Raw genomic sequence first — 116,796 nt, forward strand, 5'->3', positions numbered from 1 at the left:
CACGATGCCGGTAAAAGTAAGCTCGTACAAGGCTTGGGTCAAAAGTTATTGCAGAAAAACTGTTTCCGAAAAAATCGGCTATTTTTGCAGTTTTGGCTATTCCCGGCTATTCCCTGCAGGCAAAACCGTTGACGTTAGGTCAAATCTGAGAGAATTTCTCAGAAAGGGCGTTAATAGGGCTATCGAATGCGCTTTTCCGCGGCGCTGTAGCTCTATTGGTTCCCGAGTTATGCGTTGGCTTCTTGGAAATTTTCGCCATTCGACCTGGAAATCGGCGAAATTTTGCCTTCAATGACCTCTGGTGACTTGACCTTTGACCTGACAAAAAAATTGACCGAAGTGATTTCGTCATTATTTTTGACGCTCTTTCGAACGCCGCCTTCCGCGTATCGCTACGTGGCCCAGGAGCCGAGTTACAAGGGGGGGTGTTCAAACACCCCCCCCCCCCAGCAGGGCGTGGAAATCCAGGACCCCCAGCCGGGCGCGGGTTAAGTCAATTTTACTAGGGCTGTGTGGTGCATGTCTTATGGCCAATTTTTCATTTCCAACTCAATGGTGTTGGTTAAAAACTTAAAAGACTATCAGGAACGGTTTAGGTCACTTCCTGGTGGTGGTAAGGTCAAGGTGAGGTAAAAAAGGTCAAATTTCAAAGTTGATATTTTTGCATAAAATGGGCATTGATCCGATGCAGCTCGTAACGGGTAGTTTAAGTTGAGATAACAGGATATGACATCTAACAATGAGGAACAATTACAAAACAGGGTTGACAGTTGATGTCATACATATCCAAATTTTATCCCCATATAATCTACCTAATAAATGCTGTATATAGACCCTGAAATATGTGCGAAACTTTTACGGAAAAATAGCGAGGATTGAGAAAAATACCAATTGACATGCCTAGGTAACGTAAGCATGGTTAAGTAGCTGGAAATTAAGTGGCCCTTATAATTTTGAAATATCAACAAACGCAAATAACAAATAGTAATTTATCATACTATTCGAAAGTTAGCTGAACCTTCATATATTTGTTTAAACTATGCAGCAATCCAAACAGCAGCTGCCAGCTATTGATTTTAATACTGAAAATACAACTTACTATATCGACAATATAAATCAGGTTTTATCTCCCAACACACACTTCCACAACGTTGTGTTTACCAATGAGCGTGTCGATCAAACAACCATACTGGAGTCTTAAAGGGACCCTCCCACCTTCAAAAAAGTTTATGAATTGGCATGAAAGTGATGTCGCTCGGTTCAAAAAGAGCGAAAACGAATATCTACCAGATTTCACCGAAAAATATTCACCGGTTTTCAAGATATTAGACTTTTACTTTTGTTTACTTTTTGGGATCTCCGCTGTTCCTAGCGACTTTATTTAGAAGCAATAGTTTGGCAGCTGAAAGTGCGGCACTTGTTGCGCGCAAAGCAGCATATACTACCACGTGCTACAAAACGTTTTAGTCAAACATTTAAAAATCGTTAGGTATCTGCGCTGGCGTCACACATTCAGAGGGGTATACCTATGCATTAAGCCCCTCTGAATCAAAATGCTGCAATTTTGAAATTCAATATTTCCGATTTAAGGCGTTTCTCGATGTTGTGAGTGCCGAAACCGGTAATTGTGAGCCAGGGACCCCATTTTGGCTATCTCAACTCAAATCTAATGTTAAGGTGGGAGGGTCCCTTTAATTTTCCATCGGGCAATGGGAGTGGAGGGACATTATTGCGTGCCCGAAATAGCATACTCGGTATTTACTCAATCGAGCGGGACGGGGGCTTTTGGGATAACTGTCAGTGGTCGGTTCATATTTGTATTTACACTATGGTTCCATTTTCTCGTTAGCACTGGATACTTCTGCGAGTGTTCTGTGTGCGTTCAGAGTGGTTAACACTCTGTGCCGGTATACGCTGACTAGTATGGAGAGCGAGGACGACGGAAACTCATCAACAAACCTCAATAACAGATCTGTCTCAGAGACTGTAAGAGTGTATATGTGTTACGGCCCGTTTGAAAACCCGGCCCGTATTAATGCTGCCCGGCCCGCATTAATACTGACCGGAGACCTGGCCCGTATTAATACGGGCCGGTCAGCATTAATGCGGGCCGCCTTGCCGGTCGGTATTAATGCGGCCGATTTAGGTGGGCAGTATTAATGCTGCCCACCTTTTATTTCAAAACTTATCCGTCTGCTGCAAAATCAATTACATTAGCATGTCTTTATAGACGGCGGCTTACTGATAAAAGTTGAACGCCATGTGTAAATATTCGCCAACCCCGCCTCGAACCCACAACCATTCGATTACAAGACCGGAACAGTACCCCGAGACTAGCGAACAGATCGAAAGGCAGTGAATTGGGCAAGCAGTTGAAACTAGTGCTCGGCAATGATATGGAACAAAACGTGCTCGAGAAAATAGATGCTATTATACGTTATACGTGATTAAAATAGTTCAAAACACCATTTAGAGAAAACAAACGAGGGTATATCATAATTTTGTAGAGACAACCAGCAATATTCATCTAGACGTTGCCCAGGGTAATAAAAGCAGGTCTAACTAACACATCGCCCAAGGTCACCTCAGGGAGTGCCGACACTGCCGCGCGCCCATTTCTTCCATTACCGCTGGATGACCGACAGTGAGTATCAGCGTATCACGCATCTGTTTCATTATCTGATCTTACTAACTAGTGATCATAAAGAGTATGGCAACTTCATTTTGAAAATGTCATAATTCGAGGACTTTAGCACTGATTTCCACTTAAAAGATAAGGACGTTAATTTCTTTTGGGGTGAAGTGTTTCATGCTACGTGTAAGATATTTTGCTCTATTTCTCTAATACTTGGGAAGGTACAGTTCTTCAATTACAATTTAAAGTACTTGGGCACTTTAATTTGGAGAGTTCTCCCCCTAAAAATTATAGTTGATAGAAGTGTGAAGAAAATTCCATGCAACGTGGTCTTCCTCGATTGAAACCGTTAAAATAGCATTACTATTAACATTGAGACTTACTACAGTTTCGTTCACACCTTTTCCCTAAGCTCTAAATTGGGTACTTCTTTGTTAAGGTGTTCTTCATCATAACCATAATGATACGCTACTAAGCCATATCAAAATCAGTCCAGAGGTATTCTGATACCTCAGGAAAGGTCGAATCGACCCCACCTTTTTTAACGACGCTAGTTAACGTCCTCCAGAAACCTCAATAGTGAATGCGCAATCGGTCAAATTAGACCTTGGGAGAAAGAAGTAAGATTTTTTTTTTATAATCGTATTTACATGTGCTGAACGTGTAAGATCGTTTAAGAACAGGTTGATTTCATAAGGACATTATCCTACTTTGAATAATTGTATTAGCTTTAACGTATTTTCCAGCCCAAATAATTGCAGATAACTGAAACCTGTAACATGTTACAGATGTCACGCGAGGTTTTCTGGAGAAAGTACAAAACATTTTGCAGGGGAAAAGGAAATAATGTGAGGGTACACAGCGACGAAAAATACGCAAATGTGTTAGAAACACTAAAAGACTTCGAAAATGGCGTCAAACCTGCTCAAAACAACAAAATTGGGTATATCTGGGTGAAGCGTTTTGTACTGGAGACATGCGGTGATGCAGAAAGAATTTTGGAGAGAAAGTCTGGAAATGAGGTGGTACAGATGTCCAGAATGTTCGACGTTATACACGACGTCCACATACAGCTGGGACACGCTGGACGAAACAAGATGCTCGCGGAGTGTCAGCGTCGTTACTATAATGTGCATCGAGTGGCTATCGAGATATACTTGCAAACGTGTAAAAGCTGCGAGCTCAAGAGAGCACGGCCAAGGGACAAGACGGTCACGCGGCCAATTCTGACTGATGACGTTTCAAGACGAGCGCAGATAGACCTCATAGACTGGACTAGTGAGCGATCAGCTGGATTTGGGTACATCTTAAACTTCCAGGATCACTTGTCAAAATTTGTGATTTTACGCCCACTGAAGAAGAAGACTGCTCAAGAGGTTGCATACCATCTCCTGGGCATTTTTTGTCTGATCGGTGCACCGAACATTATACAAGTGAGCTGTTGTAGGGTTAAATTGGCAGAATAGTTCAGTTAAGATTACTAGTTTACCATAACAATTTCGTAATTAGTTGTCATAACGTGACTGTTTATTGCGCAATGCTATCAACTGTTGTAACTATTATGTCAGGTCTGTGAAACAACTTTGTATCGCATACTTCTTTCCCGGAACGTTTCAAATGTTTCCGGATTTGTTTCAGTCTGATAACGGTGCAGAGTTCCGGAACGCCTTGCTGGACGACCTGAAGCTGATGTGGCCACAGCTGATGCTGGTGCATGGAAGACCGAGACACTCACAGTCACAGGTTGGTCAGCCAACACGTCATTCTTTCTGTCGATGAACTATAAAGGGGGCGGAGTCCTTTCTTCAACAGATATTTCCCCTTTTTGACGTAGTGCATAGAAATTGTCTTGGGTGTAAAAAGCACTCAAGCAATTCATTTCACTTGTAATTCAGTTAAAGGGATACGTTCAATATTAATTGCGATTATTATTGTTACATTTACTAGTCGTTAGCATTTGCATTTTACGCCCGTATATGTCGTAAAGTATCCACGGTCTGTTTGTTCATTACACAGCTGCATGTACATTGCACGTATATTACATTTCCACGTTTCTCCTGCAGGGATCAGTGGAGCGCAGCAACAGAGTGGTGCAGGAGAAGCTGAGGTGCTGGCTGTCAGAAAACCCTGGCTGCAAATGGCCTGAGGGCCTCCGATTTGTTCAGTGGGCGATGAACACGCAGGTAAAACAACCTCATTGCTTAATTTTCAGATAAAAACACCCTTACCGCATTAATTCATAACTCTAAGATTAAACAGTGTGTCGTTCGTTATCCATGGCATTTGATGCATTGCAGACATTCACTTCGCATGCCATTAAAGCCTTTTGGTGGCAATGGGTCGGTTTACGTCAGCCCCTGCCACAAATAGGTGTATCCAGGAGGCAGGAGGCTGCTAATAATAATAGGTGTTAACGATTTTGTTTCACGAAGTTGCATATTTATATATAAATACATTTTTTATTAAGCCATAGCATGTCTAGTGTTGGTCTTTTAAGCTCATCTTCTGTCATCAATGATGCTTCGTGTAAAGCTCTCTGACGATGTATTTCAACACCCGTTGCAGGTCCACGAGGGAATCAAAAGGACCCCTTTCGAAGCGACCTTTGGACAGAAACCTCATCTCGGACTTCGCGACTCCAAAATTCCCAGGAGCATCGCAAAAACCCTGAGAACTCAGCAGGAGCTCGAAGATCTCGCAGCAGCAGGACCGTCTCGTCGCGACGACTCACCGCCAGTCAGTGGGGACTGCCCGTCGGTCAGCAGGCCGCTGACCTCGCCGACTGCAGCGAGGCAGCCACCACCGGGAACAGGTTCGCCGTCATCGTCTCCGTCATCGTCTCCGTCATCGTCTCCGTCATGGTCTCCGTCATCGTCGCCGGTCAGGGAGTCGCTGCCACCGTCGCCGGTCAGGGAGTCGCTGCCACCGTCACCGGACAGGGGATCGCCGCCACCGTCACCGGACAGGGGATCGCCGCCACCGTCACCGGACAGGGGATCGCCGCCACCTCCACCGGACAGGGAGTCGCTCCCACCGTCACCGGACAGGGAGTCGCTCCCACCGCCACCGGACAGGGAGTCGCTGCCCCAGCCGCCGGACAGGGAGTCGCTGCCCCAGCCGCCGGACAGGGAGTCGCTCCCACCGTCAACGGGAAGGGGATCGCCGTCGCCGTCACAGTCACCGAACAGGAGGTCGCCGTCATCTCAGCCCACGCATCATCCAACGTCTGGCTCGGCTGAGCCGCAGCCAGGACCTAGCGGCCTGCAATGTGTCTCCTGTGGGCTGCGGGTACAGCAGGGGGACAGCTCCTGCAGGCTCTGTCAAAAAGCAAAGTCAGCGAAACGTCACCGCAGAGAGGCATCAGCAGCGCAACAGCAGCAGGCGGCCAAGATGCTGCGTAGATCGCGGCAGTCTCGCCTCCTTGTCGGCCAAACCGTGAGGCTCGGCATACCCGACGTAGACCGTGCCAGGAACCAGCCACCAAACATTTTGGCAATTATAACTGAGGTAAGGCACTATTGTTTTGGACAAAGCAGGGTAATATGCACAAGTCGTTTTATGCGCATGGATGTGCTTGTTTTGATTAAATCTTTCAAATAAAATGGGTAGTTTGTATTGACGTTAATTACCATTTTGGTAGGCACTTAGCCGTTCAATCTGGATGTCAATTTTGTTTCAAGTCATTGCTGGTCGATATCGCTAGTAGACACCTTCACCTGCATTTATCGAACCCATTTGTGCAAGGGGAGGTAAGGGAGGGGAGCATAGTATTGCATTGGTTTCTCTCTGGGCATAGTATGTTTCCACATGTTCGGCTCGTAGGTACTCACCACTTGTCTTTTAATCGTTTGACGACCCTTTTAGTCTCTCACACCAAACCTGAATGATGTGGCGCTGTGTAAGACCGCTATTATGTTTCAGGTTCGCGAAGACGGATACACCTTGGGTACAGAGTACGGTCGCCTTTCCGGAGTTTACAGTCGTGCGTCACTCACTCCATCAGACGTCGACTTTCTCACGCCAGAGTTCATCCCGGATGGCGAACCGGTGACATTGAGGGAGGCAGCGCGGCGTGCGTCGGGGGGCACCGGTCAAGGGATACTCAAGTGCACCTGCAAACGTGTGTGTCGTGGGCGCTGCAAATGTGTCAGCAGCGGACGGATGTGCTCCTCGCGTTGTCACAAGAGCAGAACGTGCAATAATAAGTAAAAAAAAAAAAACCACACACTGTCTTTCAATGTTACTTGAATGAGATGACCGTTTCTGCTAAACCAACGTTACAGTGACCCGCCACAGCATGTATTAAACAAGTAAACAAAACAGCAATACATAGCACGTCCGCTCTCGGCCTCTGAACTCCCTGCACAAACCCATCAGCCCACCACCGGGCCCGACATATCTAGTCCACACAATTCCACTAACGAAAGCGAGCACGCACTGCCGGTGGCGGGCAGGGCGAACGCCACCGGTCCCACCTGTCGGCGGGTCACGTAACTACGGTTTCTGCTAAACCAACGTTACAGTGACCCGCCACAGCATGTATTAAACAAGTAAACAAAACAGCAATACCGCCATGGAGAGAAAAACACACCAACTGAGCGAGAACAGCGAAACTGAATGCACAAACCAAGCGCACAGTACCCCGTGTGAACTGTATCGTCTAACGAGCGACGCTCAGGAGAAGAGGGTGTCAGTATACGCACGGTCGACCTCACCGTGCACATAGTGGTCCAAGAACACTGATCGCGTCTTCCATCGCCCTAGGCGCTGAATGTCATCAGTATCAAAGCCCAGCTGCACCGCACGCGTCGCGCCCGTCGGTCTAAAGTCTTTCGGCTGATGGCCTGGTGCCAATCCAAACTTTTCAGCCAACGAAATCGCCTCCCGGAGAATCTGAGACACCGTACTAGCAGACACCGCGGTAAAGGGCTTAACAAGCGTCAAAAACGCCGGCTTCTCCACTGGACATCGCACTGAGTCGGTACGCGCAAAATACGACTTGAGCGCCCCCACAGGGTCTACCTGGGGATCCGGACAGGCGGGCAGGGTAACCTGAAACCCCGTCCTCTGGCTGTCGTTCTTTACACCCAAAAAGGTAACCTGGAGAGAGCCGTCCTCTCCGAACAAGAACTGAACAGTCGACATCACAAAAGAAGATACAAGGTCTGTGTTAGTGTCGTACGTTTTAGCCCGTGGCGCTACGTCTGACGGTCTTAACATCAACGCTAAAGCTAACAAAACAATGGTCTTCAACCTAAGGTGTTTAACGGACAGGTCGTCATTACCTGACCAGGCACGAAACAGACGCATGAACGCAGAAATATCCATGACGGCCGACCTGGCCAACGGCGCGCGCGTGCCACTCTTCACAATACCCTGCAACAACCGAGCAACAAACGGGTCGTGCACGGGGTTAGCAGCACCCACTGCCTCATACAGCGCAGATACGGCGGCAGACACGCACCGGACAGTGGAGCGTGGACGAGAAGAGGAGCCACACCGGTGGATCATGAAGTCAGCCATCACTGCAGGATCGGCCGGCGGAAAAGAAACTCCCCGGCCGCTGCAAAATGTGAACAAATCACGAATGTAACGGTCGTAAGTTTGCAACGTGCTGCCTGCCAGGCTCAGTTGCATACAGTTGCTCGCTGTCCGAGACCAACCACGAGCGGCTAGCTGTTCGCGCCAGATATCCTCCAGGCGAACAGACTCCAGCGGCAGTTGCGCCGCGGCTCTATCTCCTGCTGCTCGGCCAGGGGGAGACACGAGCTCGTCACCGGCGGCAGCCGCAGCGGCGGCGCCGTGGACAGCCGGCGGAGCCGCGCCATCCACGGCTGCCCCGGCCACATGGGTGCTATCAGCGTCGCGACCGCCCGCTGTGCCTCCACGATGTCCAGAACCCTCGAGATTAGACGAAACGGAGGGTTCACCCAGTTGTTCTCCGCGCCCCAATCGGTCTGGCCCAGCGCGTCGATCCCCGCCGAGCAGGGGTCGGCAAACCGACTGTTGTAGGCGGGAAGTAGCGCCGTATTGAACGACGCGAACCGGTCCACTGTATGCGGCCCGAACATCCGGTCGAGCTGCCGGAAAATGAACGGATGTATCACCCACTCATGACGCACCGAAACACGCGAGAGAGCATCAGGACCTGTGTTTGAAACACCCGCTATATGATGCGCGACAAGCGACATGCCATTCTGTAACGCAAATGCCCATATATCTTGGGCGACACTATCCAAGCGAATATTGGAAGATCCAAAATTATTAATGTGCGCCACAGTAGCAACATTGTCAGACAGAATCTCCACTGTTTTCCCAACTAACGCTGAACGGAATGAAAGGAGTGCCAAATATACCGCGAGCAGCTCTCGATAGTTGACCGACTCGCCACTCACCCGATAGTCCCAGAACCCGGACGCCAGCTGACAACTGTGCGCCGAGAGAACGGCTCCCCAGCCGGAGCCCGAGGCGTCGGTGGCGAGCTGCAGATCGCAAGCAGCTGGCGGCACCAGCAGCCGGCCGTTCCAGCTGTCCAGAGAGGACACCCACCACGACAGATCGTCCCTGGCTCCGGGGGACCACGTCAGCAGCGACCCCCAAGACGACCTGGAATTCAAAAGTCGGTACACATTGCGAAGTTTCAACTTTGCGGGGAACACCGCGGCGAGCATACTAACGCAACGACCGGCCATTCGAGCCAGCACCCTAGCTGACACGTTAGAACGTTTCAGTGACCTCGAAATGTCCTGTTTTAGCTTGCGGATTTTAGCCTTCGGAACTGTTATCAAAGGCGGTCGAGACGCAGACGCACAGTGAACGTCAAACCCTAAATACGTAACTGAATCTGACGGCGTGAGACAGGACTTATTAAAATTAACCGCAAGCCCTAGAGCCTTGAGGGTATCCAACAGTACGCGCATGTCCTCCTGAATTCGTGTTTTTGACGAGCAAAGATAAAAATCATCCACATATGCCATCAGGGATAGAGAGTGAGTAGGACCACGCAAATACTCGACGACAACACGAATACATTTGTGGAAGAAAAACGGCGAACATTGCAAGCCAAACGGTAGACAGCACCACACCCACCAAAAACCGCCAAACTGAAACCCTAAATACGTTCGGAACTCAGCCCTGATCGGAAAATGATAAAAACCATCCTTCAGGTCTACGGTGACAGCCTGCTCACCACCGCGCACTATCTCCGGCAGCACATCAACACCCTCAGAAGAAAATTTTGGCGTGTCACAATGCGAGTTCACGTACCTGAGGTCGCATATCAGTCTGAACTTGCCGCCACTCTTGGGCACTACCTTCAGCGGCGATACACAATGGGGCATGTCGCGAACCCGCCGAATAATACCCCTCTCTTCCAGCGCACTGATTTCTTGGTCCAAAAACGTTTTCTCTGCACCACTAAACACTGGATTGGTGAACACTCTACGCTCGGGTTCACGCACGAGGGGGATGGGCACGCCCTCCGTCACCCAGTTAAGTACTGTATCAGACGCACCGATCCCCGCCCAGGCCTCCGGCCGCAGCACCATGTCCACTCTCACTATCAGTCCGCAGCTCCGGCCCCCGCCCCACCAGACTGACTCGACCTCGGCAGGTCACGTGACGGCGGCAGGCCGGGACGACCGCGGCTCCGCCAATCAGACGACACCGGGCCGCCGTATAACCGCTGGCCCTGCGGCGCTGGACCTCGCCAGCGACCACGGTCAGGAACTTGGCTGACCTGACGAGAATGCTGCCGCGCCCCGGCAATGGCCACGGCGCGCTGGAGATTTTCCACTGCTCCAGGCGTGAAGGTCGCCGGGTTGTGTTGCAGCGTTTTGAACAGCTGCGCCGTAGAGTCGTCGAACTGGTTGGAGACAATCAGATGAGTGTACTCCTCTTGTAGGAACCTGAGCTGAGCCAGCGTCACGGTTGTGAGCTGGTCAATCACTGGATCAGCTACCTGCGCCGAAGACAGTATCTTCAAGGCGGTTTCCTGGAAACGGGCGCACTTCTGGATGACCTGGAAGCGCGCTAGATCAGCCTTGCCGATTCCGGCTCGGGAGTCACCAACCACCAAGTCCTGAGGGAGCTTGACCTTGCTCAGGCTGTCCCGAATCGCTCGAAAGTCAGCCTGCAGATCTGCTGACGCGCCGAAACTCGGCTGCTCCTGCTTCTCACTGGGCTCAGCAGCCTCGGCTGCACTGAGAGCCGTTGGAGCCACGTGCCGACGACCGGCGTTGGGCTCACTCACACGAGCGTCAATGACGCGCACTGATGCCTCGATGGCACTCACTTTTTCCGCCAACTCGCGGATAGCCTCCTCCATCTCCGCACCGCTCAAAGCACATGCGGAGACCCGAACCGCCTCAAATACCGGCGACTGGGCCACGCACAGGGAGCTCCGAGCTCTGCCGAAAGCGAGCACGCACTGCCGGTGGCGGGCAGGGCGAACGCCACCGGTCCCACCTGTCGGCGGGTCACGTAACTACGGACATGCTCTATCGTCTATACGCTGAAGATACCACGAAACAAACATTTACTAGCCAACAGTCAAAAAGTATAAAAGACATTAAGACCACTGCAGGCCTACGCAGCATTTGCTTAGACATGGAATAGAGACTAGTTGGCTAGTTTTGATATGGCCCGAGTTTTCATATGGCCGTGAGGAAAAAAGTGGGCGGTATTAATACTGCCCGGCCCGTATTAATGCTGACCGCCAGGCGGCCCGCATTAATGCTGACTGGGGGCCGTATTAATACGGGCCAGGTCTCCGGTCAGTATTAATGCGGGCCGGGCAGCATTAATACGGGCCGGGTTTTCAAACGGGCCGTAACATATGCACTCCGAGATGCAAATGCATAATAACGGTGCAACTATACACACTGCAGTTTAGGAAATGCCTGGAAAATGTGTAAGAAGTAAGGCGAATTTCACAGAAATGTCCCCTAGCGTTCAATGCTACGTTTTTTTAACCGTCAATGCACACAGCTGTTAATGCCGAACCAATCAATAAAAATATATCCTCCCCCCTAAGTGTAAGCGCAGCACCGAGAGGGCTATACCTATGCATGTACAATGTGATACTGTGCAGTGCTGTACAATATACGTACAGGTAAAACAGCGGTACAGCGAATAGAGGAGCATCTGAAAATACTCGTAGTGCACCATCTTGCAAAATATGCAGTTCATTTTTCTTCTGAGAAGTGCACAAACGGTAGTTCAAACCGCTCATGTGCGAGAAAATCTTACAACACCAACTATTAGCACAAACGCTAAAAATGAAAGCAGTACCGGCGATCTTCACAGGGAGCAAAGCAGCACCACTCATCAATTACGCACCGGATAATCTAGCTCAGGTGCGCGCCAGGGTAGGGGAAGTTGGGGCAATGCCGGAGTTGGGGCAAAGCCGAAATTCGAGATATTTCGAAAACCGTAAGACATGGATGCCACCTGTCAGTGATGCTCTGAAGCTTACGTGACTACAATTATCGCATGTTTGTTACGAGTCGTCATTCGGAATGCTTCGACTGTGAGGGCGCCAAGAGCGTTTTCAAGGTACGTTTCCCTTGTACTACATGCGCCTTTGAAGCTGCATTTCTTACTCATTATGCTACCGTTTGTCTGGCCAATTCGGTCAAGTAATCTTTAGCATGTCTTTGCATAAGTGTGCTGCCTATTTGAAATTTATACAGCACGTTGAAAAGTTATGGGCCTGCAAATGAAAGCATGGCAGGCTGGGGTAATGCCGAAAACGTGCGATTACGAACGTGTTAAAAGCACGCTACGTGGACTTTACTGCTGTAGAATAGCAACGCGTGTTTTTAGTCACACAAATTACACTTTCAACCGACACAACGGCCTGTTACCTATAAGGAATGATTTACCTGGCATTTTCTTATTATATCACACAATTATAACTTCCAGTGTGCACCGCGTCCTCAAGCTCTAAAAACGCGTGTCAGCTTTGATAAATTCTGGATAAAGTTTGAGATAAAATGGCAAAACATCAATGTCGGCATTCCCCATAGATCATTTCTCCCATTTTCGGCTTTCCCCGCAGTCCGGGGCAACGCCGAAAAAGTCACTTCTTTGATATTTTTAGTTTGTGCGCTTAACGGTATGCGAATTCATCAAATGCGCCTGGTATGTTTGAAAGGCAAAAGACTGGCCTCTCGAATGACGCCAACAAGAATAGCTTATGTTGTCTACCTTGCGTGCTAAGGGCGTCAGAAAAAAGTCTTCGGCGTTCCCCCAACTTCCCCTACGGTTTCAGCGTCCGTCGCCAGGGGCACCGAACACAACCTGATCGATCGCTGAGCCGCGCCGATCTGATATTAATCCGTAGTCAGGTAATATCCCCAGTAGACGACGTTGAAAATGAGGAACATGACTGGAGAGAGAGCGCGGGAGACCTTCTCCAGCACCCCGGCCTTCTCAACTCCGCTCCACTTCCGACACTCTGTCCAGCTCACTTCCTGCAGCGAGATATAAGACTGCTTAATTAACGCTGAGCAGTGCAACTACTCGTTACGTTTGGAAAATTTTCAGTAATTGAAAACGTGCAAAAGAAGCCAATAATAAGTTAGTAGTTATATGAGCTTGATGATTTAGTTTTAAAAAGAAAGTAGCGACGATAGCACATGCCAATGTATACGCTTATCAAATGCAAATTTAGTGGCTAATATCTAGCCTTATTGATTAAGTTCCAAGAGTTGATGAAGCGCCCGGTGGAATGCCTGGACTCGCTGAACACTGCCAAAAGTTACCTGCGCCCTTTTATCAGGAGACGGCGCTGTCTGGTCGCCGTCATAAAAGAGTCTGCAACGAGAACAACCAGTCAATGCAGGGTTGCAGGAGGGCACTGAAGATGCAACTTTCAAAGATGTTTTAGTTTCATCGGCAGCAATGCGCCACATCGAAGCAAAATGACCTAGTTTGAGGACAACGCTAACGATCCTGAGGACTACAATAGATCTGCGGACTGCTACAGATTTGCGACTTCAACGACAACAGGGCTGATTAGTGATTATTATGACGATCATTATTCATTATGGTTAATGAATTGACCACTTCAACAATCATGAGGACTACAGCAAAAGAGCTGAGAATTATAAAAGACCTGAGGACAATAAACAGACCTTCGGACTATAAATAGAGCTGAGGACTATGAACAGACCTGGGGACTATAAATAGAGCTGAGGACTACGAACAGACCTGAGGACTAACTGTACAGACCTGAGGACGACGATGTACTCCACGATGGTGCCGAAGACGAAGACGATGCAGGCCAGAATCCATACGTCCAGCGCCTTGACGTAGCTCACCTCGGGCATACTCTGGCTGCTGGACAGACGTGCGCATTTATCACGTACAAACACATAAACAAACACACACAAACAAACACAAACATATACACAGACATTGCAGCAAATGTCTTATATAGGCACACACATGTCGCAAATGTCCGATATAAACACACATGCAGGCAGAACCGCAAATGTCCGATATGAACACAACAGGCAATGCCGCAAAGGTCCGATATGCCACGTCTGTATCCTCCGGGCATACGACTGAATATTTATGGGAGGATAACGTCGGGCCCAGAGAAGAAGTTTATTGAGTTACCTCCCGGTATGACCTTTTTTATCGATCCGGGCGGCCGCCCGTGCCCACTGCACACCGTGCTAGTGTATTAATGGCAATGACAGTGGCAGTGCACTGCGTAATTTCCTACATAAGGTAATGGCCAAAACCACTTTGTAATTAACGTAATTAAGCATCAAAGTACCGCTGTAAAGTAAGCCTGCGCTGGATTACGCCTCTATTAACTGAGACACGCACGCACTAGCAGAAATCAGCATCAGCAGGAACTTGGTCCCCCGTGGTCCTACATTGTTACCGGACACTCACACGTTAGCGATGAACAGGCCCATCAGCAGGGTTTAGTTCGACATTGGTCCCTCCCATGCACTCACACGTTAGCCTAGTGCTGAACACGCCTCTTAGTGGTGATGCTCCCCTATCGTGCAACATTTGTCCCCGGGATAACTCGCACGTTAGCGTTGAACAGGCCCGTCAACAGGTATTGGTGTCATAGGCGGCGGAACGGGGAGGGCACCGGGGCACCGTGCCCCCCTTTGATTTTGGCATTTTAACATTAGCCCAATGGGCGTTGCATGGAAATAATGGGACCAAAATTCGGCAGTGCCGCTCTTTAATTGAAGGTGTTCCGACGCTACTGATTGGTGTTCATTTGTCCCCGGCATAACTCACACGTTAGCGTTGAACAGTCCTGTCAGCGTCAGCAGTGTGGTGATGGCGAGCACCATTCTGCCCGGCACCAGCTTCGGCGGCACCTGTGTGTGAAACCAGATCGGTTAGCTTGGGCTACGTGAACGGGCGAAACAAATCAGCGATTTTATGGACAGTCACGCTTCTGTGATTCTAGCAAATTGTTAGGACATTTCTTGCGAAGAAGCGCATTTTGGGTGTTTTCGTCGTGTTGATAAGCAAGACCGCAACATAACATGCGTGGAAACACATTGGAAACACAGTGGTTAGCATGCGTGGAAACACAGTGATCGTCTTCGGCCTGCCGAGTATTGTGCCACTTTGTGACTTGCAATGCCGTGCTCGAAAATGCATGTCAGCTATCGCCATTCGCAACCTATCACCTAGCCCATCACCAATCCATGGCTAGCCACCGTAACACAAATTAATGTGAGATAATCTAAATTCCTAGATGTTGTGAACCGAGATGTTGCTTACCCAGAGCGATAGCCAGCTGACTATGATGAGCATCGTGCTTGGCACGTACACGGAGAGGACGGAGTTGCGTACCTTGCGCGCCAGCAGCACCTCGAAGCTCAACTCTGAGTAGCTGCCTGCATAGGACAATAGACAAACCATTGCGATAATAAGATAAAACATTAGCGATAGATGAAATTGCACAATTTCAACTAATAATTGGCGACATGAATTCATCAGGTGATCCCATGCGCCTACATCAAGATAATTTTATACAAAGCGAACCGCAAAAAGGAGAAAGGTTGCACTTGCGACCCCTTGGCCCTTGCCCATTTTGTTCGACCCCTCCAAAAAAAGCACAGTGGAAATATCAATATTATTGACACCGGGCCGGCACAGGTGATTATAGAAACATGTAATTAAAAGCCACTTACCGTCGAAAAATGTTATAAACGATGGCTCCAGGGTACGCATATCTACTAGCTCGAAGCTTCTCATTCGGATGTCTTTGTCCCAAGAAATGCCGGTGAAATGCCAGCCGAGTATCATTGATATGTTTGTGTATCCATCTGGAATAAAACAATTCATTAGATTAATGGAATCAAGCCATTCGTTGTCAAATATGCACCGCAGTTCAAATCGCCTTATAAGATTGCTTGTGAAATATAACAGTCCCTGCGAGAAATATGCCTCGATAAAAATGTCTCAAGGAATATTTCAAGGAGTCTCTGCAAACAGCTTATAAGCCACCGTGAACTGTTTATGTCAAGGCAAGCTTTCGCCGTAGTAAGCTCTTCTTGGAAAACTGTGAGGGTGCTCAACAAATTATGTGAGACTGACTCATTTGTAACCGAAGGTTTGTTGTCAATAGTTAAAACACTATTCTTTAGAATTGTGTTTTTCTATTGAAAAACAAATCTGAGTTCCCTGACAATTTGGCAAAAGCTGCCTGAGATATTCATTGTCTGTTGAATCACGTGTCTGGTGCTATATTTTATTTTCGGCCTGCAAGTTGTAGCTGCGGATATGATAAAGTGCATGTGAACCCTGTTTTGCAATACATTTTCAAGTGAAGCCATCCAATCAGCCATTCGTTATCGCCAAAAGTCTGTTTACCATCGTTCCCTGCTCGTCCTGGCACGGCCAGTAGCGGCGATCAGATGCCACCATTGTTCTCCTTGTGATCGTCTAGCGTTTGATCGATAGCCGAAATGTCATACCCGGCCGCAATATGGGCCAGTGCCACCCAGCCGAACAGACGGAATAAGACATTGTGTGGGCAGTGGTCAGATCGAAGTGTTGATAGTAACGGTACAGCACAGTGACCAAAGACTTGTTTACAAAGATCGTCACAAAGACTTGAAAGTTGCGCTTAATAAGCGTCGGCTATGAGTTTTAATATTCGCGGCCATTGCTAGGCATTGAAAGAAGTACAAACAGTCTAACTGGACTCTTGGGCCGTGCAGCAAATGGCAGTAGCATTTGTTATTGTTATTACTCACAGCTCTGTATTCGAACCACACATCTCTGAGTATCCATCGGGTACTTGTGATAGTCCAAGTTGCAGGTATACTTCGTCAGGTAGAGACTCGACTGTAAAAAGATGAAAATAAGTTTAGTGTTTACATGTAAAAACAAAGAAAATCTGCATCAAATCTTTGAGATTTACATGATACGATAGCTTTACAAGAACAATTCGAGACGCATGTATGCACTCAGCACTGACATAAAATATATTCTGCATATTCCATAACGAATATAGGCTTTTGAACAAGAAAATATACATCAAATGCAAACACACATCACCCATGACTGCTCGCTTTTTTCTGTCGTAGCAAATTTCATTTTGGTCTACTCATTCAAGCATGCATTTATTCTACATTGAATATTGAGATGTGGGAACTGACAGCTTCACCACAATCAGCTTTCTCTGGAGAAAAAATAGCGAAATGTTCAGTTGGATTCTGGAAAACGTTATCAGCCTCAGTGATGAAACTCTCAGAAGTTGCTTGGCTTCACTGCACCCGACAAACACTTCTCTGCCTCTGAAGAGGTTCTCGCGTCGGCAATTTTATTTATCTTGCAACCCGATTGAAATAGCAAAATGTTTCCTGAGAACACAGTGTTTTGCCATATCCTATAGCGGTGCAATCATGCATTTGTCATCGTGAGCGAGTGGAAACAAAGATTCCTATCCATATAAATGTGCCACTTTTAACACGGAGTTTTGATTTTTTAACTGGAATAGGACTTTTGTAGCTTGAGCTGCAACTAGCACAGCTCTGAGGCTTTTGCACCGTAACGATCACCCTACCCAAAGTTATATCGACTTAACCCTCGCATGTGTGCGGCGTTTGCCAGCTTCTAATGTGTAGGAGGGGGGGGGGGGGTCGGTTGGACCCCCCCTTGCCGTTTGGCCCCTGATCGAGCTAGAGCTTCGCGGAAAAAACGAGCGTGTTGCCCGTGACGAGAGGAAGCCGATGATACCCAATTTTAAGGTCCTAGGTCATTGGTTGACCTTCCAGGTCAGGTCAATGACCCAAAGTCGGGAAAATCGGGACCTATTAGAAAGTTGTAAAGTGTGGCGTCTAAGGGATTTTTCGGGGTGCTGATCACGAATATCGTGTTAGTTTTGAGCACAGATGATGTCTTTAAGCATTTAGACCAGGTGGGGTCAGGTCAGGTCAGGTCAACCAGTAGGCGTTGTGACGGGTATTCGTAGTACGTGTCAATCGCCTCTGACAGCTTCGTAACATGTTACGAAGGCACCAAAACTACTTCGTAAATGTTCAAATGGTTGCTAAATTCGAATTCAGCTCCAAAAACTAGCCTAGAAACATGTAAAACTCGAAAAAGTGAACCGAGGTCACCCGAGGTCACCAAAGGTCAATGACCTGACCTGACCTTCAGGTGACCTTGACACCCATTCTAATGCATGAAAGCAACATCAAATCACATGTTTGAACGTTTGAAACCACGAAAAGCTTGCAAACGCGCGGCTAATGCGAGCCGACATACGCGGAATCGCGATTCCGGCCAAACATGGTCTCGGAAAAGAGGTCACAGGTCAAAGGTCATTTGGGTAAGGGTCATGAAATTTTCAGGGTAGGTGTAAAATTGATCAATAAGAGGGTACTGAAAGTTTCGTCGCGATCGGCCGCTTTTCACGCGAGTTATTCGCGAAAAACCATGGGGGGGGGGTCCATCCGACCCCCCTACACATGCGAGGGTTAACCCGCGAGTTGCTGGGGGGGGGGCGTTAAACGCCCCCACTTTTTTCGCCGGGCCATAGCATAAAAACGGCGCGCCGCAGGCGCGCCACATTTTGGGTACCTGTAGGGAATTGATTGAAGTTTATTGTGACAAAGTTTCAAAAAAATCGGTCGGAAAATTTTTGAGATATCGAGGTTTTAGTGACGTCATGATTTTTGAATTTTCGACCAAAAACGGCGTATGTTCAAAAAATCATATAAAATCACAGAATAGACATACAGACATGCCGTAAACGCCATTAGACTGCCAATACCATGAACAATCAAATGGCTATCTTCGATTATTGATTATCGTTCCGCATTTTCCAAAATCTTGAACTGAATCTTGACAATTTCTCGTGACTACTTCACGACTATGATACATGCATTTCTTAAATTAAACTTTTTTAGCCAAACACGTACACATATGATAAAATGAATGTCACCATCGTGTTCTACGCCCCAAATTACCCATAAAACATGTGTCACGGGCTGCGAATATCAGTTTTGATTTTCGGGGATATGTGCCTACCCGGTTGACCTGACCTTGACCCTGACCTATGCTTGACTGACCCCTACATAGAGCTGACACTCTTGTAGGCCTTATACGATGGATTGTGCACCATTTTGACAGAGTTTATGACGAGAGGCGCCCATTGCGAAGTCCTGAAGTCCATGCTACTGAAAGGCCGATTTCAGGTGTTTGACCTGACCTTGACCCGACCTGTGACCTCAAAACTCAACTTTAAAGTACTCATCTGAAGCGTCTCGTCGCGCTCTTTCGTTTGCCGCCTCGTGCGTTTCGCTGCGCCTATTGGTTCTCGAGTTATCGGCTGGGGGCGTTTAACGCCCCCCCCCCAGCAAACGGTGGGTGGCGAAATACCCCAGCAACTGCCGGGTTAAGTTCCGAAATCAGTCCCTTATGAAGGTATGCGGTGCCTTAAACCTGAAACAGACTCTTTCCGCAGTCAGGAACTCGCATGCGAGAGCCTATTCAAATACATGGAAGCACGCTCGCATCAGGGGCGGCGCCACGGGTTTTCGATAGGGGGGGACGGGGACGGGGGCTTGCCTGACCGAAAATCCTAAAAGTAGGATTTTCGTAAAAGTAGGACAAAAGTAGAAAGTAGGATTCCCAAAAGTAGCAAAAGTAGGATTTCCTAGATACTGATTGTGTATGCAAAAAAAAAAAAAAAAACGAGGCACGTAACGCCGCGAAACCTGGCAAAGGCCAAAACACATCCAATGGTGCATCCCGATTCCAAACTTATCCTAGGACACCTAAGATCGATCACCTTTTCAAGCATCCTTGCCTCTAAATCAAAATTTGCAGTCTTGCCAACTCAAAGCTGGTTACCTACAAGCTGCGAATTGCTTAGGTATGAGTAGCAGTGCCAACTATATTCCTACGTTTCGTACTTTCAAATTTTCGATCTTACGTCTGGTCAGCTTCATGGCTTCACCATTATATGCCATGAAGCTGACCAGACGTGGTCAGCTTCATGGCAATGTCTTCTGCTCTGACAAGTGCGCCAAAACTGCAATATAATTTCAGAATCATGACATCACCACCTGATCCATATGCAACGGGCAGGGTGCAGCTAATGGCTAGCCGTCAGTGGTCATGTCATCGGTGGTCACTCAAAAGGTCATGCTAGGTCATGGAAGGTCACCAGCCGTTATTTGATCACACTTTCTGATGGATTTTTCTTTCCAAGAGCTTCGCGGGAAAAACGAGCGCATGCACCGTTGAAAAAAATTGAGTGAGAGGGTCTTAGGTCCGGCGACATCTGCAGGTGAAATGCCCCAGGGTAGGATTCCGGTCCTTGTTGATAAGCTTCGTCAAAAATGGCAGTAGAGCTGTGATGTCGGCACCATTCTGTTCGTCATGATCGAGCTGGCACGACCTGCATCGTTCTCATATTCACCCTCCAGTCGTAACAACTACAGCAGGGATTGGCAAATGGCGGGGCACCCCCTTTGGGAGGTAATGAAGGTCTCTGGAAACCTCATCCCTCATCTCTTTAGCATTAGTGGCTCTCCTTATGGAACAGGTTTTTTGACTGGTCTGTTTCACCCCAGAATTCAAAGACTAGTCAAGGTAAAACCGAGCGCACCACAGTGAGCACAATTTGATAAGCTGGTGTATCTCAATTTTCATGTAGAACCTTTCACGTATCACGTACCTAAAACCCTTTCGTGCACTCATGCAAAAGCAACTGCCATGTTTCAACAGCTGGTAATGGCATTTTCACAGCCACTGACGTAAGAAGGGGAGGGGAGGGGGCTCGATTAGACCCCCAGCCGTTCGGCCGCCGACTGAACTTAGTTTTGCAGAAAAAACGAGTGCTATCGAACCCCTTGACGAGAGGGAGCCGATGCTACCCAAGTATAAGGTCTTGGGCTACTGCGTGGTTTTTTGGTCCTGCCTGTGATCTATCCGATCACTTCTCCCCACAAGTGCTGGGGTTAAATGGCATAGATTTCAAATGGTTCCTGTGGTAGAACTGCCATGCTTGAATTTGATAATTAGGAATGGAAAATATCCAATATCCATATAGTAACGGATATCTATGGAATTTCAGTAAGCTTGGTTTTGTCGGCAATGTTGTCTGGCAGTGGAATGGGGAGGTAATAACCCTGCCTGGCGCCCCAAGGGGGGGGGGGGGGTGGGCACGATCCCCGAGGCCTTGCCGATCACCTTATAACTACAGGCATCACAGCTCCACACCTTTTGCAGATGGCCAGGACCTCCTGCGATACATCCCAACAGCAATCTTTATTCAGAATTTGCCTTGATTAACCAACGATGCATTAAATGCGACGGATAACTCTACAGTGCATTATTATCAACTATTGAACGGGCCTCGCCGATAGGGGGGTACTGTACCCCCCTAACTTTCGATAGCGGGGGACCTGTCCCCCCCCGTCCCCCCCGGTGGCGCCGCCCATGGCTCGCATCAATCGCACGCACCTCCCGCAAGCGATTGATGCGAGAAGAATTATAATGTATTTGAATAGGCTCTCGCATGCGATTTCCTGAATGCGGAAAGAGTCTGTTTCAGCCTTAAGAACACAAACCCTACACATGCAAGGGTTAAGTTCCGAAATCAGTCCCTTATGAAGGTATGCGGTGCCTTAAACCTGAAACAGACTCTTTCCGCAGTCAGGAAATCGCATGCGAGAGCCTATTCAAATACATGGAAGCACGCTCGCATCAATCGCACGCACCTCCCGCAAGCGATTGAATTATAATGTATTTGAATAGGCTCTCGCATGCGATTTCCTGAATGCGGAAAGAGTCTGTTTCAGCCTTAAGAACACAATCTACCAAAATCTGAAAAACTCTTCCAATACGAAAATATTCTAAAAATTACTTTCGTAAATATTAATTATTTTCTGCTCTGATCAGTTTAAGCATAACAGATCATAATTTGTAGCAAAGAACTTATGTCAGGAAAGTGGTGTTTTCCTTTAACAGTGAATGGTGGGTGACTTTTGGTCTACCGCCTATCAAGCTGGGTAACATTTGACTTGCTAACCCTTTATGATGCTCATATGCATGACCACCATTCACCAATGGCTCTAGTATCATTACTTTCAAATCATTATTCAATGCAATTATGGGAGCTTCACTGATGTATAGTTCTACGCAAAAGACATATATCATGTGCTCCATATCCAAAGACTGGAAAATATCTTCTTGCAATGAATGCATTGTTGAAAAATGTGCTTTGGAATAAACCTGTCTTTAAGGCCTTATCGACAAAAAACGCTGATTCCTAATGATGCAATAATGCCATGCACTTGTTTCATGATGAGGACTTATCTTACATAACTGCTAAATAAACAAATCATATTCTGGTTATTTCGCTAATCTTCGCAGGGCGCAGAACGATTTTCAATCCATGAGGCTAAAAATGACCTTATGCAGAACAATCACAGAGATGATAAATGCCCCGTTGCTGACCTTTAACCCTCGCCGGCCGAGGGGGGGGGGGGCGGGTGCCGCCCCCCATAGGGTTTTTTCGCGATAGCTCCGAACACGCTGGCGATAGAGAGCTGAAACTTGGCATACCTGACCTTTGATCCAAGCCGCATCTTTTGACACCAACCGCATTTTTGGGTCAGGTCAGGTCACTGACCTATGACGTCATAAGTGAACCTCTGCACGGTCTTCAGATGTCGCAACTTCGCAACGCCCTCACTGCCAGAGGAGATGTCACAGGGAAATGAAACTTGCAGGATCTAGTATCCATTATGAGTCTCACAACTTGTATATCTCGGATTTTTCCTAAAGGTCATATGAGGTCAGGTCATTTTCGTGACCTCACCATTATAAGTCAATGGGGAAAAATTCAAACTGCTATTCTGGCGCCGGAAACGATCTCCAACTATCTCAAGCACATAGAATCGTGATTTGATGCACTCCTTGCAAGGTTAGATGCGTCACTTTGGCAATGTTGACCTTGCGTGACGTCATTTATGACGTCATCAAGGTCATATTAGTTTTTCGTCAATAACTCTTGATCAAATTGAGCTAGCGAGTCGGGAAAACCACCAATGGACTCAGGAAGACCTGCCGAATCGAATGATATGCAACCTGACCTCTTTCGACCAACTTCGTGACCTGGGGGTGCTGACCTGACCTTGACCTGAGGTAAACACCCCAAGTTGACCTGACCCGGACAAAAAGTATATCATTCGACGCGCCTGAGCAAGACGAACACGATGCTGCCAAAATCGGCGCTCTGCGGCCGTTTTTTGCGAAGTTATTCACCAAAAACTGAACCGTACCTTGGGGCACTTGACCTGACCTCAGAGGTCACCGGTTGACCTAGGACCTTAAAATCGGGTACCAATCTCTGCGTCTCGTAACGGCGCACACGCTCGTTTTTTCCGCGACGCGCTAGCTCCACCAGGGGCGAAACGGCGAGGGGGGGGGGGTCGTACCCGCCCCCCCCCCCTCGGCCGGCGCGTATGTAGAAAACCAATAGGTCCGGCGAGGGTTAATGCAGATATCGAGACACATTCTGTGAGTGCCCATGGAACAGCTGGTCTACTCTAGTTTCCATGACAACTGTTCAAACGTTGGTCACGCGAAGAGTACTATGACGTTATCACTCATTTGCCGGTGTGTCACGTCGGCGCCTGGTATTGTTCGGGTGACAATGACACCAAGAACGCTGAATGCATTACGTTGAAATTTGTTTATTTGACTCAGCAGGTTCGCTTCGGGTTCTTTAATACCTATTAGAACTTTAATCTTGTTAATCCATCAGAAGTAGAACCATCGACCGCTGAAAGTTGTTGATAGGTTGACTGAGGTCGACTGAGCGCAGCACTCAAACCCTTGACGCTATGCAAAGCTGGAAAACGCGACGCATTCACCCACCGAGTTTCAGCTCCACTTTCCCAGCATAAAATGGAGCATCGCAGCTGAGCACTGCCAAGTTACGGCGACCATTCCTCTGGGGAGTTAGACAGAACTTGGCGAGGCGGCGTGACGTAGCTATTTCGGTTTGATCGGCTTAGAGAAGGCATCTGCACGAAGCCGCGAGGAATTCCAAATGTAACAGCCCGAGAAACTTGGAGGCAAAACGACGGGTGGTGTTCTACTCACGTGCGAGACGGTTTTGTTTTGATAAAGAATGATGCCTGAGGCGTCGGAGAGCAGCATAGGACGCGTGACGCTCTGGACGTGGACGAAGAACGTGTTTGGCACCCAGAGACGGGAGACTATGGCAGTGTCCAGCTGAACTTCACTCGCATTGTCTGAGGAAAAGGCCGCCGCCGGCGTCAGTATTTATAGTGCATTCGATTTATTACAACAGAACCGAAATACACCTGCACTCTATCTGCAACCTACACACAGAAAAATATTGACACCGTTAGCGGTGTAATTGCACAGTACATATCTGAGCACTTGAGGAAAGTTAATTTAGTCCCTTCCCCGCTTAAATTACTCGCGCTTCTAAATGAACACCAGGAAGAAGGTAATAGAACACTGTTAGGAGGGTTGGGTGTTTTACTACATGTAGCAAAACACCCAACCCTCCTAACAGTGTTCTATTACCTTCTTCCTGGTGTTCATTTAGAAGCGCGAGTAATTTAAGCGGGGAAGGGACTAAATTAACTTTCCTCAAGTGCTCAGATATGTACTGTGCAATTACACCGCTAACGGTGTTAATATTTTTCTGTGTGTAACATCTTCAAATATAGCAAACAAAGCACACCGCGAAGACGTAGACCCATGAACATCTACACACAAGATAGTCAGCATTATTCTTATGTGTATTATAATATTTATGTATTTTATCACATTTATAAGTTACGTTTCCAATTGAAACGCTACCTATGGCGACTGACGATCGGATCGGACTTACGTGGGACAATTATTCGCTGGTCCTGCCACACTGTGCGCAAATAACAATCAAACTGAAGAGTCTGAAAATAGGAAAACATTATCAATATACCTCCAGAACTACGTATATAACTTTCAAAGAAAGCTTTGGCATTTGAGCCAATCCCGTCATGTGCAATGTGAAGTGCCATTTTAAAAGGTTTGATATTGTTGGTTCACGGAATCATGAACCGCAAAAAATTTAGGACATCGTTCACAACTAAATTTAGATCATCGCGTACACTTTTGCTTCGGCCAAAATTTCGAAGGTTGAGAATTTTATTTTTATCCTATCTTAATTTTTATCCTAATTAATACCAAAGGCATTGCGCAAGTCTTCGGCTCTAGACATTAGCCGTTTTCACGACGGGCTATCCGGTGAGTGCACCTAATTTGACCAAATCTGCACCTAATCTCTTTTCAACAAATATCTTTTTATTTTATGAATTTATTTCAGTGTTATAATCGATTATACTCTCTGATAATATGACAACGCAGGCATAGAAGCAATTAGTGCAACCCTAGCTGATAGCTACTAAGAGACACACTGAACCTAATTTTACCAAATCTGCACCTAGTCTGCACCAGATGTGCACCAAATGTGTACCAGATGGCCGTCGTGAAAACGGCTAATGTATGTTATGTGCATAAGTAAGAAAATGTAAAATGATTGAAATTGATATGAAAATTGTTACCTGCGAATCTTCGTCGACCTTCACGTTCAGGAAATGAATGCCAATCTGTACAAGCACCGGGCCACCTGTAACATAAAATAAATGTCACAATGTTTGCCATGAGTTCGAACTCACGCAGCGCTGCAAAAAACCGCCCGCATTTGGAATAATGGCACAGCTGTAATTAACTCATGTAACACACGGCAACGTTCCACAGCATCTGAGTGTGTATGTACGTCTTGTTGTGTTATATTTTGTTTGTCATGCTGTTATTGTGTACGGCTTGTTTTGCCTGTTCGCTTTTTATATGTCATAAAACAAACAATTTAAAATTTGCGATCACGTGAGGACAAAATCACAATTTTTTACACTGAAAATTGATCACACTTTTCTTGCTTTCAGTTTACCGCTGAATCACTTGTCATGACTAATCGCATGGCGTCCCTGCACTGATGATGTACTTATACATATAAGTGCAAGAGGCTTTGCACTCATGGCTTTATTCGATCGCACTAACGCCTAATCAGCCTTCATAAGTAACAAAATATCACCCTTTACCTACCGAATACCTGCATACGTGAGGTCCCCGTACTGTATGCTGCACGCAGATACGATGCATTGGATATCGTACCGTACTACACCTTTTTGCACTCAAAATAGGCATCTTTTCATTCAATTTCGGCGAATTGCATTCAATTTTAGCGATCTCTCATTTGCTTCGAATAGAGAGATCGCTAAAATTGAATGCAATTCGCCGAAATTGAATGAAAAGATGCCTATTTTGAGTGCAAAAAGGTGTATTTACACCATCGCACTGATGGCTTGGCTTTCCTTAGCGATAATAACTACCACCCCTAGGTGCGGCCAGCTCGGTCATCTTTTTGCCTCATGTAGGTATCGACCGCACGCTGTGGCAGGCACGGTGCGGAAAAACAGCCCGGGGCGGCACCGTCAGACACTGACCAGATAGGAGTTAGTCCCGCGCGCCGCGCCCGGCGCCATGCACGAGCCCCTCCCCTTCTCCCCTCCCTCTCCGAGCACCTTACCCCCCGTGCTATTATGGGCCAGCATCATAACATGCCAATTGCCAGGATACAGTTTACGAAAAATCCACATTGCTTACAAAATCCACAAAAAAAGGAAGCGAAAGGGTAAATGCTTGGGCAGGATTGAGTCAACAATACCCGTATGCGGCATAGTCTATGCTACCTATCCATCGAGACGTGTCCTGACTATTGACGTTAAAAATGCAAAGCCGATACATTGTTTACGGGTTTCTCACCGCCGATGCCTTTCGGAGCTCTGATCTGGGAGTAGTCCAGGCCAAAGAGGTCTTCCACATCTTCATCCTCGCCAGCGACCAACACAAGCACCGAGAACAGCCTGCGGAAGAAGAGCCATTCCGGATCAATATTTCTAAATTGTATAGAAAGTATACATTTTGTGCGCATTTGGTGCAGATTAGTTGCAGATTTGGTCAAATTAGGTTCAGTGTATCTCTTAATAGCTATCAGCTAGGGTTGCGCTAATTACTTATATGCCTACTTTGTCATATTATCAGAGAGTATCATCGATTATAACACTGAAATAAACTCATAAAATACAGATATTTGCTGTAAAAGATATTAGGTGCAGATTTGATCAAATTAGGTGCACTCGCCGGAAAGCCCGTCGTGAAAACGGCCATTAGACACTGAAATTGGTTTAATATTGATTGGCCTTGATGTGTGGTGGCCGTCTAAGATTTGGGTAGCGAAGACATATTCATTGAATATTGAGTATCTATGTTCACGAATTACGTTTATACCTGATACGTCGTTAATTTAAAATGCAAAAAAAAAACATTTAGGTTAAAAAACGGAAATGCAGGTTTGCATATAATTGGCGTGGTAAGGTATTGGCATGATGGTAATCATAATACCTCCCTAAGGGATGCTACAAAAATAAGCAATGCGCCGGAAACGGTGGACAGTTCATTCATACGCATAGGTCTGACTCTGAAGATATTTATACAGATGCAAATGCATAAATATACATTGTCCACGCGTATATCGTGCGTTTGCCTAGGAATGCACACAATTGCGCATGTACCAGTATGCTTGCACTCATGTTGCATGTTGTGGCAGCAGGCAGCCGGAGCCCAAGAAAAAGGCACGGCCCGTCGCTCTGCGGCGACGATTAATGGGTTTCACCTGTTCGGGGTTTTTGTTGGTGCGACAAAAGACTGCGGCAGTGTGACATCGGCCCAGGTCGCGGCTTAATTGCGACTGGGCTGTTTGCTGGACGAACGCCAATGGCTCCACGCCACAAACAACCACACTCTGACGTTCCGTGTCGCCGCGCGGTCTGTTTCTTTTGTGACCAAACTTAATCATTCCATCGGGGAGCGATAGGGAGTTTCGATGAACCGTCGCAACGAAGAAATGCTGATCTTTTATTGTATGTTGTTCTATACTGTTGATAGCAAAATATTTTCATACATTTGACTACGAGACTTTGCATGTGGTGGATGTTTGCATTGTTTTTTTTTCCGCCCAATCCACAACGCTGCTATTTCCTTTTTAGCCCTTTTTAGTCGTTTTTAGTCGTTGCCAGGTTAATGCAGCTTCCTAGCTTTTCGCGGATAGCGTAAAAGCGGAGAAACGCATCAGCATCTACTTTCTCATACACTCTAAAGCATTCTTCTGACATACATACATACATGTATTTTTCGGAGCTTTCACGACACGGTGTTCTTAGATCAAATCAAGGGGTCACAAAATAGCACATGGTCATAGGAATATTCAAATAACTTTTATTTAACTTTCCAGCTAAGTCTTTTTCACGGAGTTCATTCAAACTCTACCTATGTTATAAGTTCAAGCTTACAATTAAGAGACATACAAACAATTAATCCTCGGAAAAGGAGGCGCACGTCAATTCACCAATTAGAGAAACACGGTAGGGAGGAGGGCAGGTCCTGCCCCGGAGAGTGTTAATCGCAATCATCATTCAATTCATGCTCACCTTTTGAAGGAAGGAAGTGTCTCTACCCTTTTAGTTGCGTTGAAGAACGATAAAGTACCTACGCAAAGCACAACGTACACATATATTCTGTAAATTAACTTACCATGCAGTTAGTCGCACAAGGTCCGATTTTTCCATTTATGCTCCGGTCACCTCTTCGCCACTGGACTCACTCCACGACTTTCGCCCTTCACTCGTTCTCCACTCCTCGCTCACTTGTCCGTCCTTCCTCTATGCGAGACGCACCAGCCCTACATTCACCTGCTCCGGGCGGGACACACACCTGTCCCAGTTGGGACACCCCGTATATGTCCCCGGCGGGGACACACCACCCTCGACCTGTCCCGGACAGGGACACACCTCTCGGCCTGCCTCCCGCTCTGGTCAGCTGAGCAGACGTCGCTGCCAGCGGAGCCACAAGCCGACGGTGATCTTTGACCAGCGCTGGTCGGTCGGTTGGACCCTGGCGCAGCCTCCCCCCTCCGGACCAGGGGGCGGGCCTCCCCCCCCCGACGGCGCCGACGAAGTACCGTCGAGCTGGTCATCCACTCCGCTCGCGAGCTAACCCTCGCGGGACACGGAGAGGCCGTTCGCTTACTCGGAACGCTGCGCTCTTGGTGAATTGTGTGCCTCCCGGAGATACTCATATGTTGAGCTTTACAGCAAGCCTCGGTGAAAGTCTGAGGATTGCATATAGCATATAGTATATACATTGATAATATGCAAAACTTACAAGGCTGAAGACAGTCGAAGACAGTTGGGGTCGAAGTGCATTTCCCTAAGAAAATTTTTAGCATGAAGTTTATCGGCGTTTATAGAAAAAAAACTGTCGAGGACCTTAACCATTTTAAACGAATGAAAGTTTGCCCATTGATTGCACAAGAAACATAAATGTCAACTTGAAAATGAGCATTTTTATTCCAGTGAAGCGTTGGCACAACCACATACCTATTTCCAAAACATTTTATTTATATTTCGAAACACATTTAACCCGCGCCCTGCTGGGGGGGGGGGGGGTATTTGAACACCCCCCTTGTGGTTTTTCGCGAATATCTCAAAAACGGCGGCGCTCCGCGCCGCCGTTTTTGGTACACCTGATCATACATCCATTCTACACATGTTGTGAAAATTTCAGACCAAGGTCATTCAAGGTCAGGTCACCAGGTCACTTGAAAAGACCTCACCTCATAAAAAGTTTCAATGTCTGTCAGAGCTACACCGAGTGACCGATCGCTTTGAAACTTTCAGCGATTGCTAAGAGCAATAGCATGTACAAAATGTATATCTCAGAATTTTGATATCGATGACCTAAGGTCAGGTCAATTTTGCGACCTCCCCATTATAAGTCAATGGGAGAAAATTGAAATGCGCCTCTTTTGGACGAAAGACATTGTAAACACTCCCAAACACCGAATTACAAGTGGTTTAGACACACTGAACATGAAATTGGTGTCCGCGACCCTTGTTTATGCCCTGAGGTCATCTTAGGTCACGAATGACATCTAACAGTTTATCGCAAATAACTTTTGATAGAGGCATGCTAGAGCGATGAAAACGCCATATATGTGTTCAGCTCGACGATACGGATCGACTGATATGCAACATGACCCTTTCCGGTCAGGTCATGACCTTGACCTGAGGTCAAATTTTCAAGTTGACCTTTCAAGGTCAAGTTATAGTTCATTCGATGCGTCTTGACGAGAGGAACACGATGCCGGTGAAAGTAAGCTCGTACACAAGGCTTGGGTCAAAAGTTATTGCAGAAAAACTGTTTCCGAAAAAATCGGCTATTTTTGCAGTTTTTGCCCCCTGCAGGCAAAACCGTTGACGTTAGGTCAAATCTGAGAGAATTATTCAGAAAGGGCGTTAACCCGCGCCCTGCTGGGGGTCCTGGATTTCCACGCCCTGCTGGGGGGGGGGGTGTTTGAACACCCCCCCTTGTAACTCGGCTCCTGGGCCACGTAGCGATACGCGGAAGGCGGCGTTCGAAAGAGCGTAAAAAATAATGACGAAATCACTTCGGTCAATTTTTTGGTCAGGTCAAAGGTCAGGTCACCAGAGGTCATTGAAGGCAAAATTTCGCCGATTTCCAGGTCGAATGTCGAAAATTTCCAAGAAGCCAACGCATAACTCGGGAACCAATAGAGCTACAGCGCCGCGGAAAAGTGCATTCGATAGCCCTTTTAACGCCCTTTCTGAGTAATTCTCCCAGATTTGACCTAACGTCAACGGTTTTGCCTGCAGGGGGCAAAAACTGCAAAAATAGCCGATTTTTTCGGAAACAGTTTTTCTGCAATAACTTTTGACCCAAGCCTTGTACGAGCTTACTTTCACCGGCATCGTGTTCCTCTCGTCAAGACGCATCGAATGAACTATAACTTGACCTTGAAAGGTCAACTTGAAAATTTGACCTCAGGTCAAGGTCATGACCTGACCGGAAAGGGTCATGTTGTATATCAGTCGATCCGTATCGTCGAGCTGAACACATATAAGGCATTTTCATCGCTCTAGCATGCCTCTATCAAAAGTTATTTGCGAAAAACTGTTAGACACCATTCGTGACCTAAGATGACCTCAGGGCATAAACAAGGGTCACGGACACCATTTTCATGTTCAGTGTGTCTAAACCACTTGTGATTCGGTGTTAAGGAGTGTTTATAATGTCTTTCGTCCAAAAGAGACGCATTTCAATTTTATCCCATTGACTTATAATGGGGAGGTCGCAAAATTGACCTGACCTTAGGTCATCGATATCAAAATTCTGAGATATACATTTTGTACATGCTATTGCTCTTAGCAATCGCTTAAAGTTTCAAAGCGATCGGTCACTCGGTGTAGCTACGACAGACATTGAAACATTTTATGAGGTGAGGTCACTTCAAGTGACCTGGTGACCTGACCTTGAATGACCTTGGTCTGAAATTTTCACAACGTGTGTAGAATTGATGTATGATAAGGTGTACCAAAACCGGCGGCGCTCCGCGCCGCCGTTTTTGAGATATTCGCGAAAAACCACAAGGGGGGGTGTTCAAACACCCCCCCAGCAGGGCGCGGGTTAACCCTATTAGTGGCAGGCTCCTGGCTACCCCCTATTAGTGGCAGGGGGGGGGGGCTGTTTACGACCCCCCCTTGATATCTCGAGATCTAACGGGCCGATTTTCAAAATTCAAACGGCATTCGATTTCGCTCAACGTGATCTACATTTCTAAAAAAATAAAAATTAAAAAATGTCAATAGGGGGGGTAGAGGGGGGTAAAAACGGGCAAATTGCAGATACATTTTAGATTGTTTATCACGGCCAGGTTTCTGAACCAATCTTAACGCGACTTTTGCCGATCGATAGAGAATGAACCAGGAATTCACATGGATCCTAAAAATATGCATTTTCAAAAATCATAGGCGGATACAGATCATTGAGATTGGGGGTACACAAAAAGTATAGTAAATAAGGTTTTTGTTGGTACTGTTTCTAAAAAGGGTGGTGATGGTCTTGTTATGTTATAATTTTCTTATGAGAGAACGACTAAAATTGTATTGGTAATGCATAGGCGGTGTCAGGGCACCTATGTTGGGAGGTAAAACATAGCCCCCCTTTTTGGACGCCTGGATCCGCCTATTATAGCAAAAACGTGTCAAAAGAGGATGCACAATAACTGTATATGTTATCACATGATACCTTTTATTCACTGTTCGTAAAACTGGTGCAGCATCGTGATCTTCGCCCAAATGACTCGCTTCACGAATAGGACCCCCCAATTCCCAGTGCTCTGGAGCCGCCCCTGGTAAAGTTATGAACTTGAAATTTTCAGGGAATGTGCCCAATTTAGTTTTAGGAAAAGTCAGAAAATTTCAGCATCGTAGCTTCAGCGGTTTCGGAGATATTCCCGAAAAACCTGAGGGGTGGATAAAAACAACCCCCCCCCTGCCACTAATAGGGTTAATAGGGCTATCGAATGCGCTTTTCTGCGGCGCTGTAGCTCTATTGGTTCCCAAGTTATGCGTTGGCTTCTTGGAAATTTTCGACATTCGACCTGGAAATCGGCGAAATTTTGCCTTCAATGACCTCTGGTGACCTGACCTTTGACCTGACCAAAAAATTGACTGAAGTGATTTCGTCATTATTTTTTACGCTTTTTCGAACGCCGTCTTCCGCGTATCGCTACGTGGCCCAGGAGCCGAGTTACGAGGGGAGTGTGTTCAAACACCCCCCCAGCAGGGCGTGGAAATCCAGGACCCCCAGCCGGGCGCGGGTTAAAATGGGTGAGAACGCGCATGACTCTTTACCTCGCACACGACATGCATAAATGTTGCGACTTGCCGGCTCAATCCTCGAAGTGATGGGTGGAAACATTTATCGCCTCCAGCTCAGATAGACCCTGTGTTGGAAGTGGTGCTGCTTGTGCGTGACGGCGCAGTCAGGTCAGGGATGTTCGTGTCAGCTGTTGATGCGCTCTGACACGACACGACTGTGGCAAAACACCGGGACCGGTGACCTTGCCAGGTGCGAGCACCCTGTTCTGCTTTTCAAATATCATACTTTGAAACGCTGGATGGTGAGCTGCAGCTCACAGACACTCTTGGCGAAATGAAACAAAAATAGAATTAGCTAGTACATTCAAACAAAAATGTATGTACCATACCTTTTACTCACGAAAGCATTAGTATATCCATTATCCAAACACTTCTCGTTGAATAATCTCAAAGACTCCAAGTAAATGCAAAAATCTGTGATTCACTTTTCATACTGTGATTTCTGAACCATGTCCTTTTATAGTTTCATTAAATTATAGGTGACGTGGCAATGTCAACTACACGGTACACAAAACATAAACCTAAAATATGTCAATCACACAATACGAGTAGGCATACTTCTGGGTTTTCTCCCGATTGTGAAAGCGATGTTTGCGTATTTAACTACCTATATGTAAGCACAACGGCATGTCACCTAAAAAATTCTCATTCGCTGCTCAAAACAATGCCAGTTTTTATTGGCAAACAGCACGTATATTGCCGACATCATAAAATGGCCAGCATCGTGACAAGCAATATGTACAAAGCCGACCATGCGCACTGTGGTCACTTATTGATATCAGCGGGGGGGAATTGTATCAAGAAGTTATGCTTAACTATCAAAAACTAGAAAATGCGAGTATGAAACGTTCGACGAGTGTCGAACATAATTAAAAACGAAGTTCGCCGCCATTGATGCCCCTCGTCAATAAAATCCATGTAAAACAGCTATCCCATAACGCCAGGCCTTTCATTAATCGCACATGTAATGCAGCTAGATCCGCAAGTTATGTTCACTGCGCTAGCTTAGCGTTCAATTTTCATTTCACATTCCATCTGTCCACGCATGCAAGCACTGGACCCCTCACGCACTACATAGTTGTATTGTCAAATCTCCCAACATCAGTTACACAGCATTCATCCCCCATCAACGTAGCTACGCAATGTCCATATCATTTCATAAACATTTGGGATGCATGTAAGACGTATACAAAATGAAAACCAATGCTCATGTATGCTGTATATGTAAAAGTCGCGCTCACGTTTACCCGTAAGTGACACGCGGCATTCATTTCCACTCATCAGTGACCCCATACACCCCCCCCTCTTCAGTGACGCTGGGTTTACCCCAGTCTGTAACACCTCAGCTCATCTCCTCCGGGAGTCCGCGGCACCCCAGGCCTGCGGCGGGCTGAACTCGGGCAGCTGGGTGATGAAGCGCGCGTGGCCGCGCTGTGGCGACTCCGGCTGGGAGACCGACTGACCGGCAAACAGCGTCAGACCCGTCACGCGCTCCACGTCACGCAGCGTGGCCTCGTGGAAGTCCACGAACTGCGCCGGCGCCTGACGGGGAGGGGGACGGGGTCAACGGCCTGTTAGACTGAATGAATAAAGGGCGCTGGATATGTGTTGATGCCTAAAATTGAGCTGAAGTCCGTAGCAATTCTAACAAATATGAATGGTTATGGGTGTAACAACAATAGGAAAACCATGCTTGCGTTACATTTCCCATTAAATTTTAATATTTTACTGAATAACTTTTTAGCTTATAGGATGTCAACTGAGATAATCATAGCATTAGCGATTTGCGATGTTCCGTTGCTCTAAATATATTGAGTGTAGTTACAATTCCAGTCTTCTATATCCACTTTTCACATGCCCATTTGTATCAACAACCTAGTTCAACACTTATTCATATCACAGCCTGCGAATGCGAAAGTGTCGGCTAAATTTATTGCTTCCTCGTATCCTTGGGAAGAACACAATTCTATAACTTTTTACCTCGCAGCGTCTGAAGTTTTCCTTATGAGGCAGGATCCACTGTTTATGCTCCAGCTCATCAGCAGAACAATTCCTCTCAGCACACATCCTCAGCTGGTAGAAAAAGTGTGTGGGCATCCTTTGGCCGTGTCTGAAAAAGGTGTCTTATCAGAAAAGCACAAAATGCAATGCAATATGAAGTGTAAATACATCGGATCGTTCACTGTCTCATTGTAGGGGAAACACATTAAGTCCGGGTCAGCAAGATCTGCTTCAGCTTGATAACTAGCAATAAATAAAAACTTGATACACAACGTAAGAGGCACAACGTTTCAGAGTGCATCACCGGGAAAACTTTTCATTTTATGTACGGGATTATCGGCCACAAAAGCCGAATAGACAGAGGGACGGTCGGTCCAACTGCCGGGCCGATCAATGTGGAAACGGAATCCGGTTCAAGCCGCCTCGACGCTCGATATTCGCCCTAGGCTGCGACATTGTTTATGCCCACAGTCGCATTGCAGACAAAATGAAATCGTGCAACGGGATGGACTGCGCTTATCTGTAGTATGAATATGTGATACAATGTGGTTGAAGTTCTGCGATTTATTTCAAATTTACTCTGTGAACAGTGAAGTTGGGCAAAAATGTTATGATGTGTGGCTCTAGATGATGTGCATCAGGCACCATCATTTCAACAAAATGCGATAGTTTGATCTTTCAAAAAGTTTTGGAACTTTACCATGCAACGTGATTCGCTTGTATTTGCTCACCAATATATACCATGATAAAAGGTGCTCTTAGCATAACCAGCAAATTGAGATTTTTCTACCGCGCTGCGTTTCAGACTAACCTGTCAAGTTTATGAGTCTGGTACACGGGTCCCGCCAGTACCGCCATCACCCTGTACTGGTCAGAGTACCGCCTCAGGCGCCGCAGTACCTCGGGTACCACCCTCTCCTGGTACTCGGGGTACACCGGGTACCGGGTGGCCGATATCCGCTCCCAGTAAGTCTCCACGTCTGCGGTGGATCAGATGGTGCTGTTAGATACACTGATAAACATAGGAAAACTACTCAAGCTCCGAGGGAATTAGGTCTATAACACATTAAATCTTACCTAAAAGCGTTTCGCTTTGGTATTGCTATCACGCACACAGACGGCCGATTATCAGGTCTGAACGTTATAATGTTTGAGCGAAGAAGGATAAAAATATACTGTTTTCTAAATTATTAGTGGATGTATTCCTTCCACATCGCTTGTGAATACATGCCTGGTGTGTGCACGAGGCTCATGAGCTCGTTGTCCGGAGTGCAGCTGCCGCCGGCGGCCACCTGCTGGCCCCGCCGTGTGAACAGACACTGTCCATCGGACTGCGGCAGCACGGGCACCACGAGGTTGTTGTTGTCGTCCCTCTCCAGGATGTACTGGATCCAGCGGTAGTTGCCCAGAGGAGACGGCTCTGAAGGCGTGGGAAACACAGGCCGGCGCTGTCAATGGCTGGATGGAGCTTTCAGAAAGGAGACTCAGTAGCGTGGGAATAATATTTAGCGAGATACCAGCATTATATCTAAAACATTGTGAGAACATCGTATAACTGACCTAAGGCTGTCTCCACTTTTAATAGTGTCCCTAAAGGACGGACCTTGGCATGTCTTTGATAAAATTACCTGCATCAATTCCCCTCATTGATCATTGATATTCGTTCACATGTCCAATTAAAGCGACCAGAGCAGCGCAGCAGCGTAATAAAACCGCTCCGTTACATTCGCAGCAACCTATTCAATCAACATGGACCCTGGCTTGCGTGTTCTATTTCTGAGGAGTAATTTCCAACATTTGTCCAACATCAAAGTCCAACATTTGCAGTTCTTCCAGAAACTAGATCGCAAGCTTATTGCTCAACTCTGATGTAAATATCGAAAAACATGAGTAACACTATACTGCGAGGCACACACCTAGTGGAGGCTCATTTACCCGTTAATTAATGTTTCAGCCTGCTAGGCTATGCCCATTGATCAGGATATAGTTCAGTGCCGATGGGGGCTGGAAATTGAATCCTCTAGAAGTCGGCTACTTTAGCACCGGAGGCAAGCGGGACGAGCTTAAATGAAGAAATGTAAACATGTTTGTCGGTGCAGTTTGGTCGTTACACACACCCTCTGGGAGAGTTCGGAATCAGGAAAATAGAGGTCTGCCTTTGCGCTCAGCATTGCGTACATTTCAGCCTGAGTGCCGTTCCATTGAAAAGGATCAGTCCTTGTCGGTAAGATGTTGTTGTACCCATCATATGCAGTGGGATAGTCACCTTCAAAACAAATCATCAAAATAGAGCGCAACAACAAACACAATCAACCTTATTGAAGATGCTAAATCGTCATACCGACTATGGTGCAGTTACCAAACATATTTCATGCATTACCGACCATCCAAAGACACCACTATGGGATATTATGGCATTGACCTGTTATGAATCGGCCACAATGCTCCGATTAGCACGTCAATCGTCACCGCATTACACAAAGGCTTCATCACCCAAAGTAGCATACCCAATTATTTCCTTTGGCCCTCCCCATAAAGCTATCGGCATAAATGCATCAGCGAAACCATTTCCCGAACCACCCACTCCATTTAGGTGAACACCACTCGGCGTATCGAACCCGTCTCCGTCCAGCCGATTAATTCCACTTATCGGCATGATAATTAAGTTGCTGGAGCTTACGTACAACACGTCTGACCGTGACCGCTGACCTCCTAGCCGGACATTTCTGGGACCGGACACAGCCGATGCGAATTGAGCCGGCACGTAGGTATTGTTCGGCTATAGATACGATTGTCCGGCGGCGGCACGTGCCCGTATGAGCTGGCGGGGCAGTGAGTCACCCATCGGCCACGGAGGTGCCGTTCCCGGTCACCCATCGGCCATTCAAACCGGGACGATGATGGTCCGACGATCACATATTGACTACAAAGGTGGGTATGGGGTCAGGGGGCCAACCGGTCAGAGGTGCCTGACCCCAGTTCTCCATCAGCGACAAGGGCGCCCTATCCCTGCTACCAATACCGGCTACTAGGACGCCCTCCCTGCTACCTACCGGTCACGAAGACACCCTCCCGGCTACCCAGTAGCCAATACCCACCAGCCACGAAGGCACCATCCTCAGTACCATCCAGCTGTGCGTCCATGTGTGTGACAGGCAGCGCGAACGAGAAGCCTGACCGATCCGGGCCGGACGGCCATCGTGATAGCGCCTGTAACAAAACAACGCCGGCCGTGAAAGGACTATGGGGTGGGTCAGCTATTGTCATACCTTAGAACTTCAAGACGTTTGCAGGATTCATTACTTTAACCCTAGAACGCCTAGGGGGGGGGGGGTTGTATCAACCCCCCCCCCCCTGAGGTTTTTTCAAAGTGCACGCTAAACGGCTTGTCGTAGCAGGCTGAAATTTTCAATACCCTATGGGGCAACCTTTGCGCATCTTTTGCCGAAAAAAAAATTGATCGGGTCATGTCAGGTCACGGAGTTATGACGTCATAAGAGGTACATCCAGAGGTACGTCATAAGAGGAGCCTGACCGATCCGGGCCGGACGGCCATCGTGATAGCGCCTGTAACAAAACAACGCCGGCCGTGAAAGGACTATGGGGTGGGTCAGCTATTGTCATACCTTAGAACTTCAAGACGTTTGCAGGATTCATTACTTTAACCCTAGAACGCCTAGGGGGGGGGGGTTGTATCAACCCCCCCCCCCCTGAGGTTTTTTCAAAGTGCACGCTAAACGGCTTGTCGTAGCAGGCTGAAATTTTCAATACCCTATGGGGCAACCTTTGCGCATCTTTTGCCGAAAAAAAAATTGATCGGGTCATGTCAGGTCACGGAGTTATGACGTCATAAGAGGTACAGCCTCCGGCCGGATTTTCACAAACTGAGTGCCAACGCCCGAGGTTTCCTGCCGGTGGTACGGACATCGGTTGATGGATCGTGATGAAACTTCCCATGCATGTTGGGGCAAGTATTGGCTATCATATGGTATAAGAAATTTGACCGGGTCAGGTCAGGTCACGGAGCTATGACGTCACAAGAGGAACAGCGTCCGGTACTATTTTTGAAAAGCGCCCGAACCACTATTTTGCTAATTCTTGTCACCTCAATGGGAATATGCAGCAATATTAGCTTCTATAGGGAGCAAATGGACCTCCCAAATCAAAAAATACAATCAGATTTCAAAAATTTAAATTTTGATTTTTCGAATTTCTGCCGCCGACTGTGACCTTGCCGACTTCCGGCGCTCCCAACGCGCCATTTTTAGAGCTAGGGAAACGAAATACATACCAAACGATAGAGAATTGATCAAGGAACACGATAGTGAAGGTTTCAAGTCGATATCTCCCACCGTTTTGCCGCAATCGCCGCCGAAAGTTGAAAAAAGTCTATTTTTCCGAAAATTTGACCTTTGACCGGTCAAAAGTAGGTCAAATGTTGACCTAGGACCAAAAAATATACCACCAATCGCGAGATCTCGTTGAGAGCAATCCGTTGGTTTTTTCCGCTAAGCTCTACGACCTTCCGTTTCGAAACGCCAGGGGGGGGGGGTCGTAACAACCCCCCCCCCCCCTGGTCGTTCGTGTTATGAGAAATGGCCTGGTCGTGCGAGGGTTAAATAATGAGGAGCATTTATGGTAAACAAATAGGCAGTTGACTTGATCTCATCATCATCATTATTATTTTTTTTTTTTGGTAATGAAGAAGAATTAAACCTTTATCCCAGCATATGTGATACATGATAAGCTGAATAACTATGTAATGTACCACTTACATCAGCTGAGCAGTTTTCCACCTGTCCGGGACAGGGGTTATCCAGGCCACTCGGTATATCGGAGGACACATTTGGTACGGGTCCAAGAACGGTCAGGTTTGACGGAGGATTCCGTAACAGGTGGTCCAAACTGAAAAAGACGGAAAATACAAATTGGACACTTGTCGTGTTTACGCATTGGCGATAAATAAAGCTGTGAGGAGGTATCATGTGAGCCTACTTGTACTAAAAAAGAGTAAAAAAAAAAAAAAAAATGCTAAATAAATAAAACGTTTGTTTAGATGACGCATAAATGTCAGAAAACACTTCTTTGACTTTGCTCTTGCTCCGATATAGGTAAGTGACACCGAAAGTTGTGGAAAGAATTTGAGGGGTAATTTTATATCATTCAACACTTAATATGCACTTATTTGTACAAATAGCTAGTAATTATGTGCGTAGCCGTAATCATTATGTAGTGATCTTGTCAGCTCCAAAGCTTTCACAGTGACAACGCCAAAACATTTCAAGAACGTTTATTCCATCCTCCGTTTCAAACACTTCACACTCAAAGTGGACTGGAAACACGTCGAACCTGTGCTTCGTAGCATTTGTCTCTCGGTCCGGAAGATTGAGCAGTGTCTGGAATAAACTGTAAAACTGTACGTTCTCGAATGGTTTCGTTGTGAAATTCTGCTTGAACGAGGGACCGTGGGCGACGAAGAAACTCTGCAAACATAAAAAGAACATGTTTTGATACGAGTTTGGAGAACTGATTTTCGGTCATTGCATACATTCAGAAAACCATGGTGATCTTAGGTGTAATTGAAGCCAGGGAACAAAAAATGTTGAAAGGAATGTTAGCTTATTTAATATTTAAAAAAATAGCCAGTTTCCCCTTCTACCAAGGCGCCTCCCTCCCTCTCTCTCCCTCTCTCGCTCTCTCTTTCTCTCTCCCTCTCCCTCTCTCTCTCTCTCCCTCTCTCTGTCGTATATTCAGTTCCCTAGCGCTCAAAAGGCAAAACTATTTGGTAATTTACTGAAGAAGCATCTCGGCATGAAAGTAAACGTGAAAGAACCCTTACGAGGGCCTTTCGCTTGAAATACTCGCCTTTTCCCAAAAACTCTAGGGGTCATATACATTATACATTCTATTCCTTCTTTAAGATCACCCAAATTGAAGTCCGGCATACATTACCGGCATAATGCAAGCAAAGGATATAAGTACATGACTCAGCGCTGGCCCTGCTCCTTCGTTCGATGACTGAACGATAAGGAAATGAAAGCTTTCCGGCTGTCATTCTGCCATCCAATTTGCAGACATAACGTGCAGTCGTCTGTAGTGCACATTCCGCACTTAGGAGAGGTCATCCGCTTATCCATATACGTGTCTAAATTTGGCCGTATGATGCTGGTTCTATCCTTATTCCCTTAATCACGTCATTTCTGCAAACTCGCCAATGCATCTTCAATTCCGCTCCGTGTTTTTACTGCTGAAACACTCGGCGGCCTATCTTCAGATTTCAGTATACTGTAAACATTCCCTTCGCTACTCAACAAATAAGCCAACCATCCTGACCACAGTAGCGCCCTGAGCTCATCACGCCCGCGTAGTCGCGTGACCACTGGCCATCCACTGCCCCCATGACCATCTGTTGACGTTACAAAACCGCCGTCCATCCCGTGTCTGGACGTCTCTGGTCTCTGGACGTCTCTGGACTGGACGTCTCTGGACGTCTCTCCCGTGCCTACCCGTCTCTGGACAGGCTGACTGACCTGTCACCGATCCCTCCCCTCCAGCAGACGCACCCTCATCTCCACCAAGTCGTTGTCAAAGCCGTGGTTGCCGCGGATGCAGAAGTCGGACTGTTTGATCGAGAGTCCGTAGCCTTGGTCGATGGTAGCGATGATGGGTTCAATACGCCGACTGTTCTGGTAGTGCCAGCGCTCGGGTAGTTCGGAGCGATGCATCACTCTCAGCGCTGGGTGAGCGCAGTCCAGTTGGTCCACCAGTTCATCCACTGTGGGAGGAGTTGGAAATGAGGAGATGAGAATGGATATGAAAGTAAGTAGATGCAAAGGAGGGAGGAAGTGAAATAAAGGGAAGTGGACAAGAAAAAGGCAAGCAGAAAAAAAGAGAGGTTGATAATGAAAAGAGAGAAGCGACGGGAGACAAAACAGAGACAGAAAGAATAATATAAGAGAGGCAGATATATAGAGAGGTAGAGACTAACTGACATACACCAGACAGACAGCAGATGACGGGCCGTCAGTGTATGTGTCAGCTGTCGCGTGCCAGCGAGGAACCACGCGTGGCGTGCGCTTATCGTCTAGCGATCAATAAACGCAGGAGAGAGAGAGAGAGAGAGAGGGAGAGAGAGAGAGAGAGAGAGAGAGAGAGAGAGAGAGAGAGAGAGAGAGAGAGAGAGAGAGAGAGAGAGAGAGAGAGAGAGAGAGAGAGAGAGAGAGAGAGAGAGAGAGAGAGAGAGAGAGAGAGAGACAGACAGACAGACAGACAGACAGACAGAGAGACAGACAGACAGACATACAGACAGACAGACAGACAGACAGCCAGACAGACAGACAGACAGACAGACAGACAGACAGACAGACAGACAGACAGACAGACAGACAGACAGACAAACAGACAGACAGATAGACAGACAGACAGACAGACAGAAACGTGAGGCAGGGAGGGAGAAACATGAGACATACCAGTGACACATATGAGACCTGATTCTTTGTGGGGAGACGAATAAGTCGAATGAGGAAAACGCAGGACACCTGAGACGCGGGAGCGGGACGGACTGACAAATGACATGGAAGGGGATACGCATTAGGTGGGATGGTGAAACATGAGACGTGGGAGGAAGGACGTAGGTATGCAACATCTGTATGAGGGGATGCATGCGAAATATCGGTGATGCGTCCATTGAGGCGGGCAGTGTGGTTCGCTTGATACAGGAAATTGTTGTTTACATTTCTATTTATTACTCATCGTGTCTTGTAATCTATTACGAGGAAACAAGGGAATTTTCCTTTAGTATAGACAACTTTTGGCGGAAGTTGACTATCGTCTACCGCGTCCGCGTCTGTTATCAACGAACAAGGCATCCGCCTAGCGCCTACAGTGAGGCCGGCAGATTCGCGAAAGCAGCTAGAGTACATCGAAGTCCAACAATATTAGGAAAATACTCAAGGATGTGTTGATTCATTGTGGGGGTGACAGCTCACACCGATCAATGCCCACAATTACACAGACGTCAGGGCACCAAGCCGTTATACGGCCGATATCGTGTATCGCGGGCACCCACCTGTGGACTCGTTGTGAGGCCGGATGCGTGCCACCGGACCGTTGACGTACACTGATGAGTTACTCAGACCCGGGACGAAGTCATCCAGAGCGACTGACTCACAGTCCTCCCTAAAACACGCACGACGCATCAATTAGTAGTTGGTTCGTACCGGGGACTGTTTGATGTTGCCTAAAATAAACCTGGCGACTTTTACGGTCGGTGGTTCTCAATTAACCCGCGAGTTGCTGGGGGGGGGGGGGGGTGTTAAACGCCCCCACTTTTCGCCGGGCCATAGCATAAAAACGGCGCGCAGCAGGCGCGCCAAATTTTGGGTACCTGTAGGGAATTGATTGAAGTTTATTGTGACAAAGTTTCAAAAAAATCGGTTCGAACACTTTTGAGATATCGAGGTTTTAGTGACGTCATGATTTCTGAGTTTTCGACCAAAAACGGCATATGTTCAAAAAATCATATAAAATCACAGAATAGACATATAGACATGCCGTAAACGCCATTAGACTGCCAATACCATGGAAAATCAAATGGCTATCTTCGATTATTGATTATCGTTCGGCATTTTCCAAAATCTTGAACTGAATCTTGGCAATTTCTCGTGACTACTTCACGACCATGATCCATGCATTTCTTAAATTGAACTTTTTTAGCCAAACACGTACACATATGATAAAATGAATGTCACCATCGTGTTCTACGCCCCAAATTACCCATAAAACATGTGTCACAGGCTGCGAATATCAGTTTTGATTTTCGGGGATATGTGCCTGCCCGGTTGACCTGACCTTGACCCTGACCTATGCTTGACTGACCCCTGCATGGAGCTGACACTCTTGTAGGCCTTATATGATGGATTGTGCACCGTTTTGACAGAGTTTATGACGAGAGGCGCCCATTGCGAAGTCCTGAAGTCCATGCTACTGAAAGCCCGATTTTAGGTGTTTGACCTGACCTTGACCTGACCTGTGACCTCAAAATTCAACTTTAAAGTACTCATCTGAAGCGTCTCGTCGCGTTCTTTCGTTTGCCGCCTCGTGCGTTTCGCTGCGCCTATTGGTTCTCGAGTTATCGGCTGGGGGCGTTTAACGCCCCCCCCCCCCAGCAAACGGTGGGTGGCGAAATACCCCAGCAACTGCCGGGTTAAAACGCATAGGCACCCGACCAAGAAATGATGGAAGAAATAATTTGTGTGCATTCTACTCTCGGGGTAAATGCAATTACATGACACCATCGAGATCTTAGCTGCATTTTTATACATATTAACCCGCGCCGGGCCGGTGCTCTGAGATTCCGCGCCGGGCCGGGGGTGTCTGAACACCCCCCCCCTTCTAACTCGGCTCCTGGGCCACGTAGCGACACGCAGTAAGCGGCAATCGAAAGAACGTCCAAAATGAGGACGAAAACACTTAAGTCATTTTTTGGGTCAGGTCAAAGGTCAGGTCACCAGAGGTCACCGAAGGTAAAATGTTGACTATTTCAACATTTTGGAAACTGCCAACGGCTATCTCGGGAACCGATAGAGCTGCAGCGCCGCCGAAAGCGCATTCGATAGCCCTTTTACAGACCTTTCTGAGTAATGTTCTCAGATTTGACCTCAGGTCAACGGTTTAGCCTCCAGAGGGCAAAAACTCCAAAAATAGCCGTTTTTACGAAAAGCAGTTTTTCGGCAATAACTTTTGACTCAAAAGAGCCATGACATTATTTTTGCCAGCATCGTGTTCCTCTCGTCGAGATGCGTCGAATGAACTATAATTTTACCTTAACGGATCAACTTGAAAATTTGACCAAAGGTCAAGGTCATGACCTGACCGGAAAAGGTCATGTTGCATATCAGTCGATCCGCAACGTCAAGCCGAACACATCTAAGGCGTTTTCAGCGCTCTAGCGCGCCTCTAACAGAAGTTATTAGCGAAAAAACTGTTAGATTCTGTTCGTGACCTGAGATGACCTCGGGGACATAACGAGGGGTCACAGTTGCCATTTTCCGGTTCAGTGTGTCAATTTTACCTACATCTCGATGTTTGAGAGTGCCTAGAATAGCGTTCGTGCAAAACAGACGCTTTTCAATTTTCTCCCATTGACTTATAATGGAGAGGCCGCAAAATTGACCTGACCTTAGGTCACCTATATAAAAATTCCGAGATATACATTTGATAGATAATGTTGCTCTTATCAATCGCTGAAAGCTTCAAGGCGATCGATTAATCGGTGTAGCTATGACGAGCATTCTTATTTTTTCTGAGGTGAGGTCACTTGGCGTGACCTGGTGACCTGACCTAAGGCGACCTGGGTCTGAAATTTTCACATGTGCGGAAAAGATTCACGAACAGGTGTGCCGAAAACAGCGGCGGCCGTTTTTTGAGATATCTGCGAAAAACCGCAGGGGGGGGGGGTGTTCAAACACCCCCTCCCCCGGCCCGGCGCGGGTTAATAATATATGATCGTTAAGAAACGGCTAACAAACTGACCGGAACAAACAACACCAACGTAAAAAAGGATGTTACTTTAACTATTGCGCATTAAAAAAGGCACTCTGTTGGTGCATACAACACACTGCATACCGCAGTCTGGCACAGCCTTTCATCTTCCATGTGTCTGGCGGATATGTTTGCCATTTGTCTTACAACACATCCCAGCCGGCCGCGGCTGAGCATCCAGTCGTGCACATACATCTGCTCGGACAGACTGTACATCTGTCCGGTCGGAGGTCACGGGGGTCATCCGGCACCACCCACTGACCTCATGGAGGCCATGCCGTGGTCCGACACCACCACAATGTCGACACAGCCCAGCAGGCCGTGCTCAATCAGCTGGTTGTACAGATTGGCCAGCTGGGCGTCCACTCGGTCTACTGCATCGTTCACCTGCGAACAGAAGGGCGGTTGTTTTGTGATGAAATGACATATCGCGGTTTCTTTCCACAGCCGTGCACGAGAGCTTTGGCATTACCACAGGGGATCAAGTCTGCGCTACAATCTCAACAAGATGATCATTTATACTTTTTAGCAGCTTATGGCTGACAGAGTGCAGTAAATATCGACTGTTGATTGTCTCTCTGAGCCCGGCATCTCGGATTCACTGAAAGTTCTGAGCAACTTTAGACACTTTGTCATGTCGGCACTCAGTCAAAGCCAGCAAGTTGCGGGGAATGGCAGCGATATTGCAAGAGTGCTATTAGGAAACAGAGAGACAGATAAGCAATTAAAAACAATACTAGCGCTGTTTGATCGTTACGATGCAGGTGCCAGGATGAGTGATTAATAATGGAAATATCACGGAAACCATGTCAGAAGACGTAGACCTATGACATATCACGAAACACGGTTCTGAGCTAGAATACCTAAACATTGGAAGGGCGCAGCATGGTGATAACCACGGTTAAGTTATTGAAGCTCATATCTGTGGCAATATACAAGGAAAATGACAAATAAACGACTTTGGGTTCAGTTCACATACCAACACCATTGTCGATTGTAATTATCTATAGACGACGACCTTGCATGGTGTCATATCTTTGTAGCTGTTCTTGTCGGTGCCGTTTAATGGTTAGGTACGCTCTGACGCCAGTGCGTGTGTGGCGTACTGGGCCTCAGACCGTGCATAGAGCACCCACAACACACATTTGCTAGCCATCTTCCTCTTACGTGTCTTCCCAGATGACACTATAATTTATGCAGCTGCATTATCCTACCGGCAAACATGTTGACGACAACAAGACCACGACTGTACCTACCTGTTCCGAGTCGGGCCCGTAGCTGTGGCCCTGTTTATCCGGCTCGTGGAAGTAGAGAGACAAGAAGCGCGGCCGCTGTCCCTCAGGGAGACGCAGCCACTCGACCACCTGAGCCACGCGCACCTCAAACGGCACTTTTCTGTCGTAGTTTCGGTAGTATGTCGGCAGCTGGCTGGGCACGTCCGATCCCACCCAGAAGAAAACCGCTGATATTTCACCCTAAGAATACAGACGGGAGAAGCAGGGTTCCTGGGTACACAATGCATATGCAGCGCTCGTTCTATATTAAAGAAAGTGATAAGGAAATGTAATTCAGCTTTCTCGCTAATAATAATGACAATGATAATAAAGCCGACTAATTGCGGTGAATGGCTGTCAAACAATTTCAAAGAATAGCAATTTTATCAAGCGTAAATATAAATTAAAAGCACCTCTGGATACTTAGCCTTTCTGTATTTTATACTAATAATGAATGTCAGATAGAAAATGAATGCCTACCTCTAGAGATAGGGCAGCGAGAGAAAAAAAAAAACATGGAAAAAATACCACTTAACCTTCGCCCCAGTGGGGGGGGGGGGGCATATGTTACCACCCTGTCGCGTTTTTTGCGTGTGAATAAAAAACCGCGGCGCGTAGCGCCGCGCCGCTTGGGGTAGCTTTTGGTACATCAATTTTGGACAATGTGTGAAATTTTTGACCCCAGGTCATGTCAGGTCAGGTCACCAGGTCAAGTTAACTGACCAAGCCTAAAAAAAAGTTTGCAATCGTGTCCAGCCTGCAGTGTTTGTCAGAAAGTTTTTAAACTTGGTGGATTGCATACTGTTATGGGCGCCTACAATTTGTATATCTCGGATTTTTTATATCCGTGACTTGAGGTCAGGTCAGTGGCGTGGCCTTTCCATTACAAGTCAATGGAGAAAAATGAAAATGCCTCTAGATCCGTGTGTACTCATAGGAACAGTCCATATATTTCCGAATCACAATGATTTGGACCACCCGTGACGACCATGGTATCTTTTTTGCTGATAGCCTCTAGAAAGGTCATCCGAGGTCATTTGAGGCTATAAACATATTTTTTGCCAAAAACTCTCGATTGGAAAGAGATAGAACGCTGGGGATGGTCTCATTGTGTTTGTCTTATTGAGACGCATCGACTGATATGCAACATGACCTTTTCCGGTCCGGTCATGACCTTGACCTGAGGTCAAATTTTCAAGTTGACCTTTCAAGGTCAAGTTATAGTTCATTCGACGCGTCTCGGCAAGCGGAACACGATTCTGGCAATAGAAATGTCGTGGCTTTTTGTAGTCGAAAGTTATTGTCGAAAAACACTTTTCGTAAAAACAGCTATTTTTGGAGTTTTTGCCCTCTGGAGGCTAAACCGTTGACCTGAGGTCAACTTTGATGATGACCTTATCAAAAGAAGAGTTCAAGAGCTATCGATTGCTGTTCCATGCGTTTTTCTAGCTACCATAGTTCCTGAGATAACGCCATGTTTTCTGAAAAATATCATGACAATTGGCAATTTTTGACCTTTGATGACCTCTGGTCAGGGCTGCGGAGTCGATGGATTTTCGGCGACTCCGACTCCGACTCCGACTCCGGCTATCAAAAACCAGCTCCGACTCCGACTCCGACTCCGGGCAGAATTGTCGACTCCGACCGACTCCAACTCCCGACTCCGACTCCGCAGACCTAGCAGGGCTGCGGAGTCGACAGATTTTCGGTGACTCCGACTCCGACTCCGGCTCGGGTTTCTAAAATCGACTCCGACTCCGACTCCGACTCCAGTCACAACTGTCGACTCCGACCGACTCCGACTCCGACTCCGACTCCGACTCCGACTCCGCAGCCCTGCCTCTGGTGACCCCAATATTGCTCTGAGATGAAAAATGACTGAAATACTTTCAAACGTACGTATTGAGAGCTATCGACTGCTTTTTACCGCGTCTTTCTAGCCCTCTTAGTTTTTGAGTTAGAGGTGGGTGGTAACATATGCCCCCCCTCACTAGGGCGAAGTTGGCTGAGACCGCCACTGGGGCGCGGGTTAAGATAAAATTAACAATGAGAAGAAACTATGCACCCATCAATCACAAACTATCAAACACCAACTTCGAAAGCACGGGGGAGCATGAATTACATCTCATCAATTTGTGCAGCACCAAACTTCATCATATGTTTGTTCAGTTCAGTCTAATGCCATAGTTTTATTTTATTTTCTCATTTACCATTTTTCTGACGGTGTGCCAGACGGGTTCGCCGATCCACCACTCTGGTTTGAGATTCTCTGGTTTTCCTATTTTGAATTTCCTCCCCGGCAGTTCTGGGTCGTATATCGTATTTCCGATTATGCCGTGAGACTCCGGATACATGCCCTGAGGGTATCAGCACAAAAACAAACAACAAAGGTTGAAGCACCTATAGCATAATACCCGCATATTTCAACGACCGACCAACGTGCGGGTGACGGCATCCTCAACCAAATACACGATAAAGACAAAGATAAGATCAGTAAGATTTGGGAGGTTTCAGATCACTTAAGTAAATGGGAGTCCTTGGCTTCCTTGAGCGGAATAAAAGTAGCGAGGTTAAGGTAAAAAGAGAATGACTGCCTCAATAGCTACAGGGCATAGTGCCAATTGAGCGCTGGATGATTACGTGAACGCTAGCATTTGTTGATGGTGCATACTACACTGTAAACCAAATCTACAAGTTGGCTCCTTGTTACAAGTTTGGTTCCAATTCGCATAGGCGTCACCTTGTCGATCCACCAGCCCCAGGCTTGTTGGCTAACAAACTAACAGTTTGTCTACAAGTTTGGTTCCAATTCGCATAGGCGTCACCTTGTCGATTCACCAGCCCCAGGCTTGTTGGCCAACAAACTAACAGTTTGTCTACAAGTTTGGTTCCAATTCGCATAGGCGTCACCTTGTCGATTCACCAGCCCCAGGCGTGTTGGCCAACAAACTAACAGTTTGTCTACAAGTTTGGTTCCAATTCGCATAGGCGTCACCTTGTTGAGTACTAGTCTGGGCCTTGTGAACCTACCAACTTCTGGATAGGCATAGCCGTTTCCTTGTCGGTTCAACAACCCCTGGTTTGTTGATGAACTAGCCTTTGACTGGGCATTGCTAGTTTACAAATTGTCAACAAGTAAGTGTACTAACGCTCAGTTCGAACTTGTTCTTCCTTACAATCGCTTTGTTTGCGTTGATAACCTTAAGAACTTACGATTCGCGTTCGTTTTCAATTGCCACGATACTGATTCAGGAAATATTTTCTATACGGACAGGTCATTTTTTGGCTGGAAGTGGTGCACAAAATCATGACTGGCATCAGTTATTGCTCAAAGGCTTGCGCTGACAAGAAACGAAATACTGATGGGTTATATAATCGATGAATGCATACACCACATCCATTCGGAAGTTTCTGGAATCATTAGTATTTATTACGGTCACGTACCTACATCACGTAGGTAGTATGTAATTAATACTATTGACTGGAGACAATTCCAAGTGCATATTTTCGAATGGATGTGGTAAATGCATGAGGTTTAAGGTATACCTATCGTGCACCGTCAGCATATAAGTCTTTGAAGCAAGAACTGCTGCGTATGTGGAAGAACATGGTTTTGTGCATCGCATCAAGCCAGAAGTATAACATGCCCGTATGACGAATATTTCCACATTGACCATAACAATCATGGCAGTTGCACGATCACGCAGATAATTCGAATAAAGATGATCGCCAACCAGATTAGCTTTTACAGCCCATATATGTCCATCAGTTAAGTTAAAAATACAAAGAGTTGAATTAAAGGCAAATAAATGTATTTATATATAAAAAACACCGACCGCAAAACATCTGCTCACATGTGCATGCAAAGGTCTGGCCCACTTACATTCACTGTAAAAAAATCTTACAAGCCCCTTGTAGGAAAACCTCTGGCGCAAAAATGAGCATGCAGCGACGTGTAAAAATCGCCTCATATTTAGCTAGTAAGAGGGTACAAGCTTGTTTCGTTAGTAAATGACAAGCCCACGCCTCATAAACCGAGCAGCCCCGTGTCAGCCCCTCGTTTCGTTATTCGGTACCTCGTTTGAAAACGAGGGCAAAACCAGCAGATCGGTACGCCGATTAGGCTCCTTAGCAGGACTCGCCTGGTAACCCAACCAGCTAGCGCCTGCTATTGCTGCCCAGTAGTAATACTAGCTCAATTGCGTCACCCCCCCCCCCCTCCTTCTCCCCAGCCGCCCCTCCGACTGGTGGACGACCCGGCCAACGACAGCCACGACAGTGTGCCAGCCACGTTACAAAAAAAAAACATACACAAAAATAACGTTTATTACTTATTAGCATACGATACAAAATATCTAAACATATACATTTTACAATATCATGGTGGAGTGGTGTAAAAGCTGATTCGAGTCACCACCAATAACATTCACAAAATAATACGGTTGCATGAGACACGATCGGGCACTTCCACGGGCTCTGACGCAACGGCACTTACAACAGGCGAGTGAGCAAGTTGATCCTGCCATGTCAGATACATTGTGCACTGTGCAGTCCATCAAATATTTGCCATACTTTGCAGATTCAAGCAAGTATTTTTTTCTGGGCGAGGCTTACCAACAGAAATATCGCTGGCTTCCGGTATACCTTCATGCCTCAGTCTCCCACAACTTTAAGCAGCTCTGCAAACAGAAAAGAAAATTAACTGCTGATTTTAAAATATCAGTGAGGATGGCTTTATTATCTACATCAACTGACTTTTGTATAAGATAAATCAATGTGAGGCAATATGTGTAGCTTACACATTTGGAAAAAGGCTAGACAGCAACTGAAAGAAAGTCCGTCTTCCAATAGTCGGAATTCAAACGAAACAGTGGCCCACAACGGTCAAGGGGTGAATTCTATGACGCAACATGTGTTCAGAATATTACAAAATAAATAAAATGTCCCCCATTGCTACGTAAATATCATACAATATAACGTACCTTCGAAATATCCCAGTCCGAGAACTTCACAACGCACCGTGCCACAACACAACCGCACCAACCGCCGGCAGCCGCAGAACTGAACAATGGCGGCCGGAAATGACGGCCCCGCGCCGGAAGTGAAGGACGCGTTTTAGAAGCAGTCTCAGACTCGTCGCTGCTCACCGTAGCAGGGATTTATGAGGCACTACCGAATCAAAGTCGTTTCGCCTCATTCGGCAACACGAAAACCCTACCAGGACTAGTCCGATGATGAGTTTCCGACTAGGTGGCGTGTGCGCAGGATTATATTTAAAGCACGTGCAGGGCGGTGCCTCATTAGCCGACATAATAATAATATGACACGATAATGAAACACGCATGTAACTAGCATGCAACAAGCTTCTGGCGGATTTAATTATGAGACTATGCGTAGTTATCCGACACAGCGCGAAATCTGTTGATAAGCAGGAAGGGGTGTTAGGGAAGCATTTAAGTTATTAGGTTACCGTTTGTAACCAATTATTTCACGAGGCCACTCTTTAACTAACAACTCTCAGGCTGATAATGTCCCTATATATAACAGCAAGGTACAATGGACGACCGTGTAACCCACTCCTTGTGATAGAATTGGCTCGTGACATTTTTTTTACAGTGTTGCGCGCGCAGGGGAAGGGAGGCGTCTCGACCGCGGGTATAGGCACGATTAGTGCGTCCCGCAGGCCAGAGCGGGCCTCACTCACAGCACGAACACCACAGTTCACAGATTTCACTTTTTACTGCACAAATGCTGGAACAGCCCTCGTCGCTGATCCATGCTGCACGGCGGCCGCGCGACAACTGCTGGTTTGAACGGTTTGAAACCGCCGCGCCGGGGCCGGACGGCGACCGCTGATTGGTCCGCCAAGTCTGACGTCACGGGCGCAGCTGACCATGTGTATGCTGACCAGCTGACCAGTACAAGTTAGGCGCCGGTTAAATAACCATGCGGCAACAAGTTTCCAAAACTGGTTAAGAAACAAACGTTGAAACAAATGTAGAGTTGGTCTGGATACTGAGAAGTTGGTGTGCATAGTAACTATTGACTCGTAGTTGTCATCTGACAAGCAATGCACCAGACAACGGCTTGTTTGAAAAGTATAAGTTGGTAAACATACCAAGAGATGATTGGTTATATTACACAAGACTTGTCAATTTGGTTTACAGTGTACTGCAATTCAACATTGGAAACAAAGGATACGCTATAAACGCTAGTAACAAATCGTACTCTTCCCACAGCAAGCCGATCTTTTTGCTGAGAGTTAATAACATCGGTTTTCTTGTCTAATCGCACAACGATTTTGTAAATACGAATAGCCTCTGTGCGTAGCATGCATGATACAGAAGTCCAGACACTACCAAGGACCTGACGTCTTGATATGAAAACTATCGAGCTCAATAACCAGCCCACACCCCTCTGCGCGTGTTTTCGCTCACGGTGACAATGCTGAAGTGGTTGGGGAAGGTCTTGCTGGGGAAGGAGGTGCGGACGTAGGGCGCCGTCACCCCGCAGTCCATCATATCCTGCAGCATCGGTGACACGCCGCGGCTCGCGTAGTCGGGCCGGAAGCCGTCCAGCGAGATGACCAGTAGAGGCGGCGCTCCGGCCGGACACGAGGAGGAGCTGGGACACTGGCCGCGACTACGCCACGGCTCCAGCGGCCGCCGAGGAGGCGGGATGACGTCACTGGGGCGGCAGCTCAGCGCCAGGTGGATCACCAGTGCGCCCAGCACCACCACCAGCAACAGTAGCAACTGTCAGACAAAACCCGACTGACGTCACTGGAGTGGCATCAGGGCGACCAGCACCACCACAGCAACAGCAACAATTGTCAGACACAACGTCAAACAGGTTGGATGTAGAACAGACAGAACAAAAAGAGATCGAGGCATCAGATACGCTGAGGTGGTTCTTACCGCAATGGCAAGTTTGATCAGTAGTTTTCTTCTCTGTTTGTTCATGTTGCTGACAGTGAATGTCGTGCCAGATAATATATCTCGCGCTGAGTCGGCCCCCTCCATTGCGAGTTCGGTCGTGCTGGAAGTCATCTGTAAAACAATGAAAGAAAAAATAGACTGTGGCCATTTGTTCGACGGTAAAACTCTCTCCGGACCCATCTGTTTTCTGGATACGGAGGCCGAGGGCGGATATACATTCCTCTTCCCGTTTATTTAGCTCCTAATTGAGTTACAACCTTGGCGAAATGCGAGCGCGTGTGCCGTTGCGTGTAGCATCCATTGGTGGCCTCTGAAGTTAGCTGAAAACATCAGTTATTTGTTTTTAAATAAAAATATGCAAATTTGTTTATGTCCAGCTACGTCAAATAATCAAGCAAGATATTTGGGAAAGGTCAACTTTTACAATCGTCGAGCATTAAAATTGTAAGTGATTTGCTTCTGAAGTAGTGCGGTCAAGAGAGGCATTAGCTGATGCGCGCGACCGCCAGTGCCGTCACTCCTTTCACTGGCTCGAGAGCGAGTGGTGACCTTGATCTGCTCTCGCTGGCCCCTCCCTCCAATACACACAACATTGGTCCGACGCTGGCGCTGCACATGGTCTGGTGTGCTACGTGCTCTCGTCGGTTAGGTACCGCACATCACGTCGTCATAGCTGCTTGCAGCCAGATAATCATTCTCAGGAAGATGAAACTTTCAGGAAATAGCAAAATCCTAGGTTCTAACAGCCTGCACATCTCGCATCTACATCGCATCCCCTGGGGTCACCAGTATCATCATGGGGTCACCAGACGTCCCATGGGTCACCTGACACCACAAATTATGTCAATGGTAGAAATTATGTGAATTGTAAAAAACGGATTTGCTTATTTAGCACTAAGAATGAGCAATTTTATCTCAAGTCCATCCACTGGCCATGGCCAGTGATAATGTTTTGGTTACCTTAGGTCGGAGGTTAGGTCAACGACCCTGGGCTCTGAGGTTTTAGTTTTTTTTTCGCAAATAACCTCAACAAAAATGGTCCTAGAGATACGGCAGTGGTGCCATCGCGTTTGTCTTGTCACGACGCGTCGAATGCCATATATTTTGTTGGGAAAAGGTCAAATGTTATGTTGACCTCAAGTGACCTTGAATGACCATTGGTTGACCTTGACACATGAAAGGTCGTATATGTTGGATTCGTAGCCGCTGATCACGAATCTGGCATCCATTTTGCTCTAAGCACTCATTTAGAGCCTTAGAATGTCAAAATTGTCTTAATTGTTTTTTTGACTGACTTGAATCAGTGAAATAGCTTTTAGCGACTAGCAAGGATACTCTTCCGTGACCTTGATCTTGGAGCAGCCTTTTATCGTATGGTGAACCACAAATATAGGGGCCCGATAAGCATCAAAACATTTCCAAAACATCTTGGAATTTAGTATACAAGATATACTAAAAAATGCAAAGTTTGAGGTCAATTTTGAGCATGACTTTGACATTGACCTTGACTGCTGAACACATAATTGAAATCCTCAGTTTGTCTTCTTTCGTTTCATACCCATTTTAACTGGTTTTATGCACCGTGCCGTCCTCTTAGAGCACTTACTTTGAGATCACTACACATATGCCGGTTTTTGCCATTGACCTCTGACCTTGAAACTTGACATGAGTCAAAAACTTTAGATGCTTTAGAATCGGCTTATATAGACCTTTCGTTTGGTACCGCTTTTGTTTCCGTATAGCTCCCTTATTTACGGAGTTAGACGAGGGGTGGAAAAGGCCCCCCCCGGGCTGCGGTGGTTGAGATTAACCCCCGGGCAAGCCAGGTTAAGGAATCGGAAAAGGTAGCAATAAATTAAGTATGACCTGCCGATCCGAAGGATATGCGACATAGCCGCCTAACCGTCAACTGTTCTGACCTGATCGGGGTTCATCTAGCCTTGAGCTGAGACCAACACCCAAGCTGACATTTCACACACATAATTCAAAAAGTATATTTTTCAACGTGGCTGCTGTGCATGACAAACGCACTGGTGCCAAAATCGTAGCTCTATCATCAATTTTGGCAAAGTTATTAAGCACTTAGCGGTCTCCGCCCGTATACTAGCGCCTTATTTTCTTTAGCCTATTCCGTCAATTAGCGTCTTAGACCTGACTGCACAGGTCACCGATTGACCTAGAAGCCTAAACCTGGCAACCAGCTGCTTCTCGTAATGGTGGACGAGCTCGTTTTTGCGTAGCTCCAGCTCAATTAGCCCGGGCGAGTCGTCGAGTGGGGTTACAATAGTCGACAATTAAGCTTGCCTTCAGGCCAAGGTCAACATGGTAAAGGCGATTAAGTCCCCGTAACCATAAACAGCAAAGTGGCTGCTAGATTCGAAATCCGTGCCCACTTTTCATTCAAATACATACTATGAAACTCCGTCATGTCTCAAGGTCATCCAGGGTCACTCAAGATCATCCGAGGTCATTTGAGGTCAGCAAGGTCTTGTGTTGGCATAAGATGCTTCCGAACGCATCGAATAGTTCGCGAAAACATGTAAACAAATATTTCAAACTTTTTTAAATAAAAAACAGTTATTAATAAAAAGTCACATTATTTACATTTTCACATAAACTATTCACATGAGCGCAGGGGTGTCGATTTTTCAAAATGGTTGGGGGTGCTCAACCCCTGCACCGGGTGAAAGATTGCAGCTTTGCCATGGGCCATGGGGCACAACCGTGCAAGGTATGGTTGGGTATCCCCATAAGGTACTGATAATCACGGGATTTCCCCCCCCCCCCATCAGGTTCAGGGGCCCATCGGGTTATTCGGGCCTGAGGGGCCCTGCGGCGCCAATTGGCCGCTGAGGGTCCACGTTGGCTATATTTAGACTCAGAAGGGCCCCACAGGGCTCGTAAGAACACCTCATGGGCCCACAAGTACCAACATTAAGATCTCCATAAGGGCCCCAAGCCAGCCTCTGAGGGTCACTTGCCGGCCTCTGGGGGTCTTAACCGGCCTATAGGGGGCCAGCTCTAGGAGCTGCACACCCGCCTATAATGGCCCCACTCTCATTTCTCTGAGGGCCCATATAACGGCGACTGTAAGGGCCCTCACCGGCGCCCCTGAGCGCCACACCGGCGTCCCTGAGGGCCCCACACCCCTAACTCTGAGGCCCTACACCAATGCTTTTAAAAACCCTACATGGGCGGTTCTGAGGGCCATTGTCAGTTACCAGCGACCCTGACGGCTCACACAGGTGACTCGGAGGGTCCCAGCGGCGTCTGAGCGCACCATGCCAGTCTCTGAGAACCCCACAAGGCTCCTGAAGGCACCGGTGACCTCTTGATATCTTTTTGTCGGCCTATGAAGGGTCCGTGCCGTAACAGCAGTTCTGAGGGCCCCACGCGCGCCTGTGATGGCCCTAAACCAGTGTCTCTGAGAGCCCCCACAACGGCGCCTGTGAGGGCCGTCACCGGCGACTGCGAAGCCCCCACACCGGCGCCTCCAGTCCGAGGGCCCCACATTGCCATATCTGAGGGCCCCACACTAGTGCCTCTTAAGGCCCTATATCGGCGGCTCTGAGGGCCCAGCATCGTAGCTTCTGAAGGCCCCACTAGTGCGCATGTGACGGCCACCCTGCCACCGGTGACATTTGAAGGCCCCACACCGGCGACTCTGAGCCCCCCATCGGCGGCTGAGTCCGTTCCGGTCTCTAAAAACGACCCCACAGGGTTTCTGAAGGTACCACCGGCCTCTGATGGCCCTTTGCCGGCCTCTGAGGGCCCGTCGCCGGTCTCTGGAGCCCCCTGCCGGCTTGTAAAGGGTACGCACCAGCAGCTCTAAGAGTCCGACACCCGTGTACGACGGACCCACACAAGTGTCTTTACAATTTAACGTCTTTTTTCGCCCTTCTTCTTAAAACTAACTTTTCTTTTCTTTACATCTTTATTTCATGCCTTGTAAATTGCGTAATTGTTTTATGTTTTGTAGTGAAAGACTGCAGAACAATTATTTTCCTCAAGCAGAGTTAGTGGGAGTTATTGAGGGACAAAATCATTGGGGGTGCCCGGAAAACCATTGGGGGTGCTCATTTGAGCATTGGGGGTGCTGCAGCACCCCCAAAGGTATACAAATCGACACCCATGCATGAGCGTAACCGGAGTTATAGGTACTCACCAAAGCGACAGCTCCTTATTTGCTGGCCGTGAACAAAATAGCACCTCTGCAGTCTAACCCCAGGACGTCTCTGCCTTTCCGCAACACATGCGTCACTGTGTAAAACCACCGCTCACGTGCACCCGTCCCCGCACCACCATACCCGCAGCGTCACTGGCGCTCACTACGCGGCGTTCACAGTCCCACAGCCAGTGAAAGCACCCACCAGTAGTCCTGTGACGTCATCCGACTGGCAGCACTGCCCTCTGGAGATGCAGTTTTCAGCAAATGAGCGCTCCGATACCGTCTGGTAGTTGCACCCTGATCAGCTTCCCAGTGGTGTGATGTCATGGAGAGTGCTGTTTATTTGATGACGGGAGATAGGTACCGAGTGCGTCGTTAGTCGTGGCCCGTCTAGTTTGGCGATGAAGTAGCTGCAAACGGTTATCTATGTCGATGACAATATTTTGGTTACAGCCAAGGCCCCAAATGTTAGGTACAGCCTCGTTATATTTGTTATCATCAACTTACTATCAGTAGGAAGATTTTGAAAAAAAGATGGCATAATTCATTTGATCTCAGTTCAACTAATTGGTACATCCAATAAAAATAGATTTGGGCTTGTCATTAATAGTCACGCAATGGACGCTATGCACCAAAGCCATGCCACTATGTCACCAGTCACTTTGTCACTACGTGTTGACACTATGTCAAGCCTTTCAATCGTGTCAGTGCAGCGGTGTCCGCGGCTGCAGCAGCTATTGGCGTTGGTCCAAAGGCATGACAGCGCATTGCACTCTCAGGCACGTGCCGAGCGGGCGTGATTTGCAGTCAATGGCAAGACCCATCCCATCCCTACCTTCAGGGTTGTGCTAGACTCAAAAAAAAATTGCCGACTCGACTCATCGACTCGACTTCAGAATGCCCTGACTCAACTCTGACTCAAACAAGGAGCTGATTTTTTCCCTTGACTCGACTCATGACTCAAGCGGCTCAATGAAAATATGAGTTGACTCAAACTTGACTCAAATTTTTTGTTGAGTCAATTGTATTGACTCAAAATTGACTCAGATAAAAAAGTTGTTGAGTGGGGGGGGGGGGGGTGAAAAAATCCGGCAGCAGGGCCAGGCCTAAGTTGATAGGCTGGGGGAGAATGAAAAACTTATACTATATATTGTTTATAGAAAGCTGAGTCAGCTGACTCATGTTACTAAATGTTTTTGACTCAACTCAATGTCAAAAGTTATTTTACTGACTCAACTCTGACTCAACTCAACACCTTAATATTTTTGTCCGACTCAACTCTGACTCAACTCAACAGCTCAACATTTTATCCGACTCGACTCAAATCTGACTCATTTGAGTCAGAGTTGAGTCAAATTTCTGACTCGACTCATGAGTCAAGCACAACCCTGCCTACCTTCGCGCTAGCACCTCTGCTCTATATGCGACGTACAGTGTGCATAATGTCACAAAGAAGACACGCTCAGGAACATTGTTATCGTCATCGATCATCCAATGGGATCAATGTTTCTTAGGATAGGTAATCATCCATCATTCATAATTTTCACATTTCTCAGCATACTGCGATCATTTACTGTTATACCTAATTAGAAACTCCTCACATTATCTGCCACCTATCATATTACTGCATTATAACCCTCGCCCTGGCAGGGGGGGGGGTCGATGCGACCCCCCCCCCTAAGGTTTTTCGAAGATAGCGTAAAAACGGCGGCGCGCAGCGCCGCCAAATTTGGCACAGCCTATGGGGCAACCTTTTTACATATGACCTGAAAATTTCAGGTCCGGGTGACCTTAGGTCAGGTCACCAGGTCAGAAAAACCGGTACAAGGTCATGATCAAATTTCAAATTTCTTTTTGCACCTGTCCAACTCACAGTTTTGCACTGATTTCCTTCAAACTTTCAGGATGTGCTAAGTTCACCGAGTTGTATAACATATAGTTCGGGTTTTTTGAGGTCACTGACCTGAGGTCAGTTAGAGGTCATTACGTCGTAATGTTAAGCCTATGGGAAAATACTAAATTCGGAAAATACTGGAGATATCCGCTTCGTTCTATCACTTTTGCGCATTGAAACCACAGTACTCAACAGCAGGTCACTTGGTGCTTCTTTCTTTGGTGTACTTATCCATGGGTCAGGTCAAATGAGGTCAACTGAGGTCAAATGACGTTTTTGCCAATAACTTGGCACATAATGACGCTAGAGCTTAAAAAATGGTACCATTGTGTTCCTGGTGATCAGCCGAATCAAATGATATGCGATATGATGCAATTTGGTTAACTTTAACTTAATTTATTAATTTAAGTTTACTTAAAATTTAAGAAAAACTTTAAGTACACTTAAGCAAGATAAAAAGTATATCATTCGACGCGCCTTGACGTGCTGAGTTCACTGGTGCTTTTCTTTTTGCTCTATCTTAATTAGATCAAAAGTTATAAGCGAAAAACTTTTGACCTGTTTTTAGCGAAATTTTTACATTTATACCCCCCAAAACCCCCCTAAATATTGACCTAGAGCAACCAAATTTGCACAGGGGCGAGAACTCCAGGGGGCCCACCTACCTGCCGAATTTGGTGTTTCTAGGTGCCATAGGAGCCAATCGCGAGGGGGGGGGTCGCATCGACCCCCCCCCTGCCAGGCCGTGTTATGAAAAATGCCCTGCCAGGGCGAGGGATAAACGGCGTTTTCGGTAATCGTAACAGGGTCAATGTGGACTGAATCAATAAATTATTTGCGAAATAGAAAATGTCACTGTCTTCTCACATTGTGATGTGAGAAACATACAAACATACATACATGAGATACAAACATCACATTTGTTACGGTTGATGTGAGATGTGAGTTTATGTATTTGTGATCATAGCAGAAAAGCAAGTAACCTCGATCAGCGCCACGACTCGATGCTAAATTTATCAGACATTTGACTATCCACTATCCATTCCATGCACGCCTACGGCTGTTACGCGAAGAACACCTCACCATCCCCTCCGGAAAAGTCAATAACATTGTTATGAGCTGTGAGCAGCAAACAGGAATCTCGACCAACTGTCATCACTGGCCCTGAATATTTGATACAGTCATTATGACGTTTCCAGTGCAGATGATCATGCCCATTGCCTACTGTCCCTTGTCCATACTATTCCGCTGTTATCTGTGTCATCGCCATGTCATTAGCTCGCAACGCGGCACCTCAGTCAAAATAACAGTTCCTTTGAATTAACTATTTCATGATCGTACTGCGTACTCCCATGACCGAGCCGTGGAATGGCAGCGCTAAAATTCCTTTTTTTTTTGTCGGGCACGTTATGGTCGTTGATGCGTAAGGCATCGATTATGCCTGGTCAGTTTGCGCGTTTTATGTGAATCGGGGGCATAAGAAAGAAAGAAGCTGACAGAACAATAATTGGAACCAATTGGAACAGGATTCAGGGAACATGCGAATTTCTGCATGGGACGCCATTCTTCTGGCGGAGTCTAGACGATAAAATGAGCAAAACTACATGGTAATTGGCAGTTTTGATTTGACAACGTGACATGATGAATGACTACGATGGTATCGTATAGTACTTTGCAGCTAAGTCGACAACAATCAGTTAACCCTCGCATGTGTAGGGGGGTCGGATGGACCCCCCCCCCCATGGTTTTTCGCGAATAACTCGCGTAAAAAGCGGCCGATCGCGACGAAACTTTCAGTACCCTCGCATTGATCAATTTTACACCTACCCTGAAAATTTCATGACCCTGACCCAAATGACCTTTGACCTGTGATCTCTTTTCCGAGACCATGTTTGGCCGGAATCGCGATTTCGCGTATGTCGGCTCGCACTAGCCGCGTGTTTGCAAGCTTTTCGTGGTTTCAAACGTTCAAACATGTGATTTGATGTTACTCCCGTGTGTGTCAAGGTCACCTGAAGGTCAGGTCAGGTCATTGACCTTTGGTGACCTCGGGTGACCTCGGGTCACTTTTTCGAGTTTTACATGTTTCTAGGCTAGTTTTTGGAGCTGAATTCGAATTTAGCAACCATTTGAACATTTACGAAGTAGTTTTGGTGACTTCGTAACATGTTACGAAGCTGTCAGAGGCGGTTGACACGTACTACGAATACCCGTCACGACGCTTACTGGTTGACCTGACCTGACCTGACCCGACCTGGTCTAAATGCTTCAAGACATCATCTGTGATCAAAACTAACACGATATTCGTGATCAGCACCCCGAAAAACCCCTTAGCAGCCACACTTTACGACTTTCTAACAGGTCCCGATTTTCCCGACTTTGGGTCATTGACCTGACCTGGAAGGTCAACCAATGACCTAGGACCTTAAAATTGGGTATCATCGGCTTCCTCTCGTCACGGGCAACACGCTCGTTTTTTCCGCGAAGCTCTAGCTCGATCAGGGGCCAAACGGCAAGGGGGGGTCCAACCGACCCCCCCCCTACACATTAGAAGCTGGCAAACGCCGCACACATGCGAGGGTTAACAAGCATAACAATAGTTAACCCTCGCCGGCACAGGGGGGTTGATGAAACGGATGAAACCTCGCCTAAGGTTTTCCGCAAATAAATTGCGTAAACAGCGGCCGATCGCAACCAAACTGTCAGTACTCTCGAGTTGATCAATTTTACACTAACCCTGAAATTTTCATGACCTGGACCCAAGTGACCTTTGACCTGTGACCTACTATTTGAGATCATGTTTGGCCGGAATCGCGATTTGGCGTACCTATGTCGGCTCGCATTAGCCGCGCGTTTGCAGTCTTTTCATGGTTTCAAGTGTTCAAACATGTGACTTGATGCTGCTCCCATGCATTAGGATGTATGTCAAGGTCACCGGAAGGTCAGGTTAGGCCATTGACCTTTGATGACCTGGGCTCACTTTTTCGAGTTTTACATGTTTCTAGGCTAGTTTTCGGAGCTGAATTCGAATTTAGCAGCCGTTTGAACAGTTACGAAGTAGATTTGGTGCCTTCGTAACATGTTATGAAGCTGTCAGAGGCGGTTGACATGTACATACTACGAATACCCGGCAGGACCCCTACTGCATGGTTGACCTGACCTGACCTGACCCGAACTGGCCTAAATGCATAAAGACATCATATGTGATCAAAGCTAACATGATATTCGTGATCAGCACCCCGAAAAACCCAGTAGCAGCCACACTTTCCGAGTTACGACGTTTTAACCCTATTCCTGGCGGGGGGGGGGGGGGCCTCAGGAGCCCCCCTGAGGTTTTTTGGTTATATCTCCCAAACGCTTTGAGCTAGGAAGCTCAAATTTTCTGACTTTTTCTAAAAGGCTTTTACGCAACATTTCTGAAAACTTTGAGTTGATCTGACCTCAGGTCAGGTCACCAGAGGCGGTTTGGTGACCCTACCTCAGAAAAGTTTGCAATCACGCCAGAGCTAGAGTTTTTGACCGATCAATTTCTTCTCTTCAGGCTTTAGTTAGGGTACCAGTATGTGCAATTTGTATATCTCAAAATTTTCATATCTGTGACCTGAGGTCAGGCCAGACTCGTGACCTTTACATTGCAAGCCTATGGGAAAATATTGAAACGCCTCCTGCTTCGTGTAAACTAGTCAAAACCACCCAGTTCATTCAGTATTATGGAAGATTATCTCATCGGTGATGATCCTGGTGCCGCTAATTGACAGGGGCACCGACAAAGGTCATCTGAGGTCATGTGACGTCATAAATCGTTTTTCTGTCAATAAATCACGACATGATGGTGCTAAAGACTTGTAAGTGGTACCAAACTGCTCGCCTGGTCAAGGCGCGTCGTGTGGTATGCAGCATGACCATACCCCACAACCTCATTGATGAATGACCTGACCTTGACCTCAGGTCAAATTTTAAATTGACCTGTGAAGGTCATCACATACTTATTTCGCATCGCCTCGGCGAGAGCAACAAAAAATGTGTTGGTTTTATGTCTCTATGTTTCTTAGTTTAAAAGTTATATAGGTAACTAATTCCAAAACATTTTATCGTTGATGACCTCTGGTGACCTCAATATTGACCTGACCTGAAAATGTTTAATGTAAAAGTTGTAGATCTTTAAACGACCTATCAAACGCCGTTCGCCGTTTGTCGCTGCGATGTGTAGTTTTTGAGATCTGAAGGGGGGCCGAATCGGCCCCCCGCCAGTTTCTTGTCCCGGCGGAGCCCGCCAGGAATAGGGTTAAGAGGTCACGATTTTCCCGACTTTTGGGTCATTGACCTGACCTATAGAAGGTCAACCGATGACCTAGGACCTTAAAATTGGGTATTATCGGCTTCCTCTAGTCACGGGCAAGACGCTCGTTTTTTTTTTTTGCGCGAAGCTCTAGCTCAAATTTCAGGGTCGTACCCCTTGTGCCGTCGAAGGACGCGAAATAGCCTGTGTCGGCGAGGGTTAACAGCCTGAAGCTTTTTATTATGACACAAAGACCTAAATCGCATGCTTTCCTTTCAGCTTTAGGCACGTGTGTAGTTGATAATTCAAATTACTCTGAAGATTCACAACTGCGCCATTGCCGATTGGGACCAGCTGGCTTTTGAATTGGTGAATATATTGGCAGGCCGATATGTTGCCTAGCTTGTCCACAGCAGTATAAGCTGACATCTCCTCATTTCTAAGATGTCTCACTCACACTCAATGCGACTGTACTAGCTTTAGGGCTTGGCTTTAGGGAAGTTAGCAGCGCTCAAAATAGTCTACCGGCAACTTTGAATCACTGCTCATCTTTCCGGGTCCACTTACCGTCACCGCTGCTGTCAGACATCCGTTTTCCGGGATGGACGAGTTTAATAGGTATTGACATTTCCGCAGTACGTGTGTTTATGCCGGTAAATACCTTTAACCCGCGCGGGTCTGGGGGGGGGGTAAATTTTACCCCCCCTCGCGAATTTTTGCGATATCTCAAAAACGGCGGCGCGCAGCGCCGCCAAACTTTCAGTACCTTTTCTTACATCAATTTGACACGTTCCCTGAAAATTTGAGCGAAATCCGTCGGAAAATTTTTGAGAAATTGACGTTTTAGTGACGTCATGTTCGCCATTTTCGCCTCAAAAACGGCAAAAGTTCAAACGCCGCTAACATCTTCATTTTTAAGGGAATCAAGACGTAACACAAAAGGTCATACGTAATTTTACTTTGTCTATCAAATGGCTATCTCGGTTTTTTGAAAATTTTGGATTTTGGCCTAATTTTTTTTCAAAAAACTGACTTTTTTGGGAAAATCATTATAAAATCCAAAATTTTGAGTCTATCGAAAAAACCGGAATATATGTCAGAGAAGTGGTCTATGTGCACCCACATACCAAATTTTAGAAGAATCGGTTCAAAAATGTGGGAGTTATTCAAAATTTTATGACGTCACGACACACAAATTTTTTGAAAAATGACTTTTTTGGAAGTTCTAGACCTCGTACGTTAACAAAAATAGCACCATTCGATTCGCCGTGAAAAACTGCATCAGATAGACACCTTTTTAGGCCTTAACAACCAACTTCAAAATTTGACCTCACTTGGCCTGACCTTGACCTGACCTCGACCTGAAATTCATCCAGAGGTGGTCCATATCACTTATTGAGTGTGCCTATTGAATTCTATGAGTAAAATGACCCATAAAACATGTGTCGCACATGCCCTTTTCTATATTTTGTTTTTTGGTGACCTGACCTGACCTGACCTGACCTTGACCTTGACCTCTGAATGATATTGTATGCAACGAATATTGTCTTGGTAGCCTAAGAACACGTTTTGGGCGATCAGTCTCAGTCCATGACTCCATTCTTCGGCAACTACGGTGCAAGGCCGATACTGTAGAAACTTGCAATTTGTACCCTTGACCTGACCTTGACCTTGACCTTAAACTTTAAATTAGGTACATGTTTTTAGTAGTTCGTGATGAGAGCTTTCGATTGGCGTTTGAATTTTCCAAATCGGACCATTAGTTCGGGAGATAACAGGGGGGGGGGGTAAAATTTACCCCCCCCAGCCCCGCGCGTTCGGCTGGAGACCCCAGCCCCGCGCGGGTTAATGCATCTCTCTATTCGCCTATCTTCTTCCGGAACACGATACGGTCACACTGGCGGAGATCCAGAAAGGCGTCTTGGATGCTACGGGGGGGGGGGAGGATACCCCAAACAGTTTCTCCAAATTCCAAAAACTCATCGGCTTTCGATTCCTTACGCACCGATGTGCAGTTTAATTAACAAGTGCAGAAGATCTTTCGTATCTCGATCGAACGCATAAGGCTACAAAAACGCCACGGGGTGTGTTTAGCTCGGCCAGGGTTGGGTCGCTCTTGCTGATATTTTTCCCAATGAACACAGATAAACTCGTAATATATATTGAGACGGGTTACCCAGCACATTGGGTGTGTAAAGGCTTCTCCTGATAAGGTAGTATATCGATACTGGCTGCAGACAACTCAGCTGTGACTGTCCGGTACAGGAGCTGCAGACAGCATGATGGTTTTATAAACTCGTACGTACCTACGCCCTCCGCGATCGCTCGTTCGTTAATAACAATGGGAGGCAAACACGATTTATGTACGCGAAAACAGCCATAGTTTACAGTTTCTTTTTTGCAGATGAGGAACACAGCTGAATTCACTCACAAAACGCCTACACCAAACTTATGTCAGTCTCCAGTTAGACCAGCGCTGTCACCGTTTCCGTTCGGAGCGATTGGGCCTGGAGACGTCAGCGGCCGGCGCTGTGCAGCGTGCGGCCTTATCTTGTGGTCTTCCGTTGTGGTCCCATGCTGTCTCCAGCTCCTGTACCGGACAGTCACAGCTGAGTCGTCTGCAGCCAGTGATCGAGCTGGAGAAGTGGTGAATTTTGGTGATCCTTAAAACGGTTGCTAGATGTATAAGTAGGTACTACAGAACCCTTGAGTGCAAGCGTGAGAGAACGTCATCTGCTAAGGAAGAATCTCACTAGCTACTGTATTTCGAGACGACATTATGTCGCTGCCCCCAAGAACCATCAAATGTGTCCTGATTGGGGATGACAATGCCGGAAAGACGAGCCTCATGCACACGTACGCCTCGGGTCGCCGGCCGTCGCCGTCCTCCTCCTGCCTGGAGGGCCTGTCCAAGATGGTGCACGTGACGGCCCACCACCTGAACGCCACCTACGAGCTGCAGCTGTTTGACACGCTGTCGGGCGCCGGCCAGCTGCGCTCTCGGCTCACGGCCTACTCGGCCTACCGGGACACCGACTGCGCGCTGCTCTGCGCCGACCTCACCGAGCCGTCCAGCTGGCGCAGGCTCGAGGCCGACTGGAAGGCCGAGCTGGACACCCATCTGGCCGGCGTGCCGCTCGTCGTGGCCGGCACCAAGGCGGAGGCGCGCGACGCCATCGAGTCCAGCGACGCCGGCGCCGGCGAGGCGATGGGCTCCGAGCGCGGCCGGCGCGTGGCGGCGCGACTCGGAGCGGCCGCCTACCGCGAGTGTAGCACCGTCACCGGCGACGGTGTGGCGGCTGTGTTTGCCGACGTGCTGGAGGCGGCGCTGCACCCTCAGCGCCGCCTGCCCACCCGGCCGCTGAGTGTGCGCGACCTCTGGGACAAGTTCACGGCTCGATAGCCGCCGCAGGAGGTCAGCTGCCGCCGCTGGTCGGAGGTCAGCTGCGGTCATGTGCGCCGGCCGACTTATGTTCTTCCGGTGTCAGTGAAGCTACATGTTTTCCTGCTACGTAAGCAGAGGGGTGAGGACTGGAAAGCTCACTTCAGACGGCGTTCCACCAACAGCGGGATCACATACCGTTAGGTTGGTGTTGGTTACAGTGAACATTGACATTGGAGGCTTATCTGACAATTTTAGGAATGAAATGTGCTGCTGGAGACCCGCTATTGCTAAGATAAGATAGGACACATTTAAAGAACGCTATGTATTGGGACTATTTCTCGATGCTTTTGAATACATTTGTCACAAAATTGTTCAGCATTTTCAGCCATCTGTCAAGCCTCAGTTTTGTAGGCAGTCGGGGAAGCCTTTAATGTGGTCCTACTATTGTTGGCAAGGAAGAGCTGTCCTAACTAAAACATTGCCCTACAAAGCACCATTCGGGTATAGACGCTTCCGGTATCCGATCTCAAGTATATGAAATATTGCTCTTTACTGCATCGAACTACTTTTTGTGGAAAACAACTAGGATGAATGCTGACACAAGGCCAATTCTAGGTCACCTACGGTCATGTTTGGACACTGGAGAGGCGGTCTAGGTGTGTTTCTCGTTTCACTGAAATGTCAATTGTGCAGTTCACGTGCACCCATTTTGGGGCGTTCATTACCAGCTGTGCCGATCGGAAGAAAAGTGTTATCGTTCTACCCCAGCCACAATAGTCGTTTACCCAAGACGTAAGACGTTTTTTGAAAGGTTCGAAAAATTATTGTCGACCACTCATTTGTAATATGAGCTCATTCCTATCTTCAATAGCAGTGAAGAAAAGAGTTTTCCCCCTTACTGTTGTTTCAAAGCAGCCGGAAAATAGGTAGGTATGTGGTTATGGCATGGCAGTCTTTACACCACCTTCACAATTTTTCCCGAAAGCTTTGCCTTAACCCGCGCACCGACGGGGGGGGCGGATATCCGCCCCCCCTGAGGTTTTTCGCGAATAGCGGGAAAACCGCGGCGCGTAGCGCCGCTAAATTTGGTATGACTATTCCCTTATCAATTTTACACATGGTGTGCAAGTTTGAACCTCCTACCTTTCAAGGTCAGGTCACCAGGTCACTTTGAATGACCCAACCTCAAGTCACTTTTTTGCAACTTTGTCACCGTGCCAGAGCTACAGTAGATGTCGGAGGCCTTTGAAAGTCGCAGGATGTTATTAGGTCATTAGTAGCTACAATTTGTATATCTCGGAATTTTGATATCGGTGACCTAAGGTCAGGTCAATTTCGCGACCTCCCCATTATAAGTCAATGGGGGAAAAATCAACTCCCTGTTTTTACCACTAAAACGGATCGGAATGGCCCCATATACCATACATGACTTCATATACGATCAACCTTCACTACCTTGAGGTCTGTTTTGCTGTTGGGCAGATGTGAGGTCATGTGACGTCATCAAAGGTCACCAAAGGTTTTTGGCCAATAACTCCGTACAGGAACAAGATACAGACGCGTGGATGGTCTCATTCTGTTCAGCTCGTCAAGACGCATCGAATGATATACATGATGACCTCGAGGTCACGTGACCTGAGGTCAACCTTTGACCTTGACCTTTCGAGGTCAACATATATATCATTCGATGCGGATTGATGAGAGGATCACGATGATGCCCTTAGTTTGTTCCTATCTTGACTAATTCGAAAGTTATTCGAGAAAAACTCTCTCCATATTTAGCGCCGCCATTTTGACTTTTTCGACCCCTGTGACGTCATCTTTGACCTGACCTGAAAATGACCTTAGTAAAAATTGTAGATCTTGACCGTGCGTATCCGATGCCGTTTACCGCTTGTCGCTATCTTGCTTCGTTCTCGAGATCTCAGGGGGGGCGGTCATCCGCCCCCCCCCCCCCCGTCGGTACTAAGTTGGCGCAGACCCCCGTCGGTGCGCGGGTTAAAAGTTAAAACTCAAATGAACGTTTGTATTGCATGCCCCTGATAAAACGACAGTCGGTGAAGAGAATGATTTTATATAAAAATACAGTTGCATCATTGATGCAGACATAGACACCAGCATGAAGATCCAGTACGTTTCTGGTACTCGGTGAAATATCTATAAGCGACAAGTCAGCCGAGGCTGTCGCAGCCTCGTCTTGACATCTTCGCCGACAGATGGCGTTGAAGCGCTCTAGTGGGCCAGGATGGCGGCGCCGTTGTAACCGTGAGCAAGACCGAAGGCGCCGTATGTGAGACCGAAGGCGCGACCGGTGGCGACGGCCGATCCGGCAGCGAGGGCAGGGCTGGCAGCGATGGCAGCGCCGGCAGGCACCCCAATGGCGGCACCGGGATGAGCCACGCTGTGTACAGCAGTGACGGTGTTGTGTACGACCGGCTGCACCACCGGCTGCACCACCTCGGTGCTCTCGATCACAGGCGTGACTGGGTAGGGCTCCGGCACGGGCACCGGACGGGGAACGGGCACCGGGTTGGGGATCGGCACGGGCACGTTCTCCTGAGTGTGAGTGATCTCGGGCACGGTCTGGGTGATGTGCGGCTGGTTGACGGTGACGGGACGGCCCTCGGCCGACACCAGGCTCTTCCTCACCAGCGAGGGCAGGCCGGGCGACAGGCCGTTGTCGGGCGTCGGAGGGGGCACGGCGGCGTTCACGTTGGTGAGAGCCACCGGACTGGCGGCAATGGCGGCGGGGGCGGGAATAGCAGCGCCAGCGATCTCCACAGCGGGACCGGGGCCGGCAAAGCCGGGGCCTGCGACAGCCAGGGCGCCAGGAGCACCAATAGCAGGGCCAGCGATCTCCACAGCGGCACCGGGACCGGCAAAGCCGGGGCCTCCGACAGCCAGGGCACCTGGGGCGAGACCAGCAATGCCCGGAGCCTCTCCGATTTCCACAGCGGCGGCGGCAGGAGCAGCGATCTCGACGGCGGCTGGGCCGGAGATCTGAACGGTGGCTGGAGCCGCGATACCCGCCGGGTGCACAGAGGTGGACGAGTACACGTGCGCCAGGCCGAGTGACGGGCCGGCCAGGCCACTGCGCAGGAGGGCGCTGCGCAGCAGGCCTCCCTGAGCCAGCGCCAACAGCGCGCCGAGTACCACCTGGCGGCGGACGGGAGAACCACACCCGGTCAGATGGCGCAGCAGGTCAACGGGGGGGGGGGGGGGGCGATGCAGACATCGACGGAGGCGCCAGTGACCAATAGCAGAAAGGACAGAGCAGGCGCGGTGTCTGTTAATTGTTATTACTAGTCTGTCTTAGTTTTCTGTCACTAAATACTTGATGACCATGTTTTAATCAATTACTTAAGGCTGGGATGATATCTGTTTTTAATCATTCGGTAAATAATTCTATCCAAGGTAGGCATGATAATAATGTTTCAAAATCAGCAGGCACTAAGTCATGCCTAGTTAGAAAGAGCACTAAAGAGAACATTTGCTTCAACACCCAGACGCTGTCAAACACTTACGAAAGTCTTCATGTTTAGAAAGAGATAGGAAGAAGTGTGCGGCTGTGGTTGCTCCGGTTTGTTTTATACTTCAGCCGGCCGGGGGAGTTGCAGTAGGCCTTGAGAGATCGGCTGCCAGGGCGGCTCGGCCACACCCATACCCTACTGGGTGCAGCTCACCCCGACACACCAGCGGCGCAAAAACGCAGCCGCCACACGGACTAACTGGGCCGGGGGCCCGTCTTCCCGTGCTCGGTGCATTGTGCGGGTTGGATACTGATAGCTACTTGAGCCTCACAATTCACTTGCTTGTAAATGTACGAGGTAACTACAATGTACACACCTACATGACAAAGGGGAATGAAGTTTCTGGAGGTGGAAGACCCGAGATACCATTTGACCGTTCAGGCTTTCCGTTTTGCTAACGTGTACGTGGTATGCTGCATATTGCCGAGCTTGGAGGAAAAAAGAGAGAAATAAATGGTAATGTTGAGCCACACGAACTCACGAGACCCTACTGAAGCCTTGCGTGAGATTTTTGAGTTATGACTGAGGCAGATCAGACAATGAGTCCTTACTGGTTGTTGCCCCCTCCCCTCGGCATTTGGCCCTCCACACGCCTGGCAGAGCGTACGATAGACATTTTGTCGTTTTTTGTTGCATTAAAAAATCAAGATATTTTGTTAACAAAAGTTTGCTTTAGATTTCACAGGAACACAAACCAAAGGGAAGCAAATCTGAAAGCTGCTTTTTTTTGGGGGGGGGGGGATTCGAAAAGGTCCCGCACAACATCCAACACCGCCTTTTAGGTAGATGTTACAGGTCATGGTTGGAGCTTTTCCGAGGAAGTTGGTGGGGTAAAAAGTCGTCAAACCTTCAATATTAAAGTTTCAACTTGAATAAAATGCCTAACTAAAACAATTCCTATCCTTCCGGAGATAATCTTTGAAAGTGAACAGATCTTCAAAAGCTCGTCAATGCGATAAAAAAGATTGACAACAAAGACCTACAAATGGGCTGAAGTTGGTGGGGCAAAGTATTTATTAGTGGGGCAAAATGGCAAGCTGGTGGGGCAGCTGCCCCACCAACTATATAGGAAGCTCCACCAGAGGTCCGACTTCGAGAATTCGCTGAAGCCAAGATGCTATCCGCTAATGCTAGATTTCAGGTAGGTATCCTAAAGACCAATCTAAGCCGTAATCGCGACGCTGGATGTAGAAGGCCTTTGATATTAATGCATACATACATACATACATACATACATACATACATACATACATACATACATACATACCTATGCAACATATCTATGGTACAAGGCTATGCAAGCGCCTGCAATGCAGTGGTAAATGTTTTAACTGGTGACAGCAAGAGCAGCAAAGCACAAAGCCTATAATTTCAAGCTCATAGCCATATAATTCGCCCGGCAACAGCGTCAGCACTCTCTGGTCCCGTTGGCTTCAAAGCAACGGGACTGCTCGTCAAGCCGGCACCTGGAAGTGTCACCTATCGACGACAGGTAGGCGCGTCAAACACCGTGTCAAGTACGTCCAGTTTTTACGGTGACGCTGGAGCAGGCGACGCCTTGTTGAAGACTTGCAGCAGATCTGTGGGTGTGTTACAGATGTGGGCTCAAAGTCTGATCCAGCACAGCGTTATATGACATAGGAGCAAACTGATTACCGAGGTCAGCTTTTAAAATTGTGAGAGCCTTGGCCAGTGGCCACTGCACTGTAGCCAACTAAATGTGACCGCTTGATGTCGCCCTACAACTGGTCAGCCAGGCGCAGGACTGTAAAATAAATCTTTGAACGAGATAAGCACAAGGTGCCACTTATTTCAAGGTAGCGCAAGAGCGTCTGCATTTGAACTGACATAAGATGCGTGGGAGCTTGCGCCTCATACAGTGTTCGACAAGAACTTTAGACCACCACTTCACGACCAGTATCGGCTTTAGACTGGTTTGGGACGCACGGACGCATTTTTTAACTATAAAGACCGTCTCATTGGACGGCGGACGTTGCTAGCGTGGTTTGGGGCGAGACAGTTACACCTTACTTTTCCAGACCGAGACTGGTATCACGATTTCAGGTCTACTGAGCCTTGACACCTCTATAGTCTAAAGTATCAGAGTTGAGATTAACTTATCCTTAATTGGCAGCGGAGTTGTGACAACACAAACTCCCCTCCTCCCGCTAAGATTTTAACCCGCGTATGACTGGAGGGGGGGGGGGCTCTACAGAGCCCCCCTCCCGTTTTCGGCAATATCTTCTAAACCGTTTTACGGATCAAGATGAAACTTGCAGTCAGGGGCGGATCCAGGAAAACTCCAAGGGGAGGGTCATGAATCGAAGTGGTGCCCCTACCTATACCCAAAATTAAAAACTCAACGGATTTCGTCCACTTCATTTTGGTGGTGCCCCATTTTCAGTTTTTTATTTTTATTTTTCATTTTTAGTCATTATCTTACCTCTTAGCCACAACCACATTTACCAATTGTAAGCAAGTATATATGAATGTGCTATGTGTATATATGTTGTGGACGCTGAGTAATGAGTACTTACCAGGAACGTTATCAGGTAAGCAAATCGTTGTCAGTCCGACGAACTTGACCCTGGCGTCTAAAGGGCCTGTCCTTGACACTTCAGGCTTGTCAGGGGCACCAAAGTTCTTCCAGGGACACCACAAACCTGTCAGGGGCACCTACGGCCTTGTAGGGGCGCCACAGGCCCGCCAGGGGCACCACAGGCCTGCCAGGAAGCAGGGGCACCACAGGTCTAGCAAGTATACACGACAGGCCTGTCAGGGGCACAACGGGCCTGTTGGGCCCATGAGCATGCCTAGGGACAGGGGCACCACAGTCCTTCCAGGGGCACCGCAGGCCTGTGAGGGGCACCAGCGGCCTAGCAGGGGCACCAGTCAACACAGGCCTGCCAGGGGCACCACAGACCTGCCAGGGGCACCACAGACCTGCCAGGGGCACCAGAGGCCTGCCAGGAGCACCACCGACCTCGCAGGGGTAACTTGGGCCTGTCAGGGCCCAGGGGCACCACGGGCCTGTCGAGAGGCACTTCAGGCTTTTCAGGGGCACCAAAGTCCTCTCAGGGCGCAGGGGTAGCAGGGGCACCAGAGGCCTGCCAGGGGCACTACAGGCCTAGCAAGGGCACCACTGGTCTATCAGGGGCACCACGAGCCTGTCATAGCCAGGCATCTCAGGCTTGTCAAGGCCCAGGGGCACCACAGGTCTGTGAGGGGCACCAGCGACCTAGCAGGGGCACCAGTCAACACAGGTCTGCCAGGGGCGCCACAGACCTGCCAGGGGCACCACAGACCTGCCAGGGGCACCAGAGGCCTGCCAGGGGCACCACCGGCCTCGCAGGGCCACCTTGGGCCTGTCAGGGGCACGACGGGCCTGCCGAGGGGCACTTCAGACTTTTCAGGGGCACCAGTCCTCTCCGGGCGCAGGGGCACCAGAGGCCTGCCAGGGGCACCAGCGGCCTAGCAAGGGCACCAGAGGCCTGCCAGGGGCACCACAGGCCTAACAAGGGCACCACGGGCCTGTCAGGGGCACCTCAGGCTTGTCAGGGGCACCTCAGTCTTGTCAGGGCCCAGGGACACCACAGTCCTTCCAAGGGCACCGCAAGCCTGTCAGGGGCACCAGAGGCCTGCCAGGGGCACCACAGGCCTAGCAAGGGCACCTCTGGCCTGTCAGGGGCACCACCGGCCTTGCAGGGGCGCCTCAGGCCTGTCAGGGGCACCACGTGCCTGCCGGGGACACTTCAGGCTTGTCAGGGGCGTTACAGTCCTGTCAGGGCCCAGGGGCACCAGGCCCGTGGTGTCCCTGCTAGGCCTGTGGTGCCCCTGGCGGTCCTGTGGTGCCCCTGTCAGGACTGTGATACCCCTGATAGGCCGGTGGTGCCCCTGGAAGGTCTTTGGGCCCCCGGGCCTCAAGGGGGGGGGCCATGACCCATGTGACCCCCCCCTTGGATCCGCCCCTGCTTGCAGTGCCCTCAGCGGCATCAATTTGACACCTTGTGTTAAAATTTCAACTTTCTAACTACCATATTTTGGCCGGAAATGACGTCAGAGTGACGTCATGTCAGCCGATTTTGATGCAAAATATTGAATTACGGCAAACGCTCTCAAGAGCTTAGTTTTAAAGCTAGATCCAATTTCTTTGCATCAGTGGACTACAAATACACATAGCTATCAAACTACTATCTTGAATTTTCAAAATTTTGAAGATTTTGAAAAAAAAATATTTTTTTACAATTACATTTTTTCAAAAGGTTTTTGATTTTTGGCAAAAACCGGAATATATGTGATAGAACACACACTGATAAACTACTCTAGCAAGTTTAAACCCAATACCTTCAAAAGTAGCCAAGCTATTTGCATTATTGTCAAAATTTTACAATAATATATTTTTAAAAACCAGTTTTTAGTACGTTTTTGACATCGTACAGCAATATAACTGGCACCATCGTGTTCCTGACTTCAAACTGCATCTGAAAGACACTTTGTTGAAAAATTTCGTTTTCAAAATGTGACCTTTTCTGACCTGAAATTGACCTGACCTCCGGTAAATTCAGCTGAAAATGACCTCAAATGACCCAGCCGACAATATTTTCGAAATTTACGTGTAAAATGGACCATAAAACATGCGTCACGTGACCGATACATGATATACAATTTTCGTGACCTAGGATGGCCTGGCCTTGACCTGAAAAATTCAAAGTAAAAGTTCGGTACCCTCAGGTTATCTAAGTCATATACCAAGGAGTGCGTAGAACAAAAATGAGCCTGATCGGACTTGTCAGTCGGCGGCCAGAGCCTAAATTGTAAACAAGAAAAAATGCCAATAATTTTTACTTTGACCTGACCTGTGACGTCATCGGTGACCTCGAGGTCAATGAAAATAGGTTACGCTCGACAGTTTTTCCGGTACTATCAGACGCCGTTTGAATTTTGACGATCGGCCCAGTAGTTTCGGAGATAGGAGGGGGGTTCTGGAGAGCCCCCCCCCCCCCTCAGTCACTCGCGTTATGGAAAATGCCCCAGTCATGCGCGGGTTAAGCAAGGGCCAAGGCCGTTAAACTGCCAGACCTGGCTTAACAAGGGCTGAACAGTGAACAGTCTGCAGAAGGGCTGCTCTCCTCAGCAAGTGTCCCGAACTGTTGGAAACTTCCTGACTAAAAGCAACTTTTCGGCTAAATTGAACGGTCCGTAGCCTAAAAGTAAAAACTAAGTTCCGTTAGCAGAACAATCATGGTGTCAGCAGCCGAGGCGCGGCGTCTTGAGGCACGAGCAGAGCTCTCGTGAAGGCATGCGGATGGCTGACTTCGCTCTCTGAGCTCTCTCCTATCCGACGACGGCTCTTGTGTATGTAGCTTGAGCTTTTTTGTTAAGTACATAAATGTGTTTTTTTTTTCAAACAGTCTTCAAGACGATCACTCTACGAATAGCTCCATGCATTTATGGATACGGCGGTTTCGCACGTTGATGCGTGATTTTCGGAACAAATGCCTACACACATGACTAATTATAAAATATTCGACCTCTGCACACTTCGAGTTGTGGTCTGTTATCCCACCATGGCGGAACATCTCATTCGCGGACATCCCTTGGTGTCTGCAGCTGACGAGTTCGGCCGTTACATTCGGAGCGGTGAGTGACGTTTTCTCTGCACAGAGGTGGCCCCGCCCAGCCTGGACACGCCCTGTATCTGACAGCGGGAGGGGGGGGGGGGCGACCGGGTATAAAACCAACACACCGGCTGACGGGTCTGCACACACACATACACGCACACGACGCACGGTGCATCGTCCAGCAGCCGCCAACATGTACAAGCAGGTGAGTTCTGATGAGCTACTTGGATCAGAAAAGGATTGGACCGAAGATAATAAATTACTAAACCAAAATACCTAAAAATAACTTATTTCAAATGCTTCAGTGACTTTGTTTATGTGTCATAACATTTCTTAGGATAGTCAACTAATGGAGTTTAGTTCCGAAACACATTTGAATCGATAAACATTGATAAGATAATCGTGTAATTTATTTAGACATGGAGAAAGAAAAGTCCGTCTTCTCAGAAATGACCTCTTGCCAGTCCCACACATGTGACAGAGGCGCCCGTTCTTCCGCAGGTTATCGTTCTCTGCCTGGTGCTGGCGTGCGCCTACGGTGCTCTGCTCCCACTGGCCTACAGCGGCGCCCCGCTGGCCTACAGTGGCGCCCCGCTGGCCTACGCCGGCGCCCCGCTGGCCTACAGTGCCGCCCCGCTGGCCTACAGTGCCGCCCCGCTGGCCTACGCCGCCGCCCCTACCACCTACGCGGCCGCCTTCCCCTCCTACGAGACGGTGACCAACACGGTCTCTGTGGCGGCTGAGCCGGTGGAGCAGCACGGCTACACCGTCAAATACTAAACATCACCTCAGTTCGTCTCGTAAAATCACCCGCTAAACATCACAGACATATATTATGTTCTACCAAAAGCTATTTCAAACGTTCAGCTTTACAGACTTTCTTTCGAGGAGTCAAAGTGTGTAGCTGACAAGAAAGCCCAACGCGGACTTTGCCTGTGCGCTTTTCCGAGGCAGCGTGCGGAAGGTTAGCACTGCAGTGCCAGTGAGTGACCTAACGAGACATGCCAATGTTGAAAAGTTTCGTTGTGTAGTGTCCTATGCGTGTGTGTATTTTGATCATCCGGCTAAAACAGACTGTTGACATATGTGAAAATGAATACATATTCACTGCTTCATAATGCGACTGGTGCGTTTTTGAGGTGTTGTTGAGGAAGAGAATTACCTAGGAAATTACAACAGTCATATTTTCATCGTTTTGGGTGGTATTCGTTTTTTCTCCCACCATATTTCAAAGCGAGGTACGCGCCATTTTTAACCATACCTAACTCCATAAAAAGGACGCAAATACCGTCTTTGTGCGAGTGTGTGATCGAATGGAGGCAGACAGGGAGGACGGGCTGCATCGAATAACGGACCTGGGATCTTCGGACGTTCGAGGTGACTCCTGCTTAGCTGCGTCTTCAAGGCCGTTTGCCGGTTTTTGAGCTCGTTGAATATCAAACAGCGCTTCATACGCGCCGTTTCATGCCTACCAGTCAATCATGGCAGCTTTCCGAAACCTTTGTCGATCTCAGTTAATTAACCAGCGCCTCACTGGGGTCTGCGTATAACGCGCCCTACTGGGGGGGGGGGGGGGCTATTCATAGCCCCTCTACTAACTCCGAAACTACTGGGCCGATCGTCAAAATTCAAACGGCGTCTGATAGCCCCGGAAAATCTGTCCAATAAAGCTTGATTTCATTGACCTCGAGGCCACCGATGACGTCACAGCTCAGGCCAAAGTAATTATCGATGTTTGGCTTGCTCACATTTTGAGCTCTGGCCACCGTCTTACAAGTCAGATCAGGCTCATTTTTGGTTTACACACTTGTGAACAGATGCTTTAGATACCCTGAGGATACCAAACTTGTACTTTGATTTTCAGGTCAAGGTCAGGTCATCACAGGTCATGCAAATTTTATATCATGCATCGGTCACGTGACACATGTTTTATTGTTTATTTAGGCCATATATTTGGAATTCCATGTCGTTTATGACATTCGAGGTCATTATGAGTTGAATTTAGCTTATGTCAGACCACTTTAAGGTAAAAAAAGGTCAAATTTTAAAGTTAATTTTTTTTTTTTCAACAAAGAAAAGGTCTTTCGGATGCAGTTTGAGCTGAGGAACACAATAGTGCTATTTATATTGCCGTACGATGTCAAATACGCACTGAAAAATTGATTTGAAAACTTTATAATTTTGGAATTTTTGCTGTAATGCGTATAGCTCGGCCATTTTTGAAGACATCTGGCTACAACTTGCATAGAGTAAGACATAAGCATGTTTTTTATCACATATGTTGCGGTTTTTTCGAAGAGTAAAAAAAAATGAAACAAAGATAACACATATTTTGAATTTTAATATATATACTTTTCAAAAAAAAAAAAAAATCCAAGACAGCAGTTTGATAGCGCAGTCTTTTCTTAGTCCTCTCATGCAAAGAAAGTGGATCTAGCTTAAAAACTGAGCTCTTGCCGTGGTTCAATGTTTTGCGTCGAAATCGACCGAAATCGACCGAATCGAAATCGACATCATGTTACACTAGATGTTCGTCGTCGCTCTTTCTCCATCCGATGTATACACATCTGGAACGGCCTCCCAGAAAACGTTGTGACTGCACCTGACTTAACTAGCTTTAAGAGGGCCTTGGCCGATGCGATTCGTGACGAACTGTACAAGCCTGCGGAGTGGTTGATGATGAGCAACTTCGTGTCAAATATTCTTGACTCACATGTATTTTTTCGTATGAGCTATTTATGTGGATGCTATAACTCCAGTTGCTATGTAACCCCTCTATACTCGCGAATTCTTATCTCAACTGGCGCATCCTTTGATCCTGGGTTCCCTTGCCTTGACTATCCTTAGGGCTGTCAGGCTTGGTGAGCCCTACCAGGTGAGAATACCAGGTGAGAATGACGTCACTCTGACATCATTTCCGGCTGACCTATGGTAGCTGCTATGGTAGCTTATGACCAAATTTCACTGACATTGTTGCAGCCAATGACGTCACACGTCAGATCAAAGGCCGCTTTTCTGGCCGCTCACCAGACATGCTAAGAAATGTGTTATAACATCGGGTAGAAGGTATGTTATGGAAAATCATCGATGGAGCATTGCGTGTCTAATACATTTTTGCTAAATAAGGGTCATTGATACCAGGTCAGGTCACAGAAGTCAGGTCACAAGGGTCACGATAGCCGTTTTCACAATGGGGCGGGCTCTATGGCGAATGCACCATTTGACCATATCTGCACCAAATCTCTTCTACAACAAATATCTAGTAACCTATAGGAATTTGAAAATATACAAGCATGACCTGTCCTCGATATTGAATACGAAAAGTGACGAAAATGTTCTATTACCAAACATTTAACCCTCGCCGGCACAGGCCATTTTGCGTCCTTCGACGGCACAAGGGGGGGGGGGTTGGTACGACCCCCCCTCGCGTTTGGCCACTGATCGAGCTAGAGCTTCGCGGAAAAAACGAGCGTGTTGCCCGTCACGAGACGAAGCCGATGATACCCAATTTTAAGGTCCTAGGTCATCGGGTGACCTTCCAGGTCAGGTCAATGACCCGAAAACCGGGAAAATCGGGACCTGTTAGAAAGTCGTAAATTGTGGCTGCTATGTGGTTTTCCGGGGTGCTGATCACGAATATCGTGTTAGTTTTGATCAGAGATGATGTCTTTAAGCATTTAGACCAGGTCGGGTCAGGTCAGGTCAGGTCAACCGGTAGGGGTTGTGACGGGTATTCGTAATACGTGTCAACCGCCTCTGACAGCTTCGTAACATGTTACGAAGGGACCAAAACTACTTCATAAATGTTCAAATGGTTGCCAAATTCGAATTCAGCTCCAAAAACTAGCCTAGAAACATGTAAAACTCGAAAAAGTGAACCGAGGTCACCCGAGGTCACCAAAGGTCAATGACCTGACCTGACCTTAAGGTGACCTTGACACCCACCCTAATGTATGGGAGCGACATCAAATCACATGTTTGAACGTTTGAAACCACAAAAAGCTTGCAAACGCGCGGCTAATATTAGCCGACATACGCCGAATCGCGAATCCGGCCAAACATGGTCTCGGAAAAGAGGTCACAGGTCAAAGGTCATTGGGGTCAGGGTCATGAAATCTTCAGGGTAGGTGTAAAATTGATCAATGCGGGGGTACTAAAAGTTTCGTCGCGATCGGCCGCTTTTTACGCGAGTTATTCGCGAAAAACCTTAGGGGGGGTTGCATCAACCCCCCCCCCCCCTGTGCCGGCGAGGGTTAAACTATTGTTTATCTTGATTATATATGTAACGCCAGTGGCCGAAATATCACATATTTTCTTGCATTAAAGTACATTTGCGGCACTTTTCGTATGCAATATCGAGAAAAGGTCATGCTTGTATATTTTCAAAGAACTTTCACAATGTTCCTCGCACAAGCGCTTAACTCCATCAATATTAAAGAGAGAAAATATATGAAAAATTGACCTCTCCTCGACATTTAAGGTATTTGAATAGCCAAATATTACTGTATTGATATTTCGGCCAACAGGCCTTCTTCAGAATGCGATAGTGTGCACAAGTGTACGAGAATACAATAAAAAACATGTTATTGTATTCTCGTACACTTGTGTGCATTATCGCATTCTGAAGAAGGCCTGTTGGCCGAAATATCAATACAGTAATATTTCGCTATTTCAATAATTTAAATGTCGAGGAGAGGTCAATTTGTCATATATTTTCTCTCTTTAATATTCATAATGTTCCTCGCAAGAGCACTCCAAAGTATTAACTCCATCAATAATTATCTATAGGAATACAAAAAGCATCTAGATTCTCGCGTGAACAAAGGGAAACATGCAATTCCTCTGACGCTTCCAACTCAAAAAACCCCTATTCTACTTTCGACCTCCCCGAATCTCCCGTATCTAGTGTGGGCCCATCCGTGGGATCCCTATTCCGACTACCTCGTGACTTACCAGGACGGTAGGCGGCAGCGGCGAGCCGCCACTTCCCGGCGGGCCTGCGCGCGGTTTTTGCGTGCTCCGAACCGCTAAGCCGCGGGGCACGCCGGAGACGGCTCGCCTTGGATCTGTGAATAGCTGCTCGCGAGAGAAGCGGCTGACCCCGACCAGCGCGCGGTCCCAGGTACCGGTCCGGGCCGCGCCGCGCTCTGTCCGGCCTCTCCGCCGCTCTCTCCGCGCCTCTCTGGACAGTGGCATCCTCGGCGGGAGGCGGCAGTCGACGGCGCCAGGTTCAGTGCCCACACCATGGCCGCGGTGAGTGCCGGGCGGCTGGAGCCGGGAGGGAGCGTCACCCGGTGACGTGTGTGATAACTCCGACATCAGTGAGGTGCGGGGAGTGACGTGACGTCGTGTGCGGGAAGTGTGATGTGCTGGTGTGAGGAGAGTTTGGTGGGACCGTCATGTAGTGTGTCGTCACCTGGCACCAGGATACCCAGGCAGAGCTGCTACCGGAGAACAAAGATCACGTTGCAAGGTCACCCAATCCTCCGTGAGCTCGCCGGTTACGATTAGACTGTGCATTTGTCTTCCAGCCGAAACTGTGATGCTTCCCTTTGTCCGTTGCTTTTGTATGCGTTCATGATCATTTTTGATCAGATCAGTCCTGAGTGGTGTTTTTTTACGTCTAAGAAGTCGAATTCTTGCTAATTGTGGAGAGCACACGAGCCGCCTTTTTTGGTTTGTCAGGTAGGATGCAGAGACAACATGTCGGAATAATGAGCAGGTAATGATATTGCTCGTCTGATAGGGACCTCAAGCAAGAGCACTCGAGTACAGTTATTCGTAGTCATCGCAGGTCACACTCGCTCACGTATATATCGCATCTATTGCTTTCTTTCGCTCACTGCTTTCTTGACAAAGAGCTCTCGGCATTTTAGTGTGGCGTAAAACACCATATCAAACTTTTCTTTTTGTACTGAACTAACAAGACGTCACATTGAAACGAACATTGGTACTTTACCTACAAACGCTTGGTATTTCTAATCGAGCATCATGGAAACCATGTTATCACGTCAGCCATTTGAGATAAAAGAGTGCTCGCAGAGATCCCGTATCTGTGCCGTGAGAACAAGTTTTCCTCCTGATTTTGCCGTCACTGCTGTTTCTAAGACATCGTTGAAATTCATCCTCAGAGTGTCAAAACCTGCTCTTTGAGCGTCGAACCACAGAACCGAACATATCGCTTTAGTGAGCTGCTTTCAGTTATGTATGATGTCATTCACCAGTCGGGCGGTGGGTGGACCAGAACGTCACTAAAATGAAAATACATACTCATTCATTACGTACACGCCATGGAACGCTAACTTTTACTTTGTTCTCAGACATGCAAATAGAGCTATTTTTTGCAGCCACAGCTCTGTGGCTGATTTCACACGAAGTCTCGCAGATCCAATTTTCCCCGGCAATCGGATCGATTGGCGATATTCTCTTTTTGGATGGACCGGCTGAACGCATGAATATAACTTAACTTTATAAGACATTTTTAGAACAACTGATCAAACAATACCACAAAGCCCGTGTCCTGTGGTGTTTCTGGCCATACAAAACAGAAGATGCACTTTTCCGGGGTAGCATCGGGTCACGCAAGGCTCTATTAGCTCATTTATGATGTCTTCTGAGCTCGGCACGCAAACCACAGAGAAGCGGTCTTTCCATTTAGGGAAGTTACCGCCTACCAGGTTTATGATAACTATGCATTTGACCTAAAGTTCAACGCCCTGGCGGTCGCCCCAGCACCATCATTGTTTGTGTGCTTGTGAACCTCTTCCAAGTCACTGTATATGTAGTCCAGCAGATGTGCTGTATGGACTGAATACATAGTCGGAATACCTAGCCACGGGACGTATATGGAGACTGATTCATGATTCAAGGGAGGTCATTCCAATCACTTAAAGGGACTATCCCACCTTCTAAAATGTTGTTAAAACCAGTTAAATTGTGCCCGACTTTATAGATTGGATGACCAGGAACACGGTTCTGGCATTTATTTTTCATTAAACATCTTAGGCTTCCCATATTCCAAACACAAACTTTCAAATATGTGACGTCACAGCCCAAAATTACCTCCTTCCCCAGGCCACATTACTGTCATAAAGCTGATTCTTTTTACTCTGCTGTAGGCACCACAACAAAGTTCAGATCAAGTTTTAAGCGATTTTTCAACGAAAAAAAACCATTTAAATCAGAATGACTACATACTAAACGAGGTGACGTCACACTAACGGTCGCTCCATGTTGAAGATAGGGCCTTGTACAAGGCCCATTTTCAAATGAAGGGAACGAATTTCTTCAACACCAAGAGGCCGCGGGGGTTGCAACCTAGATAGATAGTGGTTTCTGAACCTCGCCGCAAACTTGGCTATCTCAACTCAAACCCCATGTTAAAGGTGGGATAGTCCCTTTAAAGGGACCCTCTCACCTTCAAAAAAGTGTATGAATTGGCATGAAAGTGATGTCGCTCGGTTCAGAAAGAGCGAAAACGAATATCTATCAAATTACACCGAAAAAATATTCACCGGTTTTCAAGATATTAGACTTTTACTTTTGTTTACTTTTTTGGGATCTCTGCTGTTTCTAGCGACTTTATTTTAGAAGTGCGGCGTTTGCGGCAGATGTTGCACGCAAATAGCATATACCACCGCGTGCTACAAAACGTTTTAGTCAAACATTTAAAAATCGTTAGATATCTGCGCTGACGTCACACATTCAGAGGGGTATTCCTAAGCATTAGCCCCTCTGAATCAAAATGCTGCAATTTTGAAATTCAATATTTCTGATTTAAGGCATTTCTCGATGTTGTGAGTGCCAAAACCGGTAATTGTGAGCCAGGGACCCCATTTTGGCTATCTCAACTCAAATCTAATGTTAAGGTGGGAGGGTCCCTTTAATGAATTTCGCAAATCACTGTACCTTCACAGACACGAGATGCCAACCTATAATGGCTTGGTTTATACAAAGGGTATGCGGAGGGCAGGGAGGGGTTACACGGGTTCCGGTACATGCCCATTCGAGTTATCATTATAAGTATGTTTGCCAAACATGTTTCTACCGGTAGCAGAATAATACACCAATGTGTTCTGGCCATTAAACCTCGCCCCGTTGGGGGGGGGGCATTTTGGCCCCCCCCTGTGGTTTTTCCTGAATAGCAAGAAAACGGCGGCGCGCAGCGCCGCCAAATTTTCAGTACCTTTTCGGGCATCAATTTGACACCTTCACACCAAATTTCAAGTCTTAGGTCACCTTAGGTCAGGAGCTATTGAGGTCAAACTGAGGTCATGTTCGAGCAAAAATGAGCAAAAAACATGCAATCTTGAAACGCTCACCAAATCTACAGTTATCAAGCAATTTCAAAGTTCTTTATATGGTCTAATAGACAAAAAGCGGCGCTACAAAACTGCTATCTCGGATTTTCAAAATTTTGGGTTTTTGACCCAAAAAATTTCAAAAAATTGATTTTTTTAGAAAAACTAAAAAAAATCCAAAATTTTTCCGAATTTCGAAAAAACCGGAATATATGTGATAGTCCCTGCGCTCTTCTATATACATACCAAATTTCAGATCGATATCTCGTTTTTTGGCCAAGTTATAGCGAAAAACTGTTTAAAAATGATGACGTCAAATTTTTGAACTCAATTTTTAGCGATTCTAGACCTCGTACGGCAAAACAAAGACCACCATTGAACTCCCCGTGACGAGCTGCATCGATTCGATACCCATTTTATGCAAAAATATCAACTTTAAAATTTGACCTAATTTGACCTGACCTTGACCTGACCTTGACCTGACCTTGACCAAAACGTGACCTAAGCTGGCCCCAAAGGCTGCCTGACCCACATAATCGCATTTGTCATGTAAAATGGACCATAAAACATGTATCACACGACACTTTCATATTGTGACCCCCCAGTGACCTGACCTCAGTGACCTGACCTGGTATCAGTGACCTCAACTAGCAAAATATGTGTTTGAAGAACATTTCCCCATCTATGATTTTCAATGAAATGCATTTTACTCGATTTTACAACGCATTTCTTGAAATGCCTGTAAACGGTGAAAATTGGACCTTTGACCTGACCTGTGACGTCATCGGTTTGACCTAGGTCAATAAAATTGGGTCACAAGGTAGTTCCCTGATAGGGCTATCCAACACCGTTTGCCGCTTGTCGCTACGTTGCGTGGTTCTCGAGATCTTAGGGGGGGGGGGCAAAATGGCCCCCCCCCCCCAACGGGGCGCGTTGCTCGGCAGAGCCCAACGGGGCGCGGGTTAATAGTGTTCGCCTTAGTTTATTGATTGACTCTTCGTCATCAGCTTCGTCGCAAATTTTGCGCAATACATTGCAACATCTTAGCTATTCATGTGTTCCCATAACCGGCCTCTTGCATTTGTACGGGAATAACAATGAGGTTGAGGTGGCATATGATCTCGAAGCGTTCAGAGTCACTGCAGGTCCTTTTATGCCTCATGGAAGGTCGGAGAATGTAGCGTGGCGGGTTTGACTTTTGCAATGTTATCCTGACGAGGATAATTCCACATTTTGCCTAGTTTGAACTTGGCTCTTTCATCTGCTGACGTGGTGGTCAGTACACAATGATTGTAAGTAAGAGGGCTCTGACTTGAAAGAGGGCGCTTATTCAATTTTGACAGTGATTCTCCGTCCGCAAAACTACGCGAGAGCTTTAACACTTGTTTAGCAGGTATATTATCCAATTCATGTCCAATACCATCTTTGTACCACTGTTAACCCGCGCCCCGCTGGGGGGGGGGGGGCAGAATCTGCCCCCCTCCCGTTTTTCGCCAATACCTTCTAAACGCGTTACGCCAGCGACGTCAAACTTTCAGTACCTTATCATACATCAATTTGACACGTTCCCTGAAAATTTGAGCGAAATCCGTCGGAAAATGTTTGAGAAATTGACGTTTTAGTGACGTCATGTTCGCCATTTTTGCCTCAAAAATGGCAAAATTGCAAACGCCGCTAACATCTTCATTTTTAAAGGAATCAAGACGTAACAAAAAGGTTATACGTGATTCTACTTTGTCTATCAAATGGCTATCTCGGTATTTTGAAAATTTTGGATTTAGGCCCAAATTTTTTCAAAAAACTGACTTTTTTGGGAAAATATTTATAAAATCCAAAATTTTGAGTGTAGCGAAAAAACCGGAATATGTGTCAAAGAAGTGGTCTATGTGCACCTACATACCAATTTTTAGAAGAATCGGTTCAAAAATGTGGGAGTTATTCAAAATTTTATGACGTCACGACAGACAAAAATTTTGAAAAATGATTTTTTTGGAAGTTCTGGACCTCGTACGGAAACAAAAATAGCACCATTCGATTCGCCGTGAAAAACTGCATCAGATAGACACCTTTTTAGGCCTTAACAACCAACTTCAAAATTTGACCTCACTTGACCTGACCTTGACCTGACCTCGACCTGAAATTCATCCAGAGGTGGTCCATATCACTTATTGAGTGCGCCTATTGAATTCTATGAGTAAAATGACCCATAAAACATGTGTCGCACATGCCCTTTTCTATATTTTGTTTTTGGTGACCTGACATGACCTGACCTGACCTTGACCTTGACGTTTGAATGACATTGTATGCAACGAATATTGTCTTGGTAGTCTAAGAACACGTTTTGGGCAATCAGTCTCACTCCATTCTTCGGCAACTACGGTGCAAGGCCGATACTGTAGAAACTTGCATCTTGTACACTTGACCTGACCTTGACCTGACCTCTGACCTACTTAACAAAAAAAATTGGGCTCTTAAGATCCGCCTTAATGAGAGCTTTCGATTGCCGGTTTCCCCATCTTTCTACGACCATCGGTTCGGAAGTTAGACAGGGGGGGGGGCAGAATCTGCCCCCCCCCCCCCCAGCAGGGCGCGTATGGCTGAATAGCCCAGCGGGGCGCGGGCTAAAGCAAAAGCTGCTGTTTCTTATAGCTTCGAGTCTTTGACCCTTGTAAAAATGACAAAAGTCATGTTTTGTGACTACTGTGTGTTTGTGGCGCTAACCGGACCGTAACTTCATCCTTTCCTTTACTCCAGTGCTTACAATGGTGAAGCGGCTTTACCAGGAAACTCATCCTTCCACCGTCATCTCGGCTTTATACGATCCGAGCCCCCGCTAATCCACTCTCATTGGATCATCCGCCTGTGACCTGACCACTGTGGCATCTCGGCCTCTCATTCAGACGCTGGCGCTGCTGTGGGCGCTACTGTTGGCGGCGGCCGCCTCCCCGCTACCGCAGGATGTCCAGCTAGTCCAGGGGGACGTCCAGGTGGTCCAGGACGTCCCGATCCCCGATAATGAAGAGATCCTGCAGGCGTCGGTCATCATCCGGCCGCCAAAAATCGAAAAGGTCACTCAGGTCACCTCGAATAATCAGTATCAGAAGCTGTATGACGAGAGCGGCAAATACAAGTAAGTCGAGAGAGAGAGAGAGAGAGAGAGAGAGAGAGAGAGAGAGAGAGAGAGAGAGAGGAGAGAGAGAGAGGAGAGAGAGAGGGAGAGGGAGAGAGAGGAGAAGAGAGAGAGAGAGAGAGAGAGAGAGAGAGAGAGAGAGAGAGAGAGAGAGAGAGAGAGAGAGAGAGAGAGAGAGAGAGAGAGAGAGAGAGAGAGAGAGAGAGAGAGAGAGAGAGAGAGAGAGAGAGAGAGAGAGAGAGAGAGAGAGAGAGAGAGAGAGAGAGAGAGAGAGAGAGAGAGAGAGAGAGAGAATTGTTAATTGGTACGTATTTGCTGTAAAAAATTAATGCTTTTATAAGTTGCAGCTTATAAGCATTGTTTTGAAACGTCTTATTTCGCTTCGATGACGGCCGCCTAAATACTAGAACGAATTCGCATACATAATACGTATATCACCCTTGACTCGTTATAAGATCATCAGGTTGCATAGCATTGAACGTGAAAGTGATTCCGACCAAACCGGTTAACCTATCAGTTTGGCATCGTTCCAGGTTCGGCTTCGACGACGAGAATCAATTCAGGGTGGAAGAACGCCTTTCGGACGGCCAGCTGCGGGGCATTTACGGCTACAAGAATGACGACGGCTCCTACAGCGCCTTCATGTGAGAACCATGCGGCTTAGATCAGAGACGAACTCAATATTTCTCCTTACAAACGATTTTGCAAACTTCACCTGCGCCCCGTCGGGGGGGGGGGCTCTATTTTTCAGTCGATATCTCCTAAAGTGTACCAGATATCGCCACCAAACTTTCAGGACCCCTCCGAGCATCAATTTTACACCTCGTGACCAATCATTGTTACGGAGCGAGCGAAGCGAGCGGAGTCTTACGTAGAATAACGGAAATTTCTGAGTATGAGCGGCCGGCCGGCCGGCCGGCCGGCCGGCCGTGCGGACGCTTTTGCGAGGCTTATATCTCAGCAACCACTTGACCGATTTACATGCGGTAATTTTTGTAGGGTAGCTTCATTCCTTCTACCAAGTATTGGACTATTCCCGATGCATGTGGGTGACCCCTTATGCACGTGCCACGTGCAAAACGAAGAGGTGTCAGTTTTGTAATTGTTGCAATATCTCGGTAACTACTTGGCCGATTGCGCTGAAAGTTGGCATGTAGGTAGGCACCCACTAGGCACTGCATATCCATGTGCCAGAGTTGGGGTGCCGCTGCACGTGCGCACGTGCAGGGGTCGTTTCCAGATCTCGAGAACGGCTCGACCGATTGCGCTCAAATTTGGTACACAGTTAGGGACCGGTTACTAGGGTGCCGTGCACAAGTCAGTTGGGACCCATTTTGCACGTGCGCACGTGCAGGGTGCCGCTTCCAGATCTCGAGAACGGCTGGGCCGATTGTGCCCAAATTTGGCACATCGCTAGAGACCAGTCAGTAGGGTGCCGTGCACAAGTCAGTTGGAGGTACCCCCTCGAAATTTCGCACGTGCAAGACTCACCCCCTCGCTCGCTCCGTTAGTCGCCCCAAAAGGCGCTATACTGGTTCCAGAGTCAATGATAGTGTGGCTACAAATGAAGTCAGAGAGACGTCACGTCATGTTCTGCCATGTTTTACCCCCAAAAAGTTTGGCGGGAAGAGCTGTCACGCCTACAGTTTTGAAGGTAGAGCAAAATGTTTAGAAAAAAGCGTAGAATTAAGAAGGCTACAAAATTGTTATCTTGGATTTCTAGAAATTTTTATTTTGACCCCTAAAACTCAAAAAAAGTGTTTTTGGATATGATACCCAAAACACCAATAATTTTCAATGTTTTGAAAAATGGAATAGGTATGTGTTATAGAACTATTCGTCTGCTATTGACATGCCAAATTTGGTCTTGATAGCTCCATTTTTTTGCAAAATTATCGCAAAAAACCTGCTCAAAGTTTATGACGAAAAATTTCCAAGGTCATAGATAGATACCCTTTTATGCAAAACTACCAACTTTGAAATTTGACCTTTTGACCTGACCTGACCTCTGCCAGGGCGTAACCTAAACCGGCCTCAATGGTCGTCACTCGTCAAACACGCACCATTGCATTGGAAATGTAAAATTGGCCATAGAACATGCATCACACGACCCTATTATAGTTGGGTTCATATTGTGACCCTTAGTGACCTCACCTCTGTGACCTGACCTGGCAACCTCCTAAGCAAGATATGTATTAGGCGTCCAACGCTGCATCGATAATTTTCGATAACATGCCTTTTACTCGATGTTATAAACGCATTCCTTAGAAGGCCCGTGATCGGTGAAAAATGCGACCTTTGACCTGACCTGGGAGTTATGACGTCATCAGTTGCATCCAGGTCAATGAAACTTGGTCACAAAGTAGTTGCGCAGTGGCGTTATCGAACGCCGTTTGAATTTTCAAAACCGGTCGGTAAGTTTCCGAGATCTTAGGAGGAAGGGCCGAAAATCCCCCCCCCCCCCCAAACGGGCGGTAGGAAGGGACGCCGGTGAAAACAGGGCGCCGGAGGGCATATTAGTCGCGTGACATTTGGAAGTTCTCCCCCGTTCATGGGCCTTCTACATGTAAAATATCACGTGTGAATTTCACGAACCTTGATCAAATCGCCCCAGGCGCCCTGTTTTCACCGTCGTCCGTAGGGAGCCGCCCATAGCCCGACGTGGCGCGGGATAATTGCAGCAGAGCACGCTTTTAAAATGTAATTCATGTCCAAAATATAAATTACGCACCGTGTTATATCAAACTAGAAAATGCGTTACCAAAAAGTAACGCGTAGTTACAGAAATTCCGGATTTAGCCGTTCTTGACTTAAGTCACCGTTACCTTATCCTATCGTTATTATTCGTTTCTTATTACAAACAAGTAGGTAGTGTAGTGGCAAGTTGGAGAAAATATGCGCGAAAGATCTTGATCAATTTCGGAATTTAGAGAATCAATCAACCGATCAGATAACGAAATGTACACAAGTCTGAATCAATAAGCCGTTACTTCTGGAATGAAAGTCTTCATTGCAATGTAGCATGCATGTTGTACGCCGCGGTAGTGGTACACATATTATCCCGGTAATTGGCAAAAGGCTTACCGTTGAAGGTCAACTTAGAGATACGTTCATCTTAATTCCTCGTCATGTTGCGGTATCTGAGAATGACATAAAGTTTTCTTATCGATCAGCTGTTGACATTTCTAAGCGAAAAATTTATTTTGAACATAAATAGATAGATATACCTAATGGCTAAGTGCACGTGTAGAAATTTACAGTAGAGGTGGCAAAAGGTGAAAATTTTGGGAACCAGACTCGAACCAGACCCAACTATTTCTCAATGACGGATACTTACTACTTAGCATGCTTGCACAAAACACTTTGCTACCGTCTAAATATATAAATGAGTGATCCGTTATAACACCCCCTTTGTTGTCATCCACAGGTACACATACGACGGTGAATCGTACAAACAAGTACCGTACACGGTACAGGACATTCCTGAGCAGTTGAGGTTGCCAGTCGAAGCCCAAGCGCCGGCCCGGTTCGTCCGAAACGGACTGGAAGCGATCGCTGCTGAGCCAGCGGCCGCTGACCTCGAGTCAGAGGTCATAGAGGCTGCTCCGTAACGGCGCCCCGCCCCAGTCACGTCCAGACGGCCACCGGATGTCACGTCCGTCAGTCGAGAATTCCACAAAGGGTGACGTTTTCTGACGCCCTGTGTCGATGGCAGAGCCTCTGCTGACGGCTTTCTGAACCAAATTCGTGGTGGCTGCAGCCCAGATGGCATTGCTGTTGGCTGTGGCCGGTCAAATTCTGCAATGGACGGTTGTATGGAGAACCCTATCCTGATATGCACGCGTATAATTCTTGAATATAAATTGATCACACTGTAGTGTCTTTTCTACGTAAATCAGCATATAATTTCAATCGTGCGTCGTAAGTACCACAAGTATACTTTTAAAACAATGTCCTTCAGAGCTGCGGGAGCAACCTTAGTGCAGCAGCCAAAAGATACGATTACCGTTTGGTATACCGCATGTATTTCCTCATCTAAGTACACAACGCTCTAGCTACATATCCCATGTTTACAGTCACAAAACAATGACGGTAGTTCACCATCAATGAAAAAAATGCCAAAAGGCTTTGATCATAAAAAGTGTAACAAAAAAAAACGTATTCACGATAACATTCGCGAGTCACCACGATGGGAATGGTCAGAAAATAACTAGAATAATTCACATATAAACACCTATTAAACGTGAACAGTGGGAGAGCGAAGCAATAAAATATAATAAAATCAAGAGCATTAAATGTTTTGAATAACGATGTGAATGACTTGATCACTAACGTTGTGTGCTAGCAAAGTAATACACAGCTATGCAAGAGCTGCAGTCAGCTGTACATGACCGAGATAAAATCCCACAAGTCGCACAGTTACCATAACGTTCATAAAACACATAAGCTCGCCCTGACATCTCGGATGAATAGATCAACATCACATTCACGTTGGCCGCGTTACAATATCCTGAAGTTCAAACAACCAGTCTTGTCACGAACTAATGGCAGATTCGGAAGATCCCCTCTTCCAAAACACTGACCGTCCGCAATCCGGCTTTAGCCCCATCACGACCACCGTCCCGGCTAACGACTCCGTGACATCCGCACCCCTCCAGCGCTAGTGCGGGTGTCGCTGCGCCTCACTGCCGCGTCTGCGGCCCCGGCGGAACGTGCGCAACAGGCGCGAGGAGATGGACGAGGCGTCCGAGGGCGGCTCGCTCTCTATCTCCGGGTGCTCCTCGGGGATGTCGGCCTGTCGCCGGGCGGCGGCCTGCGCCGCTGCCATGCCACGACTGACGGAGCGCCGCTGGCCGCCCGGCCGTCGGTCGCTCGGCTGCTCGGCAAACAGGTTGTTCTCGTACTCACTCAGCACCAAGTAGTTCTCGACCTTGTTGCAGGACGTGATGTCGCCCTGCAGCAGGTTCAGCTCGAGCTCGATGTCGTCAAACAGCTCGTCGGGCAGGTCCATGTCGGCGATTCCTTCCTCGGAGATGCAGGTCAGCTCCTGCTGTTTGCGGTGCTCGCCGCTGCTGTGGGCCGCCGCCATGGCCGAGGCGCGCTGCTTCAGCAGGCTGAGGACGCGCTCGTCGACATCAGGCAGCGAGTCGACGCGCGGGAGCGGCTCCGGGGGCGGCTGCTCGGCCAGCGGCGCGTCCGAGGCGGCCGCGCTGTGCCCGTGCCGGTGCCGACGCCGCCGACGACGCTGGCGACGCTGGAACTCCACCAGGAAGATGCTGATGCTGCCGATGACGACGAACGTGGCGCTGAAGTAGTAGCCCGCCTTGCCGCCGACGGCCACGTTTATGTAGCCTGTAAAAGTAAAGCACGTTAGAAAGAACATGTTTGGGACTTCGGAGTGCGATGCTGATCTGGCGTCTGGCGATAAGGCTTCGATGTTATTTAGACAAAGACGCAATTTTTTTATTCAAACGTAAAAAGCGAATCAATAAAAGAAGACAAAACAAGACGTCGCGTAGCTCAGGAGCAATTAAGCACCAGTGGCGGATTCTCATCCTAAGTCTTCAACTGACCTGTGACGGGCGCTCCCAGCAGCACAGGTATCGCCTGGCTGCCCTGGACGAAGCCCCACGTCTTGGCGAAGTTCCTGGCGCGGACCTTCTCATACGTGCACATTTTGAGGCTGTACTGGAAGCCGCCGTAGAAGATGCCGTAGAGCCAGGCGAAGAGGACGTAGCCGCTGTAGCCCTGCACCGCGGGCAGCGCCAGCAGACACATACCGCAGACGAAGGAGGACGCCTGGTACAGGTACTGACGGCTGATGTGACACTCCTGTCGGAGAGCAGAGCCGGAGTGAGTGGTGCTTCACTGACAAATACAGCCGATGGAAGAGCTGTCGGTAATCGGTACAATTAGGATTTCGCATACAGATCAAAGGCAGAAACTATGACCGAAAGTCTGCGCAGGCCATCACATCCAGAAGCAGCTAAGGTATTGGTAGAAAAGGTTGAAACTGTTTAGTGTTTGAAACATTCAGGGTAGGAACTAGAAAGTTTGCTATGCATTATACGGTCGAGTCAAAATACGAAGGTCATGACTTCGCACTAAAAATCAATGTGTATGCTTGTGATAAATAAGATTTTCAATGTCTGTTATAACTTTTAGGCACTTATCCTGATAAACGGAACTCGCGGAGACCGCACCTGATTGTTTCTGACGACCACAAAACCGAAGGCGCAGCAGCCGAGTGTCCAGCCGAGCCCCAGGTAGGTCTGTAGAAGCAGCACCGACTCCTCGCTAATACCCTCCTGACGGGCCTGCTGCGCCTGACGTCAAAGGGTCAGGGGCTCACTATTTCATACGAAGGCCCAGCAACGTACGACAATGTTGTAAAAGGTCGTGGATATATTTTGAGGGAAAGTTTTCATAGCATACCTTGGCTAGTATCCAAGCAATGACATTTAAAAGTAAAGTTTATTTATGGTGCTATTTTCAAAACATGCCGTTTTGCCTGGTCCCAATGTTATTATTTGAAACTGTTAATTAACCCTGCAATAGGTAGCGCATCGCATCTTCTCAGACAATACATACACCTAAAATACACATACCAGGTAGATGAGCGGTGTGTGAAGGCCAACGGAGCTGAGGCTCGCCGAGAACAGCAGCATCCGCACCGTCCGCGACTTCAGCATGGACACGTCGAAAAACGGCGGCTTGTCGTCTATCTTTGTTTTACCTTTCACCTGAAACAAACGGCAGGGCAGTAGGTAGGCTGCCGACCAATCTGAAGGGTACCTTATCAACTGCAGCGATCACCTCAAATAAAACGGTTCTTATTAGAGAAGTCAATCGGATACCAACCTTTGGGCATACCGATACCAAACCGATACCAACTTGGCATTTGGCATTTCAGTCCTTATACTAGTATATTTTGTATTTTTTTGGTAACATTAACCCTCACTTATGTATAAGGGGCTGAGAAATTGGTACAAATTTGGTATTTACCTCATGTTCCTAGGTTGGCTCGGTTTCGGTATTTCCTCGCGGTTTTGGTTGGTATTTGGTTTGATATAGGTTTTCCGATTTTCTGTAATTGACATCACTAGTTCTTACAGGGCCACCCCGGTCCCGGACCCGTCCTTTGCCAGCATGCCACCCTATCACCTTTTTCATGGAGTGTTTGAGGTGTAGGATGGCCCGGGGCCAGTCTCATCCTTTTCCTCTCCGTCGCTAGTCGCTACCTCACTTTTTCTTGTAGTATTTGAGGCGCAGGATGGCCCGGCGTTTCCCCTGTGTCGCTACAACTCACCTTTTTCTTAGAGTGTTTGGGGTGGAGGATGGCCCGGCCTTTTCCTCTCGGTCGTTAGCTCACCTTTTTCTTGGAGTGTTTGAGGTGCAGGATGGCCCTCCTCTGCGGGTGGTACAGTGACGCCGACCGGTAGAAGGTGCCCAACAGGAAAGTGAAGACCACGGCGCCGGTGACGGCCTGCAGACCCAGCCGCCAGCCCAGCGACCTGCCGAGTGATGAGCAGAGAAACAGGCAGAGAGAACGTCAATATGGAGTAACATAAATCCTGAAACGCATAACGGTCGTTCAACATTACAGTAATTTGCGGAAATTTATTTAAGTTCTAAAGTGAATCATTAGTTCCTCAGAAATTAATTGCAGTAGTTCTAAAGATGCCAGTTGAAAATATATGTATTTCAAGTGTTGACGACCGACTTAGTCAACTTTCAACGTACGTATTGGTCAAATTGATTGTCCAGAGGCCGTCACTGACCCCACCTATTCACTCACTTGATGGTGCCCTGGATGAGGGCCGACATGATGGCGAGCCCGACACCACTGCCGGACATGACGATCGTCTCGACGAGCTCCCGTCGCCGTTTGAAGTACTGGCCCACCATCAAAGTGGAGGCGTCCCGGGTCATGGAGACACCCACGGCTGGGAAGAGGGACGGGCACGGGGTAACGACACTGAGCACCTACTCGGAGTAGAGCGAAGCAACGGTGAACCCACGCACACACAACGCGAACGGCAAATTCACAGTCATGTTACTGAGTTTGTCGATTTCATAGAAACTTTGGAATTCAACGAGCGCAGCTTTAAAAATAGCCGGATGGAAAGGTCGTATCTGACATGTGATGCCAAAAGTGGACTTCAAGTAAATATTGATCTTCGATGCATATTGCTTACCGATAGATGGCTTTGACCTTTAGGCTGTTTAGATTATCTATAAGTAAGAACAGTATTGGTTTAGATGGCTGATGTTAGGGCCTTGGGTTTGACAGTAGATACTCGGCTTACCGAATATGGTACCGTACGATATGAACAGCTGGTGGAACCGGGAGGCGAAGGAGGTGAAGAGGAGTCCGAGGGCGGCCACCAGTCCTCCGAGGACAGCCGTGAGCCGGGTGGACTTCCTCCGGCAGATGGCGATTGTCAACGGCGAGAGGAGCCACGACAGAGCCATCGAGAGCGCGCCCAACCAGCCTGCGGACGGGGGGACCGGTGAGTCAGATTGTGGGGCGGTCAGTGGGGACTGGGAACTTGGGAGCTACTTACCTACCACTCCATCACGGGGTAGTCGGTGTGGAGATCAATGGGTCAGCTGTAGGTCAATCAGTACCCGTAAACTGTGAACCGTGGTGAGTGGGTATCACCAGGTCAGTTCAAGCCGTGGGCAGGAAGAGCACCTGTCCTTATTTTTCTACATATATTTAAATTGAGATAAATTATGAAGATATGTGCATAGACCTCTGTCCTCTGTACACCGTCAGAGACAGAGGTCTATGATATATGTTATTTCTTAGGCATTTGCGTTCAAAGCTCATTTACTAGCTAAAAAAAAAAATATAACATATCCACTCGACGAAGCCACACGACCAAAAGAAAGTGACGACAAAACTCTGTCAAATCATTTGTTTACAATGTTCAGTGAGACAGTGATCTTGCCGCAATCGCGGAAGATTGAGGCTCAACGTCGGTGATAACATGATCATCGATCATCGCCTCCAGCCAGGCACGGAAGACTAATGATCAGTAAACGGTCGCCGGTTTTGGCACCCATATTCTGGGCCGTCGACTGATTAACCATCGTTTCTTATGGCGACACATGCCATCAGTTGGTGGCTTGTCATCACACATCGATCGCTCTCGACAATGAACGGGTTGTACATATAGGATGAAGCTATGCTAGAGCATGTGTGGACTGATGTATCATGCATAAATCCTTCATTTTTTAGCGCCCATTAAACGCGTTCAGGAAATGCTGTAACAGGCGTTTGGAGGAACGAACTTCGACGCGTAAGATTCTTATCAGACGCGGTGAGATTGCGGCACAATGAAGATGCATGGATGAGCAATGCAATGCATTATCACCCGATATGCTGCGCAATCGGGTGATAATGACTGTATTCGGCGAGGTAAGTAATACGCCAGTCACTTAGTCGATGGAGGCAAGTTTTTCGATGGGGATAAGTAATATTTAACAGATAAACAGGAAGGTATATCAATTTTTCACCAGATCCGGATCTTCGGATATTCACGAAGCCTCAGAGGAGGCTGCATCAACCCCATCCCCGATGCCTGCGAGGGTTAACACTTCAGAAATGTCGAGCCATCACAGCACCGCCACGATACGGCCTAACTGTGCGGCGATAAGGCCGTTACGGTCGTCTGGGCCGACGGAATGGCTGTGCGGCCGAGTCCCGGCCGCCGGCCGTCTCTGCTGGCTGATCTGACCGGCCCGCCGCCGTGAGATAGGGCTGGCTCTCCCAGTGTGCCCTCGGGCGGTGTCGAAGCCATAACTCTGTCATCCGCAGACCCCTCCAGACGCTGTGGGAGCCCCCGCCCCCCCCCCCCCCGGGGCCCTCAAACAGGCAGTTCAATAGGCTGCTGGATTGGTGAGAGTTGAATTCAGCAGACGAATATGCGATTCCGTGTTGCCCCTTTCATGTCAATGTAAAATTTCATCTAGATATCAATATAAAGTAAAATATTGTTTGTTTTATCACGGGACCTAAAAAATACAATGTCATTAGCTAAAACATATATCTTGCCTCTCGTGATATTATTTGTTAATGAATCCGATATCGACGTAGTGTCGTTCTAATGATTGTTCATCGTAGTCGTTATTTCGGAACCAGAGTAACCGAGAAAACGAGGAGGAAAACGGAACGTTAACCAAATCCATTACGAATAGGCTAAGGAAAGGTCAGACACAACAGTAGCGGCGGAACACCTTCAATTCAGGGGGGCACTGCCGACTTTTGGTCCCATTCTTTTCATGCAACGCCCATAGGGCTAATGTTAAAATGCCAAAATCACAGGGGGCACGGTGCCCCGGTGCCCTCCCCATTCCGCCACCTATCAGAGGCACAACATTTATAGTAGGCAACGGTGTACACACAACCTCAATTTATTCAGAGTTCTGAGTTGACGACGGCTGCACACGCCACACCAGCATGCATTCGTTTCATTTGTAAAGACGTTGGCATGACGATGTTGTTTAGTTCAGGGGTTGATTTTATATCACTGAGTTGAGTTTTATTCACGATCAATGGCAACACAAGTCAAATTCCTAAAACCAGACGTTTCGGCCACAGGGTGCCTTCGTCAGTGGACACTAGTGATTAAATTAAAAACATATAGTATCAAAAACAATCGGTATAAATCGTTCGAAGTCGACACATCGGGCACAGGTTTCGAAATGCATTCTTTGGTTCAACATTTCGAAACCTGTGCGCGATGTGTCGACTTCGAACGATTTATACCGATTGTTTTTGATACTATGTGTTTTTAATTTAATCACTAGTGTCCACTGACGAAGGCACCCTGTGACCGAAACGTCTGGTTTTAGGAATTTGACTTGTGTTGCCATCGATCGTGAATAAAACTCAATCATGTCTGATTATCTACAAAGGTATCACTGAGTATTCATTATACGGACAGTTCAATTCACTCACATACCGGAACTCACCACCACGCGTGGTGGTGAGTTTGTTTGCAGCGTGGCCACGCTGCAAACAAGCTCGAAACGGCCCCAATACCTGTCGGATCGCCAGGGTACTCAGACATTCCATTAATGGCAAATGAGAGAACGCCAGATGATGTCCTGAATAGGAACGTGAACATTGCAATGAAATATGCAATAGACAGATGTAGGCCACGGCCAACTTGATCGAAACGTCCCTCTTCCTCCCCCCAAATATATAATATTAATTCAGCGAAGCTTAGCAACCGTAGGCATTATCGACTCAAGCTTCGATAATCCTCGGAACATCATGAACATTAGAACATCGACAGATGTTGTCACGCTTCAATATAAAGCGTCGAGATAATAAGCACGTTGAGTTACTTTCCGTCAGCCCTCCTCTGGCTAATGAGGATTTTGTGTCCTCCCTGGCCCAGAGTCCTTTCTGGCCCTGTGTCCTCCCTCGCCCGATGTCTTCTAGCTCAGGGTGCCCACCCATTCTTGTGTCCTCCTCTGACCGGGTGTCACTGTCCTCCCTTTCCCAAGCGTCCTCCCTGGCCTTCTACCCTTCCTCAGTATTCTCGCCTCCCTGGTCGTTCCTGACCCAGCCTTCACTGGCTCAGTGCTCTCTACCTCAGTGTCTTTTCTGACCCGGTACCCTCCCCTGTCCTTTGCCAACTCACCGAGGGCGGCGGCCGTGGGCCTGAACTCCTGCTGGGCCGGTCCGGCCAGCACGCCGTAGCTGCCCTGCAGGCCGTGCACCAGTAGGTTGGAGAGCGCGTGGCAGAGCACTACCACCCAGCCCCAGCCGCCCTCCGGGTAGTAGTTCTGCGCCATGGTGGCGGTGACGGTTCGCCGCGAGCAGGGCCGCGCCGGCCGCCGACAGCCCCCCGCCTCGCTGGCCGCCTCCGAGTCCAGTCCCGAGTCGAGCCCGACGCAGCTCAGCCCGCCGCCCACCAGAGAGGGCAGCGAGGCCGAGCGGGCCAGCCGCGGGTCGGCCAGACCCCACTCCATGGCGGCAGGTCTCCCGGCGACGCCGAGTCAATCCCTCGCCGAGGGGCAGCTCTGGCGGTTCTTGAACACTAGTGCGCTGTCTTGGGTGAGGTCATCGTATTTCGTTCAGACATTCGATTTTTATTGCCTTGGCTTTTACGGTGAACATATTTCAAGGCAATATTTTCTTGATGCTCTTGATTTGGTGCCTGACCATTTCATTTACAGGCTTATGTTGTTTTAATGTCAATAAGTGAATATCAATATTGTCTAACAATTCAGAAGATTATGCAGTCGTATTCATGTTTTTGTGCCTTTCCAATCTCCCACAAAAAAAAATGCAGATATTATGAACGGAAGCAGCGTTACCGTCCTACTAGATTTAAAACTTTGTTGTAACTGCCACGCGTATTATACGGCGCCTCCGGCCGCACTCTAAGCACGGTAGGATAAAAAGCGGCGCTATGGCGGCACCATCTTGAAAACCTCGCCTGAACTCTGAGTACGGCAATTTCTCTTGTTGACCGGCGCCATTTTTAACTATACACCGGTAACAATGGGATAGTGGCGATACGGAAACAATCTATAGGCAAGATACATATTTCTAAAGATCATACCCTATGGAAGGTATAAATCTTCTGTTTATATTACCTGATGCTCTGTTGACCTTATCGTGTAAACCTGTTGGAAATCGTTGTAAAAATGCACGATAATCAATGTATGCCGAATTACCATATTTTGGTTACTCGGCACCCATCATAATTTGGTAGTATTCACTGAACATAATTTTTTTTTAAATACTTTTTTATAAATTTAGTCCGAATGGTTGAATGGGTGGATTTGAGGAATCAGAGCCCGCACTAAGCCATAGCTTGTTGTGCTGACCCTGACCCCACCACCCGATCGCGCAATTCCAGTTGTATGGCAGAATTTTGTCCGAACGTTTTACGTGCCCTCACGACTGGACACGGCCCCCTCCGCTCACTCACGTTACCTGGCTTCTGTGCGGCCCCTGCCACAGACACGCACGCCATTACACGTAGGAGCTAAATGTGGCCGCCCGCACCGGGGCTTGAACCGGGCTCTCACTACTGGCTAAGCGTCGATTTCCGGCGCTTTAATCCACTCGGCCACGGAGGGGACAGTGGATTGTGGGATTGTGGTTGTGGATTTGGGATTGTGAATTTGGGATTGTGGGTAAAGCCGCCTTCCGAGCACGCTGCCTCCAAAACATGTAAAAAGAAGATGGGTTGTCACAGCATGAAGCATTTCATGTTTACTAATTATTTCCTTTTTATGTGGCTAGTTTGCTTTATTTGAACTTCCCTTGCTAATTTCAACAAAAAAAATAATGCGTCCCCAAAATACTTGTTCGTATGGAGTGGCGTGTTAGGCGTGGGCAATCAATCTGGCCACGAAAATACCTCTCATATCAGACCGTATCAGGTTGACACAAGTACGCGCATCTCATCAGCGCTGTTGCCGCCCGGCGCGTCTCCCGCCGTCCTGCTTTGTCAACAGTCTCATCCCCTTCCGGGCCGCGCATTATTGGACCATGTCTTACCCGGCCATCGCCGGCAGTGCTGATCACCGTGCCACCGCGCGGCGCGCCTATCGACGGACTACCCCCGCCGCTGGCGACGCCTCGGGCTACTGTCGATTCCGGCGCAAAACGAAAAGACATTGGCGGGTGATCGTCCCCGACGGCACCCCCTCCCCTGCGTGCGAGGGGGAGGGGTAACGCAGTCGTCGGAACGACATCGGTTTCGGAGAGAGAGGAGGTTGTTTATTTGATGGCAAAGCGATTTCGTCGAGATTGGTCAATTTCCGTTAGTTGGTGTTTTGAAAATGCGGAAGAAAGAGACGAAAATATCACATTTGTTGTGATCTCGGTGGGTAAAATGGAAGGGTGATGTGGAAAAATTGACAACTTCCAAACTCAGACAGCGTTGGCCAAATTATCTTTTTTACGATAAATCCACTTGAATGGTAGAGTTGGAATAAATAGGATACAGCAATTAACCCGCGCCGTGCTGGTGGCCTGAACTTTCCGCCGAGTGCTGGGGGGGGGGGGCGTTTTCACGCCCCCCCCCGTCTAACTCGGCTCCTGGGCCACGTAGCGACACGCGGTAAGCGGCAATCGAAAGAGCGTCAAAAATAAGGACGAAAACACTTCGGTCATTTTTTGGGTCAGGTCAAAGGTCAGGTCACCAGAGGTCACCAAAGGTAAAATGTTGACTATTTCAACATTTTGGAAACTGCCAACGGCTATCTCGGGAACCGATAGAGCTACAGCGCCGCGGAAAAGCGCATTCGATAGCCCTTTTACAGACCTTTCTGAGTAATGTTCTCAGATTTGACCTCAGGTCAACGGTTTAGCCTCCAGAGGGCAAAAACTCCAAAAATAGCCGTTTTTACGAAAAACGTTTTTTTCGTCAATAACTTTTGACTCATAAGCGCCATGACATTACTTTTGCCAGCATCGTGTTCCTCTCGTCGAGACGCGTCGAATGAACTATTCGTTGACCTTGAAAGGTCATTTTGAAAATTTGACCTCAGGTCAAGGTCATGACCTGACCGAAAAGGGTCATGTTGCATATCAGTCGATCCGTATCGTCGAGCTGAACACATCTGACGTGTTTTCACCGCTCTAGCACGTCTCTATCAAAAGTTATAGCCAAAAAACTGCTGGCGACCGTTCATGACCTGAGATGACCTCAGGGGCACACAGAGGGGTCACAGGTGCATTTTTCCTATTCAGTGTGTCATGTTTACCTATGAACCGATGTTTGAGAGCGTTTTGAACGATATTCGTCCAAAAGAGGCGCATTTCAATTTTCTCCCATTGACTTATAATGGAGAGGTCGCAAAATTGACCTGACCTTAGGTCACAGATATCAAAAATCCGAGATATACATTTTATACATACTGTTACTCATATCAATCGCTGAAAGTTTCAAAGTGATCGTTCAGTCGGTGTAGCTATAGCGAGCCTTTGAACTTTTTCTGAGGTAAGGTCACTTGACGTGACCTGGTGACCTGACCTTGAACGGCCTAGGTCTGAAATTTTTACAACATGTGCGGAAATGATGTAGGAACACGTGTACCAAAAACGGCGGCGCTGCGCGCCGCCGTTTTTGAGATATTCGCGAAAAACCTGAGGGGGGGGGCGTAAAAACGCCCCCCCCAGCACGGCGCGGGTTAACAAGAGATCATGATAAGACGAATAAAGTATCGCGTACCATCATACTCAACCCTTGACCACACCCACCCAGCCCCGAGCATAGACCATGGCTAGGATGGCTCATAACGTATAACCAAAATCGGTTGACCCCTGGTAAAGCCATGTGGGCGATGTTTTGTGATCAAGGCAGTACTCGCGGTCCACTAAGCACTGACCGGGATTGGACTCGGTCGGGGGCAGAGCGGTTATTTTACATCCCCACGTGGTGTATAAACCAGCCAGGACCGATATTCCCCGACGCTTTCCGGCACCGGGATCCGATATTGCTACCATTCACGGTGAACTGTGACCCACCCAACTCCACGGGCTTGAGCCAAGTAAGTGGAACCTTTTTAGATTCCTACACAGATTCAACAACCGGAAATCCCACAAAATGAGTTCGCCTAGGCTTAAATGGTTCAAATGAAACGTTTGGGAATTTATTGGTATCTGGAATTCAATGCAATGCATAGTGCTAATGATAAAGTGGTAAAATGCCCATATGTTGGAAGTTTATTTATAGACGCAAGGGCAAATCCGTAGATTCAGATATCTGATTTGTAACTTATGATTTGTAACATGCAATGATATGGCACAAACAGCGCACTGCAGGTAGGTTCAGGGCGTTCCCAGGGTAAATGCTTTTCCCACGCCTAAAATCTAAGAAAATTCGCCTTTTTATACAATAGAAAGACACTTAACAATTTTTATTAAGAAAACGTTTTCTTTAATCTGCTCAACAGTGCATAAGGAATCACATTCGAGGACCTTTCTTCATTTGAAGAAACCTTTTTGGTCGGGTTACCCCGTAGTGTCCGAGAGCGTTTTTTTATCCACCTATAAAATAACGTATTAGTGTACTGACGCATCCAGAAAAGGCTCTAGTACGCTGTGGAGAGAGGACATCCCCCAAAATGCTCTAAATTAAAAAATCAATGGAGCTCGATTCCTTTTGAGGCCGCCCCACACTGGACCTAGGATGCGTGTTGCAAGTTTGCGGGTTTTGAGTTTGCGGCCATAATACTAATGCATAGAGTGATTAGACTTCCCTTATGGTAACTTCAATGATGCAGTGAAGCCGGTACACATTTAGAAAATTACATATAGTCGCAATACCAGCGCAACGAGCCAAAATTTGACTCCAACGAAAAACACGCAAACTTCGCAGAACTCGCAGACCTCGCAGCGAGGAAAATCGAAAATTGACTCAAAATAAACTTTTGGAATGCGATGCAAGGTCGATCGCAAGCTAAAAACATGCAGACTTGCTTGTTAGATGGCAGTGTGGGTCACTCAGCTTAGATTGTATTATTTGATTTTGAAGAAGCCCGAAAACCCGACTAAACTCGGTACCCGCATGCGAGGTCCAGTGTGGGGCGGCCTTTACGCATTACTGTGCAGTTTTAAACATCCTTTTCCTCATAAAGCGTTAGCTGCTTTTTTATTTTCGTAAAAAACTTAAATTTTCGTCGATTTCGGGCACCACAAGGGGAGGATAACATTTGCCCCAACTCTCCACCCGTCCATCTGCCAGTGACATAGTGACCCATCAAAACACATCACAAATTTTGTTTCCAACAGCTTTGCTTAATTTTTCATATAGGTATCCCTACTTTTATCCTAGGATTTACTAAAATAATGACAACTGACACTCATAAAGCAACTATATTTTTTTCATTTCAAAACAAAAGAAACGAGTGTAACAACACTTAGAGACGTTATACGCCTATGCTCACAATACATTTAAATGCAATTCGATGCCTCTGTACTTGATTGCTTATGTTTTAGTAGCCCCACAAAAAATACTCACAAAATTTATTTTTTAGAGCAGTTAACTCCAAACCTTCAACATAATTTTGGCATCTGACTTTTTGAGGTGCTTGTGCTTTGCCTTATCATCGAAGTACAAGGTTGTTCCTCATTCATACAGCAGCTTCCACCAACTTCGTGTCCATTACAGCGTTAATTATAAGCGCTGTTATAACTCTTATCAAGTAATTCGTTACGCCAGAGCATGGTGTAACAGCAGCATCACGTCACGTCACCACTTTGTTAATCTGCAGAGAACGAGTTGATGGACGTTAATCCATGATCGCGTCACATTAACTGTCGAGTGACCCTCGATCGATCAATCTGACGGTGTCTGAAGCCCGTGATGCCTCGATCCACCGATCCACTGGAGCTAGTCTTTACTTGATTAGACGATTGGACTCACTGGATTCTTCATTCACCAGCGCCACATTTTCACGGATAAAAAGGGTCTCACCGCTCACTTCACCGCAGTTTTGTCCAGTTTTATTCACGGTACACAATTATCCCGTCCGTGAGGTGTCGTTTGAGCCACAGTTTCTCACCGCTCCACTCCACTGTGCGTCCCCACTGCCCCGCACTGACCCGCTCCGTGCCCCACACCTCAACACACCACCAACTGCGGTCTCCCGGTCGGGCGCTCTGCGGTCGGCGCCGTCCGAGCTGACGGGAAACTGGTGCCGATCGCACCCCGCTCCTCTCCGGAGCAGCCGCCGTGTGACCGCAGCGCTACCGACTGCTCCGGGACCAGCCAGCCGCCGAGGGCTGCTGCGGTGCTGTCCGAAAATCTACCGGGAGGGGGACTCGACTTTCGGGTCATTTAATGTCGAATGTTGTTAGCTGTGGCAGGGTGTGTGTGTGTGTGCTTAGCTAGCGGTAAATGGTCTCGCCGACCAAACAGCATAATTCTTCGATCGTCCCTATCTGAACTAATCACAGTTAATATCACCAATGGGCAATGGTTATATATTGAGCTGAGACCGTCCCCTTTCCACTTACATGCTTTGTTCTCCTTTCTATTCATTTGAAAAGCCCATGCCTAGGCACTGTGTTATTGTAAGATATAACCCCCTACTGGTTGGTTCGCAGTATTTTAGACAGGAGCATATGCATATCGTTTGCTCGTTAATGGTGCCTTGGAGCCGACCTCGTATGCTTGCAGTTTGTATTTAGGCAAGTCTTCTGTCTATTTCTACTAGAAATTCTCTTTGAAAATTAAAAATTAAATATCACTAGACTTGTCACGGTGAGTAAAGACGTGTAAAAACATGTTGCAATAATTGCTGAAAAGATTCCCCAAAAAGAAAAAAGCAATGAGAATGTCGAAATACGTCAGTAGGACATATGGACGAATGCCAATTTCTAAATAAAACTTCGGGTGCAGGTAAAGGCAGAAATGTCACAATCGATGGCAGAGACGCCAAAGTTAACCACTAACCTGTCAATGCCATTTGTGAAGCGGTGACCTGCTCCCCTCCAGTGACGAAAAACTTCCGTATCGCGGCTTCACACAGGCTGCCGCAGCCCGCCTGAAGACCGGCAGGCACCGCGTGCAGCGCACACGCGCACCCGAGCACGCACCAGCCCCAGCCACCCTCGGGGTAGTAGTGCGCGTGGATTCGGCGAACGGCCCCCTCCGGAACGTGCCGCAGAAGAGAGCGACCTCCGCTTGACGGAGCTGCGGCCGGCATCGAGAGGCAGCGTGTGGCTCGGACGCGGCGACCGGAGGCGCTCGACAACCGCCGAGAGACCTCCGAGGAACCCCGAGGGACTTCAGAGGAACGCCGAGGGCTCTCAGAGGACCGCCGGGGTCCCTCGGAGGACCGCCGGGGTCCCTCGGAGGACCGCCGCGTGGCTCCGTGGTCTGTCGCAGAGGTCAGAGAGGACCAACGTTGTCGGTAGAGAGCTCGCCGGACCAGGACCGAAGACCCGCTGCTCGAGGACCGCGAGCTGAGACTCGTCGTGGTGGTAGATGACTGGGTTTGGTTTGGAGAAGTTCTGGTCAGATCAAAAAGAGGTGACTCTTCACTGTCAGCTTGGACCTCCGCGAAGCGATGCCGTTTGAGTTCAACAAGTTCAGCAGCTTGCGAGCGGCTCTCTTGAGCTGGTGCCTGACAGTCAACCAGCCAGCACGAGTCATCCAGTGGGTCGCTCGCGCCAATATCTGCGGTCAGCGCGTGGAGAGCGGTGGACGGTACAGGGCGTCTCCCTCTGCCCATCGCTCCCTCAGGAGTCACCGGTAGACTTGGTAGCGTTACGGGCGATTCGGGATCGTCCCCGTCCGCAGACTGGGTATCAGAGTCGTCAGTGGTCAGCTGAGAAAAGTCCGCCCAGGGCATGAGCGGAATTAGGGACGACATTTCGCCTGAAATGTAGCTGGTAGTTTATTTACTGTGCAGCTGACGTTGAAATTGTCCGTTTTTTTTTAATTGTCCGGTTTTCGTTATCTCACTGATATAGCAAATATGCTTTTTCACATTTGCCGTTACGCTTCGTTCCTTTCTTTTCAGTCCTTCTTATGTATGTAAGCTGGTCCATGTTTCTTTCGGCATTGATCGCCAGCTGTGGTCTGCCCGCTGTTGTTTTGGCTTCCGTTTGCCACTATTGCATCCAATAACTACCACTGCTGTGGCTGGACACGTGGATAATCGCTGCACGGACCCGTGCCATGTCCTTCACAAAGCAAGCCACTCTTTCCGTAACATCAAGCGATGCTTCAATTAAACATTACTTAGCGACTCCAGAGAAAATAAGTTTTTTTTTTAATCAAATAATTTAACTTCATGCAGGCAGATAGTTTACGGCCTTTGGAAGAGCAGCCCCAATTTGAGAAAAATTAGAAGTAGCACAAAATAAAGTTTTTGTAACGTATCTCAAGTTTCCATTATCTAGATTTTGCAGATGCAGTGTATGAAAAACCTCACAACAATAAAAGATGCTGAAATCGCTTGAAGATTGATAGATTGATTCCAGTTGCAAAGCAGAACAAACATTCAGTCCACTTTACTCCGGTGTGCTGCAGCCCCCGATGCTCCTACCACCAACATTCCCGCCAATGCTTCCGAGCCCCAGCCGATGTTCCTCCTGCCCCCACAGTCCTCAGTTGCCTATTGTTCTTGGATCTGACCCCGTCTATCCTCACTGGCACTGCTCGACGTGTAGGGCGGCACACCTCGAGCCCAACTGTCCCCAGCCGGCCTCAGGCCGGAGCCGGTACCACCGCAGAGTGGCGGTAGCGCCCGTGAGCCTCAGGAACCCCGCTGTGACCGACACGGAGTGACCATTACCCTCCGGCCCGCGGCTGGCGACCCGACCCAGAGGACAGCGTGAGGCCATCACATCGGCAGGTCACCGATCTAGTTCACGGCTTTTAACAACGGTATACCCGGTAGTGTTGGCCCCAGCGGAGAGTTGGACCTGGTTTCTATCATGGTGTAGTCAGCGTTGTTAGCGCTAAAGTTCAGGTTATCTCTGAATCTGAGTGATGTACTGCGGACGTATTGAATAGAAGCAGCAGCCCAGGGAGCATTTTTGACGCGAAATGTTGGCCAGATGACTGCCATAAAACCAATCATCTCTCGGAAACTATGCGACGTAAATACTATTGCCGTCGCACCGCCCAGCCCAACTATGACAGTAATATGCATTGAAGGACGATTTGCAACTGGGCGTTGCTATTACTTATGCTATCTTACATCAGGCGCAACAAACAGCAGCTCATTAGCGAAGTCCGTCACGAACCGACGTGTACTACACCGATAGTGTTCTGACCCGAAACCGTTCTCTTCCGAGGGCTGCCCATCGATCTCATCACCTCCCCTCCCCCGCCCCCTTGATCGGCGTCACATGGTGTGACGTCACGGCAGCGGGCGGCCGGGCGGCCGGCGATATTTCCAATTTGACCGCATGCAGGCCGGCTGGTGGAGGTATAGCTCAGCTCCGTGCAGGAAAATGGCGTCTGCCGAGCCGGCACCCGTCTCCTATCTGAGCTGGGCTCAGCCGGTGCCACGGTATTCGCTGTCTAAAGCTCTCGTCTCGACCAGGGCCCTATCCCTCGACTCCCGTGAACTGAACTTTAGTTTGAACGTTATACACTCGCCACGGGCAAAGACCGCGCCTGCAGGAGCCAGCTCAGAAGCCGCCGCCCTAGCTCAGCAGTGTCCAGACACCCCGCGGAGTGATGGCGCTCGTACACACTGTCGGTCTGTATTGATGTGGGCGCCGCTGGCAAATTTGCAGCCTTGCCGCCGGCCGAGGAGCCATGATCTGTCGGCGCTGGGCAGTCTGTGTGTCACGGAGTGGGCTCTGCATGTCACTGCAGTGAGCGCGGAGTGAGATTCAGATCGAGTGGCGGAGATTGCCGCTGTAGTAAGGGCGCTAGGTTAGCGATGATGACGCCGGCTCATGCTGTGCGGGTAGCTGATGGGATGCAGGAGCGGCAATAACTGTGATTGCGGCTTCGCACGTGTGGTAGTAGAAAGCCTTGTGTGGGACAGGTGATGGTGCACAGATGAAGAAGTGTTATGCTGGTGGCCCGTGATTATTTTCACACAATCTCTCGAGAAAGATATAAACTGTAATTGTGCTTTTTGTCATCCATATCATATCAGCAAAAATAAGTGCACCGATTCCGGCGATCGTTTAGAAATTTTTCCAAAGCCTAATGGATCGAGGACCGAGGTATTGAGGGTCGATATTGAAACGAGTGGCAGAAAGCCCTCCTAACCCGCGCCCCAGTGGCGGTCTCAGCCAACTTCGCCCTAGTGGGGGGGGGGGGGGGGGCATATGCTACCACCCACCTCTAACTCAAACAGTGGCGGATCCAGGGGGGGGGGGCAAAATGGGCATTTGCCCCCCACTCCCAAACGCCATAATTTTAACATTACGCCTATGGACGATGCATGGAAAGAATTGATAAATTGTTATGGTTTGCCCCCCCCCCCCAAAAAAAAAAACTCTGAGCTGGATCCGCCTCTGAACTCAAAAACTAAGAGGGCTAGAAAGACGCGGTAAAAAGCAGTCGATATCTCTCAATGCGTACGTTTGAAAGTATTTCAGTCTTTTTTTTTCATCTAAGAGCAATATTGGGTCACCAGAGGTCATCAAAAGTAAGAATTTGCGAATTGTCATTATATTTTTAAGAAAACATGCCATTAGTTTAGGAACTATGATAGCTAGAAAAACGCATGGAAAAGCAATCGATAGCTTTTAACTTTCTTTTTGATAAGGTCATCCCAAAAATGACCTCAGGTCAACGGTTTAGCCTCCAGAGGGCAAAAACTAAAAAAAAACTGTTTTTACGAAAAATGTTTTTCGAGAATAACTTTTGACTAAAACAAGCCACGCCATTTCTGTTGCCAGAATCGTGTTCCTCTCGCCGAGACGCGTCGAGTGAACTGCATTGCCAGCTCCTGCTGTACGTAAATCGTGAATTTTCGATTCTCGCAAAGTTGCCGTTTCGCCGTTAGATTTAACCCGCGCCCGGCTGGGGGTCCTGGATTTTCACGCCCTGCTGGGGGGGGGGGGGGGTGTTTGAACACCTCCCCTTGTAACTCGGCTCCTGGGCCACGTAGCGATACGCGAAAGGCGGCGCTCGAAAGAGCGTCAAAAATAATGACGAAATCACTTCGGTCAATTTTTTGGTCAGGTCAAAAGTCAGGTCACCAGAGGTCATTGAAGGCAAAATTTCGCCGATTTTCAGGTCGAATGTCGAAAATTTCCAAGAAGCCAACGCATAACTCGGGAACCAATAGAGCTACAGCGCCGCGGAAAAGCGCATTCGATAGCTCTATTAACGCCCTTTCTGAGTAATATTCTCAGATTTGACCTAACGTCAACGGTTTTGCCTGCAGGGGCAAAAACTGCAAAAATAGCCGATTTTTTTCGGAAACAGTTTTTCTGCAATAACTTTTTACCCAAGCCTTGTACGAGCTTACTTTCACCGGGATCGTGTTCCTCTCGTCAAGACGCATCGAATGAACTATAACTTGACCTTGAAAGGTCAACTTGAAAATTTGACCTCAGGTCAAGGTCATGACCTGACCGGAAAGGGTCATGTTGCATATCAGTCGATCCGTATCGTCGAGCTGAACACATCTAAGGCGTTTTCATCACTCTAGCATGCCTCTATCAAAAGTTATTTGCGAAAAACTGCTAGATACCCATAGGCGGCGGAACGGGGGGGGCACCGGGGCACCGTGCCCCCCCTTGAATTCTGCAAGGGGGGCACCAATAGCAAGGTGCCCCCCTTAAATTTGATGCATTAGTACCAGGGGCGGATTCGGGAAAACTCCAAGGGGAGGATCATGAATCGAAGTGGTGCCCCTACCTATACCCAAAATTAAAACCTCAACGGATTTCGGCCACTTAATTTTGGTGGTGCCCTATTTCAGTTTTTTATTTTCTTTATTTTTGGTTAGTCATGTGATGACTGGTGCCCCTGCTAGGCCGCTGGTGCCCCTGGAAAGACTTTGGTACCTACCTACCCTGCCCCCTGACAAGCCTATGGTGGGCCCTGACATGACTTAGGTGCCCATGGGCCCTGACAGGCCCGTGGTGCCCCTGACAGGCCTGTGGTGTCCTTTCTAGACCTGTGGTGTCCCTGGGCCTTGGCAGATCTGTGGTGCCCCTGGCGAGCCTGTGGTGCCCCTGTTAGAACGCTGGTGCCCTTGACAGGTTTGTGGTGCCCCTGACAATTCTAAAGTGCCAACGACAGGCTTGTGGTGCCCTTGACAGGCCCATGGTGCCCTTGCGAGGCCGGTGGTTCCCCTGCGAAGCCGATAGTGCCCCTGGCAGGCCTCTGGTGCCCCTGGCAGGTCTGTGGTGCCCCTGGAAGACCTGTAGTGCTTTTGCTAGGCCGATGGTGCTCCTGACAGGCCTGTGGTGCCACTGACAGGCCCGTGGTGCCCCTGCTAGGCCTGTGGTGCCCCTGTCGGCTGTCAGGCCTGTGGTGCTCCTGGCAGGCATGTGGTGACCCCAGGCCCTAAGTCATGACCCATGTGACATCCCCCCTGGGATTCGCCACTGATTAGTACTGCGATGGCTTCTTGGGAATTTGATACATGTAGGATAAATTTAATTTATCAAACGACAATAAGGAAGAGGCAAACACATAGGTACTTGAGGATCAGCTTAAAGTTAACCACACATACGGTGGTGAACTGCCATTTTCGTTTAGTAAAAAAAAAATAAAAAAAATAAAAAAATTATCGTGCCAGGGCTGTGACGAAAAATAAGTGGCCTAAATCCGATGAGAAAACAGGATTTGGGGGTACCCTAGGTTTGGCTCCTTGAGCTGGTGCCCCCCCTTGTCTCAAATCGTTCCGCCGCCTATGTAGATACCATTCGTGACCTAAGATGACCTCAGGGCATAAACAAGGGTCACGGACACCATTTTCATGTTCAGTGTGTCTAAACCACTTGTAAGTCGGTGTTTGGGAGTGTTTATAATGTCTTTCGCCCAAAAGAGGCGCATTTCAGTTTTCTCCCATTGACTTATAATGGGAAGGTCGCAAAATTGACCTGACCTTAGGTCATCGATATCAAAATTCTGTGATATACATTTTGTACATGCTATTGCTCTTAGCAATCGCTGAAAGTTTCAAAGCGATCGGTCACTCGGTGTAGCTATGACAGACATTGAAACTTTTTATGAGGTGAGGTCACTTCAAGTGACCTGGTGACCTGACCTTGAACGACCTTGGTCTGAAATTTTCACAATATGTGTAGAATTGATGTATGATAAGGTGTACCAAAAACCACAAGGGGGGTGTTCAAACACCCCCCAGCAGGGCGCGGGTTACCCTCGCCGTCCGAGGGGGGGGGGTCGGACAAAATATCGAAATGCAAAATATCGAATCGCAAAATATCGAAGGTAAAATATCGAAGTGACAAAACATCGAAAGGAAAATATCGAAATGGAAAAATATCGAAGTTGCGAAATATCGAAAAGCAGAATATCGAAATGGCAAAATATCGAGTCCTAGGTCAACCTGACCTCAGAGGTCACCGGTTGACCTAGGACCTTATAAGTCGCGTATCAATCTCTGCGTCTCGTAACGGCGCACACGCTCGTTTTTCCGCGACGCGCTAGCTCCACCAGGGGCGAAACGGCGAGGGGAGGGTCGTACCCGCCCCCCCCCCCTTGGCCGGCGCGTCTGTAGAAAACCAATAGGTCCGGCGAGGGTTAAAGCATGCGATGCGGTACCTACATAACGGATCATAAAGAGCTGCATAGTGCATATAGCTATGCGACGCCAGCGTATGCCTACATTATCCATCATTGATTCCAGAAGCCTTGGAGCTAATGCTTAAAGCTTCTTGCTGCTGTGCTGTACGCTCTCATGACATGCAACCCAAAACGGCAAACACACGCATGTCAGGCCGACCAGGATCGCATGTACCTATTCACTTTATCCAGCGCTGGCATGGCGGTTGCCACGAGACGATGGTAACAAAGACTGCAACATCGAATCAGCGTCACGGCGTCCCTTCGGTCCGCGGCCTCAGCGCCTGCAGACACGGCCGTCCCGGCCCTTCAGTGTTACACGGACCCGGACGCGACATCTTCACATTCTTAGATTGTTCTACTTCCTGAACGTCCATTCCACATCGACCATGAGGAGGCAGAGCGTTCCTTGGTGGAGGCTCCGTCCATACCTCCAGCTCTGTACCATCGTCCTGCTCCACCTCCACTCGACTGCTGCCGCGGACGTGCTGCCCGAAAACCCGTCAGCGGCCCGGTTCAAGAGCACGTCGATGTGGGAGCTGGTCACGGAGTCTGAGCCGCTGGATGTCTCCGCCGCCGGCTCCCAGATCCAGTGCAGTCTGCTCTGTCTCCGCTGGCCTGACTGCGCGGCGGCTAACTTCCGTCCAGAGCCCTCCGGCGGCGGCACCTGCACCCTGCTGTCCACCCAGGTCGGGACGTCGGTGGAGGTGGCAGAGACTGGAGCCGTCATGCTACGACTGCCGGGCACCTGCCGGATGCTGAGAAACCTCCACTATCACACAGACGGCGTGTACCGCCACCGCGGCCTGGCGGCGCCCCTCTACTGTGACATGACGCTGAACGGCGGAGGGTGGACGCTGCTGACCGCCGCCGTCTCTAACGAGGGCTGGACGGCGCAGTACGTCATCGAGAGACGCCGAGACACGCCCGGCACCGACATCGACTACTCCATTGTCGGTCTGGGAGACTGGCTCAAGAGCACGCGACTCTCTTCACTTCCGTTCAAATACAGGTAGGCGCTGCAGCTACTGGATTCGGGGTTATGGGAGCTGTTTCAAGTTCTTCATATTTGGATCTTATCATCTTAACTTTTTTAACATTTAAAGTTTCCTTTGATTTAAAACGACTTACTCAAAAATTGATTACGCTTGTGCAGGTAGGTACTGGTAGAAATAAAAAATGCAATAAAAAAGCACAAACGGTTCTTGCCAAGGAGTGACAAGCTTATGTTCGCTTGGGGCATAATTAGGCCAAAATCAAATTTGGTCAGATATGCACATGTTATACTTGCTCGTTATCAGACAACCCGTTGGGGAAAGTTGCTGCAAATTGTGAGTGCAGTGCTGTAAATTGCAAAAAGTGTCAAATGTAAAGGTCAGATGTACCGCTCGACTATCTAACCCCGGTAGCCGATGTTTATCATGAATCGTGTGTACATAGGAGTACCGCAGTAGGTATACCCCCGCCGTTCTATAGCCTTGCCCCCGCCTATATATTTCAGGATCGAGGTGGGCGGCCGGCAGCGCTGGGGCGGCATCTGGAGCGCTCCGAGCGCCTACAGCCTGGCCAGCAGCTACTCCAACCAGAGCGAGGGCGTCGAGCTGGTGAAAATGTTCGACAGCTGGGGTCCGCTGAGCATCCACACGCCCCAGCACATCGTGCCCTGGGTGAACACTCGCGCGGTACTCGGAGGATACCCCCTGCTGAGCACCACCTCGGAGCTCGAGGACCAATGGTGGGGCACCCTGGTCACCGCCTACACCGGTCATGGCGTGTCGCCGTGGATTCTGTCCGCCGAGACGGAGCTTTTTAATGGTGCTAGACTTTACTGGCTGCGATAGTAGGCTGATGGCAATAACCGCTTTCGCGACGAGTTATCTGGCAAATTTCCCAAAGCTGACCAAATCCGCACCAAATCACAATTATATCATAAGATATTACACAGAATCGATTGAAATTTTATTTTACCTAAAATGGGTCCAAAAGTGCGTACTTACTATATTTTCAGATATAATATACAAACCAAATTTTATGTAAAACAAGCTAATTTCAAGTTATGGTATGTTAACTCGCGAGTTCCTGGGCTCCCTAAAAAGCCTCTCTTTTTTCGCCGCGCTATAGCTAAAAAACGGCGCGATGCATGCGCGTCAAAAATTTGATTACGTATTGAGAATTGAATGAAAATTATGGTTATACATAGTCTTTCAATATCAAAGGGCAAATATTTGAGAGATAGAGGTTTTAGTGGCGTCATGATTCCGCAGTTTTCGACCAAACATGGCATATGTTTGAGAAATCATAAAAAATCACAAAACGGACGAACAAATAAGCGTTTATGCGTTAAATCCACGATACTGCTAATACCATGCACATTCAAATGGCTGTCTTTGTTTTTTATTATCGCTCTGCATTTTCCAAATCTTGAACTGAATCTTGACAATATCCCGTGACTACTTCACGGCCATGAAGCAAACATTTCTTAAATTGATCTTTCTGTCACCAAACACGTACTCTTATGACAAAATGAATGATACCATCGTGTTCTGCTCCTAAAGTACCCAAACTATGTACGGCTCTCGCGAGATTAAGCGGTAGGTTTTGCAATTTTACATTTCCGGTTATATCTCAAAACTAATCGATCTACGATGAAGCCATTTTACACGATCATGGCCGGCTTGTTACCCAACAAGTCGATCGCATCTTGAACACTTAAAAGCTTAAGACGACGAAGATGTAGCGTGAAATACACTAAATTTTCTAGGTGCAAAACCTACCGCTAAAACCCGCGAGACCTGTACATCAGTGTCCTATCCTGCTAATGCCAGCTTTGATTTTTGTGGATATGTTCATGGGTGGAGCTTTACCAGGGAAGTTGGTGGGACAAAAAGCCGTCAAACCTATGTACATTGTCCGATCGTCAAGTTGAATAAAAAATACCACACTATTTCAAATTCTATCATAACAGATGTAAGATTTTGCATTACATAGACATTCTAAAGCTCCTCAACGCGAAACAGATTGATTCGCAACGAAACAAAGTCCTACAAATTAGCTCAAGTTGGTGGGGCAAAACACTTATCGCTGGGGTAAAATGAAAGGAATAGGAATAGGAAGCTCCAACCCTGGATATGTTCTTACCTGGTTGACCTGACCTTGACCCTAACCTGTGCTTGTCTGACCCCTACACGGATCTGACATTCATGTAGCACGATATGTACACTACATGATAGATTGTGCACAGTTTTGACAGAGTTTATGACGTGAGATGCTCAGTACGAGGTTCTTAAAGGGACTATCCCACCTTCTAAAATGTTGTTAAAACCAGTTAAATTGTGCCCGACTTTTTAGATTGGATGACCAGGAACACGGTTCTGGCATTTATTTTTCATTAAACATCTTAGGCTTCCCATATTCCAAACACAAACTTTCAAATATGTGACGTCACAGCCCAAAATTACCTCCTTCCCCAGGCCACATG

General features: G+C 47.8%; 10 protein-coding genes across 13 annotated transcripts; 4 read left to right on the forward strand and 6 right to left on the reverse strand.

The window, feature by feature from the left end:
• The first annotated feature begins 1,490 nt into the window (after positions 1-1,490).
• Positions 1,491-6,844, forward strand: LOC122379857 (serine/arginine repetitive matrix protein 1-like). The gene is made up of 6 exons (XM_043362408.1): positions 1,491-1,520; positions 3,776-4,068; positions 4,274-4,378; positions 4,699-4,818; positions 5,201-6,142; positions 6,557-6,844. Exons 3-6 carry the CDS (start codon positions 4,325-4,327, stop codon positions 6,842-6,844), a joined length of 1,404 nt encoding a protein of 467 aa, XP_043218343.1. The 5' UTR covers positions 1,491-1,520; positions 3,776-4,068; positions 4,274-4,324.
• Positions 6,845-6,912: 68 nt separating this feature from the next.
• Positions 6,913-10,210, reverse strand: LOC122379864. Of its 2 annotated transcripts, XM_043362417.1 has the most exons (3): positions 9,902-10,210; positions 9,031-9,241; positions 6,913-8,715 (listed from the first exon to the last, which is right to left on the reverse strand). In XM_043362417.1, the coding sequence occupies exons 1-3, from the start codon at positions 10,180-10,182 to the stop codon at positions 8,308-8,310; spliced, it is 900 nt and encodes a 299-aa protein (XP_043218352.1). In that variant the 5' UTR covers positions 10,183-10,210; the 3' UTR covers positions 6,913-8,307. The 2 variants fall into 2 exon arrangements, with proteins under 2 accessions (XP_043218352.1, XP_043218351.1); XM_043362416.1 differs by lacking the exon at positions 9,902-10,210 and having other exon boundaries at positions 9,031-9,893.
• A 2,582-nt stretch (positions 10,211-12,792) lies between these two features.
• Positions 12,793-29,131, reverse strand: LOC122379865 (gamma-aminobutyric acid receptor subunit beta-2-like). Of its 2 annotated transcripts, none has more exons than XM_043362419.1 (12): positions 28,820-29,131; positions 26,993-27,093; positions 25,732-25,796; positions 25,020-25,080; positions 24,257-24,408; positions 16,885-16,975; positions 15,817-15,951; positions 15,404-15,519; positions 14,909-14,991; positions 13,871-13,975; positions 13,402-13,453; positions 12,793-13,110 (listed from the first exon to the last, which is right to left on the reverse strand). In XM_043362419.1, exons 1-12 carry the CDS (start codon positions 28,852-28,854, stop codon positions 12,970-12,972), a joined length of 1,137 nt encoding a protein of 378 aa, XP_043218354.1. In that variant the 5' UTR covers positions 28,855-29,131; the 3' UTR covers positions 12,793-12,969. The 2 variants fall into 2 exon arrangements, with proteins under 2 accessions (XP_043218354.1, XP_043218353.1); XM_043362418.1 differs by having other exon boundaries at positions 13,871-13,978.
• A 4,567-nt stretch (positions 29,132-33,698) lies between these two features.
• LOC122379877 (ectonucleotide pyrophosphatase/phosphodiesterase family member 1-like) lies at positions 33,699-58,172 on the reverse strand. Of its 2 annotated transcripts, XM_043362453.1 has the most exons (15): positions 57,948-58,172; positions 53,762-53,893; positions 53,282-53,599; positions 49,055-49,201; positions 46,827-47,045; positions 45,833-45,957; positions 43,097-43,206; positions 41,592-41,803; positions 40,378-40,511; positions 39,804-39,933; positions 38,127-38,238; positions 36,260-36,448; positions 35,840-36,008; positions 35,008-35,137; positions 33,699-34,569 (listed from the first exon to the last, which is right to left on the reverse strand). In XM_043362453.1, the coding sequence occupies exons 2-15, from the start codon at positions 53,891-53,893 to the stop codon at positions 34,375-34,377; spliced, it is 2,322 nt and encodes a 773-aa protein (XP_043218388.1). In that variant the 5' UTR covers positions 57,948-58,172; the 3' UTR covers positions 33,699-34,374. The 2 variants fall into 2 exon arrangements, with proteins under 2 accessions (XP_043218388.1, XP_043218389.1); XM_043362454.1 differs by lacking the exons at positions 39,804-39,933; positions 40,378-40,511 and having other exon boundaries at positions 57,948-58,116.
• Positions 58,173-66,902: 8,730 nt separating this feature from the next.
• Positions 66,903-67,526, forward strand: LOC122379858 (rac-like GTP-binding protein 2). The gene has a single exon (XM_043362410.1). The coding sequence runs from the start codon at positions 66,903-66,905 to the stop codon at positions 67,524-67,526; it is 624 nt and encodes a 207-aa protein (XP_043218345.1).
• Positions 67,527-69,520: 1,994 nt separating this feature from the next.
• Positions 69,521-71,127, reverse strand: LOC122379841 (cytadherence high molecular weight protein 3-like). The gene is made up of 2 exons (XM_043362383.1): positions 71,033-71,127; positions 69,521-70,664 (listed from the first exon to the last, which is right to left on the reverse strand). Exons 1-2 carry the CDS (start codon positions 71,042-71,044, stop codon positions 69,741-69,743), a joined length of 936 nt encoding a protein of 311 aa, XP_043218318.1. The 5' UTR covers positions 71,045-71,127; the 3' UTR covers positions 69,521-69,740.
• Positions 71,128-76,805: 5,678 nt separating this feature from the next.
• Positions 76,806-77,782, forward strand: LOC122379842 (postacrosomal sheath WW domain-binding protein-like). Its single transcript, XM_043362384.1, has 2 exons — positions 76,806-76,864; positions 77,161-77,782. Exons 1-2 carry the CDS (start codon positions 76,853-76,855, stop codon positions 77,437-77,439), a joined length of 291 nt encoding a protein of 96 aa, XP_043218319.1. The 5' UTR covers positions 76,806-76,852; the 3' UTR covers positions 77,440-77,782.
• A 3,865-nt stretch (positions 77,783-81,647) lies between these two features.
• LOC122379844 lies at positions 81,648-91,966 on the forward strand. Its single transcript, XM_043362386.1, has 4 exons — positions 81,648-81,912; positions 87,860-88,089; positions 88,623-88,733; positions 91,517-91,966. Exons 1-4 carry the CDS (start codon positions 81,904-81,906, stop codon positions 91,698-91,700), a joined length of 534 nt encoding a protein of 177 aa, XP_043218321.1. The 5' UTR covers positions 81,648-81,903; the 3' UTR covers positions 91,701-91,966.
• Positions 91,967-92,091: 125 nt separating this feature from the next.
• Positions 92,092-96,580, reverse strand: LOC122379843 (monocarboxylate transporter 12-like). The gene is made up of 7 exons (XM_043362385.1): positions 96,399-96,580; positions 95,888-96,035; positions 95,462-95,603; positions 94,698-94,832; positions 94,293-94,415; positions 93,663-93,921; positions 92,092-93,441 (listed from the first exon to the last, which is right to left on the reverse strand). The coding sequence occupies exons 1-7, from the start codon at positions 96,562-96,564 to the stop codon at positions 92,750-92,752; spliced, it is 1,665 nt and encodes a 554-aa protein (XP_043218320.1). The 5' UTR covers positions 96,565-96,580; the 3' UTR covers positions 92,092-92,749.
• Positions 96,581-96,713: 133 nt separating this feature from the next.
• On the reverse strand, positions 96,714-100,189 carry LOC122379859. The gene is made up of 2 exons (XM_043362411.1): positions 99,750-100,189; positions 96,714-96,727 (listed from the first exon to the last, which is right to left on the reverse strand). Exons 1-2 carry the CDS (start codon positions 100,078-100,080, stop codon positions 96,714-96,716), a joined length of 345 nt encoding a protein of 114 aa, XP_043218346.1. The 5' UTR covers positions 100,081-100,189.
• Between the last annotated feature and the right edge of the window lie 16,607 nt (positions 100,190-116,796).

Source organism: Amphibalanus amphitrite, unplaced genomic scaffold (genome assembly GCF_019059575.1).
Source record: "Amphibalanus amphitrite isolate SeventyFive unplaced genomic scaffold, NRLGWU_Aamphi_draft 000085F_arrow, whole genome shotgun sequence".
Lineage (NCBI taxonomy): Eukaryota > Metazoa > Arthropoda > Thecostraca > Balanomorpha > Balanidae > Amphibalanus > Amphibalanus amphitrite.

Excerpts from the sequence above, each read along its gene's own strand:
- LOC122379857 (XM_043362408.1), top strand. The coding sequence starts at position 4,325 with ATGTGGCCACAGCTGATGCTGGTGCATGGAAGACCGAGACACTCACAG. Across the intron at positions 4,379-4,698 it reads CGAGACACTCACAGTCACAG|GGATCAGTGGAGCGCAGCAA; the intron begins GTTGGTCAGCCA and ends TTTCTCCTGCAG. Across the intron at positions 4,819-5,200 it reads AGTGGGCGATGAACACGCAG|GTCCACGAGGGAATCAAAAG; the intron begins GTAAAACAACCT and ends CACCCGTTGCAG.
- LOC122379864 (XM_043362416.1), bottom strand. The coding sequence starts at position 9,612 with ATGGCATATGTGGATGATTTTTATCTTTGCTCGTCAAAAACACGAATT. Across the intron at positions 8,716-9,030 it reads CCGGGTTCTGGGACTATCGG|CTCGACCGGATGTTCGGGCC; the intron begins GTGAGTGGCGAG and ends ATTTTCCGGCAG.
- LOC122379865 (XM_043362418.1), bottom strand. The coding sequence starts at position 28,854 with ATGGAAAAATCGGACCTTGTGCGACTAACTGCATG. Across the intron at positions 24,409-25,019 it reads CCAGCGAATAATTGTCCCAC|ACAATGCGAGTGAAGTTCAG; the intron begins GTAAGTCCGATC and ends CCTTTTCCTCAG. Across the intron at positions 16,976-24,256 it reads AAAACAAAACCGTCTCGCAC|TCGAGTCTCTACCTGACGAA; the intron begins GTGAGTAGAACA and ends ATCTTTTTACAG.
- LOC122379877 (XM_043362453.1), bottom strand. The coding sequence starts at position 53,893 with ATGACTTCCAGCACGACCGAACTCGCAATGGAGGGGGCCGACTCAGCG. Across the intron at positions 45,958-46,826 it reads ACGGGCCCGACTCGGAACAG|GTGAACGATGCAGTAGACCG; the intron begins GTAGGTACAGTC and ends TTCTGTTCGCAG. Across the intron at positions 34,570-35,007 it reads AAAACTTCAGACGCTGCGAG|GCGCCGGCGCAGTTCGTGGA; the intron begins GTAAAAAGTTAT and ends CCTCCCCGTCAG.
- LOC122379858 (XM_043362410.1), top strand. The coding sequence starts at position 66,903 with ATGTCGCTGCCCCCAAGAACCATCAAATGTGTCCTGATTGGGGATGAC.
- LOC122379844 (XM_043362386.1), top strand. Across the intron at positions 88,090-88,622 it reads GACGAGAGCGGCAAATACAA|GTTCGGCTTCGACGACGAGA; the intron begins GTAAGTCGAGAG and ends GCATCGTTCCAG. Across the intron at positions 88,734-91,516 it reads GGCTCCTACAGCGCCTTCAT|GTACACATACGACGGTGAAT; the intron begins GTGAGAACCATG and ends TGTCATCCACAG.
- LOC122379843 (XM_043362385.1), bottom strand. The coding sequence starts at position 96,564 with ATGGCTCTGTCGTGGCTCCTCTCGCCGTTGACAATCGCCATCTGCCGG. Across the intron at positions 96,036-96,398 it reads ATCGTACGGTACCATATTCG|CCGTGGGTGTCTCCATGACC; the intron begins GTAAGCCGAGTA and ends CCCTCTTCCCAG. Across the intron at positions 94,416-94,697 it reads ACACACCGCTCATCTACCTG|GCGCAGCAGGCCCGTCAGGA; the intron begins GTATGTGTATTT and ends CTTTGACGTCAG.
- LOC122379859 (XM_043362411.1), bottom strand. The coding sequence starts at position 100,080 with ATGGAGTGGGGTCTGGCCGACCCGCGGCTGGCCCGCTCGGCCTCGCTG.